Below are 121,896 nucleotides of genomic sequence, written 5' to 3'. Positions count from 1 at the left end.
ACTTAAAAATGTCAGGTGACCTCAGCAGTTAATGTGCCATACATATACTGGGTCAGTTCTGCAGAATAGTCATGAATGCCAAAGTAGTTGAAGCAATAGCATCCTGTCATGTTCAGAAGGTGGTACTGAGAAAGTCTCCTCCAGGAACCTGATGGTCAGGTTCTTTGGAAATTAGGGGCACACAGATTCACAAACAGTATCAAGAGGACACACATCTGAAAGCTGTACCTGAAATTTTAACTTGGACTTAAAAAAAAAAAAAAAAGTTGGTTTTTCTTAATTAAATATGAAATATTTTATTTCTCTCTTAGAAATTAAATATATTACTATCTCACATAACCAAATTCCCTTTTAAAGGGAATACTGTACATGGCTCTGTAGGAAACATTGTTGCTGTTTCTACTTTAAAAAACTTATGTCAGTAATCTATTACTCAGGATATTGGCTTTTGGTATATGCCCTTGGGGATTTTCAGACACTGGAAATAGCCAGGAATAAATTATATCTGAGTTTTAAATAGGATGGCGTGATGCTGCTGCTCATCTGTGATAAATTTGTGTATTTCAATCCGTTTACTTGCGGTCGCATCCACAAGCAGCAGCCGGACTGTGAGGTTAGGAGCTGTTCCCAACCCTCAGCACCTCTGAAACCTTTCATCTCAGGAGGTTCGCTATGAATGGGGCACCCGTGGCTGACGCTGCCCGGGGATGTTGATCCCGCTGGCTGCCCCAGGATGTTCATCCCGCCGGCTGCCCCGGGATGCTGATCCCGCCGGCTGCCCCGGGATGCTGATCCCGCCGGCTGCCCCGGGATCCTGATCCCGCCGGCTGCCCCGGGATCCTGATCCCGCCGGCTGTCCCGGGATCCTGATCCCGCCGGCTGCCCCGGGATGTTCATCCCGCCGGCTGCCGGAGCCGCCCCGCCGCTCCCTTCTTCCCTCGGAGCGCCTGGCCGCGCTTTCGCTTTCACTTTTTCCGGCTCTGGGCAGAGAGCTTCCTCACGGTTTTCGTGTGCTGAGAAGCTAGTGCAGAGGTGGGATGCTTCCAGACTCAAGGGGATAAAGCCCGCAGAGGTAAGTCGGTGAAATTCTTCATAAAAATAAATGTGAATATTGAGGTGCAAAGGTAAAGCGCTGCCCAGGAGTTCGGGTGATTTCCCTGATCCTGGATTTTTCTTCACTTCCAAGTTAGCCAAGTCAGTGCCAGTTTTTAAAGTTCTTCCTCATAATGTTAAAACTGTATTTCTTTCTTTTGCCCATCTGAAACGCTGTCTCTGAAGTTTGATAATGGATGTGTGCTTTCTTCACTGGACCCCCAGGCAAAGCTAAAGTTGGTTTCAGACTTCTTACAATGAAAAATCCAGGAAAAGGCAGCCCATTGGGCCTCGCTGGAAGTCAGCTAAAGAACCTGGCTTGTGATTGCGCAGTACATTTCTTCCGCTTTTTAAACTTAAAGGTGAGCCTGGCAACAATTGCTGCTGCACCCAGCAGCTGGCTGATCACCCTAAAACTAGCCCTGAGAATGATGCAGACCAGGATGCAAGCTTCTGTCACAGATAAAACTTCCCTTTTGTTTTCCTTAGTGTTTCCAGCAGTTGGTGTGCAGAGGAAAGAGGTAGGACATTTTATTTTATTTTCTCAGCCACAGGGTCATGGGTGCTGTGCTTGGCAGCAGCTGCAGCAGGCCAGGCTGACTGCAGCACCAGGAGTTTGTTGTCCCCTCCTCCTCCCCATTAGCCAGTGGCAGATGAGTGGAGACCCAGGCTATAAGAGCTGCAGGATGTGGGTCAGCTTGACATGCAGTACCCAGCAGGGAATTGTTTTTTCATTAAGGTTTATTTTAATCCATCTTTTGTAGTCCCTTGTGTGTGCCTTTGCAATGTTTTATGTCCCTCTATCCGTTGCTTGTACGCCCACTCCCACTGGATTATACAACTGTTTTCCCTTAGATGGCCATGTTGCTCCCAAAAAGGCAGCCATGAGATTCCCTTCTGGCCACTATAATGTGACTTTTTGCCACTGGAGCAGTCCTGATGCATGCCCTCTGAAAAGGCAGGTCAGCTATGGAGTCAAACTCTGCTGGGGTCTGACCTGCTAAGCTCCTGTTTGGCTGCACGTTGCAGTGTCAACTCCTTGGAGTGTTTTATTATGGTAGTGGAAATTTGTCCCTTTAGAAAATATCAGTTATGAAGAATTCTTCCCTTTTTCTATACAAATGTGCAGGTTTAATTTCTCTTCTCATTTCTTGTTTCATTGTTTGCTAAAGCATGATACTCTAATGTGCTCAAAGCTCAATCATATTAATTAAACACAGCTTCCTAGCAAAGAAAAATGGGAGCTGTAGAAGAAAGAAAGCTCACACTTCCCATGAGTTAGTCTTTTGAGAAGCTCTTCTAGCTTCCTGCTAAGTCCAGGCAGGTTTATTCCCATCTATAGCCTGTTCTGTACTGGGGCACTAATAGCCTTCTCTGCCTGGGAGCCCGTCCTGCTGAGACTGAACTGATTGGTAAACTGAGGTTAGCAGGTAGGCTCCAAGTTTGTTGGCAGAAGGCCATACAGATAAGTGTGTATCAAGACTGTGGAGACACTGTCAGACATCAGGGTTGAAAGTATAAGCTTTCTATTTTTTAAAAAAGAAAAATATTGAAGACAGGAGTCTAAGCTTATTGTTCTGTGCTACAGCATGAAAAAAACATTCTGGCAAGCGCTTACAAAGTATGTTCTCCCTCTACTAAAGATTAATTCTGTAATATGGAAGATACAGAGGACTCTTCTTTTGATTAGAAGAAATTCCATTTAATTAGGCAAGCTCTATGACTCAGAAGACTAGTCAAACCCTTGCGAGCTTACACAGCTCTGTTCTGATCAGAATTTTTATGGAATCAATTTTCTTTCTTTGGGCAGTAAAGTTTCATTACAAGATCACCAGGTGAATTTAAATCTAATGGACACTAAATGGAAAATGAACAAAATATGAAAAAGCCTAAGATTCATTAGAAATGTAATGACAAAACAGGTATAGCCATTGAAAATTAGAGTTTCAATGTTGATATCCTAATCTAAATGAACAAAAGATATGGGGAGGAGTATATAAATTCTTAAATGTATAAGTTTTCCTTAAAGTATTTGGATAAATATATTGAATCTAGGGGCAATGTCTCCTCTACACCTTGGCTGTTACCTATTTCTTTCTCTGATTAAGTTGGTACTGATTTATTTTGTGTGTTGTTACTTTCTCATATATTTCTATAGCCTGGTACTCCTTCTTTCTCTATAAGATGGAAAGACAGATAGACTTTTGTGTGATTGACTTGTAAAATAAAAACTGGCAAGAACAGTAAAAGAAAGAAGTGGTATATTATGTATTTTTACTGCATATAACTGTAAATATTTTAGATGTATTACGCTCAGAGATCAGTTACTAACATTGAGAGGCTTATGCACAATTTGTCATATTTATTGTATTTTATGAATCTTAAAGCAATGCCAAATTAATCAGAAAAGAGAAAGTAATTGGAAATTTTCATCAATAATAGATAAAGTTGGTAGCTTTTTGAACATACCTATTTTTGTGCGAGACAATATTATTGCTTTTAATTAAAAGTATTTATTTAGAGCAATTATTAGACATAACTCTTCTGCAGAAGTAAATGCAGAAGAAATTCATGGATTAAAACCACTGACTGCTCCTCACTATGAAATCACATATTTTTTAAGCTTTGCTTACTTAGCCTTCAGCTGAAGACGCAAGTCATGTCAAAATGATTGTAATTTGCAGTGTTCTTTTTGCCTTTGCAGATAGAATGATGCGAAACGCTATTCTTTGGTGGAGCAGCTTGTGTGTCAGACTGATGTTTGTCTTCTGGCCGTGTGCATCAGCTGGAAAGCAATGTCATATCCAAAATGAAATGGCTGACTGCAGTCACCTAAAGCTGACTCAAATTCCCTCTGATCTTCCAGACAATATAACGAGTTTGGACATTTCTCATAATCAGCTAAAACAGCTAGGTCCTGCAAATTTGACCAAGTACAGCCAGCTGGTTTACTTGAATGCAGGCTACAACAGCATCTCTAAACTGCAACCAGAATTGTGCCAAAATGTGCCCCTGTTGCAGATTCTGAAGTTAGAACATAATGAATTGTATAAGCTCCCTGACAGAGTCTTTGCTTCCTGCACCAACCTGACTGAGCTCAATCTAGGATACAACAGACTAAACATAAAAAATCATCCTTTCAAAACCCTGAAGGTAAGAGTTAGAAATGCACCTTTTCATGTAAATAAAGTATAAATGGGTTTTCCAGTGTTATACAGAACCGCTTTGTTATCTCAAAATACCCAACATATAATCTTTCACTGATTTTTGCTGAAGAAGAGGCCTTGTGGCTTCTTCTGTTATAGCATGTTGGAGTCTCAGTCATCTTTGTGAGTGAATGCTCTCCATTCCCCTTTCTGTATTGCATCCCTTTGAAGCACCTCTCCCATGCAGGATGTGTGCTGAGCCAATAGCAGCAACAGATGATGAGAATAGCAAAGTGGATGCTGTGGAATCTGAGCTGCCTGGGTAGCTGGTAGCCTCAATTCTCAAAGTTGAGGTTTAAGTATTTAAACCAGGAAGGCCAGTGCTTAGGCCGAATGTATCTCTCAGGACTTCAAGAACTGAGAAAGAGTAAAAATGTTTTTATTGTACCTTTGCTTTCTCTGCTAGTTTACATGTGGTTAAATATTCTTGTCTGTAGCAGAGACTGGGGGACCACCACAGAAAGCAGGAAAGGACTATTTCACTGTCTTTGTACCAGGCAGGACTCATGCAAAATGAAGAGCCTAAGGACAAAAAAAAGTAAAGTAAGGACAATGTGTAGGTACTAATTGTCACTCAGTCTTCCAATGAGTATGCATGTGGTTTTGAATAGGTCTGAACTTTCCTGCTAAACTCAGTATTCCAGTTCAGTTGCATGAAGTGTACTTGCTTGCACTATAGGACCGCTGGCACAACTAAATACAGTGAGTGCAACCAACTTCCATGTTGGGAATTTCACCTTCCTCATTCCATTTACGGGGCTGGACCACGCTGAAAAAGCATGGAATGCAATGTCTAACACTGCAATAGTTGTAACTACAGCCACCTGCAGGCTTATGCATTTATCACTTTATATGAGTGAGGGCCTTCAGTGAATCAAGGAACGTTAACTAAATCTAATTTGGTTCGCAGTAGATACTTTAGCAGGTTAATACCATTAATACCATGAAAGTTACTGGTGTGAAAAATATAGAATACTTCTTTCAGTAGGAGCTTGAAAGCTGCCATTTCTGTACTGCAAATTTATTTTAAGTGTAGTATTGCAACAAATTTCTAATCAGTTGTACTCTACTGAAATATTTCTAAATGTTTTGTGTATTACATAAAATAAAGATTAAAAAATAATTTTATACTTTTTTTCTTGCATATTCTCTCCAGAACTTGAAAATTTTGGACCTATCTCATAATTCTTTGAAGTCAGCCAATTTAGGATTGGAGCAACAGTTGGAGAAACTTCATGAACTCATGTTGGGGAGCAACCAAATCACTGAGTTGAAAAAAGAAGACTTCAGTTTTCTTAGCAACACCTCATTAAATAGTCTTGATTTGTCATCAAATCCACTAAAAGAGGTAGGAAGTATTTCAACAGAAATTTAATAGGTGTAAGTATAAAATGGAACTATTCTGATTTGCCCTTTATGGTTGTATGGCATTTACATTACAATTTTGATCCAGTGAGGTCCAAAACCCATTTTATACAGCATTCCTCCTGACCTCCAGCAGTGATTTACAGAATTACTGTTTTGCCACTGAAATCGGCACAGGCTGGTTTCATATGGGCTGGTTCCATGTAGATCAGAGGTCTAAAGCAAGACCTAAATTGAGACGCTCTTAGAATCCTTAGCAGGTATTTTCTGTGCAGAACTATTTTTGCACGTGCTGAAGGTGAAGGGCTGACTCACTTTCCAAGTGGGTATAAAGTGTGGTAGTATACAAGTCTGGTTATACAATCTAGGTTTCACTTCTCAGTTAATCAAAGAGAGCGTTCAACTTGAGGCTATGGGAACATCAGAGAAATAATCATTCCAGAAACATATACCTTATTCCTTAAAAAAAAACCCCATATGGGTGCTTTGTCTTCCATCTGTGCACTCTGACCTGCTTCTCAGTGTTTTGATTCTTTGAAGAGTGATGGTTAAGTGTGGCAATTCTAAACTGGTTGACTCTCAGCATATGAATACTGAATATGCATTGAATTTCCTTGGTTCGTTTGGTTTTTGTTTGTTTCTTTTGCTTTGTTTCCCAGTTGATTGATCTCTAAAAAATATGTACACTGAACCTACAAGAATATTTTAAAGTGGTATAAGTTTGTATCCATGCTAAGAGTGAATCCCACCATCCTCTTTCACTTGGCCTCTTCATCCCTCCCTCTTTCTGATTCCAGCTTTTATGAGTCTTTGTGCTGGATCACTGAGGCAACTCTACACATGTTTTGGCTTGGTTAGCTTGTAGTCACACTGGTTCCCTACCTGGTTCACTGTGTGACTGCAAGTGGGGCTATTCTGGCACAAGGGTACAGAGTGTGGATGAGTAAATGGCACTACTCCTTTCTTGGGCACTGCTACTTTGTGCCAGTTTCAGCTGCTCTGGTTTTACAGTACTGCTATCTAAAAAGCAGCCTTATGCATTTGAATAATTCTGAAAAATGGAGTATTTAATCCCTCAGCTGTATGTTAATTGAGATGAGGGGCCAGCACTATGATAAAAGCTTGTGATCCATATTGTGAAAGCAAGTGTGTAGTATTAGGTTTTTCATATTAGCTTCAGTTTGCACATAGAAACTGGGTTTCTTCTTGTCTGTCTGCGGACCTAATAACTAGTAGATTAGTATACCTAGCAGATATCAATAAAATAAATTTGAAAAGAGATATAAAAAATTGAGAGATACTTCTAGAGAAGAAGTTTTGGTTAGTGGATTGAAACTTGCATCCCACTAAGCCACTTTCTGTCTTCTTCTGAAATAATACTACTCAGATTTATGATAATCATGTTATAAGTGATAGAACTATTGTCACAAGAAGTGTATACTCCATAAAGTGTTTGTCTGAACTTGGCTGTGAAGCAATCTGAGTGTAGGAGTTCTATTCTTCTAAGAAATTGCATTTGAAAGCCTTTCCAAGTTTTCGTTTTATTGGTCAACTTTCTTACATCTTTCTTGTTTAGCTCAAGTTTTTTTTTCTTGTCCTTTCAGTTTCATACGGGATGCTTCCATACAATTGGAAATTTGTGTGGCCTCATACTGAACAATATTGAACTTGGAGAAAATCGCACAAAGAAACTTTGTACAGAATTGTCAAACACAGCAATTCGAAACCTCTCACTAAGCCATGTGAAACTTTCCTACATTGGCAAGTCAACTTTCCAGGGACTGCAAGGAACAAATCTTACAATTTTAAACCTTTCCCAAAATTCTCTCTCTGTCATAGAAAACGATTCATTTCAGTGGCTTTCAAGTTTACAATACTTAAACCTGAAGATTAATAATATTCATGTAACTTCGCATTCATTTTATGGATTATCCAACCTTAAATATTTGAATCTCATAAACTCACTTGCTGGGAAAATTGAAGATTTTTCTTTTCATTGGCTATACCACCTGGAGTACCTTATAATGGATAATAACAATTTTCCAGGAATTACTGCTAACATGTTCACAGGTCTGAATAACCTGAAATATCTGAGTCTCTGCAACTGCAACATAAAATTACAAAGAATAACTAATAAAACATTTTCATCACTTGCTAATTCTAGCTTACAGGTTCTCAACCTCACAAAAACCAGAATCTCTACAATAGAAAGCGGGGCATTTTCTTCCCTGGGACACCTGAAAATTCTTGATCTTGGTCTCAATGAAATTAGTCAACAGCTTACAGGTCATGAGTTTAAAGGTCTCAATAATATACAAGATATTTATCTTTCCTATAATAAAAACTTGACTTTGCAAAGCGAATCATTCATTTTTGTCCCAGGCCTTAGAAAACTGATGCTGAGGAAGGTAGGCTGCAGTAATCTGGCCTTTTCTCCTTCCCCTTTTCATCCTCTACGAAACCTGACTGTCCTGGACATCAGCAATAACAACATAGCAAACATACAAGAAGACTTGTTTGATGGACTTGACAAACTTGACATCCTGGATTTGCAGCACAATAATTTAGCCCGGCTTTGGAAACATGCAAATCCGGGTGGCCCTGTTCTTTTTTTAAAGGGTCTTCCCAATTTGCAGATTCTTAATTTAAAATCAAATGGGCTTGATGAAATTCCAGTTCAGGTTTTCAAGGGTCTGTTTCAATTAAAACACTTGGATTTAGGCTCAAATAATTTGAATTTGCTTCCGGCAACTCTGTTTGATGACCAAGCCTCTCTGAATTCATTGAACCTTCAGAAAAATCTGATAACCTCAGTTGAAGAAAAAGTATTTGGTCCACCTTTCAGGAGCTTGAGAAGACTAGAGATGGATTCCAATCCCTTTGATTGTACCTGTGAAAGCATTGCTTGGTTTGCTGATTGGCTTAATGAGACCCAAGCAGATATACCTGGATTGAGGTCCCAGTACATTTGCAACACCCCACCTAAATATCATGGTAGTCTGGTTTTGTATTTTGATAGCTCAGCCTGCAAAGACAGTGCTCCATTTCAACTTCTTTTTGTGATCTCTACCACTGTTGTGACACTATTCATTTTTATTGTCCTTACCATCCATTTTGAAGGGTGGAGAATAGCTTTCTACTGGAATGTTTTAGTCAATCGAATGCTTGGTTTTAAAGAATTTGAGAGACAACAGGAACAGTATGATTACGATGCCTACGTTATTCATGCAAGAGAAGACAAGAATTGGGTGTCTAAAAATTTCATGTCTCTGGAAAAAAATAACCACTTTGAAATTAAGTTTTGTTTAGAAGAACGGGATTTTGAAGCAGGTGTATCTGTATTTGAAGCCACAATTAACAGCATAAAAATGAGCAGGAAGATTATTTTCATTGTGACTGAACACCTTTTACAGGATCCCTGGTGTAAAAAGTGAGTAAGATTTGAAATTTTATCTGTAAGAGGAAAAATTTCTTAAGAGATATTTTACCAAGATAATTATTTAGTTGTAACTTAATAAAAAATACCATTTAATGAAAAACACCAACTCAAAATCTACTTCAATATATTTACCTAATATATTGTAACTTTAAAGTAACTCCTAATTAATAAAGTTAATTGTTTCACACATACGGTATTGTACATTTGAATATCTAAGTCAATGTTTTAGGCATTTTCTTGGGTGTTTTTTGTGGGGTTTGTTGTTTGTTTGATTTAGTTGTTTGGGTTTTTAGATTTGTTTTTGTTGTGGTTTTTTGGTTTTGTTTTGTTTGGTTGGTTTGTTGGGTTTCTTTTTGCTTTTGAGGCTTTTTGGGAGGGGGAGGGGTCTTTTGTTTTGTTTTGTTTGGTTGAGGTTTTTTTCCCAAAAGTCAGGCTGATACCTTTGCAGTTTGCTTTCCTTAAATCACACATTTGAAGAAGAGCAACAATGAGTGAGACCACTAGGATTGAAAGATGGTTTTTGTTTCCCTTTAAGTTAGTCTTTTCACTATTCTTACATAGTGGTCTCATAAAGAAAGGGATTTTGCTAAACAAGGCAATATCAAGACAGTACACTTAAGTTATATTTTTAGAACGTTCTTTTATTTTTTTTAGTTAGAGGCAACTAATTAAAGGAAAGTAATAACCATTGTATATCACAAAATAGATACTAAGATCCCGTTAATCTTTTCTTTCTCTTTCACATAAAAGAAAACACTAATTTTTGTTTATTTTTGCTTCAGTTTCAAGGTATATCATGCTCTCCAGCAAGCTATTGAACAAAGTCGGGACTCCATCATACTGATCTTTCTTGATGATATCCAAGATTACAAGTTGTATCATGCACTTCACCTGAGAAGAGGAATGTTCAGATCTCGCTGCATCTTGAACTGGCCAGCCCAGAAAGAACGAGTCAGTGCATTTCATCAGCAATTAGTGATGGCACTTAAATGTAGAAGTAAAGTGCACTGATTTTTGAACTACAGATTTGAATTATGGGGCAATTTCATTGTGTACTTTCTACCACTGGAAAACTAGCAAGCCTTCATGAAGGTCTGAAGAAGTTTGTCATCCTGTAAATATATGTAAGGGGCACTATCATTTAAATTTATTTGTTTATATTCCTATTTTTGCTGATATTTTAATTCAGCTGCACTGAAGTGATGTTAAAAGAGATCATGGTGGATAGACATTTCAATCAGTGTATTGAAAATGTGGTAGAAATTCTGAAAAGCAGTGAGAATCACTGATGTTCTATGAAATGATGTAGAGTAGAAAAGACAGACTCTCTAAGGGGATATACAAAAGAAAATGCATTAATGATAAAACAGCAAAATCTTTGTAGAAGGTAGAGTGGACACTAGTTCTTGCTTTTGAAACATGGGGGATTCAGTGCCTCCAGCTGGAAAGCTTTTCTTGTGAAACACATTAAGCAACACAGAAAATTACTTCCGTAATTCAAAACAACGATTCGCAGTTCAAAAGTGAGTTTCAAAGTGAGCAGCTACAAAGTGGGTTTTAATACCTTTGTGATTATGCCTTCTGGGGGGCTAATACTGGTTGCTATCAAAAAGTGACTTTCAGGCTGATGAGTCAAATTATTTAATAAATTTGGTATCAGGAAAAAAAATTTTTGCTCTTCTCTGTTGAAATTCAGAGAGCTGGAAGGACATTAACACTGAGAGATGTCACCTTGATTCTTAGAATGCACACAAAACTGTATGCAGGCTGCACACAGAACTTGAAATCAATGTGAAACATGGCCAAGGCACAACTGCTGCACCTATATAAAATTTATAAAGGCACAGATGTTTCTATAATATAGCCAGAAGACAACTTTGTGGAGAAAGTGGTGCTACTGCAATTTCATTACCAAAAATTTTGTTAATGGTAAAGCAACAACAACAAAGAAATCATTTTAAATAGTATCAGAAACATTATTGTGACCACAGGTAGAGGTGGAGTGGGAAAAAAATTTCAGTGCTAGATTGATTTCAATTTTTTTTGTATCCCTTTATACACAGCTTTGCCTTTGATAGCTAAAAACAAAACTGTAAAAAAAATCAGATAGAATCCTGCAGTTTATTTCTTGTATATTAAGCTAGTTTTTTTCCTGAGCATATTTTACAGAAGTGTGGGCTAGATGGCAATTTCCAGGGCATTAAGCTTCAAACATATGGGCTAGTAGCTTGATCTGGAGAGAGAGCTGAGGCTGAGCAAAATGTGCTTTCAAGAGTGTTTATAATGTTTAACACTGGCTAAAATGATGGTGAATCTGAGCACAAGTTATTGTAAATTAGACACAAGTCAGTCATTTGTATAGTTTTGTTAATAATTAATTCCTGCTGCAAGGACCTTTTAAAACTTTGTCAGCTTTTAGCAGGTCTGTGATTCTTCAATAGCTCAGGAATATTTTTAAATTGCTTTTTTCCCCTAGCATTTCCCTCATCAACTTCAATACCACTGTTGCTACAAGAATGTTTACCGCTTTAGAAAACAGTTCTGTACTTCACATTTAAAACTGCTTTTCTCATTATTTGCTATATGTGTAGATGAAAAATTGGGTTTTAACAGGTTTCCTATTGTCCCATGATGATAAAAACCTAAACAAGACAAATAATTAGTGAAATACAATTTTTTTCATGCACTGGAATAGTGAAGGGGGTGCAGATGTCTTCACTTGCCTGGGAAGTCCTGAGTGAAAACAAAACAGGCTTTGTTTACAGCTGAAGTGATAGATGATGATTCCCTAATTACAGTAATAGGATTATCCCCATTGTGATGCTTTCATCTCATCTTTCTCACCTTTTCAGGCGAAGTGACAAATTCTTTCTTCATGCTTAGGCCATGAAAGTTGAGGAGGCAAGTTGGTAATTATGGTGTGCCAGGTATGCACCATATCAACTGTTCTTTCTCTTATTTAAAGACTAACATGTGACAGGGTTCCTATCCTGAATCTGCAATGACACATAGCAGCAGAATTTCTCTTTCCACATTAACATAAATTGTTTAGAAAATGCTAGTAGCTCACATGGATATTATTGGTATTCACATGGATATTAAAAATGACATAAAGATGAAGAGAACACATGGAGAAATGCTGCGGTGAAATGTGATACAAGAGGTCAGACTAGATTATCTAATGGTCTTTTCTGATTCTTAGAGTGTGACAAATGACAGCATGTCTAAATTCTTAAAGATTTTTCTAGTTACTACAAAAGTCTCCAAAATTGGTTTCAGAAGAGTGAAAAAAATCTTATAAATGCTTAGTTTTGTAATACAGCTAGGAATACAAAGTACTGGGTGATGAATGAAAAATCCCTTTAAATTATAAAAATATGATGAATACATTCTAAACAGTTATTTTAGTACGTAGATGCAGTTTAAAATAATCTACCACAATAACAGACATTATAAAGGTTCACAATGTATAAAATAATAAAAAAACTGGTTCATAATGTAGAAAAAAAAAAGGCACAAAAATAATAATCACAGGGCCAGTGGTAATCATCAGTTATACCAGACCTAAAATTTTCCTATAAATTTTCCCTGTTTTTCTGAAAGTTACTTCTAGTCTGCTCCTCTTTGTTTGACAAATTTATTGATATTAAATAAATGGGCTTAACATGGCTAAGAGTTGTAAGTGCTTTCAGTGTTCACAGTCTATGTCTGAGCTGGGCAGTCTCAGTGCAGTGGGCAGCATGAGATTACATTATGTTGATTTGCTGATGAGTTAAACACCAAATAAATGAAAAGTAGTTCCAAACTTGTAATATCAAAGATGTTACATAGGACTAAAGAGGAGCCATTTGTATTGAAAGCAGAATATATAGAGGACTTGAGTGAGGTAGAATGCTCAAGTCTGGAGATTTGGAGTGGAACCTGACGGTTTCTGCAGATCTTGAATGACAGGTGTCATGGTTCAGGAATACTATTCCCCAATTTAGTGTTCTAAACTGTGTGCTACTCGCTCACTCCTCCCTCCCCCTGGCAGGCTGGAGAGCAGAACTGGAGACACAAAAGGTGAACATCATGGGTTGAGATAAGAACAATTTACTTGAAAAGCAATGAAACAAAAATCAAACAGTAACATGAACAACATTAATAACAAGAGTGTACAAGAGAGGTGATCGATTCACATGCGAGTTCTTACCTCATGGAACACAAAGGACCCCTGCCCCTTGTACTTGATGTGAGGAGACACAGAATTACCTCAGGGTCCTAGCCGTGCCCCTCCTTGCTATTGCAAACATTAACCCAGCCCTGGCCAGAACCAGGACACAGGGAGTAATGAACAAGTTACACGTAGTGATGCTCATACATATAGCTGAGATAAATATACTACCCACCAACAATTATGCTACTTTCACTGTGGCTTAGTCAGGGCTTTTTACCATGGTACGAATAAATTCAGGTTGTGTTGCCGTTAGATTTAAGTGCACCTATTCCATAAGGTTTTGTCAGAACATATCCTGGTTTGTAAGAAAAAGGCCTGGAATACTCCAGTTTCAAATCTCAGTCCTCTACTTAGTGGTCTGTGTGCTCTCTGCCAGCTCATTGCGCTCCTTGATGTGCTAGGAAGACAAGGCAGACATAAAATTCCTCACTTTGTACTCCTGGTTGTTGTGGACCAGCAGCTGCCAACTTAACATCGATAGTACAACTAGTTGGTTGATGTACGATCTTGGGGCTCACATGTATAAAGCAACTGGTCTAACTTTCAGCCTGTGCTGTTCTCTTGGGCACTCCAAGGGCCACATAACCTGTCATGTTCTGAGCTGGCACAATATTTGCCTTGTCCATAATACTAAGAATTACAGTGTTCCCAAACTGCTGCTGGTTGTTCATATTGATCTTCAGTCAGGCAGACAACCCAGTGTTGGAAAGCCAGGGCAAAGTTAATCATTCCCCACTGTGTGCCCTCAGCTGACTGGCTTGTGCCACTGTCACCCTCTAGTGCTCTCCAAGCTGCCTAGGATGGCTGGGAGCGCCTTTAAAAGCCCGCGAGCTGTTGCTTCCCCACAGCTCCTTTCTGCATCTGCCTGGCACGGTGACAAAGATGCGCTGGCTTGGGTCGCTGTCGCTCCCCACTTCTGGTTAAGCCCTCCCTACGCACAGATGTGTGAAGAGGGCCCTGCTGCCCTGGTAGGTGGGCTTCGTTTTTGCCCTGTAATATTAGACGGAATTCTAACTGGAGGGGAAATGTGACCTTTGCCGCGGCCCGGCACCCCGCAGGTGCGCAGGCCGGTCGGGGCTGCTCCCGGGCCTTCCGCCGGCGCGGTGCTCCCCGCCCAGGGCGGTGCGTGCCCGGCGGGGTTTGTTTCGCTTAGCAACGCCTGCCGGGCCGCAGGCAGCGGGCAGCTCCCGCCGGAGGCCGCCGGCCCTCGACAGGGCTTGCGGCGCCGGGAAGGGGCTCCCGTCCCAGCCTGCCATGAAGGTGGCGGCCCTGAGGGCGGGCGCCCTTCTCTCCAGGCTGCGCCGCTCCCCGCCGGCCCCCAGCCCGCAACCCCCGTCCCCCGGGGGCCGCGCCGAGGGCAGGGGCGGCCGCGCCCCGCGCCCGGCCCCCAGCGAGGCGGACAAGGAGCCCGGGGGGCGGGCGGCGGCCAAGGCGCTGCTCGTCACCCTGCCCGACATCGGGGAGGAGGCGGTGGCCGAGGGCGACGAGGCGGCCGGCAGCCCACAGCTTCCCGTGTGAGTGAGTGAGCGCCCCGCAAACCTGGGTACGGGGGAGGTGTGCGCCCCTCACTGCTGGGGCTTCCTTCCACCTGGCTTTTTCTGCCTCTGGGCGTCCTGAGAGGTACCGGACATCTCCGGGGGCAGGGTTTTCCCTCCCCCGGCGCTGTGCCAGAGGCAGGGAAGCGCATCTTCACCGCCAGGAGCGGTGGCTCGCACCGCTGTGTGTGTGCGGCGCCGTGAGGAACGAAGAGCTCCAAAACGCTCGCGATCCCGCGTGGAAGGGACCGGAGTCGGAGCCCGGCCCTGCACGGAAAATTGTCCCAGCCCCACCTGGGGATGCGCAGGGGGAGAAGCCGGGGTGCAGAGGGCGCGCAGGGGATGGTGAGCTTGAGTAGGTATCGTAAAGGTCCCGCACGCAGGTGTGCGAGTTGTATCAAGTTCTGTCCCGAGGCTGCTACTGCGCATCAAAGCAGATATTTCAGTCACTGCCTAGTGAGGTTCTAAAGTGACAATAACAGGTGTGAAACTTGGTTTGGATGCTTCTGTGTTTAATTTTCAAGTCCCACCTTGAAACGTTTAAGGTTTGCTGCGTATAAAAGAAGCCTGTTAAATATGTGCTTCCATTTGGTGCTATTTTACTACAGCAAAGGTATACTGAAGTGGTTTCTTAGTGTATTTAAACCACAGGAATTTATAAAAGTGAGCAACAGTTGCATTACTGTATAGGTGGAATTTTTCATACAAAAAAAAGGAAGGTTCTGTATATATTTCATGGACATCTATAAATGCTGCTTCTGTAGTATTGAACTGTGCTAACCTTTACAACTGACAATCAGAAGAACGGTAATGTTTTGTTAGGTGTTGATAGGAATGAATGTGTATTTAAGTTTTTAACTCCAAAGGACTGGAATCTCTTTTAGTACACTTAAATCTTCAGATGGATTTTGGAACTTCTGCTTTAAGTTCGGTTTCCATGTAGGATAATATTTAAAGTAGGAGCACAAATCCTCCCTGACGTGCTTCTTTTATTTCCCCCTACTCCAATCTAGAGCTTTTTATTTTGTTTCAGAACATACTGTAAGCTCTTTCAGGCTTAAAACTTTTACTGTATTTGTAAAATAGTAGCCTTTTATGAATAGAGAGGTTAATCTGGTTTTATGTGTAGTAATAGAGCTCTGTTTCTAAGATGTTTGGTGCTTTACATAAACAATGCCAGAACAAATCAGTGTTATATCCATGTAATTTCCCCCTAGCTACTTATTTTTTTCAGTACCAAAAATAAAGCCGAGTAAAATGTCTATGACTTTTATCATTAGAAAAATTTAAAGAATGGAATCCACTCTTAAAACAAACTGATTGTATTGGGATGAAGAATAAACCCTATTATTTTAAAACTGATTGTGTCCAGCAAAATACTAATTTTGACTTGCTATTGAACCACTTCTAATTGATATCATCTTATTATCCCCTAACTTAAGGTTTTGTATGCATGGTGGCATTTCAAATATTTTATTAATAGCAATCAAGGTTATACTGATAAGGTATTGTCTGTCTTCAAAAAACAAAACCAAACCAGAAAGAGGTAGAAGAAGGAAAAAAATACATCACTGACAAGGAAAGTCTATACCTCCACATTAGCATTTTTTTAATTAGATGGTTTCACTTAAGCTTTTAGAAGAAACATCTTAATTAAATATTGAAAACCTTAGCATTCCTTGCTTAGAGTTGAGAATTTGTGAGTTACAGAATATGATAATGCATTATTGATAGTTATACACTGGAAGCTTTTGCTTACGTAAGTAAAATTCCTTCATTTCAAGTTTTATTGCTGTTTAAAATGATTTAGAAGACCTCAATGGCCAGTGTATTTTCATTGATAGCAATCTATGATGAATAATTGGTTAATGAAGGAAAGGATCCATTTTATATCTTAGTTAAGTACATGTAAGCTGATAGCAATGACAGTACATGGATAGTGCAAAATTGTGAAAATCCAGCACTGATTTCTTTCTGTCTTTCTCAGATGTACTAAATCTTCTGATTTCCACAACTACCAACTATTTGTCCTAGTAGTGTATAGGGCTAAACTATGGCAGTACATTGTGAGATTTAACATTTGCTATTTATTTACATAGCAATTTCCTGTTCTTCAAATTGAAGGAGGATTTATAATGAATAAATCTTTTTCTTCATAATGGAGAAAGAAATTCACAGTTTTTTAGTCGTATTTGAAAGAAAATATATTCTGATAAAAAAGACCATGATATTTCTTGAGATAATATGAAGATGCCTTATGCTACACTTGCAACAATCTGTTAATGTACCAAGATACACAGATTCCTTTTTAAAGAAACATTATTATTGCTATCCTAACATGTTGCAATAGGTGAGATGAGATAACAACCCCTACCTAATTTAAAGATAAACTGGGCAAAGCTTAAGTTATGTTGTTTAGGGTGGGTAATATTTTGTAGAAACTAATTTTGCTGCTCCCTATTTTCAGAATGGTTCTGACATATCGAAAAAAATGTTTGTGAACTAGGTATGAAAAGTGTAGCTTTTTCTGTGATGTACCAATGTCATTATCTTTTGTCAATTTTTATTTCTTGAGGCTCAAGCTTTGGGTTTCAAAATTACTAATTATTAACTTTGAAAATGTGGATATAAGTAACCTGATGAGCTGCAGAAGCGGGTGGGAACTCTGATTCCCTGTCTCCTGTTTTACCCACTAAAAGCACTAGATCTCTTTCACACTGTAATGCATACTAACCTAGATGGGGCATTGTAGTGTTACCAAGCTGTCACTTCCCTTATTGTATTGATCTAAAAGAGTAAATACAGTAATGTGGTGGTTTGCTATGGTCTGTTTTCTCATTGCAATTAAGTGCACAAGAACTCAGAAGTAAATTTTAATTTCACATGGTGCTACACATTCATCTGCACTCTCTAGATGGATGCAACTAAAAATAATTACTAACATTTAGTAATATTGTATATAAACCTCAGTTTTTGGAAAATGTTAATGGACTTCCAACAATGGTTTGGGTTGCAAGGGACCTTAAAGATGATCTAGTTCCAATCCCACTGCCATGGGGCACCTTCTACTAGACTAGATTGCTCAAAGCCCTGTCCAATCTGGTCTTGAACGCTTTCAGGGATGGGCCATCCACAACTTGTCTGGGCAACCTGCTCCAGTGCCTCACCACCCTCAGAGTAAAGAATTTCTTCCCAGCATCTATTCCAAACCTGCCCTCTTTCAGTTTAAAGCCTTTCTCCCTTGTCCTACCACTACCTGTCTTTGTACAAGAAGTCCCTCTCCAGCTGTCCTGCAGGCCCCCTTTAGGTAGTGGAATCCTTCTCCAAGGTCTCCCCTTTTCTTCTCCAGGCTGAACCATCCCTGCACTCTCAGCCTGTCCTCATAGGAAAGGGTTCCTGGATCTCTGATCATCCTCGTGGCCTTCCTCTGGGATTTTGCTCCCAGGGGCTGACATCCTTCTTATGCTGGGGGCCCAAGAGCTAGATGCAGTACAAGCTAATCAACTAGAGAATAAATGTGGAAAAGAAAACAAAAGGCAACCACCAAGCCCTAAAACCCAATGAATCTCATTTTAGCTTTAAGTCTTTTAATTGTTCTTAGATGCAAAGCACTTGTGTTGTTTGTTGGAAACTAAGATGATATGTTTACAACCAGGCATTTTATTTCTGATCCAGTGCTCAATAAACAGGATTATTAAGTCAACCATGAAAAGAAGAGGAAGAACCTTCAGTCTTCATTATTACCTTCAGTCTTCATTGTTACTCTTAACTGTTGTGAACTCCTAAAATTTTGTGAGTTAGGGGACTATTTTTTTTAAATTGTATTAATGTGGAATTCAACATGCATTATTCATGGGAGTCATGCTTTTAGTTAAGGTTTGGGCTCATAATGGGCTTTTTTTTTCATCAATATTTTTGGTAAGGAAGAAGATTCTTGGATAATGCAGTAGTTTGGTGGAAATTTGGTCTTTTCAGTGGGGAGATAATTCCTCTCAGTTTTGTCAAATGCTAAAGGAATTAGAGACTTCTTGTCTCATAAAATACATGACTGACTGAATCAGTCAGTCTTTTCTCACTGTTGCTACAGTTTTGTTGGAAAAGTTTGGATGTGGTGTGAATGTGTACTTGTGCATGTATGAACACTATATGGATAACAGTGTGGGGATTTCTGTGCTGTTTGGACTCCTTCACTTGAAAACATATGTTTGTAATGTTCACAAGTTGGCATGTGATAGTTTTTACATCCTTACTCTGATGACTTCTGTCCCCTGAGTAGATGTTGTGTTTTTAATTCAGTATGAGAATGATGCTGATCACACACTGATGTTTGGTTGTTGCCAAGCAGTGCTCAGCCCAAGTCAGGGACTTTTCAGTGTCCCAGGCTCTGCCAGTGAGGAAGTGCACAAGGAGCTGTGAGGGAGCATGGCCAGGACAGCTGACCTGAACTGGCCAGAGGGATATTCCACACAGGTGGTGAGCAGTGGTACTGTGCAATTGCTTGGTTTTTATTTGCATTTTATTGCTCTGTCTCTGTCTCTCTCTCTCTGTTGTTTAGGAGAGGAGTTGTGGTTGTGGGATGAATAAAGGATCGTTATTTTGTTTTTCAGTAGTGCCTTTCTTCTAGTACACCACCATGGAAGTCACACTATAGCAAGAATAGAGGAAAACTTTCAGGTCCTCAAATCTATTTGGCTACATAATGGTTTAGCAATATGATTGCACATCTTAACATTCTTAACATCTCAAGCCAGGGGTGTTTGTGGTTAGTATGCCTGAGCTATGCAGACTAAGGTGTCCCCACAATTGCATTGTTTCACTCTGTGCTATAGAACTGTCACATTTCAGATTATTTTTGTTTTTTGTTTTTTTAAATTTTGAGAGGATAAAGTTCTGCAACTGTTCTCAGTGAATATGTGCAATTTACTTCAGAGATCAATGAAGAGAAGGGAAAATGTGTTCCAATCTCTATGATGTTATGCTGCCCAAAGAAGTCTGATTTAAAAAAAAAAAAACATTTACTGGATTTCCAAATTTACATAAAAAGAATACACAGGGAAAGTCTTGTGGATCACTTCCAAGTGTTTTGTTAGGGCGCCACTCTGTCCCTGTCTGTGCAGTCACTTGATCCTGCAGCAGTAAATGCCTCCTATCAGATCCAAAGAAATAAAACACCTTCTCTAAGACACTAATTAGCATTCTTTATTATTGCAGTTAATTAAGATGATAGTATTTTTCTCAATGTTGATTCATAATTTATATTAAAAAGTCAGATTTACTTCTACAGTATCTTGCACTCAGAAATTGTTTATATTTCCTATAACCAAGAATTATACTTGCAGTTGCATTTTCACAGTGAATCAGAATTACAGCTAGATTTAAAATTATATATATAATACCTTGCAAGCTCATGCCATCTTGAATGCATTTCAAAATTACAAAGCCTTTAAAATTTGCAGAAGAATAAAATTACTATATACAAATAAGCCTGTCTTAAAAATTGAAGCAGTTTATTCTTACTTTGTTTTATAAAGATAGGAGCAGAACTCAACACAGATCATGGCTGGAAAAGCTTTAAATCTGTTTCAGGATTCAGTATGAAAATGTCTAATAGGAGGCATTGCACTTAAGTGTATGTACTACAAATAGCTGCCTGAGATTCTGTGTTATATGCACACAGATTGAAATTGTATTAAAAATGGTGGCCTGCTTTCAGTGTTGTCAGTGATTCAAGAAAATAATTACATTACTTTTTTATTATTTTTCTTCACTCCAGATGAAATAGCCAGTGAAAACCTTGACCCTAAGGGGAAGCAGGTCTTGGGTAAAAGAGGTGATTTTGAGTGCACCTAGTGAGCACTCTGTGCAGGAGGCAGCCACAGAGGACTGACAAACTGTAGATGGTGATGTAGGCAAGCACAGAGAAACTTCCATGCTTTTTTTCCAATGCTACCTACTTTTTGAACCAAGTGAGGCTTTTATGTTTATTTACAAATAGAATTTTAGCAACATATGAAGAAAGTTCACATTGTGGTAAATTATGGTAATTTTGTCAGATCAAAAAGGTAGACAAAGGAAAAACTCACCAAGAGTGCAACTGTACAAATGCTCCCAAGGTAGTTTGATCATCAACACATCAGTAACCCATACACAACTTCAAAGACAGTAAGTGACATTTTTGTAGGAGGAAAGGGCCAATCAGGTGGTATGATTAAACACTATCAGTGGAAAGACTCTGATAAAGATTTGTATTTTCATGCTTCAGATATAGTCAGTTCAGATATATATTTTCATGCTTCAGATATAAACAGTACTTCATTCATTGACCAGCAACCAGATGACTTGAAAGCATTGAAACACTTCTGGCAGTGCTTATTAATAAAGATGAGAACAAAATGAAAATAATCTCTAAGTGACACTCTCAAATGGAGACGTACTATAATTTTTGGAATGTTCTTTTGCTAGCTGTCAAGCCTCTGGCATGTTCAGTAAGAGTAATGATAAAGATGTGTTGCTAGAAGTTAAGATGATCAGCATTTACTGTATTACCTTTCAAGGCAGGTTTTCTTTTTCATTCTCCTTAATAAGCCATGTCATTTCTAAACAAACAAGCCGAACATAATATAGCTGTCTTATAAAATAATTTACTGCAGAAGGCTAGATGAATGTTCTATTAAATCTCATAATGCTGTTTAATTTACATGCACCTACTGGAGTTACGTCAGCTAAACTATTCCCGGGATGCTTTTTCAAGATATGCCACAATGAGCCTGATTTTGAGAAAGCTGAGGCACAGGGATTGTAAGCAGGGACAGGCATTGTTGTCATCTACCTGGATTTTCTTTGTATTGCTGCAGTAAGTGATTAAATGCTGAGCCAAATGCTGACTGCTTTTATGAGCTGTAGAAGTCACTGGATATGTCTCATAAAAGGTCCAGACCGCTGAAGGAGGAACTTGGTGCTGCTGTATTAACCAAGTGTAAGCCCTGGCACAGTTGTTACAGCAGTCTTCAGATAGTACTACCTCCTCTGGGCTCTGCCAATGACATTCAGTCCTGTCTGTTATACCTGCAAGTTTGTGGTCACTGAAGTTGTTACAAGAGAGTGAAAGTGCTTTTCCTAAAGATCCTCTCAATCTTGAAAAAGATGTGTTTTGTCAAGCAATAGAGGGCGAGCTTACCATGGCTGACTGCAACCAACCAAGTTGGACAGATGACGACCTGACCTAGAAGGAAAAGGATGTGTGTATTTCTTATGAATTTTGTATTTTCTGTGGTATAAATATTCAACTACAATACTGCAATGCATGCCTGGAATGTTGTACATTATCAATGTGGAAAGTAGCTGTGTCATGTCTGTTTCTTGCTTAGTCTGAAGATGGAGCAGCATTAGCTGGTGAATGTGTGGAAGGATCATTTTGTGCAGTGACAGTTTTTCAGTGTTGTTTGCAACAAAGTTTGTACATTCTGCTCAGTGAACATGATACTGACCAGGAGTGTCTATTCACTTCCAAGAAAATGCCCCTGATAGGTGGGTACTGTGTTGAGTGAGCCTTTAAAGAGGAATATTTGAGCAGGCCGGATTTGTGGTGTTACGCTTCTGTTTGCTATATCACTTCAAAGAAGAATAAGAAATAGGCTTCCGTGGTAATTGTCCCAGACCAGTTTAAGAAAGATTGGTGTGATTTCAAAATCTATTTTTCCTGCAGATGTATTTCCACATTTATGCTAGAGAGAGCTTATAGTTTAATTTCTTTTTTTACATACTCCACATCAAAGTTTTATAGAAATCTGGCATACAAATAGTTATGTCTTGGTTTTACAAACCAAGAATGGGATAGACAAGCAAGCAGAAAGTGAGAATATGAGTGAGATTAATAAAGAGACTCATTAAGGTTGGAAAAGACCCCTAAATCATTAAGTCCAAGCATTAACCCAGCACTGATGTGTTCTCTATTAAACTGTGTCCCCAGGTGTCACACACACTTCCAGAGTTGGTGATTCCGCCACTTTCCTGAGCAGCCTACTGACCACCCTGTCAGTGAAGAATATTTTTCTAATATCCAATCTAAACCTCCTCTAGCACAACTTGAGGCTACTTCTGCTTATCCTGCCACTTGCTACTTGGGAGGGGAGAACAACCCCTAGCTGGTTACAAACTCCTTTCAGGTAGTTGTAGAGAGTGATAGAGTTGTAGAGAGTGATAGAGTTGTAGAGGGTTCAGGTTCCCCTGAACCCTCTTTTTCTCAAGGTTTAAGTGCCCCAGCTGTAAATGGTAGATTAAAAGATAAAGATGTCTTGTTATGAGAGCATGATGTGGTTAGTATGTTTACATTTGTTACAAATCATACTTCCAGAATAGTAAAGAATGTGTAAAGATGTGAAATCTAAGAAAATTAATTATTTCAGACAACAAGGCAGCAGCTTAATTAGAAATTAGGATATTATACCTTGTTGGCAAGGGAGCGATGCATAATATTTGCTATTGGGGCTGTGGCTACAAAACAGACTTTGAATCATCTGTGAAAGAGATCTCATAGCATGTGTGACAGATAATAAAGTTAGCATTTTTCTCTATTAATTGACTTTTCTAAGCTCCTTTGGTTGAATGTCTTTTGGCATGTCCTTTATTAGTTCTCTCCAGTTACAAATTAGAGTGATGGAAGTAGTGTTAATACTAATAATATACTCCTACACAATTATTTATCCATATAATTATCATTGTGTTGGTTGGAAAGGAAGAAAGGGCTTTGTTTAGAGAAATGCAAATGATATTGTGGGGTTTTGTCATGGTAAGGTGTGGGGATGACCACTGGCTGAATCTTGTTGCTGCAATGACAAAAAAGCCCTCCCAAACGGTTGCACAAAATTTAACTCTTGCTCTCCACTGTGGAAATATAGGAGAAGGTGGAAGGTTAAAATTGCATTTTCTTAACCAGGACATAATTTTCTATTCTAGATTTCATCTGCTTGGGTAAGATTTTCTTAACAAAGTACTCTTATTTTTGTGTGTGTGCATGTGTCCGAAGCGTTGGACAAACCTGCTCCTATAGAAGAATGATTGCTAAGGACAAGGAAAGTTGTAATTATGTGTGCAGTTTCTTAATGATTTACTGACACGGAAGAATGGGCCTTTGAAGAATATGGACCTTTCCTTACTGAACAGGTTAAAAAAAAAATTATCATCAGAGAAAAAATGCTAGGCATTTTCTGTATGCCTTTCTTAGTGAGCAATATTTTGTTTGGTTATGAAACTTTAAATGTCATTTAAATGCTGCTGTTTGATTTCCTGTAAGGTGAGGCTTCATATGTCTTGCTTTTTCAGTCTTAATTTTCAGCATATTTAATGCTGCCTTTATTTTTATTTTCTCTTTCTTGTATTTTCTTTTTGCTTATAAGCATATCTGTTTCCTCCTTTAAGAGATGCTTTCTGCAAAATATGTAGACGCCAGAGTTTTTATGTCCTGGAGCTAGAGATGAATGAAGCTAGTGGATTACTGGAGCTAGTGTAAATCTGCAGCTGACAGTCTATGCTCTGCTCTGACCCATGCTAAAGAGGATCGGTGACGTGCACAGAGCTAGTTCAGAGAGGAACTCAATTAACAAGGGAAAATCTTTATGTAGCTGGCCAGCATGGCATAACCATTGTTCATCTCCGAAGGCGAGGGAAACCTCCTCTGGTCAGAAAGACCAAGCTCGGCGTTCTTTGGGTGCGTGTTGCGAGGCGAGGGACAGGAAGATGACACCGCTGCCGCCCAGGCTGAGGCTTTAGCTTTTCGTGGGGAGGCCCGGAGGGGTGCGAAGCCTTGCGGCGGGGCGTGGCGTGGCGAGCCGCGGGCGGCGCGGTGGGCGCCGGCAGCGGGCGGTGCGGGCGGTGTGGCGCTGCCGCCGCCGGGGCGGTGCGGGGGGCGCCCGCCGCGCCCCCATGCGCAGGGCGCGGGGCGCCGGCCCGCGGGGCGGCTGCGGCGGGGGGTTGCTCGTCCTGGGGTGAGTGTGGCGGCGGGGCCGGGGGCTGCTCCTCCCGGGGTGAGTGTGCCGCCGGGGCCGGGAGCTGCTCGTCCTGGGGTGAGTGTGGCGGCGGGGCCGGGGGCGGCTTCTCCCGAGGTGAGTGTGGCGGCAAGGCCGGGGGCTGCTCGTCCTGGGGTGAGTGTGCCGGCGGGGCCGGGGGCTGCTCGTCCTGGGGCGAGTGTGCCGGCGGGGCCGGGGGCTGCTCATCCCCGGGTGAGTGTGCCGGCGGGGCCGGGGGCTGCTCGTCCTGGGGCGAGTGTGCCGGCGGGGCCGGGGTCTGCTCATCCCCGGGTGAGTGTGGCGGCAAGGCCGGGGCCGGCTCGTCCTGGGGTGAGTGTGCCGGCGGGGCCGGGGGCTGCTCGTCCTGGTGTGAGTGTGCCGGCGGGGCCGGGGCCGGCTCGTCCCCGGGTGAGTGTGGCGGCGGGGCCGGCTCGTCCTGGGGTGAGTGTGGCGGCGGGGCCGGGGGCTGCTCGTCCCCGTGTGAGTGTGCCGACGGGGCCGGGGGCTGCGGCCCGTGGCGGGGCGGTGTCCGCGGCCCGCCTGTTCTCCTGCCGGGGCGGCGGGAGTGTTGCCGCGGTATTGTTGTCCCCGTGTAATGCCCGTCGCTGCGGAGCTTTCGGTGAGCAGCTGGGAGCTGCTCCAGCTTCTGGTGTTCGCCTGCCAGCGCAGGGGAAGTGATGCTATAGATGTGCTGGGAGGGGTTTTTCCTATAGTTTTATTTTATTGCAATGATCTACCGGCGCGTCTAATGGCGTGTGGTCCAAGGAGTCAGGAGACGTAGTACAATAACATGCAGTGGAAAAATGTGGTAGAAACACTACTTTGCTCCAGCTCACATCAAGAGAAGAGGACACAGCCTGAAATTGTGCCAGGGGAGGTTTAGCTTGGGTATTAGTAAGCAGACGGTAACTGGAAGTGGTTTCCTCCTCCAGTGATATTTCGTGGGAATCTGACCTGGGCAGTTTGAGCAGGTGAAGAGCAGTGAAGTGTTAAACCTTGGTGGTGATATTAAGTTGTGGAAAAATACTAAGAACAAGGGTCAGCTATGAAAAAAATTGAAAGACCTTATAAAGCTCCCTGAGCAATAAATAACATCGCAAATGTTAGCCAGAGGGGGATGTATGGGAACAGAAGGAAACAGCATTCCATGTAGAAGATAGACTGTGAGCTCACTGTTACTTCTTGAGAGATAGATTTTGATGTTGGAGCAAAACAAGACTCAAGTCATGGGACTGGACTTTATGAATATTCATAGAGCCTCCTCGTGCTTACTGGCCAAAAGCAGATGCCTAGGGAAGAGATAGGATATGAAGTGCAAACATATGGAAATGCTTTCCACTGCTGTTTAACCAGCCTCGAAGAATTTTAAATTTAAGGTCTTCCCTGATGCAAGTTCAAGCTGATGGTAGGTTTTGTTGTTTTCTTAACCAAGACATAGCAGTAGGATGTGTGATGTGGTCCATTTGAGTAGAGAGGTAGATTTTGACATATGTGTCTTTGTAATATGTGTAATGGAAAGATAAATCTGCAGTTCTTGTCTAAAAGAAATGAAGAAAATTCTTGGAACTGTGAGCTGTTTTCCTATAGTTACTCATTCACAAATGTACTTCGATGCCGTCATGCTGCTGTGAGGGTTTTATGGCATGAAAATAGGTGAAGCAATCAGTTGTTCTAAGTGCTTCCAAGGAGCACTTTCACACATCTGTGTATGTTCTGAAGAGCTGGGTTTAGCATATTAGTAACCCAACTTCATGCATCGAATGTAATATGTAATTATGAACAGTTGTGTAATTATAACACCCCCCCCCCCCCAACAAAAAGCCCTGCCCTCCCAAACAAAGAAAAAACATTCCTTCATTAAACTGTTCTATGGGCAATTACTGGTTTGTGCCTTTGCTCTGTTGTTGCAGTAGTGAGGTGCTGATTCATTTGTGTGTGCTTCTTGTGAAGTTTGAAGCGCAAAATCCAAGGAGGATGGCAATGGAGTAAAGCAAGTGTCAAAAGTACATTTTTTTAAACACACTTTTGTAAGTAAGGCAAATAAAAGCTATTTGGTTGCTTCAGGCAAATGTTTGTCTTGATGGATAGGACTGAAAAATTGAAAAATTCAACAGAGTAGTATTCTTCCTCCTCTTCTCCTTTCCCCTGCCCTCCTCACCCCTACCTTTCCAGTGGAGATGTGAATTAACTTTATTTAAAATTATGGAATGTTATGTTTCTGTGTTTATAGGAAGGGACTGTCCAGAGGTTCCCCAAATCGGTGTCTCTCTGGAAAAAGTGGAGTTTCTCTTCCATCAGTTTTTGCCAGAAATGTTCAAGAAGCCATTGACAATTATACCTGGTATTCATGTACTTCTGAAATAATGCCTAATTAACTTACTTTTGACTTAGATATTTCCAGATTGGAGTTAATTTTCACTAATCATTCTTCCAATAATTCTCATGGATAATAACTATTGCATGATATAATCCAGGATACAAATTGACCTAACCTGGTGTTTAAAGGGTTTGAACTTTATTCCTGGTTTGTGATATGGATTTAAGTATTTTAAGACCATAGTAGAGGGCACTGATTAGGTCTGGAAGGGAAATCAGACTTCATGATTAAATTGAAATCATGCTTGCCCATGTTGCAAGTTAGTTAACTTTCAAGACATTTTATTCCAGATGACGCTGGTTTGGATTTGCCTGCACATCCTATTACCACTGCTTTCCCTGCGTCCTGGAGTGGGTGGTAGCTGGCAGGGACCAGCTAAAACTTTGGGGGCTTGAGTTGCCGTGGCTCAAATTTTAAAGTGCGCCAGATTTAGTAACATAAAGAGTGCTGCATAGGGACATGTAACTCGGTGCTGTTTGAAACATCTGTAGAGATCTTGTGCTTAGTTTTGCAAAAGTTTTCTTGTGGAAGCTTCTAATGTGAAAGAGTTAAAGAAACCTTATGTTATCTTCCATCTGTTTTTCATGTGATCACTAGCTGACGTGGAGAAACCAAAATAATTGTTTGAGCTGGAAACATAGATACATGCATATAATTATATTCAAAAACATAAACACATTCATATGCATATTTTAGAGTGCCATACAGTTGCAATGGTCTAAATGCATGCAAAAACTTAATAGTATACAAGGAATTGTCTTTGAGGTAGTAAATAGTACTAATGGGAGCATGTATTCACTCTACTTTAAACTATCTGCTTGCACCATTTACTTGATTTGTTGCTTTGAAAATACATGTGTTCTTCATTTTAATTTGTCTTCTTTTCAGTGAGACACTTTCATCCCTTTCACCTAGTGATTGCACAACACCCACGGAGCTGAATAATTCTTGGTCTGGAATCAACAGCTATACTACTAGTTTGTCTACTGAAAGAAGTTCAGTTTACTCCTGGAGGGATGATGTATGTCACAGAAACTTTTATATTACTCTTTCTCTAAATATTGTAGAAATACTAGTTTTTTACTAATGTTGGACATGCAGCACCTCATCCATAATAGCCTAATGAATACGTCTATTAATTGAATATTTAAAAATAGTTTTATTTGCATGATGGTATTGGTGCAGCTGATGTGTAACAAAGGAAAATAGAATAAAATGATAAATGATGAAGTTTGGGGAAAACAAAGCTGTTTTACTGAAGAAGGTAGGCTTAGGTTTTTGAGTGCAAGCAAATGATAAAACATGTCCTTTCAAACACTATATAGTGCAGGCAATGTCTAAATTCAACTTTTCTCAAGGTTTTCAGTTATGAGGTACATTCATGAACATGCATTTAAATTTCCCAGTCTTGGTAAACATTTAGCTCTTACATGAACTCAGTTATTTTTTGTAGATGATGCAAAGAGAGGTCCTACTGTTACAAAGGCTGACCTCTGAGGCATACCTGGTGCAGGCTGGAAGTTGCAGCATTGCAGTTGCTGCCACTTTCATTTCAGAAAACCTTCTGTGGCTGGTAGTGGTAGTTCTGCCTTTCTTTTTGCATAATGCTCTAACCTTTAGCATACTGATCCGATCTGTTGCTGCCAGCCCTTCAGGAGAAAGCCTGGCTCTGGATATTACAGTAACCCGTGTGAGAGTTATTTTCTCATTCCGTGTGATCCCTTCTGTGGCCTAAAGTGCTTGGAGGCATTCAGCTGGAAGGGGACAAGCGTAATTTGGGCCTTGAGTTTTATCAGTTTTTTAGTGTATCAAAGTGTCTAATGTATGTGGCAAATGTCATTACAAACAGTGCCTAGCTGAGGAACCCTCAGCCAAGTGCTTGTCTCCCCATCACTGGATAAAATCAGGCATTTCTCTACTATTTTCATTTGCCTTTGTGTTAACCTACTATCTAGTAGCACTGAGTTGTAGGTTTAGTGAAGAAGTATGGAAGGGCATTTCTCACACTGACAGCTGTTTGCTAAGCCCTAGATTAGGTCACACAGGCATAGTAAGGTGCTCCCTCTTTGCCCTCTTAGCTGTTGTACTGAGAAAGAAAGAAGAAGAACACTTCTTGAAAGAGCAGGGTGCCCTGGGTGCTGGAGATGCAGTGTGCGTGCTTCACATTGGCACAGAGAATAAGCTGGAAGTCTGAACAACTTATAATGGTTGTTTCTTAGGCAGCTGTATGTTATATGTTAATGTCAAAGAAATACAGTCTTGTAGTTCCCTTTTGCTGAATCATCTTGTTCAGGCCAGCTGTGTGGGATTTTTTGGGTGTTTGTTTTTTGGGGAATTTTTCTGCATTGTGGTATGTAAATTGTGTCAAAAATATATAGTCTGAATATGCATTTTGACACGCTTAGCGAAGTTGTTTCGTGTTGTTCTGTTCTTTAAATATTACAGAAATTTTAGTATTCGTGCATATTTGCTAACAGCTATTAACTTTATAATATATAGGAATTTGATAAAGTCAACACACAGAGAGTGCAACAGTTGTTTTGGGAGATTGATGAATTGCTGTTTGAAGGAAAAGTGACCTCAAAAACAGAGAACCTGCAGGCAGAATGTGCAGATTGGGTTGAACAATTTCCTCATATAAGGTAAGGAAATTCTTGCCAGTAGTAGTTTAAATCAGTTATCATCGTAATTTGAGTTTTTGGGATAACCTCTTATAGTTTGGGCATCAGCAACACTTGTGCATTCAGATCTCTGTGCCTGGGACTGAGTAGTGCCATAGCTGTGAGTCAGTCTGGGCAGTGGTGCTTTAGCAACTGATGCCCTTCATTTTGATTAATAAAATGATTGCAGGCCAAGTTGTTCAGAAATTATTTTATTATATAATTTAGTGTAAATTTATTAGAGTTACTTTTAACCTTTTCGCTCTTCCTCTCTACATTATGCATGTTGGAGTTCACACATTTTCTGAACTTTAGCCTTAACTTTCCATGTAAACACTTTTGATTAGCACTTTTACTCACATTAGGTGGATACTGGAGTTGGATAAGTGAAGTCACAGATGTTAATTGTCTTCTGCATCCATTTTAAAATGTATCTTACATAGTTTTTTCATAAGGGAGGAAGTGTGTTTACTTTGTCTGGCTTTAGAACAATCTAACAAGTTTTACTATTTGCTCTTAAAATTTGTAAACTAGAATCTCATATTGTGTAAATCAGCTTAACTTTAATGACTTAAATAATAGTCAATATTAAGGTAACACACAAGGCTCTGGCCCCTCAAAGCAGATGTAAGTGGTGCTTTTGCATTGCCTACTGTTTGCAGGTGCTTATATTCTGGATATTTGCATATGGCTAAGGTTTCCATCTATGACTCTGCTTGTTTTCTCCTTTTTATTCAGGGTTCTAGGAAAGCAGCTCCTAGTGCCAAAGGATGAAGGCTTTCAGCATTTTCAGAGCAGAAATGATGCCCTTGTAGATACTAAGTGTGTGCCTGGCCTCCTTGAATGTACTGGTCATACAAAAGAGTATGTTAATTTTTTAAAGTTTCCCTTTTCAGAAACACGTACAAATATTACTCTTATATTACTGAAACATGTCAATATAACTAAATATGCACTTTCTCCTTTCTTTGAATGTTTACTTCTCATTTTCTTGATATTTTTTTCAGGCTCTGCATCTCAGGCTCTAAACTGATCCCAACAGTATCTCCAATACATACATCACTGCATTCAAGTTCCAGTAGGATTTCTGCTTCAGACTCAGCCATGTATTCCTTCCTGGAAGAAGAAATTTATGATGAGGATGGAAAAATAGAGGAATATCTTGCTTTTGACAACAAGGAACTGTAAATAACAGATATATGTATTTTTGAAGAATGTAATGAAAAAATATCAATGAACTGAGTCAGGGTTACTAAACTGTGTTTCTCTTCTGCCCCTGTGTTCGGTAACGCAGTGGTCAGGAGACTCACTGGGCATGTGGAAGATTAAGATTAAGATTAGTGGTTTAAAGCTCACATCTCCCATTTCAGAGGAATGTCTTAACTAGTTGTTTTGAGGTATTTGATGCATGGAGATTCAGTAAAATGAATATTTAATTTTAAGATTATTTTAATTTTGAGGATGAAGGCATCCCTTCTCCCCAAGTGAGTGCCTTGAGCGTCAGGGTGTTTAGTGTCATGACACTGTTTGTGCTGTCATTGTCTGCCCTAATGAGTCTTAAATTCTTTCTGTGCAGAGTACAGCAGCTTTGTGAGGAGAGCTGCAGGTTACAGCCTGCATTTAGAGCACTCTTGTGAGTGACGAGTCATTCAGTCATCTTCCTCACAGTGCAGCCTAGGTTTCCTGTGAGCCAGTTGAATGTTCCAGGAGTTAGGCTACTGGGTGGATGAAAGATCATCATGTGCTGCTTTCTAAAAGGCCTCTAAAAGGGGAAAGCTTTGGTAGCACTCACTGGGCACAAAGCTTTTTGTGCTTAGGCCTTATGCACACTCAGAACAAAGACATGTTTGTTCTGAAAACCTGAGGAACCTTTCAGAGAGAGAACCATTTCAGTGCTCTTTTTGAAAGAGAAGGCTGGGATTGCTGCCTTTTTAGGAAGCATTTAGGTTTAAGAATGCTCTCAGTAGTTTTCTCTGTTTTAATAAGTAAATAAACTTAATTTGGGAGGGAGACTTGTCTGAGGGTATGTTTCTCTCTTTTGTCTCCTTCATATGCTACTTGTTTCCTTCAGTTGTGAAGTACCTTGTTCTCCATAACTAAAACATTAGGTGTTACAAAGCCTGACAGGAGAATAGCCTGGTCATTTTGTGAGTTGGACCAATCAGCCACATCTCACATACAGTTAAGAATTATGCAGTGTGGCTTGAGGAAGAAGTGAAGAAGTGACAGAGAAGAGAAAGGGAGGTAGCAGAAACCTGTAGGAATTTGGAAGCATCTTTTTGATCTCAAAAAAAAACCTCCCCAAAACCCCTTTCCTTAGGAAGAAATACAATGGCATTAACAAAAAGAAAAAAGTCAAAACATTCTTTCTGAGAGGGTGTACTAGAAGACCAAGTTAGGAGATGTTGCTAAAACATGTTTCCCTAGAAACAGAGGAAACAGAAAAAAAGCCTAAAAAGCGTAACTGTTCTTACTGTAGTGCATAGGAATAAGGTATGTGCAAGCCTATGGGCTCTACTATTCTTGTTATACTGCAGAAATCCTTTAAAGTTGTTTCATCTTTGATCAGTGGTGGAAAATTGCAGATGTGTGCAGGTACACAGGGCATGCTGAGAAAGAAATTTTCATGTGAGAGTCCTCTTGACAAATACAACAAATGTTGTTGCCTATTTTATTGTAAAAAGCATAGGATTTAGTCTCAAATGACTATGCCACGTACAAAACTTTTTCCTAGACCTGTAGATCTTTCTTTTGTAATGCCCTAATGGGATTTTTAAATTTTTCAATGGCAAGCAAATGAAAAAGAAATCAGTATATGTATTTGATAGGTTCTCTTCCCTTAGGTGAATTTGAGTTTGAATTTTTTGGTTATCTCCAGCTGACTGCCTTTTCTTCCATATGTGTGTTTCTCTATTGAAGGAGGGGGTGGTGGGAGGAAGTCAATTGCCATGGGAATTCTTTTGAATTTGTTTCCTTTATTAGTGAGGATGAGATTTGGGAACAAAAGAAAATGCGTCTTTCTGAGAAGAGGTGTAAGCGTGGCATTCCCCCTGTTTCTCCCAATGCCTGTATCAAAGATGCTGTGGCTTCTGAAGTGTTTGATCATATCTGGAGCAATGTCATTGGAATATTGGAGGAACTGATTAAAAAAAATTGGGAAACTAGTATCCCAGGTATTTGATATTTTCATTTGAAAATATGGTATTTGTTGAATCTAATTCAGAAAAGTCATCCTTCCCCATCTGCTTAAATTAAGCAAATATTCCAAGCTTTAGTTAAGATAACCAGTGCTGTAGACCTGTAACATATGCAATGCCTTGCCACAAGAATGTGTGCACACACATGCACCAAAAATAAAACTTTCTTCCTAATTTTCAGGGAGTTTTGTATGAGAGATGTAAAAAGAAAAATACTGAAATGGCTTCATTGCAAGAGAGTGTGTTTTAAAAAATAAAAATATTAATCACTGGCTTGAAGATGCAAATTGATGCTGTTAGTCATCATTAGTCAGGGGATCACTGACAATGTGATCTGGAACCTAGGAATCAGAGTCTCCTAGTCCTCATTGTTTAAGCTTTAGAAATAGAAAGAACCCTTGGGTGGTCAGAATGTTAAAGTGAGATAGGCAGTCTTGCTGATGTGCAGGAATTCATGAATTGACTATAGGAGGAAGAAAAGGTGACACATGGAATTTTATTCTGTGTTTTCATATTCTAACAGACTGTAGTGAGGAAAAGGAAAAGCTAGGAAAAATAGGTAGAAGTGAAAATCTATTTAGTGTGCATGTGTTATCTCTGGAGTCTGAGGGGAATTTCAGTTCTTTCAATGTATTTTAAAAGGACAGAAGTAACAGAAGAATAACTGAGGGTGGATTTTGGAAGTTATCTCTAATGTAAGGTACACCTGACCTCAAATATAAGAATACAACAAAGTAAGAAATGGCAAAGTTTTTCTGAATGCTTGCAGCATCAGAACGTAACATTTCAGGTTTTTCTGTAATTTAAAAGTTCTTTTGACAGCGCAGGTGGATTGTTTAGCTCTCTGTATTATAGTTTAGGGAGGATCATTTAGCAGTGTTATGATACGTTTGCCCTTTTATATTTTTAAAGGTCATATAGCTAGTATTTAAACTAGGAAGGAAAATAATTTGAGTTTATAATAGAAATAAGATGGTAACATATACCCAAAATGAAACAGTGTATAGCTGCTGTCAGACGAGGCTGGTATCAATAGACTTTTTATTTGATACATATTTTTATTTTTTTTTTTTACTACTTAGAAAGGAAAAGCTCTGGGGATTTTTAGACAGCATTTCAAAGGTCTTAGCTGTATTTTCTTAAACAACCACCTCTGAATCTACCTGTATAGGCCAGCTTGTGTGTCAGTGTCAGAGAAAGCAAAGGAAATGCTTTCAAAAACCCATAATATATGTTAGATTTTTAAATAGCATGGAAATATAAAGCTATGTACAACTCTTCATTTACTGTGTCATATTGCTTGAACCCCAAGAAATGATGGCTGGTAAACATAGAAAATACTTCTTGTTCCCTCTACTTTTTTTGCTGTTGTGCAGAGTGTGACCAACAAATAGAAAAACTGAAAACTGTTACAGCAAAACTGCTGCATTTGCCAGCCATTCATATTACAGCAGATGTTGGGACCATTCCATTTTCTAGAGGCTCTGAAGCACAAAGTGTATCTTTTGGGGCTCCTTCAGTTTCATCACAGGTAAAAATAAAGCAAACCTCTGTGTCAAATGTTCTTTTTTTTGTCAAACCTTGGACAGTCTTGATTGAAACTTGAAAAGGCTCTTTTTCTTTATTTCCTCAGTTTTTTTTTTTTTCTTTATACCAATTAGGGGTACTTTAAGTCATCTGATTTAAAATGAGGTTTCATTCAATGTTCATTTTTTGTTTCTTGTCAATTGTTTTTCTTTGGTGGTTCTGAAAGGTACAATTTACCTCTAAGGTATTGCTGCCATTGATTTGCGAAGTCTTGTTACATTCTTTTCTGTCCTTAAAAGTTAATTATGCTTTTATTGTGATCCAGTAATTTCTTCATGCTAGAATTAAGAAGATAAACTGGGATGTGAAGTTGCAACTTGAAGAGCTTTTCTCACAACACCATGAGTTTCAGAGTCTCCCATTCCTTCTCTTTTTCTTTGCCTCTTGTGAAAGGGGATTCTGCAGTACATCCACTAGCATGCTGGCACTAGGCCTTACCTGTCTTTGTAGAAGCTCATACTTATATTGATAAAATGTCCTGCTTGCTGTCTCCTCCCTCTGTCTCCTGATTAGTGTATTGCACATTTGTTTCCTTTTTCAGCCACTGTTTCTCTGTGTTTTTTTTTTTTCTCTCCTGTCTCTCACTGCTGAGTTCAAGTGACTTAATTTTCTTCCATCGGCTCTTTTTCCATGCTTGCTAAAGAGTGAGATAAGGAACACAGGAAAGATAGCACAGCAGTCTTGGTTCTCCCTGTGGGTGTGCTTTGTTCTATAGCAGTCCCAGCAGCCAGGAGAAGTAAAATCCTTTGATAAATCATGCCCCTGTGCTGAGGGAAAAGTGAAAGAACGTGAAAAGTTTGAAGAATCAATCTTTGGCTTCAACTGAAATTTATATTGTAAATCAAGTTGCAATTAAATTACACAAATTTTGTTTATAAAAATATGTTGAAGATAAGCAAAAGAAAAAAGCATTGTTGCCCCATCTACTCCTGAGAATTATACTGATCTATCTTAAAAGGAACTAGAAATAAAAAACAAGTAAAATACCTCTTAACTATGTGCTTTTTGAGATCTTCCTTCTAAAAAAGTAAAGGTTAACACATAGTTGTTGCTTTTAATAGGTTTACCGTTTCTCCAGCAACTTCTGCAGTGATCTGAGTGGTGTGATGACAATTCAAGCAAAACCGCTCCAACAGAGGCATGCTGCCATGGCAGAAAAACACCAGTAGGTGACATTGACGTTTTAAAAATACAACATAATTCACATTATTCACATAAAAATTTTTTTGCAATTAGAAAAAAACTGGTAAAAAAGGCAGTAATCTTGTGTGATCTTGTGATCACTGATATGATAGTAATTTGCACAGGTAAAAATGATGCACTCTTAAACCCTTGTATTTCTTGATCCTAATTCCTTATTTCTTTTTCTTTCCCTAGGAATGAGCAAGAAGACAAACAGCATACCAGTACCTCCAGCACTCCAAATTCAGCATATGCTAGGTTGGGGAGAATTTCTGATAACAGTGTTCTCTCACCATCTCCGGCTCTGCTGGCATCTTCTAGGAAAGTACCAAGGTTACCTTCTCTCACCTCTGACCATCCCTGCTCAGAAGTTCCTAGTATGCACAATGATGAAATCCGTAAAGGAAAAACAAAGTAAGTTTTTCATTTTATTCTTTTCTCAGAATTTTACTGAAATTTCACCACTGAAGGATTTTGAAAAATACTTGAGAACTAACCCATGATGTGTTATTAATTTTAGAATTCAGAGGGAAGAAGAAAGCAAACAGAGCCATGATTGTTTTTGAGGAAAGGCATTTGTTCTACTTCTTTATTGCTGAATTAGGTGCTGTTACTTTCTGTAGCTGAGCTTTATAAAGAAATCTACTACTTAATAATTTCATATTACTTCAATGAAGAAGTCTGTAAGGTGAATGCTCCTAAAACAGGAATCCTTAAAATTCTGTAGGGTTGGCAGTAGTTTATCTTCTGCTCGTGCGCCTGTGACCCGGAACAAGTTACCACCAATAAACTCCGAGGCTGTTGAACAACGTGTTTCAGTACCTCGAATGCAGCAGAGCCCTGTAAGTTGTGTTCATTAAAGTAAAGAACTTCAAGCTATTTAGAAATAAATTATCCTATGTCACTTGTTGAAGTGAGTAATTTTACAGCTTATGTTGGTTTGTATTTAATACATAGTTTTAACGTGCTAATGTGTGTTACATTGGGGTGCAATTAGAATGCAGGAGGAGGCAGTTCAAAACCTTAGATCACAGACAGATCATAGTGGAAAGTGTCTGACAACAGAAAAATCTGGTTAAAAAAAAAAACTAAAAAGAACAAGCCAACAAGATGACAAGATAGTAACCTTGCTCTTCTATGCATCTGGATTTAAATAGCTCTTTTCATTGTTTTATTCACTAATATTAGGTTGTAAGAATTAGAATACTATGCTGACTGAAGTAGAAAAGGCTAGTAACTGAAAAAAGCCAGATCTTATATTGGCTAGTTTTGAAGGCTGAGGCAGTAATAAATCACCAGAATGAAAGTAAATTTACATGTTGATATATCGACATGCCAACATAGAAACAGTCTTGCATCTGTTTAAAAAACAGGCAACACTTAAATTCGTGCTTTTGGTTATTGAAAACATATTTTTCTTACCTTCTTGTAAACTTTCGTATGTCAACAGAAAAAAATATTTTAACTTACTCAATTGCTGCATTCTCTTAATGCTCTTCCTAATTTTCTCAGCATCAAGAACAGTATACTCATAGCAGAGTGTCAAGTGCAATGGCTGGCAGGGCAGAGCAACAGCCACTCAGAGAAAGAACTGTTACTGTTGATCAATTTCCAAGACCCAACACAACTCATACATTCAGGGTATGTTACAGTGTAAGGGGAGACATGGAAAAAGGGAGGAGGTTTTCTTTCATGCGTGCTGTTGGTTTACAGAAGGTCTCGTTTCTGAGCCTCCTGACTTCTGATGTACAGGGATTCCTGCTATCTGTAGAGAGGATGATGCTAAAAGTCTTGGGGAGGGTGTGGTACTGTTGTATGAAGAAATTTTTTTCAAGTTTTGAGGGGGTGTGTGTGCTAGAAGTGTGCAGTTTTAGTGCTGTGTTGAGCTTTGCACTTTGGTAGGGTCCAGTCTGCTGGACTAGATCGTAAAACCATAATCGATCTCTTTCCATAGATAAGTGTATCTCACTAGGTAAGAGTATATCTTTCCTTTGTACAGAAAGACACACCTCAGAAGAAGTCACTGACTCCTGTGGATTTTGCTAACCACAGAAGGACCGGTCAAGGATTTTTGATAACAGGTAGGCAAAGGAGAATGACTTGAAAGGTAAAAGGCCAACAAAACTTATTAACCCATCATACTGTTAAAAAGTCTAGTGCTTAGGGAGAGCCATCTCAGCATAAAAGAACAACAGGTTTTCTTGGCAGGATCTTTTGAGTTTGGTTCTGAAGTTTCTTCTCACTTGTTCTGAGGTAGTCCTAACTCTTATGGGTAGGAATCCTTTGAATCTTCTTTTTCTTGTTATGACATGAAAGGGAAAAGGAAGAGGAAAAAGATTCAGTCTCATAATCTCATCTTTTTTTTTTTTTTTAGCATTTTGACATATTTACAACTATAGCAAGAGTATGTGGTGTACTGGCAAGATATTTTTGCAGCTTCTAGAGTAGTACCACACTTGCATGCTGGTGAACTGCTAATGACAAATTTTATTTTAGGTCTGAAATTAATAAACTTCTTTTGTGTAGGAAAAGTAGATTTGAAAATGTATATTTTAAATAAAAATATAAAGCTCTCATAAAAAACAAATTAGTATTGATTTGCATCTCTGTCTTGAATTTACAACCCCAAAAAAGAGGACAACCCTCATTTTGTTTTATTTTTACAATAAAGCTGACTGTCTAGGTTCCTGGTGTATTTGAGTCCTTATAAGTAATCTTTACTTGTTTGGAAGTTCCTTGAGTTTAAATAATTATATCATTGACAAAATTATATAACAGGTGATATAAGAATAAGGGCAGGTTAGCAAATATTGATCTGAGCACATTGGTGGAAGTAATTAATATATAGTGGAAATAATTAATATATAATCTTGGAGTGTCTTTCAGAAACTACAACAATTAGCAATGTTTTATATTTTCCAGGTTCACAGAATTACTCCAGATCCTTTCAGAAAAATCCTCCAAACTCAAAGAAGAGATTTCAGATTGTTTCTTAGCCTGTTTTAGGAAGAAACAGAAACCCTCTGCACTGATTGAAAGACTGAAGCACTAAATTTGCCACTTAGTATCTTGTGTAACAAAGAAGGTGTGCATATGCTGGTGTCTGCTGAGCCTTGCAGTCCTCAGGATGTCTGCATTGCCTTCTTTTAAAATTATTTGACCAGAGCTTAGATTAAAAATTATAGCAAAAGGAAATAAATGGTTGAGGTGTCTGCTCTGCAGTATCAAGAGACTGTGGCTGCACTTTCTTCTCAGGCATTCCTCCTTTTTATGCCTTTCCTAGTGAATTGTTTTTCTACCTATCAATTAAGATACTTTTAGAATATAATGTGCTGTTCCCACTTTTTTGTTTCCTTAAAGATGTTCTAGTCTATCTAAATATTAGTCATATATAAAATTTATACTTTTAAACAGAAGTTTGCAGTACTTCCTCTTTAACTGTTGTTTTAACATTTCTCCATTTTTCAGTCTGTCTGCTTATTATATTATAATATTTTATCTCTTACAAGTATTATCTGTACCAGCCTTCTTTTCTTCCTTTAATTCTTTCAAAATCTCATTTATTGCTGTTCTGATCATCAGTAACCACGGGAACTACTTGGATAAACTTGTTTACAGCAAGTAATATTTTTCCTGCCAAGCCAAGCATTTATAAATGCTGAGCAATTGAACCACGTGCTGACAAATCTGTAGGACCATTCTCACTTTTTGTGATTTCTTGTACAAATGAAGAGCAGAACAATAAGCTTCTGTGGCTTAAAAAGAGAGATTTGCTAATTACTAGAGCAGCAATGGATTGCTCTCAGGTGGTAAGAGAGAGGAAGAGGGATGTTACTATCTACCAGAAGTATATTAACATTTCTCCCTTTTGGCCAGTCTTTGGGCACCTGACAATCACTGGTCATCTTACATCCTGATATTCGTTGTAGACTCATTCCAGGTTGGAAGGGACCTCAAGGATCATCTGGTCCAGTCTTTGCTGGTGAAAGCACAGTCTGGATGAGTCACCATCACCCTGTCCTGCTGACTCTTAAGTCTCCAATGCTGGGGAATCCACCACTTGCCACATAATGGAGAGATTATTCCAAAGGCTGATTATTCTCCTTGTGGAAAGTTTTGTCTTGTGTCCAGTTGGAATCTTCCCAAGCGTAACTTGCACATATCACTCCTCACTTTTCCATAAGACTCCTTATGAAAAGGGAATCTCCAACTTCTTAGTAGACACCCTTTAAATACAGGAACACAGTAATAAGGTGTGCCTAAGCTTATTTTCTCCCAGCTGGAAAAGTCCAGTTTTCTCAGCCTTTCCTCGTGCGACCGGCTACCCAGTAATTTGGTCATCTTTATTGCCCTTTACTGCACCTTCTCCACCCTGTCCACATCTTTTTTGTATAGCAGGGACCAAAACTGAACTCAATATTCAGATGTGGCCTGACCAGAACTGAGTAGAATGTCATAGTTACTTTATTTCTCCTGGCATTGATGCAGCCAAGTCTTGTATTGGCTTTCTTTGCTACAGCAACAAACTGTTCACTCACACTGAACTGCTTGTCCACCAGGACCCTCAGATGCTTGTCCATAGAGCTTTTCCTTAGCCAGGTAGATCCCCAGCCTGTGCTGCTCTCCTGGATTATGTTTTTCCATGTGCAGGACCTTATATTTGTCCTTACTAGCTTCATAAGGCTCTTGTTAGCCTAATTTTTTAGCCTGTCCAGGTTTTCCTGCAGGCTGGCTCTCCCTTCCAAAGTGTCCACTGCCTCACTCAGTTGGTATCACTGACAAACTTCATCTGAGTATATGAAGTTGATCCCATAATCCCAACCACTGATGAAGATACTAAACAGCCTTGGGCCCACTGTCGTTCCCTGGGGGACTCCACTTGTGGCAGTTGCCAGGGTGAGAGGGAGCAATTTCCCACCACCCTCCAGGTGTGGCTGGGCAGCCAGTTTCCAGCCCACTGCATGGATCACAGATCCACGCCATCACATACACATTTCTGTAGGAGGAGGCCATGGGAAACCATATCAAAAGCCTTGGAGATACTCAGGTAGACAACGTTCATTTGTTGTAAGAGGCAATCAGGTTTGTCAAGCAAAATTTGTCCTTGGTCAGTCTGTGCTGGCTTTTCCTAATCATGGGTTCCATTTGACTTGCAACAGCGCCCAGGAAAATTTTTTCCATAGGTTTCCCAGGGAATGAAGTAATACAGATGGGCCTATAGTTTTCTGAGTCCTCTCTGAAGTCCTTGTAGACAGGAGTGACATTAGCCTTCTTTTAGTCTTCTTGGATGTCCCCCAAATACCACAACTCAAAAATTATGGAGAGTGCCCCCACAGCTATATTGGCCAACTTTCCTTGGTTGGATATTGTCAAGAGCACATTGATGTGTAGAGGTCAAGCTCCTTTAATAGCTCACACACCAACCCTTCCTTCACAGATACTGGGTCTGTGTTTACATCAGCCAGAATTTTTTCACAAGGCCTGGAGCTGACAGAAGGACAAGGATGAAGAAAGGGTTGAGTACCTCTGCCTTTTCAGCCTTGTTGGTGACTAATTAATCTCTCATCTTAAACATCAGGAAAATACTTTCCTTCTGTTTCCTCTTGTTTACATACCTATCCTGGTTTCACCTTGCATAGAATTTATTTTCATCTTCATACCTGGCACAATGCTCTGTTTTAAATTGGTATGAGAATAATGTTGATTACACCCTAATGTTTTAGTTCTTGCTAAGTTGCATCTGCCCAATAGCAAAGACTTTTCAGTGCCCCATGCTCTGCCAGTGAGAGGCTCCACAAGAAGTGGTGGGAGAGCATGGTCAGGACAGCTGACCCCAACTGGTCAAAGGGATATTCCATATCACAGAAGGCCCTGCTCAGTACATGAACTGGGGTGGGGGGTGGTTGGAAGGGACCTGTTGCTGCTTGGGGCTGAACTGAGGTCAGTGGGTGGTAAGGAATTGTTTTGTGTAATTGCTTGTGTTTCTTAGGCTTTGTTCCTCTCTCTTATTTTCCTGTTTTCATTTTACTTTATTATATTTAAATCATTAAACTTTTCTTATCTCCACCCATAGGTTTTATTTTTTCCCTGATACTCTACTCTGTTCCACTGGGATGGGGTGTATGCATGGTACTTTGTCATGGTCTAAGCCATGATAGTACTTGCAGAACTCTTGTAGTTTTTGACATCTCACAAATTTCCATTTGAGCTGAGGTTTTGCTTTTCTAACTTCATCTCTGCACACCCTCGCCATGGCTTTTTGCTTACTTGGATGTAATCCTGAAACCCAGAGAACAGAGAACTGGGACAAGGTGTTTGGTAAGTTTTCCATTCTTCCTTTATCAAGATTGAAGAAATTGAGATAGGAATGCACCGTGTGGCCATTCTAGGGTTTTAGGTAGCCGGAGGTGGCTGGAATGGGTGCTACAGTGTCTGCAGGAGAGAGTACTTAGAAGGTTTTCCAGGTAAAGGGTAGGGTTTTTCTCTTTTTTATTTTATGGTAAAGCAGTTATAGATAGCCACCTATTTGCTGTTTTGATCCTTCTTCCTTTCCCTTTTCTCCTAGGTGAATATTTGTACCATTCAAGTATTGAATGGTACAAATATTCCTGTTATAACTTGTGCCCTACCGAGATTTTCCCTGACCTGGAGGAGTTTAGTCCTGAGTGATTCTTCCCTGAACATTATAAGGAAAAGTACCTGTGTAGTTCCCAAATATTTAATGTTGTTGACAGTTTTCATGCATCCATCACTTTGTTACTGACATTTCCGGTTTCACTAGGGGCTGATGTGAAGGATATTTCACCCCTATTTTTCCTTTCAATCTTGTGATTGTTTTCATGGTAGGCTTTTCAGCTGAGTGGAGATGTCATGGTGTCACTAGCAGGGCTACTACTGGGGTGGCCTCTCTGAGAAAAGGCTAGAGAGGAGAACAGTTCCTGCTGGCTCCACTCTGGATCCACTGCAGGACACAGCTGAGCTAAGCAGCCAAACCAGTGGCACTTCAGTGAAAAAGTATTTACAAGTGTACAAAAAAAAAACCTAAGAAGAGAAGTGTGGGGAGGGAAAAGAGAGGGAAACAGCAATGCAAACACCAAGCTCTGAAGGAGGAGGAAGGAATGGTCCAGGTTCCAGAGCAGAGATTCCTCAGCAGCATGTGGAGAAACTATGCTGGAGCACAAGAAAGGAATGAGGAGGGAGCAGCAGAGAGGAACTTTTGTCTTTGGCTTTAGCTTCCTCATTATCTGTTTTTAACTGCCTGTAAATTAAATTGAATTTCCAAATTTGGCTCTGTTTTGCCCAAGATGGTAACCAATAAGCAATCTTTCAGTCTATTTTGGCTCATAAGCTTTTGTGTCCTGTTGAGGGAGGGGAGTGAATGGGGGGTCTGACTGCTGGCCAAGGCTAACCCACATCAGCTTCTAAGAGGATGTACAGCTATGACTGTGTTATGTGCATGCACATGAAATGTGGACAAAGAACTTCCTAGAGCAAATACTGATACCAAATCTTCCATGCTGCAAGAATGCAGGTAGCAGATTTGCAGTGCTGTGCTTCTGTGCCCCACAAGTTTTTCCTAGCATTAAACTGCCCTGTTTATTCATTCTTCATGACTTCTGGCTCACTTCATGTAGTGTGTTGCATGCTGCTACATGCTTTCTTTAAACTTGCTGGAGTTTAGCAAGGGCGGCCCTGTACAATCTAGCCAAATCACAAAGAAGTGGGCGGAATCTTCACTTGTGACCTTGGAGGAGTTGTGATCATCCAGCTTGGGAGTGTGTCCTTTCCTAGAAACATTGATAAATACAGGTGTGGTGCTTTGGTAGCTACTTAGTGTTGTCTATTAGTTATGCAAACACAACTACCACCTTATCAGAATTGCTGTGAAACAGTAGCCCGTGTTCTGGGGCATGAGTGGTGGTCTCTGTTATTGTAAGTCACATTTTTATCCTGGTAGGGAAGATTATGATTTCTTAGCAGGCAGGCTTTTGTATTCTGTTGCGGACAATTCATCCATGTAAAATGTCTTGTAGTGAAGGAGCCAAACAGTTGCTGCTGTACAGTAAACCCTGGGTTGCAGAAACCAAGCAAGGTATGCTTGATGGAGGCGGCATCAAACCAGTCAGTGTCTCTGAAAAACAGCTGTGGTCTGTGTCACAAATGCTGTTAATATCCTTTAGCTGTGTGAGAAAGTGCCCACAGAAGGATTTGAAGCTGGAGTCTTCCTCAGGATTTGTTCTTGGAAGACTAGACTTCAGGTATGAACCTTTAGTAGCCTTGTTTGAACATGAAATTTAGTATCAGGCCCTAAAATTCCTCTCTGAGGACTGGTGAGATCTCTGAGCTCTCCACCTGTCCAGCTGATGACATATTTTGAAATGGAGACATACTGTGTTACGTTTTCTTTGTCTAGGTGATGGCTATTGATGTCTACAAATATCCTGTTTATTTTAGAGTAGCTTTCTGCATAAGGGTTAATCATGTTGCAATGGTGTGTGTTTGAGAGAAGCTCTTGCTAAGAAAGCCTTTCTTAAGAAAAAACCAGTTTTTCAGAATGGGTTGTGTACTTTTCTGTCCAGCTGGGCTGCTGAGCTATTCAGCTTGTACTTCAGCTTGGCTGCTGAGCTCTGCTATGTTCTGCAGTGGATCCAGAGTAGAGCCAGCAGGAACCCCCCTCTGTTGTATCAGATCTGCTTTAGACTTGCTTTGCTTTGTTTTTGTTTTGTTTTGGTTTTTTTTCTTGTTGCTAATGATGATTTTATTAGTTTTTCTTATTGAAGAATCCAAGCTTCATTCTAGGGACCAGCAGAAGCCTGTGTTGTCATTGTGTTTCATGGCTGACACAGCTGCCTAACAAGTTGCTTGTCTTTTGCCAGCACAGGTAGATAGTCTTCCACTTATGCAAGAGGCTGAAGAAGAACAGGTTTGCACTGTTACAAGGATTTATAAAAGCAAAGATTCACTAATCAGTGGAGTGCTCACAGAAATCCAACACTGAACAATAGTTCCCAGGGTAAAAAGGAAATGCTGATCACAATCTGCAGAGCATCCTCCAAGTTTTGTTATGATTCCAAGTCTTGGTGACATAATTAGGCCTCAAAGATGCTAGACCTCCCATTTCTTGTTTGTTGGGTATATATCTTTTATGTCTCATTCCAGTGTTTCTGCTGGTTTTTATTAACATCATCACCAATGCCAGCTGCTGGGAGGATGCTGCAATGTTTGCTTTGCAGTGTTCCCTACTGCTTTCCCAATGCCTTTCCACCTTCCTGCTGTTTCACGGGGTTTTTCTGGTTTTTGGTGTTTGGGTTTTTTTGTTTTTCCTGTAGAAGGAGTAATCAGCAGTTAGAAGTACAGATTTTTGACTCAGAAGCACAGATAGTCATTTAATCTAATTATTGGTGCAATTAAGGCAACAAACTGCAAGACTTTTTGTAAATATGAGAGTATAATTATTCAGCTGATCTCTGTGTTAGAAATACAAAAGGTGAGTCTCTTTGTCCTGTGTGCTTGCTTCCTTCCTAAGTTGTCACCTGTACAAAAAATGGGACTGATGGTTGTCTAACTTGCCTATGTGTTTGCAAGACTGGGTATATATCTGCTGCTTTCTGTCACAAGCCATTACAAATAACAGCAAGAGTAGCAAAGTTCATTTCCAGCTGTTTACTGTGCAGAAAGATATAGCAGTCAGCGTTTATGATAAAGTCTCTGCTGGGAGATTGCAAGAACAAAGTGCCAAAATTTACCCTCCTCTGATGCCAAGGGTCACAGAAACTTACTTAACTTCTGATGTTCTGAGCTTTCTGTTAGTTTTTATCTTAGTTGTTTTGTTTATGCTATTTGTTGATTTGCTAAAAATGCTTTTGCAGTCAGTGCAGTCATTTTTGGTACAAAGCAAAGAGGATAAATGTGACTATGGCCATACACACATACCATTTGTGCTTTATTTGGAGGGTAAAGTTTTGTGAATTGGCTGTGAACCATGCTGCCTCTACCAAAATTCTGTTTGACCAAAAGGTTTCTGAGCACCCACTTTGAGAAACAGATGCTGAGTAGCCCTGCAGCAGTGAGAACAGACCCTGGATCCTCCTGAGGCAGGAGGGGCAGCAGTGTTTATGGTGGGTTTGGTACTGTGAGTACCCAGGCACTTTGCAAGTTGGGGCACGGGTGCTGGTGCTGCCAGTTGTTTTACTGGTACTCTTTAGCCTGTGCCTGAGCTTCAACAATGAGATCAGTAAAGGCCATTTGAGCTGAGAAGCATCAGTATGCTTTGAGGTGCTGCTGTTCATCAGGGTCTTTATGGGCTTTGGTTTTTGTAACCCTTTGAAGCCATCAAACCAGCTGAAAAAGGGTATTCTCCATCTGGCCCTTTAGTTATGTTGGACAGCACTGGAGCAGTTCTCTATGGCAAAATGGTGTTGAGCACCTGAGAACAGATTGAGAAAGATGATATTGAGAAAACTCATCTATCCCAAATCAGCAAAGAGGTGTTTTTTCTCTTGATGGTACTTTGTTTTTTCCTTGTGAGGTATTGCATGGCCTGCAAAGAAGGTTCTCGCTCATCACTTGGCTCGAACCAAGTGACTGTTGCCTCTGGCTTCCTGCCACCAGGAAATGCTAGAATGCAGCGTCTCCGTAAGAGTGTCTTTCGACTCTGTTTATTTTCTTGGCCAGAAGCTACGCCAGTGGCTTGTGTGGTGGCTCCGCCTCCTGCTCTTCTGGCCAACTTCTCTGCAGTGCCGAGTACAGGCAGCACCAGTTTTGCAGCAGGGATCAAGGCTCAGGGCAGGAGGCTGAGAGTTGATGATGGACGTCGTGGAAGGACTCTCAGGGAGACCCCAGCTGCTGCCATGGGGAGCTGGCATCATTGCTCTGCTTGTGACAACAGTGACTGTGTGCTCCCTGCCCTCCCTGATGGAATACTGGAGGCAATGGCGGATGCTGAAGTCCATCCCGGGTGCCAGCCCCTGCTATCCTGTGCTGGGAAATGCCCTGCTCTTCGAGCGGAAAGGAGAAGGTAATGCCAGCTCACACTGTAGCCCAGCTGTGAGGTCCCTGCACTGCCTGGGCTTTGCTGGAGGAGCCAGTGGTGGTGAGGTGCTTTTGTGGCTGAGCTGTGGAAGCAGAGTGGGGTATCAAAGGATGTGCTGTTGCCTTTAGGTCTCTCTGGGCAACGTGCAGAGGCGAACAGTGTGAGGAGTGGGCAGTGAAGAGGAAAGGAGAGGAGCTGCATAAATGTGACATTATTATTGGTCTCAAAGACTAACTGGAGGTTAAATCTGTCAGCAGCTGCTGCTGGGCTCAGACTGTTAAGTTGTTGGTAGGACGGAGCATGAACGCTGTGGAATGTGTTTGAGTGAGAGGGCGGTGTGCAGTGGGCTCTTGCAGGAAATGCTGCTTCACAAAGTTGAACACTATGTTCTCATGACTTTTTTGGCTGTGATCCAGACAAAGCTTGAAACAATTACCTTCCCCCAAGCAAGCATGTGCTAGGGACTTTAGCATGCCAAATTGTTTTTACCTGGGCTCACTTCCAGAATCATCAGTGACTTAGATTTATGTGTTGAGTGTGAAAGAACTTGCTGAGCATTTATGGTGCATCATGCAAAAGCAAATTCTTTTGTTCTTGAACTGATTAATGGGACCTTCTTTTTGCCAGGTGCATGAGAGAGCACTAATGTGCTGGAAGTTCCTTTTCCATTTGGTACTCATATTCTAACAGGAACATATTTCTTAAGGAGTTTGTGGTATGAAAGTGTTGCTGAGTCTGCTGCCACACTCCTCTGTGTGTGTTTGTGATGCCTGTGTATGCCAGTTCTGCTCTGTGCATGTGTTGCTGGCTGTGCTTCTGTGTATGCTGCCAGAAGAGAGTACTAATGGGTCATGGGAGCATGGTGAAGTCAAGTGAGAGTGCAGCACTGGAACACAAATTGCCAAGTGCTGGCCCATGCTGAGACACGGTGCCTCTGTTCACAAGGAACACTGTCATATCTTTCCTCTGGATCCAGTCCCACATCTAAGGACAAATATGAGACAACTGCGGTGGATGTGAGGGCAGGCAGATTTCCACAAAGTTGACTTTGGGGAAGCAGTAGGAGGATGATAGGATGTTTATATGAGCTGGACTGAGAGATTAATCTTTTCTTTTTTCTTTCTTATCCTCTTTTTAGAAAAATCTTTAAAAATCCAAAGCAAACTGGAAAATTGCTTCTGTCTCCAGAAAGCAATTTGATGTGAACTCTGATGTTCTGTGTAGTCCCTAATCTCATTTGTTAGCAGAAACCACATAGCTCCTGTGTTTTAGTTAAGGAATCACATATCTTCCATGTCCAGCCTTCTTTGTTCTTGTTTATTTATGTAAAAATGGGTAAAGTTTGTAATTTATAATCTTTTTTATTAAAAATATAACAAAAAAAACTTTTAAAAAGGAAAGGGTAGTGTTCTATAACAGAGATGAAAATAGCTTTTCATATGATGAGGATTTTTTTAATTGGAATTGCTAGACAGTTGCTGGAAGATGGGCTATTTTAATCACAGCAATGTTTGGAAAAATATTTTAAAAATAGTAAAATAATCTGACACTGAATCGTGTTGAATGAGGTGTCATTAAAACTTTTTGTAAGTCTAGGGAAAGCTGTATTTGGGCATCTATTAGGAAACTATCTTTTTTTCTTTTTTTTTCTTTGATTTGGGGATCTTTGAATTTTCAACTCTGCAGAGGCTTGTAAAGGTATCAGTTGTTTAAGCTTGTTTCTGAAAGGGCAAAGTGTTTAATCCTTGAACATCCTGAGAGTAGTCCCCACTCTAATATTGTGGAATGAACCTGATTGTCTTCTATGATGAGATAGTGTCAAAGACTTTTTTGAATTAAATCAAACACCATTGACTCTTCTTACCCTGCCAGCAGATTCAGCTGTCTCCCATGCTTTCTCTCTAGCTGAATGGACAAGATATGGACTGGATAATTGCAAAAGAATGTGGGACGAGTATTTGCTGGTTTGGTGAGCTCACTGGTGTGAAGTACAACTGGCAGCTGGACAGCAGTGGTGTCCCTCAGGTTGATCTGTGGCATAAATGGTGCTCTCCTCTGCCTAAAGAGATTAGGATACCTGAATTTTAAAATCCACAAGTGTAAAATAATGCTGCTAGGTCACAGCAGCAGGTTAAAACTACAAGAAAATCACAATTGCAGGGCTTGGGTGCTGGAGTTCATTACAGAAGCCTTGCTTATTTTGTAAATTCCCCTTGTTGAAGCTGTGCTCTGATTTTCTACTCCAGATTTTTTTAAACAGATAGAGTTTTATACTGAAAAGTTCAGAAGTTGGCCACTGTTCAAACTTTGGATAGGACCAGTGCCTGTCATATTTTTGTATCACCCTGACAGTGTGGAGGTGAGTATGCTGGTCTCCTGTGTATTCTACTGGGATGCAGAGCAGTGCTCAACATGTTACTTCTATTACTCAATGTAATTTTTATTAAAAGGGGCTTGGACTGATTTGCTTTGGGATAGTCCTCTGAGTTAGTGGTAAACAAAGGCATAAAGTAAAGGAATATAAAAAGGCATAGTCATAGGGCATTATGGGGAATACTGAAGATAACCTGCAAATGAAAGCATCAAAGAAGCATCTCCTTTAGCTTGGTTTTCACATGTGCGAAAGCTTCTACTCCCAAGATTGGAACAAACAAGCAGATAGCAGGGAATATAGGACCACTGAAATAAGGATAGAACATCATGAAATTCAGGTTGCAGTGCTTGTGTCTCTTTACAGACTTCTGCATTAAAACTTACTGAGTCTGTTTTGATGCCATGAAATGTAGTCATAAGTTTTGCTGCCGACAGTGATTGTCCTTGTTCTAGTAAGACAGTGTTGTTTGTCTGTTGGAGTGTTTATTGAAGAAATAGTGAAGAAATCTCTCTCCATCTAACAAGTAATATTTTTTTCTCACTGTTAATTTTTCTGACAGGCTATTCTGAACAGTTCAAAACATATAGAAAAATCATACCTATACAAATTCCTACATCCATGGCTGGGCACTGGACTTCTGACAAGGTATAATGTAAAATGAAGTGAATGTGCACTGCTACCTTTTTGAAATTTGCAGGGTATAGGATAACAAGAGGTCTTGATGGCAGGAATGCTGTATGTATTTCTGAACAAAGAGATTGTGTGCATTGCTTATCTCAGCTGGTCATATTGCAGACCAGTAGGATAGGCCTGAGGTTGGCGATGCTTTGGGGTAGGATCGGAGAGTATGTGCACCCTTTCCTTTATTTCATTCATGAAGTAGAGGATCATGAGAAATGAGTCTGGGTAGGAGCATAAATCAGGAGTGGAGAAAGGGAGGAGCAGCAGTATAAGCGCTTGGTGTCCTCCAGTCTTGGAATGGGAAAGGAAGGATTGGTCTGGATGATGCAGATATTCAATAGTCAGAGCAAGGTAAGTATAGATTGTCTTTGGTACCTTTGAGCCTCTTTTGGGTTTTTGAAAAAAGGTCCAGGTCCCAGTGTTAGTGGTTAACTTTGTTGCTTGTTTGGAGCCCTCAAAGGTGGATTCCTCGTGCTTTATGATGGGACCATGGGATTGTAAAAGCCAGCTGTGATCATGTGGTGTGGGAAGTACAAGTTCATGGAATAGGACAAGGCATGCATTTTATCCTGAGTTTTGTTCGTGGCCTGTAAGAAGGCAGTAATTAATCAGTAGCAGAGTGCAGAGGCGAAGTCCATGAACATCAGGCATGGTGTATCCTCACTGTTCTTCCTTACTGGTTGTTTTGTCTTCCATAGATGTACAGAGGTATTTTGACTTTCTTGTGCTTGCACAAACATAATGGAGGAGAATGTTCCAGTCTCTGCTGATTAGGGGCAGCAGTGGCAGACAGCAAGCCAATATGCTGGCCTGTGGAGTGCCCTAATAGCAAATTAACAGGTGCAGTGGTGTGATAGTTTTACCCTGTAAGCAGAAGTGCCAGCTGGGGCATGTTATTTAGAAAAAGCGAACAGGGACCCCCAGGAAGCTGGTGACACTCACTGTGGCTCCATGCTTGTCACCAGCATGTGGGAAGTGATTGCCTTTCTCCAAGTAAGTAGACTGTAGCCATGCATTGAGGCAGTCATTTTCATGATATCTCTAGGCCCTAGTTCTCTGCAGGCCTCATTTCATGGTCAGTGAATGGAGGCAAGCACAACCACTGATTGAGAGAGAGGGTGGAGTGGTTGAGGCCTTGATGCTGAATAGCTGGTTTGGCCTCTGGCTGGCTTCTGCTTGGTCCCTCTGGGCCTGTGCACTGACTAACAAGGATGTACTGTCTGGAGGCTTTTTGGCATCTCCACTGGTTGAGATCAGCTGGAGAAATGGTGGATTCTGCTTCCAAGAGACCTAGAGCAAGAAATATTTCCATTTGCTCCTTCTGTGGGGTGCTATGAACAGCTTGAAGAGACATCTACAGTGTGTCCATCTCTTCCAGGCTGCAGTATTCACTGAGTACTTCCTGTATTGGTGAGGATATTATTTTTGGCTTGGAGTTTTTTAGCCTTCCTTCTCCCTATTAATTTTATAGCACTGGAGACAAGTGGCGGTCACGGAGGAAGATGATAACTCCCACATTCCATTTTGCAATCTTGAGTGACTTTCTAGAGGTCATGAATGAACAAGGAAATATTTTGGTGAAGAAACTTGAGAAGCATGTTGACAAGGAGCCATTTAATGTCTTTATGGACATCACTCTGTGTGCCCTTGATATTATTTGTGGTAAGTCTTGTTCAGTTATTGTGGTAGAATTGTGAATGATGCAGATGATCATGAGTTTAGCGGTGCCAGTTTGTGTAAGATAATTGAAGAGCAATGTCCCTGCATATTTTCTAAATACATTTCCATCCTTGTCAACCTTTTCCCCAGGATTTACTACTTGCAACTGAGCAGCTGAGTTTTGGCACTGGCAGGACAGAGGTAGCAGTCTGAAGTGAGGCTTTCTTGAGAAGCAGGATTCCTGGGCATGGAAATACAAAGAAAGCTCATTCCCTGCAAAGGGATATGTGTATTCACTTGTCAAAGGGATGGTGGTGATAGTCAGAAGCTGGGAGTAGTAGTAACTCACTGTGTATACTGCTTCACTTTGTACTTTTGTACTTGTGAAATGTTGATGTTTTCATCCTAGAAACAGCAATGGGCAGGAATGTGGGTGCCCAGAAGAATAAGGATTCTGACTATGTTTCTGCTATCTACAGGTAAATGCACATTTTCCTTAGTTATTTTTCAGTTGAGCTGGAATTAATGCTGCTGGTGTCAGAAAGGAAGGCCAGGGAGTCAGAAGGAGGGATGTAAAACATTGGAAGAGACTAACCCTGAGTCACTAAATACCCTGGAGGTGTTTGATAAGACATGTTCCTGCGGCACATAGGATCATGGTGTAGCAACAGACTGGGTTAACAGTAGGCTAACAGTTGGACTCAATCTACAAGGTCTTTTCCAACATAAATGCATCTGTGATTCTATGATCTCACTCTTAACTTTTGATGGAGCTTGTTGAGACAGGTATGATAAAAAACAGGGCTAGGTCTGAAAGGTTTGATTATCATCACTTCCTTGGCCTTTTCCAAATTGTAGCACAAGTGTGCTTGAAGTCAATAATAATTACTCTGCAGCTAAAGCATGTGCAAGAGCTGAATTTCAATAACAATCAGCCCTTCCAAATGTACTCTACTTGTGTTTGAGCATACTTGAAGTCTCATATTTTTAATTTTAAATACATTTTAAGTCCTTTAATGTGCAGTCTGGTGTCTGGACGTTCAAGTAGGAATGCAATACTCTCAGAAACTGTTTGAGCTCTTGGGGCAGATATTTTGGGAGCCTGGCCTGAGTAGTCTTTACAAGACTGTCAATGCTTTGCTGAAGTGGGGTGTGATGGGATTGGATGACTTAATAGGACTGTTTCAAGAGGATTTGGACTAAATGAGAATATGCTGTCCTTCTCAGATATCAATACTTAAAGAAATAAAACATGGTGAGGCTGGGATAAGTAGACAGAAATTTTGAGATGGTGTAAAATCAAGACACAAATGTGAATGGCCTTCCTTTCAAATAATGGGTTTAAACGTACACAATATGTTAAGTTCTACTTCATTAGGATACATAGAAGTTTTGTTTTGTTTTTTGGGTTTTTTTGTTTTGTTTTGTTTTTTTTGTTTGTTCTTGAAATGTGCTATAATTTGGTGTTTTTGTCAAGTAATGTTACATGATATAATTGTTTTGTCCCTAGGATGGGTGATCTAATCCAACGGCGACAGATGAGCCCTTGGCTTTGGCCTGACTTTTTGTATGTGTTGTTCAAAGTAGGAAGAGAGCACAATAGGAAGCTCAACATCCTTCACAATTTTACAGATATGGTACAGAGTCTTTGAAAGAAAAAATTACTTATAATATTTATAATGATAATTTTCATTGTTGGATTAAAGTTTTTCACACAGATCTTTCAAATGGGGATAAGGTTCAGCCTCCTTGATATGCTGTCTCTCTATTGTGATGCTGAGGAATTCCCTGAAAAGAAGACAAGAGCTGACTTCCCTTTTAGTATCTCTGCTGAATTTAAACAAGAAAGTAGACTACTCCAGGGGAGTGCCAGAACTTGCAGGTCCTTGAAAACTGAAATAAACAACAGAAATTCATTGAACTCTTGTTCTGCCTGAAAAGCTCCACATCTGGATGACGTCCAACAACTCACTTCCAAGTTCGGAGCAGTAAACATAGGGATCTGCATGGTAGTGCCACTGGTTTCAGCCCTCAGAAACTGAAGCCTGTGTTCATTTTCCCCTATTCAGAACAGAACTGCTGAGAGGAGCAAACACATGCTGGTCCTCACATCAGCAGTGAGGCATTCTGATACAGAAATCATTAGGCATGCATTACTCACTTGGCATAAAATAAAGTGTTCTCTCACCTTGTTAGACTGTGGAAGTAACAGCCCTTTCTCTCACCAAATAATTCCTACATTATTCTTACCAAAGTTTGTCCTCCCAAATCTCTTATTAGGACGGTATCAGAGAGGCTGCTTTCCCAATGCATGTACCCTATGATGTCATTGTATCAATGTCTTTGACAAAGGAAATAATCTTTGATCTTTGGCTACATATAATGAGCCACATTGTGGGTTTTTTTCTTGCTGCCTTTTATTGGAAATTGCAGCAGTGAGTCATGAGAGAGGCTCTTAACACTTGTACTCTTCCCATGCTGGGCTGATGCACTGAAGAATATAAACAACCAAATCATAGAACATGACAAAGGACCATAAATAATAATTGCATCTATGTAGGTGCTGAGAGCAAGCACTGAGGTGAAGGATTAGTCAATATGTGACACACATGCATGTTAAATGAGGAAAACAATGTGTGTGCATGGAACTGTACGTTTTTTCTGCCATTCAGTGATTCCTCCAAACAGAAATGCATACTCTACACCCTTTTAAATTATTTTGTTGTTTTTAAGAGCAATGCGAGTTTATTGAAGGGTTCTGTTTTGACTTTGCAACAACAATGGCAACAATAAGAAATGTATGTCTGTTACTGGGTCTGTACTTTGGCCTAAAAAAGGGAAATTCAGCCATTGCTCTCATACTTGGGAAAATTTGGGAAGCTTTAGTGTAGTGGGTTCGGCAATACTGTGTGTAGCCTTGACACATGGTTCTGGGATCCCCTGGCTTCTCTTCAGTTTTCTGAGTTTTTTGGAGGTTGGAAGTGAGATACTTCCTTAGTTCTCAGATGGGATAGAGAAGATCTTATTGGTGATCACACTGTGGTGATTTTTTTCATATGCTGTTACCACTGTTGGCATTCATTATTGGTGTGTTCCAGATACTCTGGCTATGTTTACACTTCTTGATGGCCCCCAAGTTGTTTATGTAGCTTGGCTGTCTATTTTCTTGATTGCACAAAGGCTGTTCAAGGTTTATTCTTTTGCTTGGGGCAAGAAAGGTTGGTCATAATTCACTACTAATAAAAAAGTCAGTTAAATTTCATGACCTAATGTTGACAGCTGAGCTAACTAGCTCATATAGAGTGCTACAGATGGATGTTGTTTTGATAAGTTAGGACAAAACTGTATGAGGCAGACAGTGCGCTTGTGCTGAATTCATCACATCTGATGCAATGGTTCTAATCTCAGGTCATTGCAGAAAAAGCTGAAGAACTTAAAAACACCCAGCAAAAGAAACATGATAATGATGGTAACTCTGAAGAAAGTGGTTCCAAAAAGAGAAAAGCATTCCTGGACATGCTGCTGAATGCAACAGATGATGAAGGGAAAAAATTGAGCTACAGGGACATTCGTGAGGAAGTGGATACTTTCATGTTTGAGGTAATCAAGGAACCCATTGGTTTATTGTTCTTTTGTTGTTGTTGTTATTTTGGAAGGTTTTATTTGCTGGAGTTTTTTGTTTGTTTTTTTTCCTCCAAACCCAAGATTCAGAATTTTCAGGTGGTGACTCTTGTCTCAGTTCAGGATGTTGTTTTTAGCATGATGTTATTTAAGCCCTGGAACCCTTAGAGAACATCTCAATGTTTCTATTCTACAGAGGTAGGATAGAAGCCTTAGTATGCCCTGGAAAAACTTTGGACAATGCACATGTGGTAGACTCTGCCTGTGTGAGCAGGGTCTACTCATGAAAGCAGGAGAGAAATGAAAACTTAAAGGCTGACATGGACCACGGGCTCTTGCCTTTTGTTGCAAGCTTCATTAACACTGAAGAGAGCTCTAAATAGTTTCACTGTTTTGACTTGCATTTTTTCATGTCTCCTCACATTTTTTCCCTTGCTACATTGCCTGCAGGCTTCTGGTTCTGTAGTACACTGTACATCAGTGCTTCATCTTGTAGAAACTTGTCCTAGAATGGCTTGGGTTGGAAGGGACCTTAAAGATGATTTAATTACAACCCTCCTGCCATAGTCAGGGATGTCATCAACTAGAGTGGGTTGCCAGGGCCCCATCCCACCTGTCCCTGAACACCTTGAGAGATAGGACATTCAAAACTTCTCTAGCCAGCATGTTCTTCACTAATCTCTGAGTAAAAAATTTCTTCCTAACATCTAATCTATTTTTTTTTCTCTTTTAGTTTACAATTATTCTCTCTTTTCCTATACGTACCTGCTCATGTAAAATGTCACACTCCCTCTTTTTTTTTTTTTTGTGTAAGTCCTGTAAGTCCTCTCTAAGTACTGAAAGGCCACAGCCAGGTCTTCCCAGAGCCTTGTCTTCTCCAGGCTGAAAAACTCCAACTCTCTCAGCCTGTCTTCATAGGAGATGTGTCCCATCCCTCTGATTATCTTCAAGGCTCTTCTTCTTGTCTGATTCCCTAAGGGAGGATCTGAAGATTTCCACAAGTTTTCTGCACACTTCCATTAGATGGACCTGAATTCTCTCAGAAGAGCTTAATTCATAGAATCTTATTAATACTGTTGTAACCAAGAGAAACTCTCTTCTCATCTTGCCATTTCTGTACTACAGTAGCATCCTGAACTTCACCACAAGTGTGCTTTTTTTAGTATAAAGATTCTTTTTTGGTCAACTTTTCCCTTTTCTGTTCCTCCCTTTTTTATGTTTTTTTTTCGCCCCTTCTTTGGTTCATGTTTTGTGTCTGCTTTCTTTTCCTCTCCTTCCCACAGTGCTGGGAACTAGTAGTTGATTCCATCCCCATAGAAAACCAAGTATTTTCTTCTATGGCTTCTGTATTGTGTCTCACAAAACCATTTTTAGATACTTTTGAAAAGGTTGCAAGTTGTCTCCATTGTATCTCTCCTGTGACAGTCACTGGCCCCCATAGATGTTGACTGGACAGTAACCAAAAAGATGAGTATACATCTGATTCATTGTGTAGATACTGATAGTTCATGCAGCTCCTGAGAATCAGAAGAGAAGGGATTTTGCTTGAGTTGTTTCAAAACTTTCCCCTTTTGTCAGAACAATTGTGGATCACCTTTTATCTTGATAGTGAGTTGAATCATTCACTCTTGATTCCTGTTTTTATCATGGTGATGGGACTGATAAGTCTCACTTTTCATACCAACTGCACACCTAAGTATTTACAAAGCCCACTGGTACATGGGAATGGAGTTGAAATGAATGTCTTTGTAAATCTGGACCTGTAGGGCCATGATACAACAGCAGCTGCTATGAACTGGGTCTTGTACTTGCTTGGACGTAATCCGGAAGTTCAGAAGAAGGTTCACAGGGAATTGGACGAGGTGTTTGGTAAGTGTCCATTTCCCCTTCATTGGGGTTTTGCTGCATTTGTGAGTGGAAATGTGTTCAAAGCCTAGAAGTAGAAGGGGATTTAGGAGCATGCCTTGTGGCCCTTCTGGAGCTTTCAGCAGTTAGAGGTGCTTGGGATGGGTGTGGGAAGGTCTGTTGGGGTGTACAACCAAACTTATGTCTTTGGGGCAAGATATGCATATTTAATATATTTGTAACACCTTCTTGTATGCAGTCTTGGTGCATGATGAGAGTTTCTGGGGAGATCCAGGATGAGTTTGTTTAGCCAAAGATGGGGAGTTTTGGTCTTGGTCATCCCTGTGTTTGTTTTTGGACAGACAATACTGAACGTCCCGTTACAACGGAGGATTTGAAGAATCTTCGATACCTTGAATGTGTTGTGAAAGAAGCTCTTCGTCTCTACCCTTCAGTTCCCATGTTTGCTCGTTCCTTGAGAGAGGATTGCTGCATTAGTAAGTGATGTTCTGTCTTTGCCACTTTTCTCTTCTGTTAGCATTTCTGCAGTGGAGATGTTTCCCAAGAAAAGGACAGCATTGTTTTATTTTTTACTGTTCTGTTGTGTATAGGAAGTCACTTGTTGGTTTTTGTTTTGACTCTTCTTCTCCCCTTCTCTCCTCTCTTTAGGAGGATATCAGATACCAAGAGGTGCAAACGTCCTCGTTTTAACTTATGCCCTGCATAGAGACCCTGAGGTCTTCCCTGATCCGGAGGAGTTCAGGCCTGAGCGATTCTTCCCTGAAAATTCTAAGGGAAGGCACCCATATGCTTATGTGCCCTTCTCAGCTGGTCCCAGGAACTGCATTGGTATGTATCTGGAGAGGAAGCCCTTGTAAGGTTCTGCTTTTGAATGTGGTAACTGAGACAGCAATGAGTACTGTTTGTATAGTGTTCTTCCTCATTCCCCACCTCTGAATCTGGGCACTGCATGTCCTGCAAGCCACACACTTCCATTAGATAGACCTGAATTCTCTCAGAAGAGTTTAGTTCATAGACTCATATTAATGCTGTTGAGCTACCCCATTTGTTTCTTCTGAGGCATTTCCTTTCTTCCTAGGGACAAGTGTCTATCCTACTGATGTTTCTTCCTCACTGCTGTGCAGCCTGGCAGCATGCTTTTGGGCTCCTGTGTTAGGACATGATTGCTTCCTAATTTCTGATTCTCAGTATCAGCAATCAGCAACACAGAATGAGAGAAGACACATGTCCCACACCTGTTTTGCTCTGGAAACAGTTCATTTGTCTCTCTCAGGTTCTGAGCTGGATGTCCAAAGCATGCAATCTGCAACTGATGTATTCTTTCCCTATTTCTGACACTGTAGTTGATTTGGTGTCTTCTCTGTCATCCCAGAACTCGTCAGCACTTTCAGATGCCACTGAGGTGCTTGGCATTTATCTGTGCTTCAAGTAGAGGCAGTGTTGTTTATATTATAGAACATGTGAAAAGACTGTTCCCTGCGCTGATTTTAAGTGCAGATGCAGAATGTCCAAAAGTTGTCATGCTGTTACGATAATGGGAAATATTACTTCTTTTGGTTTTTTTGGTTTTCTTTGTTTGTTTTGGTTTCTGGTTTTGGGAGATACAATTGGTTTGTTTTGATTTGTCTCAGTGGTAGTAAGTGCCCTTTTCCATGAGAGCAGTAAACTAGGTCTTTCCTTGTTCCAAAGAGAAATTTAATTTAATCTAATTTAATATAACATGTCTAGCTAGTTCCTGAGTGTGCAGGAACATGTGCAGGAGAGGTGGTTCATTACTATAATTGCAAAAGTGCATAGTGTGTACATATGTACAGACTTCTGTGTATATAATACAAAGGGGAGAACATAAAAAGCTCTCAGCCCTGTATTTTGTGTCCCATCTCCATTTTTTAGTTTTTGTGAACTGCCTTGTGCCACTTGATTTGGTTTCCCTCACGTTTTTCTGTTCTCATGTTTCTGCCTTCACCTATCTCTGGATTGTAAATTGAACTTTGCCCTCTGTGTTACCAAATCATCAGTGTGTATGAGGCTTAATGATCACTGAAGGAATCAGTGGAAGGTCTGTCTGTCATTCTATTGCAGTTGCATCTCCTTTGCTCCTCTCCACATATATAGAACCATGAGATTTTTCTCTCCCCACAGAGCCTGTGCTGCATCTTCTGCTCTGGTCTGCTATCCATCCCTCCTGTCCAGTCCTTTCAAGAGACGTGACTAGGCTGTGTTTTGTAGTAGTTCCATATGAAGGGTTGACTTCATATGGAAGTACTACATGTTGCTGTTTGAGTTCTGTGTACTATGGGAAGGAGGACGGACTGTGGATTGTCCCAAGAAGGCCAGAGTTTTCATGCAGAGAAAAGTGCTAGTGTAACTTGTATCCATATGACCTTGATTTTGGCCTAAAGCTAGTTCTGTTCTTAAGTCCTGTGAGCATGCAAGTGCAGCAGCTGTTGATGCAACTTGACAATAACTAATTTTTTTCCTGCCCTGTAACTCATAGGTCAGCGCTTTGCACAAATGGAGGAGAAAACTCTTCTAGCTCTCATCCTGCGGCGCTTTTGGGTGGAATCGTGTCAAAAGCCAGAAGAGCTTGGTTTATGTGGAGAATTGATTCTTCGTCCAAATAAAGGCATCTGGATTAAACTGAAGTCTAGGAGACCAAATACTGGATCAGAATGAAAGGAATTTCAAGAGTTTACTTCCAAAAGTTTTCAGTCTATTTAGGCTGAGACATATTTTAAATACAAATATTTTGATGTCAGTCCAGAAATTTGTTAAAACTAGTTGCTATTGTTTTATTACAGAAGATGCAGTAATAGCCCTAGTTGCTCTACTTTTATACTGCTTGTGAACTTCATGTTAATCTTTGAAATGCAAGCCTTTAATCCTTAAATTTTAGTGCCTTATCTGCTCAGATGAAACTATTCTATTGCCACAGTGCCATAAAAACTAAGCTATGGTAATAACAGCAGCAATGCCTGTGATGAAGTGATCAGCTTACATGCCATAGCATTTTCCAAGTAACTGGGAAGTCTCAAGTGTTTGTAAGGTTTTCAGGTTTCTTTTTTTCTGAAAAATACAAGTGATAATCCTTCTTCTTTGCATAATTTTTTTTTTTTTTTTGGTGATGATTGCCTCTGTAAAGACCACACAAAAATCTGTGATCATTTCGCTCCTTCTTGGAAGCATTTAAAGTAGTTTGTAAGAAGGGAGTGGTCTGAATTATTTTTTAGCAAACTGTACCAAAAGCATTAACCATAGCAGGAACTAGACCTTATGCAAATTACATACAGGATTTCATAATGACAAAAGCAATGTATTATTACAAATTTTGAGAATAAACTCATACCATGCCTCAATGTGGACTGAAATGGTACCTGTTGATATTGCATGCCTCTGTGCAGGTCAGCAGCAATCCTCTGGATGTGGGGGTTTGTTTGTTAGTTTTGTGTGGGTTTTTTTTGTTTGACTGTTGATTTGAGGTTTCATTTGGGGGGTTGTTCCTGTAAGACTGGCATGCAGCATGGCATTGCAGGTTTCCTGATAAAATAATGGGACAATAAAATATTGTGTAATAAAAACTGCAAGTGCATGGTAGCTGTTTGTGATCTTTTTCCAGAGTTGTAGGTATCTGCTGTGGTATTAAGGTAGCAGCTGATCTCTAAACCAAAAGATTACACTGTCTGTTAAGATTCCTTTTGTGTGGTGTCAGAAAGGACATGACTTTCTGCTGGGATGACAGAAATGCAATGTGTGAGTGTTTCTGGATCATGGTTTACTGCTGTTCCAAGGAACACTGAAAACAGACAAGGTGTGACCTCCCTCTGTTGGGAAGTTCTGCTTGAGAGCACTTGTAGGTGCCCTGAGGCACTAGAATTTCCCAGCCACCTTTATACAAACTGCTTTTTGGTCTCTGAAAGCTGCATGTTTTGGACACATGCAGGAGGTGGAATAGTGGTGCACACTAGATAACCACCTGCCTTCCTGAATTTAATCCTTAGGCTGTAAAAGACAAAATCCTGATGTATAAATGTTAGTATGCTGCTACAAACAAATAATTTTGCCATGTTTGATCTCATGTGTCATCTTCTTTTCCAGCAGCTAAAAGAGTCAGAGAATCCTACTCCAATTTTCTTCCTAAAGGAGTATTTGTGTCACACCTGGACAAAACTCCCCAGGATAGGAGCCTCTCAGTTTATAGTCAGGTCATATTTCGAAGATGACCTTCAAGATCTGCATGGATTAAAAGATTAAAAACTAAATTAACTCACTTTCTAAACCAAAAAACTGCATACATCTGAGATGCTTCTGAAAACGAGAGTCTCTTGGTTACAGTCTGCTGAGAAAAACTCTATCTTTTGTTCAACAAATGGACTTTTCTATTTGATGCCTGGAGTATAACTTGTGGAGATATTAAGTGTTCATTGAAATTGAAAAATATTTTGATCAAAGAAAGGCAAAAGTTATCAGTTAGCAAAAGACTCAGCATTTGTTGTATGCCCAAATGACCTCATTCCAGGCTAGTAATTGACATACAACATACAACTTGCCCAAGAATTACTGTTTGGCAGTTTACAGGCCTTGATCAAGATACTGGGGCCCTTCAGTGTATGTTGAAACATCCTGTCTTCTCTAATACCTAACAATAACCAGCATCAGGTGCTATAGGTTCAAAAGGGAAGGCCTCGGGCAGTAATGTGATTCTCCATTTATTTAAAAAAATGGAAAATCTGAAAAAAATCACAGAGGACTTCTGAAATAACAAACCCAGTAGCTATTTGTTGTTTGATATTTGCAACTGTCTTCTATTTCATTTAATACGATCCTGAATTTTGTTTGCATTGATTTCTTATTTGACATCTGATTTGCAGTGTTTTCTGGGCTCTATTTCAAGGAAGATTATTGTTGACGTGTAATTTCGGCATATGGAACTAGTAAACTGGTTTTAATCTGATACAATACACAATGCTGCACCATTCACAAATCAGTAAATTATTCTATCCATCTTTTTGCCATTTGAGGTGGTATCAAGTCAAACAGAAAGTTCTGCCCTAGTGAAACAGTAGATTCTTCACTCAGATAGTGGCATCCTGACTCAGATGAAAAGGCTCTAGATTGTTGATTGTAAGAAGAAAAGATTGAGATTTAGATTTAGGGTTTGTTTTAGCAGCATTTGATATTTTATTTCTCTATCTCCTTTGTCATATACATAATGATAGCCATGAAGTTGTTCAGAATATTTTTGGTTGGTTGTTTTTTTACCTGCTGGAGCATTCAAGTTCATGAAATTATTATGGTATCCTCATTCAAATGGAAAGGGTGTGCACAAAGGCAAATCAAAATGAAAATTTGGGTTTTTCCTACCATACTGGTGCCTTCCTTCCCTAATTTCCTCTGAGAAACTTCTCCTCTTGATCCACATCACAACCAGCAGGTGTTGTCTCATCACAGAGAGTAAATCCTCTTCCATGTTGAAGCTGTTTTTTGAATAGGACTGCCATAAGAAATGTGGGATTTGGTTCTGCCAGGCAGAATTAGACCTAAATCAGGTTAGAATCCAGTAATTTATTTCCTGAGGTGAAACATTTCAGTAATTCCTGCCACCTTTGCAGGAGATTTGTGCATGGATCACAGTGGAAATCAGCAGAAAGCAGTATTAAGCAAGTGCACTGCCAGGGACATGTCATCCTGAAGAACTGGCTTAGGCTGCAGCAGGTTTTGGTTTTGTAACTACCAAGTCAAAATGAAGCAGAGTCAAACAGAAGAAAACTCTTAATTGTATTGTAGATTATTCAAATAAATTTTGAACTTTGATCATCAAAAATGTTTCCATTTATAAAAATGCTTTGATGAACTATTCTTTTATTTCTGCTATCTGAATTACTGAACCCTACATGCAAGATCCTGATATAGCTAACATTTAGAATATGGACAGCTAAATTGATACAATGAGGGACTTAAGACCAATAGTAAACTTATGTGTTGAGCCCATATGACCTAAGAAGCATTAGATGATTTTGGCATTCTATGCACTTTAAATTTCTGTCTCTTCTCCTAGTTTAAATCATATAATCTCTGGATTTCAGAGAGGCTCAGGAAACGTATACCAGCGGAGAATTTGTCTCAATTTATTTTATAATTTTTCTATAATAAATATGTCCTATAAGAAGCAATAACTCACTCATCATCATAGAGTCCATAATACATTTTTTCTCTGTACACAAGAACAACTTTGTTCATTTGAGCAACAGCACAGCAGTGCAAATGGGGGTAAATCATGTGAGTAGCAGGTCCAGTGAAAGAAAATGCATTTATTTTCCAAAGTGATCATGCTCATTGTGATTCTCTTTGAACAGCATTTCTGCCTTATTTCTGAACTTCACCATCAAATCCAACTGATGCCCTTACAGATGCAATTAAAATGACTGGTTTTAGAAAGACTGATGCCTAAATTTGAGAACTACTGCTTTAAGGAAATATTTTTTCTTCCTTTTTTTTTTTCATTCCTCAGTAGTTTTCTTCTGAAACACCCATCAGCAGAAGATGCCCCTTCCTCAGACAAAAATCTAAAATATAGACAATGGATTATAAAAATGAAATGTTACAGAAGCTTCTGATGAATGTGGGTATGACTACATGTTGCATGAATGACACACATGTTCTTGGTAAAATTTTTCCAAAAGTGCATGATTAGAGATTCTTTTGTTTGTTGGTTTGGTTTGTTTTTGTTTTTGTTTTCTTGGGGTTTTTTGTTTTCTTGTTTTTTGCTTGTGTTTTTATTAGAGCAGTAACAAACTAGAATAACTGCCCAATATCTGAATAGGAAAGCCCAGATAAGAAGTGAAAATTGAAGAAACTAATTTCTTGGACAAAAGTTCTAACCTGTTTGTGCCACCAATTGAAATGTGCACACACATACACAAGCAAAACAATTATTTTATTTGAATACTAATATATGTTAAGCAACACAAAAAAATGGTCAGTTCAGCATACTTTGTTTGTAAATATTCAAATACAGGTAGATTTTGTGATTGTATCCAGGAACAATGAAAATTCCGTAATTTGATATAGAGGTGAAAATTTATCCGGGAGTTTTGAAATATTATCATAATTTTATAGGGGAGAAAAGAGAGACTATGTTGCATATGTGTGGTTATACAGGATCAATTCCAGTGCAGTGTGGATGACAGATGTGTCCCAAGGTCAGTAGCAGTATTGACAAAAACAGTACCCGTTCAAAGTAAACATTAAAGATGAGTTAGCATTGCAGGAAGTAATATTTAACACAAAGTTTTGACTTTTTTTTTTTGTTTTAGTAGAGTGCAAACCTGATGCATGCATCCAGACTTATTATGTGTTCAGGTATGTAATCATTATTGCAATAATGCACTGGTATTCAGTGAAAGGTTTTCATAGCAACAAGACAGTGCAAGTCGGAGTTTTCATGGATTGTATTTTGTGGTTAACCTATGTCACAGATTAAGTTGTTGCATGTGAAATAAATCTTAGAATTCTTATAGCATATGAAGCAGTGAGTGTTCAAGTTGCTAGCTTGATAACTGTATTTACTAAACTACCTGGAGAGTCAGTATTAGTAATGTCATTTCAGTGGAATATTGTTCCCAGTCTAAGCAGGAATGAATATTCTGCTGTTAAAAGGTATGCCAAAACCGCCTGTCACAGCTGCAATTGTAATTTTCTATGTAATTTTTAATTAATGGTGAAACAGTACAAGTGTAAATCAGTGTTAGGCTTAGCAGTGCTTAATAAAACTAATTACACACCCTTTATTGACCATATCCTAAAGAATGATTTTGTGGTTTTTAGGATGAATTGGATTTATCGGACTTTTTATTTCATTTTCTTACTTGCTTCCGTTTACAGTGGTAAGTTAATATATAATTCCTGAGACTTACAAACAGCATAGAGAAACTCTTGTAGGAGGGGAAAAGATTAGTAACTGCAGTCTGCTCTTGAGAGAGCTGTTTATTCTGCTGGATTGAGTTTAGTTAAGTTTGGGTAACTGGCATAACCCTATTGTCTGGCATGGAACTTTCTAGTGGGGCTTTACTGACACTGTCCTGCCACCCCCTGTGCTGTCACCTCCCCCAGCACTCATGGGACCATGGCATATAACTGTGAAATTGGTGTGATGGTCCCTGTTCTGTGCCCAGTGGCAAGGTCAGTAGCCTGAGCAGCAGCTGGGGAAGGAGGCCCTTTGGGGGTGCAGGAGGCAGAATAATGTGTGTCTTGCATGATGAGTTAATGATTTACTTTATTCCAGTAGCAAAAGTTAAACTACAAAAAACTGCACTGTGCTTTTCTGAAATTCCCTTTCCTGATAAATTATTACTAAGGACTAACACAGGTATAAGTCCAATAACGTATTAGCTGTTTTCTCAGAGAACAATTAGGTAACAGCTTTTTAGCAAAATCAAATAGATAAATGAAATATTATTTAAGAAAATTTTTTACCTGGCTTTAAGTCTCAGAAGAAGAAATCTTGGAAAATTTCAGAGACCTAGAAAACATTTTAATTAAGTTAAAGTTTTCAGAACTGGCACAGTTTTACATGGTGCATAGTTTTACAACATAAGTAATTTTTTTTGTGTTAATTTATGCTAGAAGAAAATAAATAGGATCCAAAATATCTGATACAGTAAATAATTGCAATATTCTTTTCTTTTAGCTTTAGAATTCACTTGGTGTAATCTAAGAATTGAAAATGTTTTTAATGATGAGCTGAGACAATAAAAAAATGCTAATAAGAACAATAAATACAATTTTTTAGAGAAAGAGCTTGAAAGTTTATACATACCAGAGAATTTGGATGTTTATAAAGTTCAATTTTTTACTTATAAAGACTTAACCTTTGAAAGATATTAACACATCTAGCAAATATGTATAATAATGCTTATTTATTAGTTTTTTAAAAAATTATGTATTATACCTGTGTGCAGGAAATGCTGAATTGCATAGTTTATAATCATAATAACAAATAAAATCCACTTGTAGTCTTTTAAAACTGTCAAATCCAATATGATGTTACTTTTTGTTTTCATTTTAAATATCTCTTGATACAGTATGATCACTCTAAAGTAACAGATTAAGCCACTAGGTAAAATGTTTTCAGTTGGGTTTCTACCCTCTCTGTAAAAGTACATTCTTTTCTCTTTATCTTTTCTCTTTTATCTTTTCTCTTTATCTTTTCATTGTAAAAAATACTTGGGGGGATTCTGGGTGGAGTGTGAGAGAGCCGAAGGTATATGAAATTCTGAGAGCCATTGAGGCCGTGCACAGTGGTACCACTGTGACTCTGAATTCAGAGGATCCCTAAAAAATAGGATTGTCTTTACATAAAACTTTCTAACTCCTTTTGTTATCTGCACTTCCTCTTCCTGGTTTTCCTCATGATGATGTTCTGTGTTGGCCTCTCTCAGGAGAGGCTTCTGCTGTTCCTGAGATTTGCCATGGGACGGCCTTTTGGTGCCCAACATGGTGCCCACCACAGTGCCCACCACAGTCCTTTTTGGTGCCCAACATGGTCTTTTCCTACTTCCCCCTCTGCCATGCAGATCTGCCTTGAGGCCCATCCAGCTTCTTGGGTTTCTACCTGGGCTCAAGCTGCCCTGCTCCAGCATTGGGTATGAGGCAGAGAACAGAGGGAGACACCCTAAACAGTATTATTTCTGCTGGAGTGAAAAGATGAGACTCGCAGACGAACTGTGCTACTCACCCCCCCTTATCCACTTTTCCTGACAAAAAAAGGTTTAAAAGCAAGGTTAATGATGAAGAGGAGAAGTGGCACTCCTGTGAATTGAGTGTTCCTGTCTCTAATAATTGACAATTTTGTTATTCCATGTCAGAATGTGTGACTCAGATCTATGAAAATACATTCTTGCAAGGAGGAGACCTCACTACAGTTTTTACACCGAGTGCCAATTACTGCCAAATAGTGTGCACTTACCATCCTACCTGTCTGCTCTTCACCTACTTGCCAGCCACATGGACTACAGATCCTGCAAAAAGGTAGAACGTTCCTGTACTTGCTGGTCTCCTGTGATAATTTCAAAACCTGGTAACATTTTGACATAATACAGGCATGCAGGGAAAGGTGCAGGGTTGCCATAGGAAAAAATGTCAAGTATCTCTAAAACTGGTGATCTAAGAGTAATTGCTTGAATTCAAAAGGTTAAATTTGACAATGCCCAGTTTTTCACACTCACACACTGGCCTTTGAAGGAAAGAGAAGTGACTCTGCACTCCCTCCTTGAGGGCACGTATTTATTGTTGAGGGACAATATGAATAATTTCACATCTCCAAAGATCCCCTGTACTGTTCACCATCCTTTCTATTTAGTATATTTTTCTCACAACTAAGAATTTCAGTAGCCTGAGAGAATGATGTTGTCTTCTCTCTATGCCCAGTGCATTTCTGTCCTCCCAGCCCTGGACTCTGCTTCTCATTTTGTTGAGACCTCTTGGAGCTCCCACAAACACAAAATATTCTCATCTGCTGCAACTGCCAACAAAGTGTGTGAGGCTTGACCCTATTTTTCTTTGAATTACACTTGTCAAAATTTTCATGTTGAGGGATATTGGACAGACTGCATTTCACCTGAGAAACAGTTATGAATGTCTGTGTTATACTGCCAAAACTGTGAATTGCTGCATTTTAAACCACAGGTTCTCCTGCTATTTAAAAGACAGCGATACAGAAATGCTGCCAAAAGTGGATATGGAAGGAGCTATCTCGGGACATTCCTTAAAACAGTGTAACCAAATTAGTGGTAAGATATGGTTGTTCACATGCATATATTTTATGCTCTGCATTGCATAGCAGCTGTTAAAAAATTAGCATTTTGGGTAGAGGAATGGAATCAGGGAGGCAGCCAAGCAGTAATTTCTGTGTTCTTTGCCAGACCACTTTCAAACACAGGTGACAAAATCTCCACTGGTTTTACTCTTCGGGCCCACCTATCCACCACTCGGGGTCCTGAGATGAGGTAACAGGGAAATCATGTTCCTGCAGTCACAGTTTCTTTTGCTAGAGGTCGATGGCAGCCCTTGTTTTAACTACTGGTTCCAGTTCTAAAGATTAATTTACTACTAAAATTCCAGTCCAGAAAGTGGCTCATATGGCCTGTGTGACCCTGTTTTATAACTCTGAGGTGCAGATGCTTAGCAAAGCAAAAGTGCACTGTCACAAAGTGATGCTAATACTTTTGTGATTCTGTGTAATAACTTTTTTAGCAGCTGTATCTTTTACGGTATATGTGCTTTACATGAAGACCTAATGTCAGCATGCCATGCCTGCAAGTTATCATCAGGCATATTAAAAGCCTATTAAATGTGTTATGTTCTGAATGTTTTAAATTTGCACTGTCACAGTGATGTCATTAAAAGGAGATCAACTTTAAGTGTAGCGTGGTACCTTAGAAAAACAGAATAAGGAAGAATATAGTTATTCACTTCCTGACTTGCGGACAAATAGTGTCTTACGGATGTCAGGCTAGTTTTTTAGTTGTATTGGTATAGCAGCTCAAGATGGCAGACTTAGTGGGTTTTCATGCAAGTTCTCCACTGTAGCTGTTATCAATAAGTTGTGCTTTCTTTTGCTTGCCACTTGCCCTTCAGAGCAGTCAGGCCCCTTAAAAGCTCTTTCCTGCCAGTAACCCTTCATGTTTGGATTTCTGAATATCTTGGAATAGAAAGAGAATTCAGTGGGATATTATTTTTTATTCTATTTGGACTAATTACTATCACTGAATTACTCTAGAATCAGACTAAATGAAAATCTATGCATACATGTTTAAAAATGCCTCCAATTATTGGCTGACTCTTCTTCTGTGAAATGACCTTCATTTCAAGCCCCATAGTTGCGGTCCTCTCTCTGTGAAGTGTAATATTCTGACTCAAGTGGGAAATGTCTCTTGCTTTTGAGGCCAGAATATGCCATTTAACCTGTTCTATGAATTTGGAACTGGGAAAATATATTTTAATATTGATTCTGAGCTCTTGCTTTGGTGAGTGTCATCCTGTTCTCAGTGAGCCACAGTGGTTAGAGCCCCTCTCTCATGTAGGCAAAGGCACTGTAAAAGTCTGCCAGTTTTTCCCCTTGCCACAGGGTACTACACTAAACCTACACTTCTGATTTGGTGCTGGATCTGTGTATAAAGTCTGATGTAACTGAAGTGAGCGTGGGATGTGGCATCTGGATTATGAAGGATGTGACATAAAATCTGCTATCTCTTGGGCAATTTGGGGCAAGGGATGGGTAAAAGAATAGAAGTACATTTTCAGAACTTGGTCTCTCTTTCTTCACAGCTTGCAGCCCAGATGTCCATGTAGGACTGGATATGGAAGGGAATATTTTTGATATTTCTATGGCTGACAGCTATCAAGAGTGTCAAAAACGATGCACCAATGACAACCGTTGTCATTTTTTTACATATGCCTCTGAAAATTTTCACAATGCAAGCTTTTGGTAAATACAGGTTGGATTCATTCCCCTGGACAGCCCTGTGCCTAAATAGATTAAATCACAGAGCACTCTAAGGTGCAAGAATTTACTCAAGAATATTTAATTTATTCCTCCTTGAAATGTTTGTGCACACTTACAGGTAGGAAAATATAAATTGTAAATTGGCTTTCATTTATCTGTTGGTGAGAAAGACAAACTAGATTATAACAGTCTTGAAAAAATCCTAAAATTTCTCTGAAGATACTGAAATGCAAATTATGTTGATACCTGTGCTGCATTTTTGCTCTGTTCAGTCTTACTCTGCTTATTGTTCTGAAAATAGCATCATCAGAGTATCCAGAGAAATTATTTCATTTTAACAAGACCTATTTTTGAGCTCTTAGTCTGCTCAATTGTGGAAGTTCAACATTGTTCAGCTAGCTCTGCTCATCAGTTGAACTCAGTTCTGGAGGCTGGAGATTGTTCTGGCCCATGGCCAGACCATGCACAATGGTAGGAATTGTGGGTTCAGGAGGATGGTTTGGTCCAAGGAAGAAGAGCTGTTTTCTTACCACTTTCTTTACTCTTTGTCATTCAGTAAAAAATGCTTCTTGAAACACACCAGTGTCGGAACTCCAACCAACATAAAGGCACTTGATGGGGTTGTGTCTGGATTCTCTCTAAAGCCATGTCAGCTTTCTGAATTAGGTAACTATTTAAAATATCTGATTCTGATTAGTGTTAAGGGTCATGTATCCTGAAATGCAATCTATCACTCACATGTAGAAATGTTTCATTATGTTGAATAATTCTAAAACAATCTTATTCTTAAAATATATTTCATACACTCAGGGACAAAGAGGTTCATATCTTTTAAATTTTTCATGTTATCATTTGTCTTACAGAAACAGTTCCCTTCTTTAGAGATCTAAAGAATTCTTTCATAATATTAGCTTGATGAAATAGTATGTTATCTTTGTATCATGGATACAAAAATTAAAGATAAAAGCACATCAGATTCAAAGATCAGGGGAAATATAGATCTTTCTACATTCTGTTTGTATACTGTGTATGCACTTGAAAATTTTTATTGAAGATCTGCAGTTTTAATACAGCTGGCTAATAGGAAAGGATGTAATATGCATTTTGTGGGTGATTTGTGATGAAAGGAAAAAGTCTGTGCTTGTTCCTGCAATCATTACTCATACAAAATTCTCAAGTGTCTAACATCAAACAGTGTGTATAAAAAATTCTTATTCTCAATTGAAACATCTTTCCATTTTTCTTTTTGTTTCCTTTTTTTTTTTTTTAATTCTATCTCTACTTTATCTTACTCTGTGATATTTTCCCTTTTTAATGATGATGAGGTTAGTCTGCTTTCATTTAGCCTTATTTTGTCTCACAGATAATCTAGTTTTCCTGTATAAATCACATTTCATAGAGATGTGTATCAATATATTGCTTTCTAAAATCAGTGCTTGGGTTTACTGCTGGGCAGTGCTGGCACAGCATCAGCACTCTCCCCCCAACATTCCACCCATCATAGTCTGGGGTGGGCAACATCCTGTGAGTGAATACACCTAGGTCAGCTGACCCAAGTTAGCCACGGGGACATTCCATGTCTTATGATGTCAGCTCAGCTATAAAATCTAAGGAAACGAGGAGGAAGGGCAGGCATTTATAATTTGCAGTGTTTGCCTTCTGGAGCAACAACTTTGTGTGCTGAAGCCCTGCTTCCCAGGAAGATCTTCCCAGAAGTGATCGGATATCACTAGCTGGTGGGAATAGAAAATAAAAGAATTGGGTTTGTCCTCTTTGCTTGTGTGTGTGCAAACTTTTGCTTTTGTTTTGGTAAATTGCCTTATTTCAACCTATGTGTCGTTTTCCATCTTATTTCTGGTCACCTGTCCAGCTGGGAAAGGGGAATGATAGAGTAAGTTGCTGGGCACTCGGCACCCAGACAAGGTCAACACACCACAGTCCTTTTTGATGCCCAACATGGACTTTTCCTACAAAACAGTTTTTACCTGAAACCTCTAGTTATCTGGCTTTTACCCTTCTGATCCTCTCCCTGGTCTTCCTGGTGGGGGAGTGAGTGAGTGACTGCATGGGGCTTGGTTGTTGGCTGGGATGAAACCATAACATCATGTGAAAATCAATCTTCTTCCTCCCTGTCTTCCCCTACCTTCTGTGTCTTGTGAAAGAGGCAAGAGCAGGCAAGAGAGAGAATAAATAAATTGTGTGATCTTAGAAGCCTAGACAACACTACTGCATCAAGAAGTCATCCAAAGAGGTCACCTGTCCTAGTCTCAGACAGATCATCTGTACCTGTCCAGACAGAGATTTGTGGAGTGTAGTCTCAGTAATGTCTTCTGCCTTGTTTTTTTGTCAACATCTGAAATGGGTTAATTTCAATATTTGGTCAAGATTTTCTTCTGAATTTATTTAGTTTATTCCTTTCTAGGTGGCCTTTCATTTTCTGCCTTTGCCTCTCTGACTTTATTCTTGTGCACACACACTACTATGCATGCATAGCAGTTTGTCTTTTTTCTGCCCTTTGCAAAGTATCTTCCTGGGCATCACTGGATGTTGAGCAAATGATCGCTGAACATGGTCCTTGAGATCATGGGTTAGCTTCCCTTAAGTTTCAGATCCACATTTTTGCTTTAAATATAATTTCCTTTGAAACTATCTGTTCTTCTGAAGGCTATTTCCCCTTAACATAGGATCTTAACTACTAAATGTGAGAGTTAATTGACTCTAATTTTCTATATTTCTGATTATATTTTTTACTGTTCTTATTGTGTAATTCCTTCCCAGTATTGTTGTCCTTTCTTGCCTATGCTTTTTGAAAACCTCATCAAATTAACAGGATTTGGAGTGAGCTCTGCCTCTTAGTTTCACTTTCTGAAGTAAGATGTTCCCAATATGTTTCTATAACACACTGGGCAGTCTTGACTTGGTTGCTGCACTTTCTCAACAGCTCAAGTTCTCTGCTGCCACCAAATCCTGTCTTTTGAATCATTTCACTATTTTTACTATCTCTGCAGTTTGATAGGTTCAAGAAACATCCTCTGTGCTGATGCTTCCAGTTTTTATTTTTAAATTCTCGCACTAGAATTGTAACTGGGACTTCAAGTATATCTTTGAAGAAGGATACTCATTAATCTCTTTTAAAACATGCTAGTATTTCCTGTAACTTCTATGTCCATTGTCTGATTGTGTGAACTATCCTGCCAAGCCTCTGTTGTGTTTTGATATTTTGGCTATGTCAGAGGGCAGCAATCCTACTTACTCTGCCTACTTTTCAAATGGTAATAGAAGTGTTGAGAAGATCATTACCTTATTTTTTTTCTAGTCCTCTCATGAATATGATGTGCCCACTGAAAATTAATTTAAATTTTTCCCTATTAGATTAGCAAATCTCTACTGTAATACATAACTAGCAAATTTCTACTGTAATACGTATTTTCTCTTTTCCTCTATAGGAACCTTATCCCTGTAGTGCTCTCCATGACTTGACATATTGAAAAATATTCTTGAGAAATAGTTTTTAGTTAAAATGTTGTCTTACCTTACCAGTTTACCAATCACAGAAGGAAAATAGGGATATAGATAGAAATGAATAATCTGTAAATCTCAATATTCTGATGACATACTACAGTTTGTTGAATTTTGATATTTCGTTCTTGTTTTATACAGATTGTCAAATGGACATTTTTGAAGATCAAGTGTTTTCAGGAATTAATGTTACAAGTTTTTTCACTCCTGATATTTCTGTCTGCCAAACCATGTGTACATATTTTCCAAAGTGCTTGTTCTTTACATTTTTTACCAGGAAATGGCAAATAGAATCTCAAAGGTGAATATGACAGTTAAATGATATTATCCATGTAGATTATTTAAAATTTATTTTTTAAAAATACAAAGTCTTTTTTTAAACACTAATTTCTTATACATATGTAAATTTATGCTAAAAGGCTATTTTCAGTAAAGTGCAGCTTCTGATGGGTTTTGTTCAAAAATTTGTAATTTCATTTGGGCATTTCAACTGTTTTCCAATGTGATAAGAACTTTTGTATTGTGGTTGTGTATCTGGTCTTAATCTGAAAAGAATTATACATGTCAAAAGTACCCTGAGCCTCCAGATTGTTTTAAAGACTTAAAGCTGAATTTTATGGCATTATCAAAAGAGCCATCTGGTTTCCTGGCAGGGTGAACTTATTTTCTTGAAAAGATTTTTCAATTAAGTTAATGGCTTTAAAAATATTTCTATTTGTCTTTCTTCTTTCACACTTAGTAGTGAGAATAGTTAAAAATCAACATTGCACACAAATCAGAAGAATAGGGTCTCAAAGGAATTTCAGGGAGAAGCAAAGCTGAGATGGCATGCATCTTCTAAAGTCAACTCTTCTATATATGTGTAAATACTGTACCACTTTTAGTAGTATACTTGTATGGCATTTCACAGCACAACTGATTGCCTCAATTTAGTGTGAACTAGTGAATCTAGGGAGTGCATTTTTGTATGAAATACTTCTACAGATTGAGATTTGGGAGAAAAGAGTGTATTTAGGAAAGAACTTTCTTTTACCAGCACCTAAACAATTATTTTTGGAATGTGAGAACAGGTTTAGTTATTGTGAAAAATATTTAATTTTAGAAATCTTTGCCTTCTGAAGACATCAACAAGTGGAATTCCAGAGGAGCTCATATCACAAGAAAATGCTGTATCAGGCTTTGGCCTCCTAAATTGCAGAAAATCTTTTCCTGGTAAACAATAAATTACAATAAAACCACTAATTTTGAATTAATCTAAATAATAACTTTCTGATGCTTTGAATGCAATCATTCTTACAGCCTGCACTTCTCGCACTTACATGCAGATGGATTTTTTGGGAGATGAACTTACTGTCACTTATACTAAAGGACACAGAGCCTGTCAGCAGGTTTGCACAGACATGATCCGCTGCCAATTTTTTTCCTATTCTCTCCTCCGAGATTCATGCAATGAAGAAGGGTGAGATATATTTTTTAAAATGTTCAAAGATTGCTGAAATAATCATACCAGATATATGGTGGGTGAGTTAACGTATGTGTTGTTCAGTGAAAAAAGTACAGGCAAATTGTTTGCATCAATTCATTTGCAGAAAGTGTGAGTGTCACCTAAGAATGTCCTCAAATGGATCTCCAGTGAAAATAGTACACGGACCAGGAAGTATCTCTGGATACTCACTAAGATTATGCAAAAAAAAAGCCAGTACTGGTAAGTACAACTTTTTAAAATGAAAAATAGACGGTGCTTCCCTGATTTCAGTGTAGGAGGCCAAACCATATTTTTTCTAAAGTGGTTGCACTGTCCCAGTGGGTGATCTTGTAAAGTTAGAGTGTTCTGGAAAAGTGAAGTCAGTCAGGTCTTCACATAGTTGTCACCACATTTCTCTTCACAGAGAAAAGCAAGGCACAATTCTTCCCAAGAATATTTCTGTGCTTCACATTCCCTCAACCTCAGAGAAAGGAAAAACAATTCTAGACATTTGCTGTGCCTGTGTTTATGCAAAAGTAGAATGCAATATGAAGATTGTTTACCCAAAGTGATGGTGTTTTTTTTCCTTGGCCTATCAGGGCCAAGAGTGTGCATGTGTCAGGACTGTCAGATGACAGTCACGAGATTCTGTGCAGTTGTGTGCAGAGTGGAGTGCTTGGCAGATTCAGTTTAGATTTAATGTAATATAATATTGTATAATATAGTATAATAAAGTAATTATTTAGCCTTATGATATCAATATAGTCCTCCTCATTATTCTCTCCCTTCATTGCGGTTGCCTGCAAATTTAATACCTAGCAAACCCTGGAACAGCACTGTGAATTTTATTTTAATAGACTTTACGACCATAACCCATGAAAAATGCATCATTTATCACCTTCTTCACAATAGGTGGTGCCTATTCAGTCATCAGCAGTAGTCTCATCTTCATTTTTCATTGGTGAATGCAAGTTGTCTTTAAGCTCAGTTTTAAATTACTTCTGCAATTTGATAGTGTGTATGCAGCATTCTGCAAGAACCATCAGGATCGTGGGTGGGACAGACTCCTCCCCTGGTGAGTGGCCGTGGCAGGTCAGCTTGCACGCCAGGCTGTCCCGCCAGAGACACCTGTGCGGGGGCTCCATCATCAGCAGCCAGTGGATCCTCACCGCTGCTCACTGCGTCGCCAGGTGAGACCTGAATGCACATAAGCCTCAAAGGTTAGCCCAGCATGCAAGGGAAATTGAGGCCTACCTTTCAGGATAAAAACAATGAGAACTAGAAATAGATGAATTGCTTTAATGCAGCCAAAAGGTGAAATTTTCAGGTAGACATTGTTTTCTTAATGTAACTGGAAGTCCATATTTCTCCCTTTTTAGCACAGTGTTGTACTGCTGATGCTAAATTATTTTAATGAATCTAGAAGGTGCAATTCTAAAGCAGACAACAAATACTTACAGAACCCTAGACATTCTCATGAGATACGAGTTTTTTCTTACTGTAATACTGCATTAGACTATTTAGTCACAGACTGACTGTTTGCCTTTTCCCCTCAGTCTAGAGAATCCCAACATTTGGCGCATTTATGCTGGCATTTTGAGACAATCAGAAATAAATGAGGATACACCCTTCTTCAAAGTGGAAGAGATTATTGTTCACTCTCAGTATAAATATGCACATATTGGACATGACATTGCTTTAATGAAACTCGCTGAGCCTATGAATTTTACTGGTATGTAGCATATTGCAGAGGAATTGTGAAAATGTGCAGGATGACACAGGGCTGGCATTGCATTGCTATGGCAGTGCGTGACACCTGGGCTGGCTTCCTTTAACATGCAGTTAGTGGGGTTTGAGGAGAATCTGTTCTGTTGGCTTCAAAAAGAAAATGGGTGGCTCTAAGTTACGTGCTGGGAGTCACACATAGTGCAAGGGACAAAGCATCCATGGAAGCTGTCATCAGGGGTCGTGTGGGTGAGCCCACGAAACCTTACTGTTGCAATTGTCTCTGCTGGACAAACTAATATTTTCTCTTGTACTTTAGATCTTCAACTACCTATCTGCCTGCCATCAAAAGAAGACACTAACATATTTTATACTGACTGTTGGGTAATTGGATGGGGTTACAGAAAAGAAAAAGGTACAGAGAAATACTTTTAAACAGTGAATTTTTGTATTTTTAAAGTCAATGTTTTTGACAAAAAACCTCTCCTTCTCTAAAAAAAAGGAAAATTATTCTCTATTCTTAGCGACCACTATTCCTTCTAGACAGTACTTTAACATAATTCTTTATCAAATTTGATTTCTAAGACACCATAAAACATAAATGAAAGATGTATGAAATTATCATTAAATAGCTCCATGCTCTGACACAAGAATTAATTTTATAAATTGGTTCAGTAGTTTGAAGTGCTTGAGATTTCAATCCTCTACATACATCTAACTACATCTTCTACAACACTCAAATACCCTTCCTTAGAGTTTAGTTTAATCTACTGGCAAACCCCAGTACATACTTGGGTTTTGCACACTCTTTTTTATTTTTTCTTAGCTGAAAAAAAAGGCAATAATTTTACCACTGAACTGTTTTGAATTACAGTCTGCACATAACACATGGTGTTTTTTTATGTGATTGTATTCATATGACTTTAGAAGTATGTTGCTTTTCTTATTCTGAAGATTGATTATAGACCATGCCAATGATTGTGTTTTGATAGTAGATGAGATTTGAACTCCTCTGACTTTATATGGAAGTGGGCCAAAAAGCTCTTAATTACTAAGCTGTGGTTTTACATCTCTTTATTATACTTTTAATATGTTTTTATAGATCTATATGCATCTCTTTAAAGAGAGACTTTTCCTTTATACACGTGCCTATCTGAAAGTTATAGTTCAACATGAAATCTAACAAATTTAGGCAGTTACTGTACAGACAAATTTCTTCTGTAAATTACTAGAGAAAAAGCTGGTTTTAAAAACTCTTGTTTAGTCTATGTGCAATTTTCTCCATCTTAAAAACTACTGTGACAGAGAGCAGCACAGATTTGGCAACTGGGAGATTTCAAACTTATTGCAACACTTTACCAGGAAATAATAGTTACTAACACAAAGCAATGTTAAAAGCAATGCTCCACAGGGCAATGTCCTGAGAGCCTTTCCAATATGAGGATTTGTTGCACATCAGAAGGGAGTTTTGAAGCTTTTCCAGCCATGATAAAGAAGACAGCATCATAAAAGCATTTAAATTAGAAGACAATTCACATTGTTCGCTAACACGAAGGAAGGAAAATCAGTGTCATGAACATCTATTGACACTCCAGAAGCAGCGACCTCCCCCATTGTAATATCAGCGTATGGGGATTTCTAGAGTTGAATTTTAACCTTTATTTTTTAGAACCAAACATTTCTCATCTCATACTGCCTTCCATATAGGTCGGGTCCAAGATATTCTTCAAAAGGCTCCTGTTCCCTTCATGTCAAAAGAGGAATGCCAGGCAAGGTACCGGAAGCGCAGAATAGGAGAAAAAGTGATCTGTGCTGGCTATGATGAAGGAGGAAGGGATGCTTGTAAGGTAATGACAAACAGCAGTGTATGGTTATATATTCCAACCATATGTTCAAATATGTAAATGAATAATGCAATTATTTTTAATTGTTATCAGAAAAGTATGATTATCAATAGAGCTCTTGATTAACTTGTCACTTTTGGTTGTCAAAAGCACTGAAAACCAAGGTATATGGAAAATGTTTCTTATATGACATTGAAGTCTTTAGGGATAGATTCCATGGATAGGAAACCCTGAGTGTGGATATATAGATATCCATTTAGGGAATAAAACAGTGTTCCTTCAGGCTATCAGAAATCCAGAGAGCATAAGTATAGTACCTTGAAGCATTTCTCCACTAAGAGCAGATTTCCTATGTAGTTTCTTTTTTTTTTTTTCCATTTCTTGGTAGAAAATAGAGTGCCTAAAATCATTTTTTAAAGCATCCATTGTGCGTAAACAAGAAGGGAGGGTGCTAGTAATGCTATTAAAATGCATGGGGAGTAGAAGGCTGAAAACAAACAGTGGAAACTGCTCTGTTCATAATTAGAGTTGAAAATGTCACAACAGCATGAGATCCATGAGCCAAAGTCTCTGCTCAAGAGTAAACTCATGCACTTTCACCACTTTAAATATTCTCAGTTAATTTCTGCAAGAAAATAGTTTGATTATTAATATTAAATCCTCTTCCAAATATAGTTTTCACTGCAAACATTTAACGCTTAATAATTGTACGCTGAAATGTTACTATTGCTATGGTTAGTTAGGAATAAAAATACTTGGAGCTGGGATGTAATTTTTCCTCTATGCCAATTAAGCTTTTTTTATCTGATACAGCGTAACAGAACATGGAGAGGCTGTTTCAAAAAATAAAACACTTGCTGTTGTCCTAAAAACTCATAGCATCTTCTCTAAGGAATCTTATGTTCAGAAAGGAATAGAAAAAGAAAACACAAAGGCGTTTTATTGTGAGTGGGACAGAGTCACTCAAGCAGGAGAAGGCATGTAGAGAACTGAGATACTAAAAATATGGTCATAAGAGAAAATATTGCCAATACTACATACAGTCTTATATCACTGTATGTAGATAAGGTGATAATGATAATAAAAAGAAAATAATATAAACCAGTAGTTTTGAACCTTTTGTTCAATTGTTTGCAATGACTATTTAGAAATCAACATACTGAACAATCAGAACACCTGCTTCAGTCCTCTGTTAATGAGCTGTAAGTGAGAGTGGCTGAAATCTAGGCTGTTATGCTGGTGGTAACATCGAGTTATGCTGATTTTATTCGCAGGTTTTTTTGTGATAGAAATACTGATGAGGCCTCTTCCTTGCATGCTCTCTCTTTTTCTCCTGTGGCACAGGGAGATTCAGGAGGGCCCCTGTCCTGCAGGCACGAGGAGGTCTGGTATCTGGTGGGCATCACCAGCTGGGGCGAAGGCTGCGCCCGCCCCAGGCAGCCAGGAGTCTACACCAAGGTTGCTGAGTATTCTGACTGGATTCTAGAAAAAACTACACAGTATGAGCATTACTGACTCACTCAAAGTGTTGCTGTGGAATAACAGCCCTCAGGGCAATGGGATAAAGTGTATTAGTGCTTTTTTCAATGGTGTTTTTTGTTAGCCTGGAGTGTAAAGTACTTGTTTTAAAATGCAGAAAAGCAAGAATGTGAATGAATTTTCCTATTACTAAATAAAAAGCAGTACTAACAATAAACTCTGTGATCACTGATTTGACAGAAGAAAATATGGCTGAGCCACAGATTTCTATTCTTGCTAGCATAAAACGGGAGTGGATGACGTTGCAGGACATGTATGGACCTTGAAACTGGGAACTATTTCTGTTTTAGGACGCTGCCACACAGCAAAAAGAAATTCCCCTCTCTTGTCTGAATGTAGTTAAAATGGGTGAACCACTTACAAGCTTATTGGAGAGCTGGGGGGAAGGGAAGCTGAGGCATGGAAATGCTTATGCAATTGCATTCCCCTAGTATCCTTGGGGAATTAACCAAAAATTAGCCAGTCCTAACCAAGTAAACAAACCCAGAGGTCTTGGCAAAAGGACACACATGGGTGGAGACACCACCAAGCCCAGTTCATGCTGGAAAATCCCATCCTGCTGTTCCCAGCAGTCTGCCAAGGGTTAGCACAAGCGTGGTTTACCATTGTGCTGTGATCTCCACTGGGCTGTGATCTTCTTAGGACCAAGGCAGGGAGCTCGAGCCTGACCAATTTACCAAATACCCATGTTATCTATACACAGATGTTCTGGAAGCACACAGAACACAAACAGTGGAAGGCATAAAATACTTTTTTTTCTACGTTGCTGCTCTCCAGACTTTTTGCCTTCCCAGCTGCAAGGTCACTTGAGTGTATTTACAATCCCCACCAGTCTTCCACTTTTAACCCATTGCTACCAATGAGCTGTCACCTATAGTATTTTAATTTCTGTGGATAATTTTGTGATGAAAAGCTTAATGAGGGTCTACTTCTCTTGAAGACTATCCAGAAAATCAGTAAAAGTATCCTCTCCATCAATATATATTTTTATTTTCCAAATACTCAACTCTGTGATTAAAAAACAGCTTTATCCGGTTCCTATATCTCCTTGTTTCCTTTTATAATTTTTTGTTACTTTGTGTCAGGTAGCAAACATATTTCATGGCTGAAATTAATACTAGTGTGAGAAACAGGAATCAAAAATTAATTACTTTCCCAAAGAAAGAAGCAACATTTCACACTGCATCAGCAAGGAGAGTAGAGTACCAACACTGTCTTTGCCAAACTTTATGAGCTTGTTTCCTAATCATCTACATTACCATAATTGCTGAAAATATGTTCCAGAGTGCTACTTATATTTGCTTTACACCACACTGGGAGGTAAGCAGCAGGAGTGGCTCTGCAAGTAAATGAGGTCATGAAACTTAGGAATTAAACATCAAATTGTTGGGAGATAAGAATCAAGCTGCTGAAAATTACTTTTGTCTTTAATTTTTTATGTTTTATTTGTAAATAATACTGAGGGGAAAAAAGTGTAATTCCATGCTACAAGCTTGTGCTTCTATCTGTGTCTGGAGTCAGGGTGTGCAGTGCTAGGCTGACTGCAGTCAACAAACCTGAAACCCCAAAGCTGTATTCAAAGGCTGGGGAGTTGATTTACTTTGTTTGCATGTTTATTTTTAAAGTAGAATTCAGAGAAGGGATGAGAACAGTCCAGACTTAACAGGAGAGGAGAGGTAATGCTGCTGCTGCAGGCACATCTGGGGAAAGAGGCGCTGCCTTCCCTCTGCCCTGTGCGGATCCCTGGTGACAGGGCTGGAGTCACTGGGTGCGCGGTGCCGGAGGTGCCATGCCCTGGGAGTGCTGAGGGCAGGACATCCCTGCTCAGAGAGCCAGCAGGAACAGCCTGCCGTGTGCTGGGGGAATTGGATCGAGGGTGAGAGGGAAGGCACGTGGGATTTTTGCCAGCACTGCAGAAGCAGAACAAGAGATATGGGAGGGGGCTGATTTGGTCTCTTCATGCTCTGTTTAATCCGCAGCTGGTTTAAAATAACAGCAAACCTCAGATATGCTGTCAAAAACCTAGAGACTTCAATAAGGGACTGAGAAGGAAAAAATAGAAAACAGGAAAAAAAAAGAGAAAGATTCTTGGCATTCAAGTGTGATTTTGTCCTCGTGGGGAAGGAATGTAGACAGCTGGAAAAGAGTTGCTGACGGAAAAAAGGAATTGCTTCAGTAGGAAAACAGAGGCTGAAACTCTGTAAATAAAAATCATCAGGAGACTATCTAAAATACTTGTCTCTAATACTCAAACTGTGTAGGCTAAAGAGTATATGCAATGTCAATCTGACAACCTTTAATACCTTCTCATAAAAATCCTGTCATCAGCTTTTTCAAATGCAAAAAAAATGTGTTATTCATTTTTTTAATTTTATTTTTTCCTTCCCTCAATTTTGTTTGTTTGTTTATTTGTTTGTTTGTTTTTTCTGCTGCAACTTTTTGGTTTGTAAGTACTGCAGTAACAAAAAAGAGGAATGGCAGTCAGCTGTGCTCTGTAGACCTCTGGAGCTCCGTGTTTTGTTTCTCAGAAATCTTCCAGGTGACAGCAATATGCCAAAGGAAACTCAGCTGTTCCTGTGGAAAGGACCAGTGATCTCAATGACTGCAGACATCCTTCATGAGTAGCTGTTGACCAGATAAAACACCTTATTGCAATATATTTTTACCTACAGCAGATATCCTTCAATGACAATTTATGTTATTTGCCAGTCCATCTGTAATAAATTCCTGATGGCTAAAAGTGAGTACCAGGAATATCTCCCAGATACGTGGAGAATGCAGGAATTTGTGGTGGCTATATGAAGTCCTCATGACTTTGTTGAAGATGAACTACATAAGGGAATGTCTGATCTTTTTGTGGGTTTATACACCAGCGTGATATGTAATTCATTGAGACCTTTAGACTCATCGATAGAAGTATATTGGTGTTATTAAGTGTTATATTGCTTGGGCTTTCAGGTATCAATAGGTGACTTACACTAAATGAGAGGCAGTTTATGACCTTTGTTTATTCTCCCTTCTAATCTACCTCCCTGGGGAAAAGTGATTTTTAAAAACTGACAACCAAAAAACCCATCTCAATCTCATTAAGGAAAAGCCTGGTCTTATACTTTAAATCTTCCTCTGTTCATGTTGGAACAGAAGATAAACATCAGTGCTTTAGTTGTTATTCTGATTAATGACAAGTGTCTCTGGTTGTCCTGAAAGTCAATAAATCTCATATTGTTACTTAGAGATGTAGGAAATTTGGAAGGGGCGAGGGCCATTGTTGATGTATCTAATGGCAGAATTAGTCTGGCCTGATTTTTTTAGTACAAACAAGATCTCTGATCCCAGAAATTTTCAAACTTGTTCAGGTACAGATGAAACACTTAATATGTGCTGTGACAGTCTGGAGAACAGTTAGTTAAGCATAAAGTAAAGACATATTCTTTTGCTGCTCAAATGGACTCAAATTTTAACTTGTAATAGTTTTCTCTGTAATCATTTAAAAAGGATCGCAAAGTAGAAAACCCAGTTTCCCATTAAACTGGCAATGCAGTGCTTCCCACCACTGCTGGTGATTTGCCCGATGTCTGAGTTTGCCTAATGTCTGACTTCATGAAAGTGACCTGAGCTGTGAACAAGAAGACATAAAGCGTCTCATTTCTTCTTGCTGGGAGAATTCAAAATCCTTGCAGTGAAGATCTAGAGAGATCACCTCAGGAGTCCATTTCCTCTGCATTCCCAGCAGAGGGGAGTGGACCTATTTGGTATAAGCTCCTGGTGTAAGTTTAATTTGTTCTGTAAAAAATTATTATTCTGCTGTAATGAAAAATGAGTCTCTGATGCTGAAAACCAGAAAACTGTATGGAATTAAAATAATTCACAATGGCACTCCTCATAGTAGGAGAATGGTGAATTCTAATTCTCAGTGTAATTTCCTATATGTATGGAGGATTCTTTGAAAAATTATTTTAGGTGCTTTTTTAAAGTGAAATATCTGCATTTAAATTCATTCAAATTGCATTTCTACTTCAAATAGGAGGCAACATTATTTTGCCTCTGAGCAATTATAGCAGATATGCAATACTACATATTTAGAGTGAAAGATTTCCTGAAGTAGTAAATTGATTGTTTTTCCTGTGGTCTTTTTGTTGTAAATCACATTATGGTTATGTAGAGATGTGTCAAAATTACTGGGGATTGTTGAATGCTCCAAGAACTTTTTTTCATGTTCTATACATCGGACTTTGGGGTTTCCTTGGTATTATGATGGGTTTTGGTTTTGTTTTTATTTATTTGGCTGGGGGTTTTTGTGTTTGCTTTTTTTCTTAATTTTAAAAAAAATTCTGTAGTTATTCTTCATGTTTCTAATGCTTTTTTGTAGGGGGATACAGTATGGGACAATGAAGGTGGTATAGAATGTAATCTTATCCCCTAAAGAGTTGCAGCTGAGCCAGTTATTAAGGATTAGGAGCAGGCCTGACGTTAGCAGGCCACAGCTGTGGCCAGTGAGAGGAGTGTTTTAGAAGAGTGGATTGGTGGGAACTGGAGTCAGCTGGCTGCTGTGAGGACAAGGAGGAGTAAGTGCCTGGAGGAGCTGCCTATGAGAAGCATCAAGGAGGTATGAAACTCTAGCAATATGGGACCCTTGCAATGTAATAATAATAGAACTGTTGTAATATAGCAACAACATTTTTCCCCATCACAATGTGATGTTAGCAAATACTGAGTCAGTTCCCATATTTTTGTTACCTGCTTTATTTGTGGAGGAGCAACGATACCAAAGGAAGAGGTGATACCAAAAGAGGACTGCATGCATAGGGCATGCAAAAATTTAAGAGGAGTTGGTAGGAACTAAATCAAAGTTAAAGTGAGTTAGAACAAAAAGCCAAGTATCAATGCAACTTGAAGAAGGACCAGGCTAAAAAATAGATATGCATCTGGGAGTGTGGAACTGAAAATATGATGGAACACCTAGGCGTCCTTTCCAGGTCCACAAAACTGTATCCCAGGACCTGAAAATAGAATTCCTGCATTATATATGATTTATTCTGTGCTAGGAAGTGTGAAATCATCTGAAGTGCAGCATTGCGCTAACATGATTATACTGTGCTCTGACCTGAGCTTATTATCACACAACTCTGCTGTGATTTGCTGCTCTACATTGAGACACCAGATTCAATTGTCAGGCTCATATCTGTACTTTCGCTCCATTTCCACTGACTGTACCATCTGGTAGATTCTGTTTTCCAATAACTTCTATGCTTATTTTTGTCCCTGAAGTCATTGCAGGAATTTGGAAAATGGTACGGTTTTAATTATCACAAGAGATGTAAACAAACATCTGTTGTGGGGTGTTATTGGGTGATGAAGTCTTCCTGAAGTTTACTGTGTTGCCCATCCCTAGCACAGCATCATTTTTTGCATGATTGTTGTTGGTTGAGTGCTGCTAAGAGAATGGTGCTTCTTGAGGAAACACCACCCATAACATACCTGAAACTTTTGTGTTTCAGTGCTGTGATTCCATTTTTCTGTTCATGGTTCCCTATTTAAGAACTTCAGGCATGAGCACTTTGGTTTTGACCTCGTGCCCAATGTGTTGAGCAGGGAACAAGCCATACCATAACTCCACGTGTCACTCAGTGTCACTGGGAAGGGAGGGAGGAGCAGCGCCGTCCTGTGGGGGACAGAGTGAAAGCGTGGAAGGAGAAGGACAAAGGAGCTGCTGCTCCTCTCTTTGGGGCTGTTTTGGCAGATGACTTGATGCTGAACTCTGTTTTTTGGAATAAATAGAATGATCAGTTAATAAAACATTTATACAATTAATACTGAATGAATCCACACAATCCAAAACTTTGGACTTCAAAGATTCTAAAACTTTATGATTGGCAAGATGGACTGGTGTGAGCAATAGAATTACTGTAAACACAGAAAATAAATGGGAAAAGTGGTTTTATAATTATTTCCAGTATAATTATTGTTCTTATTACCAGGAATTTTTTTATGGCTCCTAGTAAACCTCTGATTTTTTTAGCTTTCACTAAAATTTCAGGGGAAAAGAGAATCTTTTTTCAGTATTCTAAAATAACTTTCAGTAGCTTGTCACTAGGTGGTGCTTTAGCTTTAATTTGTCTTGTGTTCAATGGCTCTGATGAGAAAAAGACCAAGAGGATATTTTTATTTCCATAGCTGAGAATAAGTAATAATAAATAATTAAATTTCCATCTTAATTTGTAGAATTCAAAGGCAGCAGATATGTTTAGTGCCACATTTCTTCATGGCACAGGAACATAAAAGACTGTAGGATATGGAGGCCAACCAAATCAAGTTAAACACAAGCCTTTTGCCCACAGTTCCCTGCCTATGGAACCCCACAGTATTTCCATGTTAATAAACAGGCATAAAGCCACTGAATGACACAGGCAGGGCCCTGAGCACATCTGCTCTCTCTGGGGGGCTTGGCTTGTGGCCAGATTGGGCCAGATTGCCTGGCCCTGAATCAGGGAGCTTGGGAGACAGAGTTGGGGGAACTAGCTGGGGGAGCTATGTGTGAGCCTGGCCCTCACTACAGTGCCTGATATGCTTAAAACAAAATTAGCCTGTACTTTAATAATATATGAATGGTTCCTACAGCCAAAACCATACCCATCTGTTAAAAATTCATTTGTGAGGTTTTAATATCTAGAAAAGCCTGTAGTGAGATTGTCTGAAATGGATATATTGCTAGGAATTGGGAAGAGATGATAATCTGAACTATTAGCCTCCAGCATTACCCCTGAACACAACCAAAGGAAATTGTCTGGAACAATGTCCCAGATACTACAGGTCCTTGAGCAGAAGAATAAATAGTATCTTACTCTTCTACTACAGCTCTAACATTTGAAAGTGGCTGTTGATCTTAGTAAATCTTGCACCACTCAGGAGGAAAGAGATGTTCATTCTGTGCATCAGTGAGCAGAATAAAGATTTAGAGTAATTATTATTGTGGATTAAAGAACATGTGGCTACAAGTTGTACCAAGAAGGATGCTGAAAAAACTGTTTGGAGTAAAGAGAAGGAAGTAGTGGGTAGGGGGCAGCTGAGGGTGCTCTGGAAATTCCATCACTGGAGGACTTATTTAGGGCTAGGTGGTAACTGGCCATGGTGTAACAGGCCCTGCCTTGAACTTGTGATGGACTGGACCTTCCAGCTGCTGCCTGTGATCATGAATAGCAATACAAAATAATGGGGTTTGGTTTTTTCTAGAATACATATGCATTTTTGAATATTTTTATATTTATTTTGCATGCCTGTTCTTTAACTGGTTCAGTCCTTTCATTCTCCTGCGACAACCCGGATTTTTTATTATGGGCTTAGTTTTATTTTGCTTCAAGAGAAGTTGTTTTTGTTTAGAAGACTTAAGGCCTATAAAATAGGCCTAAACATTACTAGTATAAAGAAATTACTTAATTGTGCTGTCCTGTTCAATGAGATTTTGCCACTAGCATGAGAAAACACCAGGCTTTGTGCTGACCTGGTTGTGCAGGGACCCAGCACTTGTGTGCGCCTCAGCCTGAGCTGTGGGGACTTGGCTTAACTCTGTGAAGGGGTCAGGGGCTGCTGCCTGACCTGGTTTTGGCTGGAGTGATGGGAAACTGTGTGTGGTAAAGGCCAAGGAGAGCCATGGTGAAACAAACAGGGTGGCTGGGGGAGCACTGTTCAAACTTGACTGGGAAGTAAGGAGAAACTCACCATGGTAAAACACATAAAAAGGTAATTTCAACAGGATCCTTGGGATACCCAGCAACAACATCATACTTCTCTCAGTGAAGGACTGAGGATGTGATAGTTGCTGTATGTACAATACCCCTCCATCTAGCAGAAACCTCACAGTGGCGCCTGAAACCATTGACCTCTGTATGCAAGGGAGCATAGGAAGGGCAAGCACACAGCAGAGAAAAAGCGTATGTAGTTGGAAGGGCTATTTTCTTTCTAAAGCAATTTTTCCTGTATTATTAATGAAGTTTTTCTGTGTTAATTGGACAATATGGATTACTAAGCTATAAAAGCATTAGCTGTAATGGCAATATATTTTGAACCTCCATGTGTGGTGCATTCCCTTTTGCCCAAATAAAGATTTTTTTTTCAGTGGAACATAAAGCAAATGGAGATTTACTTCAGGTTGTGGAGACACTCAAAGGAAGAGTAGAAAACCCTTGAAATTTTGAAAATGCCATCCAGCTCTTTCTTCAAGTCACGTTGGCAAGTTTCCAGGACCACTTGAATGTTTATTTTTCTGTTTGCATCTGTAATCATAAAACCATAGAATAGTTTGGGTTAGAAGGGGCCTTAACGAACACCTCATCCAACCCCTAATGTTCAGGGGCACCTTCCCCTAGCTCACATTCCTCAAAACTTGATCCAACCTGGCCTTGAACACTTCCAGGGATGGGGCATCCACAACTTCTCAGGGCAACCTGTGCTTCAGTACTCTCTTTGTAAAGAATTTCTTCCTAATATCTAGTGTGCATCTCTCCTCTATAAGTTTAAAACTGTTTCTCCTCGTGCTTTCACTATCTGCCCATGTAAAAAGTCACTTTCTCAGCAAGCTCAGGTGTGCATATCAGGCACACTCAGGAGGCTTCTAAGCAGTAACAAGAAATCCCGACTTTTCAACACACAACATGTGTTATTTGAACATGCCAAAAAATTCTGGGGGCCATACCTTGAAAGAGCTAGCCATTGATGGGTTAGGCTGGCTGGTTATCTCACAGCCCATGTGTGAGCAGCTCTCACCCAAGGTGCAGATGGTGACACTATGGGCAGCTGTACAAAAAGGAAAAACCTTCACACCACACTTAGGTGATGCATGTGGAAAGTCAGGTTCCAAGTGCATCCATCACGTCTCAATTTTTTATTTGGTAAGTAGAATTCTTAAGCCATTGTGGTCTCTGGGTTCCCTTCACTATATATTGAATGCAGTTTTAAGAATACAAGCCTGAATAACCACATTAAATAACCTTTCATTTTTACCTGCTCTTATTTATCATACTTCCTCCTGGCACCAGCACCCTCACTTCAAAGACCAATTTTTGAGATTTCAAACATATTCTCTGTATCATAAGGGCTAAGTTGCTTTCCCCCTATGGTGTAAGTGTACAAAGAAAGCAAACATCATAGCAAAAATCTTTGTGTAAGATGATTCATTAAGTATCTGCTGCAATAATTGCTTTTTGAATATAAAATGGGAGGTCAGAAAACTTCTTTGGCATCAGAAAAGGGGTTAGAAGAAACTGGAGTATGAGCTGGTGTTAATCAGTACAGGTACAAAGGCTGCACCTTCCATGGCAATTTTAAACTACAGAAAAAGACTCAAATTTATGACTCAGGGAAAGATTGATGAAAGACCTGATGCAAAAAAAAAAAAAAAACTGATGAGAAAAAACGGGGATGGACTGGGAGAGCTAAACACGGTTTGGCAGTTGATGCATGCAAATATATAATAAGCAAGCAAGAGGAGTAAATGAAGTATCCTTAGCTTTTGGACTTCATTCCATAAACACAAAACCCCAATACTTTAAAAAATAAATCAAATACCAAGGGCCATTCTGTCCATTAGCACTATAATGTAATATATAAAAATAAATAATGAAAGAGTAGCGGTGCAAGTTATAGTTTGCTGATTAACGTTCAAAGTCCAAGGAAGCATGGTAAGGGTTACCACCATTGGTGGTAATTCTGACACTTTTTTGAAAACTGCAGATTCCAACTTAAAGTGTCCCAGCTTTTTTCAGCCAGGGTAACGTTTACATTCTCCTCATCTACCTTTGACTTATTGTTTCTTTGAAGAATTATCCTTTCCTTTCCTGTCTCAAAACCAGCCTTGCTATGTTGCAAAAATGAAATGGATGTCATGGGCTCTTGACCCTGAGGGTCAGGGCACTTCAGATGTAGCTGAGATGTTCCATACACATTAAGCAAAAAATTCCATCTGGAGTGAACTCAGAGGTAAAGTCCTATGATTATAAAAGTAGCTGATGCTCAGGACTCACACCAAGCAAAGGGAAAGGCTGGCCCTGTTCAAGTTGGAGAGTAGCTCACCTCTCTCTTTCGTGAGGCCAGAGCTTCTCTCTGCAGGATATCTTCTTTAGTCTACCTGCAGGGCCATAAAGTGGTGCTAACAAAATGACTTCTGAAAGCTCTGCAGGAGAGGGCTGAGAGCTGTGTTCCTGTAAGTGATCCCTGAGCCTGGATCTGTAAGAGCTGGCATGTCCAGGTGGAGCTGTGGGCTGCCAAGTGTGCTGCACAAGATCCAGTGGGGTCCAGAAGCAATTCAGTATTCTTCCAGAGTAAATTAGCTCTGCTCATAGCAAAGCTAATTAGCCTGGATTCAATACAGTCCTAATGCAAGAATATTCTTGCTCTGTGTTTTTTTGGTTTTTTTTTTTTTTTTTTTGTGCTTGTTTGGCACTGGGGTGCTTATTTATGGTGCTAAATTGCCCTGTTCAGATTCCTGCAAAGCAGAACATTCCCTACTACCTGCATAAGTAAGCAGGAACCTCACTTGGTAAGTGTCTCTCTACATTCCTCAGTGGTGTTATGAGTTGTTTTTGTCAGCACAAGAGCTTTTTATCTTTAGTGGTGACTATTGTCTGAAGGTAGTGACACTTTGGTTGCTTCACTGGGCTGAAGCTCTGTTATTTATAAGGCTTAGTCACTGTGTAAAACAGATGTAACTTTTATTATCCTGGGAACCATTCAGGATCCAAAGACATGCGTGTTTCTCACGAAATGCAGAGGTTATGTCAGGTCTTCAGAACAGAGGGAAAAAAAGACTTGATTTTTATTTTTGGAAAGATAATCATGTATTAGGGTGACAACAGTAAAGCTGTATGAATAGTTGTTTTTATTCCTTGGCAGATGAACCAAACTTACAAGATTATTCAGGTCAAACTTCAAAGCAAGTCTATTTGGTGAATTAATATGTTTCATTTTCATGTTGACCATTTTTCACTAAATAAGGGAGCCAAAAAGATAAGTTGCTGAGAGAAGCTGCTGACCTTTCACAGAACAGAGAGGAGCAGAGATTTGATCTTCTTGGAAGTGTTCCCATATCATTAGACAATTATCAGAGTATGGCTTTCTCTGTCACCTCAAGCATATGCTACATAAAAAAAACATATTGCAGGGAAGAGTTGGAAAACTTGATTAAGGCTCTTGCTTGTGGTCTGACCTTCTATGCATTTCACATTCTTGTCTCTGAGCTTGAATAGATAACACCACTGCACTCAGATATTTTGTTACATCATTATGCCCCCCGGTTTTTATGCAAGTGTTCCATTATAATGAATCAAGCTTAGAGAGGTACTGATAATAAACAGGAGGGGAATTTAGGGTAAGATTTCTTTCATCTTATTGTGTTCTTGCTTAGTTTCAATCTTAGTATTAATAAACTTATAAGCATTCCTACTGGCATTTAGACACATAAATCTCTAGAATTTATAAGTTCTGATGAAACTGAAGGAACCTTGTTCTAACAGTCTCAAATAATTATTTTCAGTGTTTTGCTGAGGTGAAGGAGACATGGTGCTATTTTTTGCAAGCTTTATAAATGCATTCACCTTAAACTGTGTCATCTTCTTCAGATCTCTTTTATGATCAGTTTCAATTCCCTGGGAATCATGCACTCAGTATAACAGCAAGTTTTGTAATCTGTGAAGTCTTCAGTTAATATTTGAACAGAAAGAAAGCATTTCATTTTTTAATAAGAATTTTTGCTTTCTCCATTGGGAAAAAACCCCAACATCTTGTGTTAATTTGGAAAATCCTGATTCTGTTCATAGTCTGCTGAAAAGGCTTCAGATTCATTTCATACCTCACAGGCACAACTGAAGTGTTAAGAACAGAGGAACTACCATCTCACTCATTTGACTCAGCCTGTCTCAAATGCTACACTAGGGATGCAAAGTGGCTGCTACTTGGCCTGCCTTGTGCTGGGACTGAGTAAATAACACATTTTCCCAAGCAAACGTAGCAATGTGGATGAAGAACTGCTCTATTTTTGAGACACACTTATAATACTAGTTTACAGTAAAGCTTTTTTGGAGAGGAAAGGTGGATATTAAAACATTTATTGTGTCTTTTGTTGGATTTTAGATGGAGTAACAGATTCTGTCTCATTGCATATTTAATTTTTCTACTGGCATAGCAAAAGACAGGAAAAAATTAATCTCACAGGTTTTGCTTTAGCAGTCTTGAGACTTTAGGAAAAAGAGTCTGGAAATTTTAGGAAAACTAAATGTTAAGACTCTTAGCCACTCAGCCCAGCAAATCTAAAATTGTCTGGACTGCCCTCACACTTTTCAGTCCAGTTGCTTTGAGGACTGACCACACAGCTCAGTTTCAAAGTGAGTGCAGCTTTGGCCTTTGGGAGCAGCAGAGCTCAAAGCACAAAGGTCTCTGACCTTTTCCTTGTTGCATCAGATGCTTGTTCTCACCTACTCTCCAAGACTTTGGATTCAGAAGACTTCTGCTCTATTTTATTCCTTGCTACTACACTCTCAGCTTTGAAACAGAGAGGAGAGAGCCCCAACCGTTGAGGACACCTTTGTGCTACTGTGCCCTGTTAGAAAAAATTATGTTAAATAATGTAAAATTGCATATTGAGTGCATCTGGTTTGCTGTTCACTGAATAGAAATAATGTTACACAAAAGGTAATAAAGGAAGTATGTTTGTACACAGTTTGAAGTATTGAAGACGTGGAACCACTGTTTGGAGGATTTCTTCTGTGACAAGGGAAAGATAATCATGCTGCAGTTGTAATCCTACCTTCTCCCAGAGCTGGGATTTTGACTCAGGATTTTACCTGGGGAAACAGAGCTCTTTTTGTTGTCTTGTTCAGTGTAACACCAGGTCAAATAGATCTGATTTCCAGCTGAATAGAGAGAGGTGTGGATCAAAGGAAATGGAAGGATTTGCATCAAAATGTACAAGGTCTAGCAGACAAAGCTGATATAAAGCCAGGATCAAGAGAAACCTTAGTTTTGACGTTCTGAAATTCTTGTTTTATCTGACTATTTTTAAGCTTTGCATGGTCTAAAACCAGGTTTAGTTTACCTTCTGGAAAAAGAAGCTTCTTGATTTGATCCCTAGGTGGCCAGAGTGCTTCTCGCTGGATATTAGAGAGGAAACCAAAGGTGATATTTTGCTGTGAAGATAAAAGCATTTTCAGTATATAATCCAATGCTGACAAAAACTGGCAGAATGCATTACTTTCCAGCCAGGACTTTTTCTGTCCCTGCACCAGAGAGAAAAAGGATGGGAAGTGTTATGGTGCTGCCTCATTTTCCTGCATGAGAATTGTCTGAAACCTCCTCCATGAAGAAGCATCATGCTGTTTTTTCAGTTATAGGCACAATGCATGAAGGCACAAAGGATTTAACAATGACACATTTAGCACTTCAGGTCATTTCTGCTGTGGATACTCTGAAATTGATAAAGTGCTGAGGAAGACTTTCCCTTAGTGCTACTTTGAACCATCAATAAATGAATTATGTAAAATGTGTGTAACAACTAAGACTGTGTGTGTTGACTTGAATGGTTAAACCCCCTAAAGCCACTATAATTAAAGTTTATATATATATATATATATAATTATAATTAAAGTGTATTGATTCATAGGTGGCAATATAAAATGGTGAGTTTTTAAATTTTTTAATTTTGCTGTTAGAGTGTGGCAAGTAATGAAGGCTCCCAAAAAGTAAAGTAGGTGGAATCACAGGCAGTGATAGGTGCACTTGGAATTTATCAGAAATAGTAAAGAATTTTTATGCAAGAGTGAGACAGTGAGGAATCAATATAGGTAAAGTGCTCTATTGAATAACTGTGTACTTAAGGTTAAGCAGATGTCTGAATGGTTGCTGCATCCAGTCCAAAGGACATGAGCTATTTGCTGCTGATTTTTGGTGTAAAATCTACTATTGCTGCATGAAGGAAAAAGGGGATGATTTTTGCAACACCTTTCACTTCTCCAGCAGCTGGATTTTATTCAGTGCAAGTCACTTTGCACTGCAGACTGCTCCCAGGAGAATTTTTGGAATTGTGATGCTTATGCTCTCTATCCTGATTAAAAGGTGGCAAGGCCAACCAAATTTTAAATCAAAGCGGAATCTGATCAGTAAAGTTTATGCCAAAAGAGTAGAAGAAAAACAAAAAGAGAAAAGGCTGGGAAGAAGAGGAAGGGGTAAATATAAAAAAGAGAAGAAAGTTGGGGGTGGATTTTGTAGGTTCTTATTGGGGAAATAGAAAATCTTTTGTATTAGAAAAAAAATCAGTAGAAAATATCGCTTCTTTAAACTTGTTTTTCCTTTTCTAAAAATGAATTTTCAGTTTACCATCTGTGTTTCTCTGGATATTATCAATGAGAATTTTTGTTTTAAATAACAGATATTAATGTTACAGATGTTTTTCTTTTCTGGAGAATTAAAAATGAGCACAACTCTAAGAATTTAGATATCAAATATACATAATTGCATGGTTCTGACCACAGAGAGGAAATTTTATTCTGTCTTCAAAGGAATATTTTTTATCCAGTAAGATACAGATGATGAAAAAAAAAAAAAGATTAATAGCCTTTCATTCTGGTGAATGAATAAGTGAAAGTATGTCCTATAAGTCAAAGGATGACAATAGAGTACATCTGCTGTACTTCCTGAGTGAATGGAGACACTGTGGTCCTTGGTAGCACTGTGTAGTTCATTTTCTCTTTGTTCTACTATTAAGTACTAAAAATAAGCTACTGAATACTACATAGCTTTGGAATGGAAAACAGAAAAAATGGGCCAATTTCTTATGAGAGGAAATACATTTAAGTGTATTGCACTGACTGAATGCTCAGTAAAACAGGGCTGGAATCAATGAATCAGATCTCTCTTTGAAAGTGCAATGAAGGTCAGCATCACAGTGATGGGAAATGCAGCTGATTATTCCCTTGTTTTTCACTTCTAGAACGTAGGGCTCTGTATCCTAGAAAGGCTGAAGGAAAAAGGAATTTGTAGAATGACTCATTGAAGAGTCACTTAGATGTTTCAAGTAAATGTCACATTCTGGTCTGTTTAGAGGTTTGCAAAATGAAAAGAAACTTTAAGAAACAGGAGATTGATTGTAAAGCCTCTGATGGTGCAAATGGAGTCAGTCCAATTCTTAAAAGCCTCCCTGCCCCTATTTTGAGTTGTAAATATTCACTACAAAATGAAACTTTTGAACAGCTCAGTTTTCTCAGTGGAATATTATGGAGCACAGGCTATGTGTATGTGTAAGGGCTGTGTGTATGTGAAGCAGTCAGTTTGCTCCCACATGATTAGCACAGATCTTAATTACCACATTTTGTGTAAATCTGGCAGATGAGGTCGTTTAGTCCATTGTGTATGCATCTCAAAAAATGTTAAGTGGTCAATTTTTTCATTTGAGTTCTATTCTCCATGTTATTTTCCATATTTTTTACAATGTTTTACCTTTCAGATGCTGTAGGAAGAGATATTGTACATTGTGGGTGTCACTACAGTTATAACTCAAAATTCTGATGATTCCTTATAGAGGTTGTTTAAAGTTTACCTACTTACTTTACCATTTACTTACTGTGATTTTTTAAATAATTATTGAAAAACCTAATTGACTTTCAATAAGCACATTCTTCCTCCTTTTTAAGTACCTGTATATTCATACAATATATATTTTGAGGTGTGCCTACATCTAGATGTATATAAATAAATACACATGTTAATTTTTTAAAATGTATATGTAATCTTTACGTTCTTTTATCCAGGAGTTCAATAGATAATTCTCTACATGGAATTCTCTACATTTTTCCTCTCAAACAGATCAAAAGAGGACCCATTTATGTCCTGTAGGGCCACTTGTCCCTACAAGGAGATGAAGTGCATTAATTATTCCAGGAAATATCATGGAGAATGGAATTAATGTGGCAGCAAAGCATAATTTTTTGATTGTTTAATTGATGTCACAGGTAAAATTTAACATAGCTTTGATTTTCTAATTTGGATCTGACTTGTTACAAAAGTATGAGTTTTATAAAGGAGATATGTCAGGTGAGCCTAGGCTCATTCTAGTAAAAAATGTAATATTGAGTCAGTAAAGAAGTGACAATTAAATATATATAGATACACATGTAAATTCCACTCCAGATTTCATTGCCTCAATTATGCTAGAAAGAAGTTGATCTAAAGTAAAGATATGAATTTTGACAAACCTCTTACACATTTGCTTAAGAGGCAGGTATTTACATGTGACATCTCCATTTGATACACTCTCTTGAGCAAAGAGTAGGATCTGGATTTTTACCTGAAGAAAACAGAAATCTGAGAGTGAGAATTTATTCCTATTTAAAGTGACTTGGTTGGCTCATGCCCTGAAGAGTGATGTTTTGTATTAGATAACAATAATTGGTTTTAACAGGCCATTTAAAAAAATTTTTTTGTGCCAGACAAAACCATTCACTATATCGTAGATCAAGATCTTAAAACAAAGTGTGACCAAAATAACTTTTATGCTTTGAAAATCTATTCTACAAGATGCAAGGAAATTATTTTCTTCTCTTAGATGTAATTGCTCATATCTCTTGTCATAGAGAAATTGGCCCAACCATTAGGAGTGTAAGTCACAGACAGGTTGGGAGTTTCACTGTGGTATCATTCACCCTGTGCCATTGATTACAGCATTCAGATTTATGTTCAGATGTCTTCAAGAAACAGCTATGTGTTTTGAGAAATTGATGATGTTGGATGTATTTTGAACTTGATTTGCTAACAAAAATGCAGAAGAGTGAGAATGGCAGCTAGGTAACAGGCTGTTATAACTCTGAAATACCTTACAAATTTCTTCAGGCTTCTGATCTATAAAAAGGGCTCCTCTTTAGAGCAGAAGTAATTTCAAATGTATTAGCAACAGAGATTCAAAATGAGCAGTACCGAGATTCTAACCTGTGAATTCAAAGCATAAGTATATTTATTTTCAAGTTCCAGTCCTGGATGAAGCAAATAAAAATAAATACAAAAATAATGACAAGATTTTTTAAACTTACAATACACATTTTCATCAATATGTAAATGTAAAATGTATAAAAACCAGAGTTTTGGAGAGAGATTTTGAACCTAAGAAGCAGAGCTGTTAATTTTCTGTTAAGAATCAAGAAACAAACCCCTTCTAATCCTCACTGCCTTTGCTCTAAGAAGCTCAAGAGTTTGCCAGAACACTGAAATATTATTTTCATTTTTAGTTTTAGTTTTCAACATACATACAAGAAATGTATTCATAATTAACAGCAGTAATATTCAATATGACTTACAGATGTGTGGCATTGTTTTTGACTTGTATTGTTGCTACTGTTTCTCTTGGACTGCAAATGTTATGCTCAGATCAGTATAGAACATCTTTTATGCTTTCATGCTCCAGACATGAAGCTGAAATTGTAGCTGTTTTCTCCCCTTCCCATCCCATTCTCCATTGCTTCTTCTCATTCCTCTGAAAAGAAAAATGAGGCAGAAACCTGGGTTTGTGATATTTCAGTCAGAATGTTTATATGGTACCATCATATATATCTTGCCACCAGAATTAGATGTCAAACCTGCAATGAACTACAGAATTTAACTCTTTTAACTTAGCTGTTGTTTGGAATAGGCTCTGTGGTTGGTGTTTGTCTATCTCTGTTCATGTCCTCACTGCCACTAGTCCTCACCCTCACTGTTTCCTGGCGTAGGCATGCATTTGTACCCCAGTTAATTTTCCACAGTCTTAAAAGCTATGGGAAAAGCAAGGGTCATTTACCATGTTACCATTACTACGTTCTAGTAATCCTTACCCAGGTGCTTTAAAGTTCTTAAGGGCATTTTTCTGTAACAGAAATTAAAACATACCATGTGGGGCTGTGTCATGGATTAGGCCTGGCACAAAGCCAGTGCCCCCATGAGAATACCCTCTCCCTGGTGTCTGCTGTGAGATGTGACCACCAGGAATAAGAAGCAGGCTCCTGCTTAGAAATAAAGAAAACTTTATTAACTAAACTACAAGAAAAGAAGAAAAAACTACAAGGGAAAAGAAAAAAAAAATTAAAACCTTACAAAAGCACCTTCCTCCTTCTCCCCACCAAAATTTCCCAATGTAATACGTTCCCCCAAAATCACCAACTCTCAGTCTGGCACCACTCTTTAGAATACTCAATCCTCAGTTCATGAAGAGGAGAGGAGTCCTTCTTGCACCATAGGCTTCCCCTGGAAACACGTTGAACCCTTGTGTGCTTCCATGTCACTCAGCACTGCCTGGAAAATCCTTTGCAATCGTGACACCTTCCTTCCATGCCCAGTGCTCTCACCACTGTGCATGAACCAGAGCTGCTTTCAGGGTTGTCTTTTAAGGATGCCTTGTCTCATTCCAAAAAAAAGGCACAGTCTCTCCTTTTGGACATATGTCCCCCCCCAGTTTTTCACCCCCTGGGGCCAAGGGGTACCCACACTGAACCCTCCTGGTTCTGAGGCACTGCCTCCCCCTAAATGTGGTCTCTGTCACAGGAAAGAAATGGTTCAGTCTATGGCCACACAAGAAAAGTCCAGCCAGAAGGCCACTCTGTCATCTCTCCCTCCACTCAGCCAGTCTTCTCCACTTCCCTCGGGCCTAGTCTTTGTTATCTCATTTCTTATCTCTCTTCTTATTCAGTTCCAGGAGGATCAGCATTTTGCAAGGTCTCAGTCTTGTAAGAAAAGGGTTAAAAATTTCAGTCTCTGCCTGTCCCAGAGCTCCAGAACTCCCATGCTGCCCTGGCTGGGCACCTTCTCGCAGCACTCCCCCCTTCTCCTCCTCGGCCGGCTGCTATCACATTCTGTTGCTGGCTCTCCCTCTCTCTCTCCTGGGGAGGGGGAATTGGCTGCCCGACGTCTCCTGGGGCTCTTCCACCCTTCCATCCTCAAGGGCCTCCTCACCCCCCATCTTTGTCCAGCCCCAGGCTGACCACATGGCTGCCCCTCCCCCGCCCAGCAGCAGCAGCTGAACAGGGGAGGGAGATCCGACCTCTTCGCCTCGAAGTCCCAAGAGAAACTCCTAGGGCTGAAGCTCTGGTTTTTAACCCCTGTGTGTTCTCAGGGTTGTGTCCAAACCCCACTGGTGACATCAGGTGCCAATATCAAAATCTGAGCACCCATTGGTTTGACCACAGCATCCCAGAATTCCACTTCCTGGTCAAACCAGCGCAGGCTGTGAAGAATGTTGGCAAGATCCCTTCAGCAGTTTGGCGTTTGAAGACATTATTTTCTTTTAGTCATATGCAGGCTATGAATTTTCACAGCACTTACAATTAGAAAATTGTAGTTGGCCATAATAATTTCAACAATGATTAATGTATAGTTTTAGAATTATATTACAAAATACATTTGAAGGCTTACTTAGACCACAAAAAATAGCTTTTTTAATGGAAAACACATTGAAAGTAGTTTTAATGGAGAACTGTAGAAATAAAACAGTGGATTGATGATGTATTTGATACGTAAGAATGGTGCAAAGTTGGATTGCAAGTAAATCTAAGGCAAGAGTTAGTCTAAAAGTCAGTTATGATCTTCTGCTGAAAAGTAGTTTGATATTTTCTGGGGGAACCTGAAACAAATTCTCTGGAGCTTTTCAGAAAGAAAAAGCAAAATTATTTCTGAGATGCTCTTGGGCTTTTATTAAGTTTAAGATACTTGCACACTACGCAACTCCTGAAGTATTTTTTTTTTCCCAAAGAACAAGCGCAACATGCTAGATGAAATATCAATTAGTTTTGTTTCCCTCCTGCATATTTTTAGCAATGCAAGTCACTCTTGAGGAAAAAAACCTTAGCTATAATGGCACATCATCCACAGACTCTGAATGAGCAGAGTATAATGAATGATTAATTGTGAGGGCTCACTACTGTAGAGGGAAGTTCTGCAAACCAAAATATCAGAATTTATCCTCTCATATTTGCAGATTTCTAATTAATAAATAAAACCCATAACTGAAATATTTCTTCAGCACAAAAAGTCCTCTGCAGTTCTTGATAGACAGGAGAAAAATAGAAGCCATGATTTCAAATTTATTTTGAAGCCTGTGCACCTGTGGGCAGTGGGATAACGTTTGTAGCTCCATCTGTCTTGCAGCTGATCTAAGTATCTGCAGAAAACCTGGGGTATGTGAAAGGCTCTGCCACTGAGGGTCTTTGAAACCCAGACAGACTTGGTGTGAGCATGGCCCTGGCATGGCAAGGAAACACACACAGAAGGAACACTTGAGTCCACCTGCAGATTCCAAAGAGAACACGGCTTACAGCACTGCTTAAGAAAACCATCGGGTGAGATCATTGCAAAGCTAAGAAAATTTTGTGGGGAGATTTGACCAAACAGTTCTTGTACCTTGTAGCTTGAGGATACCTAGAACAGAGATCCAAGAGTCACAACCCTTCCCCTTCAATCTAAATTGCCAGCAATTATTCTACTTTATTTTGAATCAATTTCTCTTTCTAAAATTTAATATATGATGACTTTCAATGTTAAGTGATTTTTCTGCATTAATTCAACTGCAGAAAGAAATGCATGAAAAAATTTCCATTGTCATCCAAGTATATCCTCTTTAATATTGTACCAAGGAAGGGCAAGGAACAAGTGCTCTATTTCTTTTTGTTTCATCTGAATTGCTGTTATTATGACTGGATATCTTCTACCCAGAGCCAGATATTTCTGTGTTTACACTGTGATATTTTTGATTGTTTCTGAAGAGCATGTTTGGCATTTTTTACATTGTGACATCTAGTTTGACTCTTCAGACCTCATTTATAAACAGCAAGATTGTCTCTACAGTCCCAGGAATATTTTATACTTGAAAGTACTCAGATATTTTTTCTTTTGGCCATCTGTCTACATCTGCTTACTCAAGTCAGTGTAGCCAAGGTCATCTTACATTTCTTGTCTAAGGCTGTCAAACTTATTTTCAGCCTTGTCAAGTTCAGCCTTTGCTTTTTATCTTTGTGCTAAGGGGACATTTAGTGTAAGTGTGGTTCTCTTGGCATTTCTTTTTCAGTCCCCTTTTTGACATATTGCTTTTTGTGCCATTTATTGCTCTGTGACCATTCCTGGTTTATCTTAAAACACAAACTATTTTCTTTCTCTTCTTCGTTGTGTTTCTTACAACCTCCAATGCAACCTTAAGCCCCTTTCAGTAAAGAAAATAGTTACAGTATTTGGTTTGCTGTTATTGTTTCATATGAATGGAACTAAGAAATCTGATCAGAGTACATCGAAAAGCACATTACATAGCTCAGGCTCAGAAGGTGGGAGCAGTTCTCAAATATCCCTGAATGCTTGTTTTGTCTCTGATTATTCTTGTATTTTTGAACAATGATAAAAAGTCACTAAGAAAAAAATTCTGTACTCTTAAGCATCATAGGGTATTTAAAAATGCTCTAAAAAAATGAAAGTTTGTGCATCATGATGTAAACACACATAATTTGTCTGGTTCGCCACTGTCGTGCTTGTATTGTGCTATTTGTGCTGATTGCCTACAGACAAACTAATCAAAGCTTATCTATAGCAGTGTGGAAGTGACTTACTGCAACTTTTTTCTCTGGATCTCTAGATTCAAAATGAAGTTTAGCCCAGGTGCCACGTAGAACTACAATGACTAGCACACAGACTTGTGCAGTGCTTGCCTGCTTCTTGGGCAATGCTTAAGGAAACATGCTGGTTGCAGTAGTTCAGGCTGTGCAACAAGTAACTAAGCAGAAAGTTTTTTTTTTCTCCTTGCTTTGGGGAATTTTTCAGGAATATCTTCCAGGATGCTATTTCACCCTGAAACTTTCAAATGGTGCATTCAACTAAAAAATACTTAGCATTTTGTACAGCTTATTAACCCTCTTGTTATAGATTTCAATAAAGAGTTTTGCTCTTGTTGACACAGAGTGAATTGTGCATATTGCTACATCTTTCTTTTTCACTTTGTTTTCACAATATAATATTCTGGAACTTTGTCACTGACCTTGAAAATGTGGTTTTTCTTTCTCCTCTAGGGAGCTTTTGTCACTACCTCAAGAGACAATTCAAGAGGTGAAAATATGGAGTTGTTTCAGCTGCTATCTCTGTCATTTGCACTGCCTCCGGAAGGTCAGATACTACTTACTGCTGATGCTGTCCCTAAGCAAGACCATGAAATGGAGGAGGGACACCCAGGCAGCAGAGTTTTAGGGATTTGAAGGCACAGATTGTGTCCTCACTGCACCAAAGGGCTTTGTCCCTGTTTCACCACCCTAGGTAGTCCAACCCAAAGTATCTGTGCTCCAGGGTACCTGCCATCCCATCCTACCCCACTCCCTCATGGGAACATTTTGATTTCCTACAGCATTGGGAGACAGAGTGAGGGATGAAGAACAGATGTACTGAGAGGGTTGCAAGGCAAGACAGTTTCACTGTTCCCAAAGGCAAACAAAAGCCGTGCAGTGGATTGATCATGTGAACAGCTTGCAAATCCCTGAAGAGCAGAAGAGTGAAGGAAGGCATGGAAGGGATGAGTTTGAAACGAGTCTGGATTTTGCTCGTGGAGCCACTTGGGAGCCATCTCCTGGAGCTGGGCAGCCCCATGAGGCAGATACACAGCTGCAGCACTTTGCTCAGCTGTGCCTCTCTTCCCTCTCTTAGGCTGTCAGGGCAGAGATGGAAAGGCTGTGTGTGCGGCCTGTAGTACTCTTGTGAGGGATGGCTTTGTGCTCTTAGAAACTGGCACCAAGGTGGGCTGGTGTGTTGGTGCTCTTGGAGACAATAGCCTCATGTCTAATTCCTTCTTTGCTTGACAGGAGTGATGTCTTGTGTCTCCCTTCCCTGAAATGGTGTTTTGAATGTTTGTGATCAAAGAACCAGGAGGAAGAAAATAGCCCGTGTGCCTGAGACCTTCAGATTGAAGAAGTCAGGGGAAGTCCTGGTGGGAAGTGTGACAGAAAATTGCCTGGGACAGGGACTGCTTCTGTGTTTGGCATCAGTGAAGAGCTTGAAGGTAACTGATCAGCTGTCCAGGCAGCAGAGCCTCAAGTTTGGAATTGCTTTCTCTCAGTCAAATGCCCTGAAAACTGGAATTCTGGGTCAGATTCACATTTCTTTTCCAAATGGTTTTTGGTATTCTTTTTGGTGTAAAGGAAAACCTCCTTTAGTTGAATAATCTGTAGGGATTTGCTTATTTTTCTAAGAGGAGGTTTGAGGGGGATCAGAGATCCTGCCCAAGGCCAGGTGTCCCTTTGTACTCATTGGTCTTTTTTTACCTCCCAGGGCTGCAGAATCTCCTGGCTGCTTTCTCAGGACACAAAGAGCACCCTAAGTTGACTTTGCAGTCATTAGGTGATAGGGATTTGGTTTTCTGTTTTTTAGGGGTTTTTTTTGTGAATTGGTGGCTGCTATAGGATGAGAGATTTGCATCTTTTGCTTCCCTTATTATGTCCTGAGACAGAGTCTCAGTCCCCTGGGACTTGTGCTGTAGGGAAGACTGGATTTTTATATTAAGGCATGTAAGTTTTGTAACTCATTTTGTGGAGAGACTGTTCCTTAGGCCTGCAGGTAATTAGCACTATGTTTTCTTTCTGCTTCAAAGCAGGATAGCCAAGTCCAAATTGGATGTTGGTAAGAACCACCGGATCTGCTTTTCCTTGAACTGTGCCCAAGCATTTTCATGGGCCAAAATTATTCCAAAGAGTATGTTAATAATTAAAGAATGTGGGCAATTGTGGCCAAATGTCTTGATGCTGTTTAATATATTAGTGCAAAATACTGCTATCAGTGTGACTTTGTGTTTGAGTTACTTAAAATTGATATTTATTGCTCCTGCTTATGTCCTCTGTATTGTGAAGAACATCATGGCTTTTTGAAAGAAATCCAACAGGACAGCTTCTAGGTAAATTGAAATAAAAATATTTTCAAATTTTATGTCTTGGTATAGAGAATAGGCAAATATTACCTTAGAAGAGCTAGAAGCACATCTATTGTTTCAAGAGGAGTTTCTGAAACTGCAAGAGGAGTTTAAAGGCAGGGGGAGTAAGACAAATGGAATTTAAAACTTGATGCACTTTTGTTAATGCAAAAATGGGCTTCTTGGTTATGTGTCTTTAAATTCAGTTACTTTAAAATTAATTAAACTGTGGAAGATTTAGGATATTTCCACCTAGTTAATAGCATAATTTAGTTGAATTTTTAACTTAATTACTTAAGTTGTATCGGTGTACACTCACTGATCAAAAGCTAAAGATCTCTTTCATAAGGTAGAGCATTTTGGGGCTCACTACCTGTGGTTAAACACCTCTATCATTTTAGCAGAGAAAGTCTGTAAAAGTCAGAAGGCCATGGAATAGCACATCAACAAAACTAAGTGGAAATTGTAGTGATTTGCTCCAGAAATTCAGTGGTGACTGTCAACCTGCATAAAGCTGTTAAAACTCTGTCCTTTTGGTAATTTCCTTTTTTAACTAAAGAATGCGTGCAGGCACTGCTAATTCATTCTGAAATTGTTCTTTGCTTGCTGAACTGAAATGGGATCCAAAGCTGGGGAATTGTATCTAAAACACATCCTTGTTTTTTGTTGTGAATTCTATGGTGTCTGCAGCACAGCTTGAAGATTGACACCTGGTTAATTTAAAGCATTGCTGGATTTATTTAAATTATAAACAAACTAAGATATTCTTCTTGTTAATGTCACATCCACTGGATATGTTGATTATAATAATCATTTTACTTCACAATTTTAAAGAACTTACTTTCCTTCTATTTATATATAACATCCAAAAATTGATCTAGAGGGTAAAATTGCGTAGTCTAATGCTTCCTTGTTTCTGTGGAGACTTAACTGGTTTTTCACGTATGCTTTGGAAAGCACTGAGCGCACCTGTGGCATTTAAATTACTTGATGAATGTAGTGTTAATGAGTGAAACATTATTCACTTACACTTCTGCCAGACAGAGTCTCAAATCTTCAAAATTTTGAGTAATTTCTGTCAGAGCTGATAACAGCCTTTTCTGTTGATCTGCTCTTTTGCCATCCTTTAGACATCTGTATATTTCTCAGGTATGTGAAAAGCAGCCTCAAAAATAAGAGGGCATAGATCATCTATAAGCAGAATTTGCAGCTGTCTTGAAACCATGTTCCTGGAGCAGATGGATCAAGAACCAAATTCTTAGATGGTGATTTATTTAATGCCTTTGTCAAAGGGAATACTTTGGAGCCTGGGCAAATTTTTTTGAAGGCAATCCTGAAATTTATAGATACAAGTGAGAGATGAGTTTTCAGACATCTTTCAGTATAACTAAGAATTGAACACATAGTTCATCATTCAGAGATATCCTGAGTATTTTTCATTCTCCCTGAAATTTCTGTTTTTCCCAACAGCCATTTCCACCGCAATTGCATCCTGGTAATGTATTCTTTATTTTCAGCATGTAATGAAATGTGTAAATAACCCAAATCTGCAGTGACAAATAAAAGTCACTTCCTGGAGATGCTTATGATTAAGTCAGATACCTTTCCTCTTTTCAAGTATATTACTAAGGAGACTTGTAAAAAATAGGCTTTCATTAGAGGAGTGGGAAATGTGCCCCTTCTGCAAATGAATGAACATCTGGTTTAGAACATTTATTGGTTTGATTTTTCCATATTGTCGTCAAATTCTTTTTCCATTCTCATTTCATTCTGCAGTTCTGAAAAGATCTGCCAATAATTCCCCAGTCATTACCTTAAAACTTCTTGTAGTGAGAGCCTGCCAAACTGGTGAGCCTTCAGAAGCCTCTCCTCATGTGTTTACCTTGAGAAGGAAGGTGTTTTCACACTGTTCTCTCATTCCTGATTGTCCCATATTTGCTGAATCTCCCTGGAGACTCAGGCAGTCATTTTGTAGTTGTACCAAGTTGACAGTTGACCTTTCTTTCTTAACTGCGGAAAAGAAATTCATTATTCCACAGGAGATAAGGATGCTTGTACAGATCCACATGTTCATGGTGTTATGTCACTCCCATATTTCTACTTGTTCAAGGCTCAGAACTTTGCTATTATTTTGAGCAGTTTATTTCCAGGAGTGCAAGCCAAAATTGTACAAGACCTGGTTGTTGCAGCACATGACATGTTTTTGTATGCCTGGAAAAATGTGTTTAGGGAGGTTGCACTAGATGATCAAGATGACAAGATTATGTCGAAAGGGAGCTGCAGTAATTTCCCTAACCCCTGTGCCACTGACAGAGAGGGGTAGAATGTTTGGCCTGGGAAGAAGGAAGAAGTAGGGGGAAGAGTAGTTAGGATTTGGGTTTGTTTATCATTATTCTACTCTGATTTGATTGGTAATGAAGTCTGTTTTTCCCATGCCCATAATCAATGTGTAATCCCTCCCTGCCCTTACACCAACCCATGAACCTTTTGTTATGTTTTCTCTTCTCTGCCCAGATGAGGAGGGGACTGACCAAACAACTTAGGTGGGTACCTCCATGTCTCTGAAATTTCTTTTAGCAGAGGTTTATTCAGAGCTCTGTAATGGCTCAAAGAGATAATAGTGAAACTAATAATTTGCTTTCTTCTCTCCAAAATGTGGAATACAGCAATTAAGAATCCTTCAAGGGATGCCATAAATAATTAACACACAAACTGCTCCTCACTCAGCCCTTGCATGAATACTTTGCACTGTGAAACGATATCTTAGTTTTCTAGTACTGAGAACAGAACTTACTGAAACATATCTAGTTATAGCCCAAAAATGGCACAGACAACTTGCAATGGCAAAGTTGTAGAATTAAATATTTCATTATCAAGGGATTACCAAAACATCTGAACATAAAGTATTTGACACTGGAAAAACTGAATAATAGTCTAAAACTAGAATTTTTCCAGGTAAGTTGATAGATTATATATTAACACGATGCTCAGAGTGTTGACATTATTGACATGTTACACATGCACACAGGGCTATTACCTGTTGCCTTGGTAACTGTAGGTATTACACTGGTAGCATAGCAACATAAGTGAACATGCATGGCTTTGAAGAATCTAAAGCAAACATTTAAGTAAGTGGAGGGAGTCAAGTCTGAAGGAAATGCATTTTTTTTGTGCATCAGCGAGAACTGAATATTGTACCTTCAGGAACCATTTCAAAAAGAATAGATTTTTTTTTCTCTATGTTAATTCCCTCTATATTGGTCTCATAGTTGGAACTGCAAATTTGAAATGCAGTTATTTTTGACATTCATTGTTGTCCTCTCTTCCTTCTAAGTATATCATCAAAAGGTAAAATTTCCTGAATGCTTTCTAAAATAACAGTATGGAAAAATAATTGAAACATAATAACCAAGTCATGTTTTGGGCAGTTTTGTCTATGGTTTCTTGTTTCTAGTAGTCAAACTGCAGTAACAGCACTTTGAAAGAGAACTATATGAGAAGGGGGTAGTCCATAGAAGTCAGTCAGTCAGTTTTAGGTACTGGTGATAAAATAGTAAGAAGAAAATGAATTGCTCCCTCTGGAATAGGAACCTGTATTTCTACAATGGTGTGCACTTGAGCTTTGTGGTTTGAGCAGTGTGTGACTTAGGTATGGACAGACTTTTGTGAGCTGTTTCTTACTTTAGAGACTTGGGACTAGAGCTGGGAAATCATCTCTGTTTAGGCCCACATAAATTCAGTTTGGCAAATTCAGTATTACTCAAGCATGTGCTTAAAGCTCAGTGCATTCTTAAACGCTGACCAGAATGAATCAGGTCTGAACTTTAGGATAAAGGGATGTCACCTCATGAACCAAGGACAAAGACAACCAAGTCCTCTTTTCTGCAGTGCACTTGTTCTCATTTGTGTATGTCCTGTCCATGTGAGGCTGTTTAAATGAGAAAGATCAGGAGATTGTGAATAGCATGCAAAAGAGTAAGGAATGGTAAAATATCTGTACTACCCCTCTGCTTATGCAAATTTTTATTGCTCAGTATTTTAGTGATTTAGTTTCTGTACACGTAAATCCCACTGTGTTTCTTTTGTTCCTCATGAGATCACTGCTATGGAGATGTTCTTTATAAAACTTCAGCAAATTTCCATCTGTGTAAAATTACACATTCAAGTAGGTGTGAATTCCAAAGGAAATCACTTACTATTACTGCAGTCCCCTTTTGACACAATGTTCTCATTTAATTCTCTTCACTCTATTTTCATTTCTTGATGCTGAGTGGGGTTATATGTGTGGTAGAGACAGTATGTGAAACTTGTTAACTGGGTAGGTGTGTAAAGTATTTATGTAGCTACATCCAATTTTTACTTTACTAGGAGAAGACTGTATGTGACTTAAAAGCCCTCACTACATCTAGATTCACTATGTGATGATGTGTACCCATCTGAAAAAACTTTTCATACAAATTTTAATTCAGTGTTAGTACTCTCAATTATTAGCATTGTTTGTTGAATCTTTGTTTCATAGATATAAATATTTTGTCTCTGAGACATCATAGAAAGTTGTCAGTTTCTCCCCCTATATTAGGTTTGAGGTTGCTGTGATTTCTTGTGCCTGGCTAAAATAGCCAGAGAAATAAAAGACAAGCAGTTTGTGATACACAGATGCTTTCTCACTGTATGCCCTATATTTATACATTAATGCCAACAATCAAACTTCAGTCTTTGCTCATTCTCCTCCCCTGACCTCAGTTCACGTGCCATGTGTTCTTGATGTGTACAATTCTCTACAGCTTCGTTGGCTGGGGGAATTTTCACCTTAGTGGAGGCAGAATCAGGAGTCAGGAACATGCCAGTGCTACAGTAAGTTCAAGTACATCCACTCCTGAGAAGAGGGGGAAATTAGTTTCTGACCTTTGCAGAACACTTCAAAAGCTCACATTGCTCAGTGACTTTTGCTTAAAAGTTCTCTTGTTTCAGTAATTGCCATTGACAGAAATGTGTGCAAAGCGTGTTTTGATAAGGAATCTCAGCCCAAATTGTTTGGGAGATCTTATAGCCCATCCTTAAAGCTAATGATGACTTGTCCTGTGGAAGAAGACCCATTACCTGTGCAGACTTCACAAGATGATGTGAAATCAGCTATCTTTTAGAGATGTGTTGAAGTTTAAACTACTCAGAAACCTTTCTCTCACACCAAAGAGCATCACTCAGGATGCTGGACTGAATATCTCATTTTTAGAAAAGCAAGTGATATGATGTAGCTGCATAGCACCAGGGGCAGCACCCATTACAAGATTATTCTCATATCTTCCTGCATTGTAAAGTGATTGACAAGGAACAGAGGTAACAAGCTAGAGCAATGCAAATTTTGAGAGGTTTCCTGTCCTCAATATCCTTCAAGCTGTGTCTGTCACCTTTGGAAATGATCATGATTCCTCCATATACATCAGAGATTTCCAATATAACCCTTAAGTAAAACGAAGTTTATTTTAGTTATATGATGAGACAACAGTCCCTATTAAATCACATAGGTCCAACCTGTCAAATGGCTTGGGTTGGAAGGGACCTTAAAGCTCATCTCATTCCAACTCTTCTTCCATGGTCAGGTACACCTTCCACTAGACCAGACTGCTGAGAGCCCCATCCAACCTGGCCTTGAATACTTCTGGGCATGGGGCATCCACAACCTTCCTGGGCAACCTCTTTCAGTGCCCCACCACCCTCACAGTAAACAATTTCTTCCTGGTATGTAAGATAAACTTACTCTCAGTTTGAAGCCATTCTCCCTTGTCCTGTTACTAAATGTTAAGTTGAGTTTTACTGCCAGAGTTGTATTCAACTAGAGGAAGGAAACAGAGTGGGAAATTTTCAAAAGGTAATAACGAGCAGCAACTGTAGCATCAGTGAAAGATGAAGAGTGGTGTCACAACTGTTAAGTTCATTAAAATGATATATGGTTTTATAAGATTTAAAAGAGGTGGGTTCAGTTCATCCTTTCTGTGTCACCTTGGACAAGCTGTTTATGCTGTTGCCTAGTAGAGAAAGTGAGACTTATCTGCATACCTCTTTCAATGCAATTACAGGGAGCTGTTTTCCAAAAATGTTAGTTAATAAGGGCAGGTAGAACCTTATGTGGAGTGAATACTTTCTTTCGGCCAGTCTGGCTGTTTTTAGGCTTATCTCTTGATGTGCATATCCTGCAGTGCTGCATCCTGTAATCCCAATGCTCTGAATGGCTCACCTTCATTTTGTCTGATATTTTTGGAGAAAAAACAGTTGGATCAGAACCATACTTAGATTTTCTTTCAGTAAAACAAGGGCATTCCAGAGCCTTCCCTAGGCCTATGAAGGCCATCAGCATGAAGCTTCTTTCCCCTGGCTATATGCTCCACGTGGGGGTTTTTTAAATATTTTCTTAACACAGTTTGCTTCTTTCTTGTGGTTTCCCAGCTGATGTTTGAAAGTTGCCCCCAGCCTCTCCCAGCTGTGTTGCCCCAGATGCCTGTTCCTTGCACACTGGTTCCCTGGGACTCTCAGGTCTTGAAAACACATGGTTTCCCACCACTCAGACTGGAACAGGGTGGGCAGTGGCCACTGGCCCTTGTACAGCTGCTGCAAGAAGCCTCAGCCAGCTCAGACTGAGTCACAGTGTGCTGGGTGCTTTCTCCTGCTGATGTCAAAGATCAAGTTTGCAGTCTACGTGGTTCTGATGCTGACCTGGGACTGCTCCTGAGTTTCAGCTCTCATCACAGACTTGAAAATGTTCTCAGCTGTTGTAGGTTGCCCGTAGCCTCTCTACTAACCTTTCCTCTGCTTCATAGCTCTGCTGCAGTGGTAACATCAGGCACTTATGAAAACTAAGTGGATATGTCTTGACTTACTTGCAGTCAGTTAAAAGGCAAATGTTCTAAGACTCACATTTTTTAAATTGCATTTAGCTGATTGTTGCTAAAAATTCATAAGAGTCTATCTACCAAAGTCAACTGTAACTGGCCATAATTTATCTGCTAGATACACTGGATAACTTCTGATATACTGAATATTAAACATCAGATGCTGGACTTTTCTTGCCAAATAATGTTCTATCAAGGAACTTAGGACAATTTAAGATGTTTTGGGTCCAATGGATATCACTATAATAATGTGTGTCAACATCCATACCTAAATAGATGACCCTGAATTAGTAAAATTGCTAGGGATTGCATTCTGGTTTTGTATTATGTAGTGTATGATTTCTATAAATATTTTTTTTGCTTTTGTAAGAGGTATTGCAGATGCCAGAGTCTTTAAAATAGCAAAATTTATCTAAAAATTGATTGCAAGATGACTTGCTCTCTTTTTTTAGTCTGATACTCAGTTAACATAAGGGAACAGTTCTCATCATTATTAAATTGACTCTTTTTTCAAGTTATATTACATCTCAAATTTTTCATTTATTTCTGAAGAGCAGCCAAGAGAAATCTGTTTAATATTGCAGTGCTGTACAGTAGAACTCCTAGCCTGTGCCCAGACAATCCACTGACTCATGCTCATGATGGCTGAAGCAGGTCAGATCCGAGGCTGCAATATATTAGAATCAGAATACTGTGATCTGAGTATCTCATTGAATTGCTGGGATCATAACCTGTGCATTTGCTGCTCTTAACCTTAGACACTCCAAATGTCTAGACACCATTTGAACTAATTTCCACAGATTAATTTAATTTTCACTTGGGTCTCAGGATATGTGTGGCTCTCAGTCACATCCCAAAGCCCTGCACCTGACACACAGATGTGCTTCTACCAGAAGTGAAAATGTGTGATTTCATACTTGGAAGGTACAAAGGTTGTAATCAGCTTCAAGATAAAGAAAAGCTTCCAGATATGTTTTATATTAATATTATAAACAGGAAATAAAATTGAATCTAAAATAAGCAGCCCTTCAGATACCTCATGGTAATCTACCGTTGAAATGCAGTGTTAATGACATTTCATTATGAGAATAGTATTGGGCTTGACATTCTACTAACAGTGTTAGAAGGAGCTCCCTGGAAGGTGCCTAAAGGAAACAGGATCATGTCAATCTCTTTTAACTCCATTTAATAAAACAAAATTATCTGGTGTTTCAGGTGCCAGAGATGCATCAATACAGATGCCACTACAGAATGAGCTGTCACTGATTATCACTGCTTTTAATCTATTTTGTTAATGAAATCATTAGTTATTTTCATGTCAGCTAAGACAGAACTATGGCAACCTTTATTATTTGACATTGATCAAGTGAGTGTTCATGCTCCAGAAATCAATGAGTGATGAGGTGTCTCTTAAAAATCCTGGGTAGCACTAAAAGAAACAAGATATATCAAATTCTTAATAGGCACTTGTAATGCCTGGGCAAAAAAAAGAAAAGGAACTAAAATGTACAGAGAAGTTTGGAATAAGTTGTTATTCCCCACTGTACTTTATATTCTTTGCTATAAATATTCATGTATTCAAATATTAAACTAGGAATTCTTAAGCCCAAATGTACCATGACTTGTGAATCCCTCAGTCTGAACAACTATTCACTCCCTATTGGAGCAAATCAATAAAAGAGCTCATGCCTGAAGAGCTGGAGCAGCAAACTGGTTACTTGTCTTTACTACCAGCTGTTCTTCTGCAAAATAGCATAAATTATCTCCAAAGTAATATCACTTACAAAGATTATTGCTTCTTAGCACATGTCAACTGTGTATGATGACCTCTACAGATGTACTGTTCTCTCAGTAGGTAGATTTTTTATGTACTGTTGGCATTTAATCCATTTCATAGTATGCTCTGAATTTCCATTTTCTAGGAAAAAGAAAAGCCTTTTCTTTGCTCTGCTTAACCTGATTTGACCAAAAAAATCAGCCAACCAGGCAAACAAAAACCCTCTGGTATCTTCACCACAAGAGTCAAACTAGTGTCCCAATCTCAGAATTACATGATTAGTTTTGTGGCCTGAGGTAAAAACTGACCCACACAAGTATTCAAGTGTATTCATATTATTTATAGGTAACTCTTTCAAATACCAAGTGAGAAGGCTTTAGTTTTCAAAATATTTCAAATTACTTGTGTAATTTTATTTTTATTCTAACCAAGCATTGTAACATTAACAAATTAATAGGCTTTTTCATTTATTTTCAGATCAAACTGAATTTCTTTCATTTTCTCAATTCATCGACTGGTACCTCTGGACAGTAAAATGGCACAAAATTATGATTATCTGTTTATGGGATAATATTAACAAAACTGTTCACTTTCATGGATCTCTAATTATTAGCTCAATTAAGGCAAAGCAGAAAAATATCACTTTGTTTGACAGTTTACTCTCTCTTGTCTGTGAATTCATTCATAGGACCATAGAGACATAATATTATTAAGGATGGATTTGAGGCAAGTCCACCAGTAAATCAAGGACTTAAGGTTCCACATCTACATGTACTGGAAAACGTCGAAGTCCAGCGTATGAATTTTGGAAGAGCATATATAACTTATATTCTAAATGGGAGTTATGCCTCTTTATTTAATTAAGGTTCCTAACAGACGATTAGGGATCTCTTGCTGCAGAGTTAAATGCACCTTCAGATTTTTCTTAGGTCATATACCCAAGGCTTCTGCAGTCTGGAACACAGATAAGATGATTCATGTACTGAGGAACCAGAGAAAGCTGGAGATGTTTCCAGTGTTTTGATTTCCCACTTTGTCATTAACTACTCAAATTTGTATTTCTGCATGTTAGGGGCCCAAAGAGACCTTTGGCATTACGTAAGCTAAGCGACAAGAGATGGCACTGAGTTCCTCCCAGCAGTTCTTCACGTGCCGAGTGGGGTATCCGACTCATCCCTCGGTTCTCCCTTGCTCAGGCCTTTCTCTGATGCCACCAGCAGCAACCAGGGAGTGAATGTGTTGACCCAGCTGTGCCCTCCCCAGGCCATAAGCAGTGAAGAAAAGTGCACAGGTCCTGCCTGTGCCCTGCCTTGCTCCTCACTCAAGCTGGAAATGTTGCATAGGAATCAAGAGCTCTCTCGGGCCTGTTACTCCCCTGCAAGTAAAGTGCCTGGTTTTGCCTGGAAGCAGGTAGAGTAAAACACTTTAAATGCATGTCACAGACAAGGCTTAGAAAAAGGCTAGAAAAGTCAATGCTGCTGTAATTATTTTAGTAACAGTCTCAGCGGTGGAGGCAGACACAGACGTTGAAAGTGCAATTATGGCAGCTACTGTGGTGATAACAAAAGCACTGCAGCAGCAGGCACCCACTTGTCTTTTTCCTTCCTTTAAACTGGGGCATCAAAAGAAAGAAATGGCAATATTTCTGAGGTGAATAAAAGTATTTTCATTTTAATCACACATCCCCTTGCCTTTCCCCTTTCTTAATATGCAGCACTAGGCACAAAATGGTCAGAAAACTAGAGAGGCTCTGTTTTCATAGGTAATGCTGCCATATAGAAAATTCCAGAGAAATCAGTAGTGTGAAGAAATACAGAAAACTTTATTTGGCTAACTCATTTGTACCTTTTGCTTTTAAGGCATTACCATGCTCAGTCATTTCAGTGTCTAGATGAGGGTGAGACAGACACATGGAATGAGGCAGTCTTCATCTACTAATACATTGGGTTTCTATTTGTAGCAAACTAGTTTTGGGATTTTCCTTCTAAGTCCTTTCTCTAGTTTTCTCCTTACTGCTTTGGATCTGTGGAATGCAGAATCAGTTATTCCTTTGAGGGCAAACAAGCCTTAGGAAGAGGAATGCCTAAAGTCCAAAAGCTCAAAGGAGGAATAGGAAAATAAATAAATTTCTTGTGTTCATCTTGTGGAATTACTCAGAACGAGAAGCGATATCAAAACATGCCAAAATCAGCCTCAGCAGTACACCACAGGCCTAATCCTGCTTTAAATTCAAGAGCAAGAACAAATTTCAATGTGTACTGTATTTTTGTAGAAACTCTTGACTCTTACTAAGGGGTTGGTGCTTTGAGGCAGCTACTTTTACGCTTTGGAAGGAGGTCAAATTATAATTAGAATTTGATTTTTCCAGGAAATGTGTTTTAAGAGCTGGCAGATTGTTTCCCCCCCTTTTTTTTGCCCTTTTAGCTGAATAACTGCTTTCTATGTACATGAAAGAGGTAACAGTCTGATTGTCTGATCGATTTTCATTAACTGTCGAAGAACTTGCAGCTTCCTTAAGGAGAAAAGAGAGAAGTTGTAGCTATAAATAGCAGCTGACATGCAAGGCCCTGGCAAGCTGTGGAGAAGGAAAGGAGATGTAGCAACCTGTCTGGGGCAGGACATAGCCATTGTAAATGCAGCTTGTAGAGAAGTAAGATTGATTATTTATAAGTATTTGACATGCAAATTTAATGAGTGATGTTTGTGACTGCTTGATTAAATGCCTTAGCACCTTGATGGAAAGAGTTCAACATGGCTTGTTGGTTTGGAGGATTAAGATTGTAGCTGTGTTAATGATGGGCTCCAGATATTGATCTCCATGGGTTTTGCAAAGTCTGACCTTTTTGGCAGAGTTCTAACATAATTTTTTGTTATGTGGGTAAAATATAGGGTCTTAAGAATCCTGAAACCCTGCATTTGTCCTTTTAGGGATGTCTGCAAGTCTTCATGAGTATGACCAACATTTAGAAGTGGATGGTTCTAGCAGAAATTTGGTTACAAATGTAGTCTGAATTGCTTTGAGGATTTTCTTTTTCCACCAAAGGAAACTTACAGGTACATAGCAATTCAGAATACTAAAGAAGGTGTTTTTCAGAAGTTAAGACCATTATGCATGTGAATATTTTTTTCCATTTTGGAACAGAAATCTCTATTAACTTTAAAGATATCCATGCAGGTGGATTAATTTCTATGATCCCATTGTTTAACACTGAATTCAAGAAGAATATTTTTATTGTGGATTTTAAGAGGAATCTCAGAAATAATGTGCAGTATAGGTAAGAGCAGAATAAGCTGCTTTTAATTCCTGATACTTTTTAAACTAGTAAAATAGTTGAAATCTTGCATTTTTATCCCAGAAATTGTTGTCCCTGTTGCCTGTGGTAAGATTTTTGTTTGTTTTTGTTTGTTTGTTTTTATTATTATTATGACAGGGAAATCTAATTTAAAAAATCACTTGGTTAGAAGAAGAGGAGGAAAATATATAATTCTCATTGTTTTTATAATAGCACAACAGATAAACTGGTAGAAATAGGAGGAAAATGAATTACACACAACAAATTTTAAAGAAAACTAATGCAAATAAGGTGAAAAAATTTGAATCTATTGTTAATGGCTCGCTCCATGAGAATTATATGTGATTGAAACAAAAACCTATTCCAGTAACAGAGGCTAATCAAGTAAGGATTGTACTTACTGGCATCATTCAGTGACTGGGTAGATCAGTATATCTGTGATTAATTTACTAAAGACACTGTAAGTAGTAAATCTTTAAGTGCTACAATTCCTCAGCATTAATCACATGTTAATTTGAAATTGATTGCAAAAGCCGCAGCTTCAACAAATTGTCTTTTTTTTAATCAAATAGTAACATCTAACCCAAGATTGCAGTACTTCAACTAGTGTCATACTATTTAAATGTATAAACAAGTGCTCATGAAATTTTGTTTTAAAATCAGTGTTTTTATTCATAGCACTCATTCTACTGAAGGCACTCTGCTGCACCTTTTCTTGTGAACATTGCCACTAGCCCTGGCCTACAATAGATCTAAAGCAGCACAGAAGGCACTTCAAAGCTGAACTTTAGACACCCAAGATACCTGGTATTTGGCCTGTTCAGTCTCACCTCTACCAGTTCCTGTTTTTTTAGAACCTTGATATGCAGTGCCAATGTGCAACTTCATTCTTATCTTCGCTTATCCTGACATGAAATCTGTAGTATGAAATTCCAGGGATGAACATCTAGATGAAATGTATGAAGGTACATTTTTTGGGTAGTATGAAATCCCACGCTTCCCAAACAAAAGGTGCCAGAATTCCAGAAACTCCTGAGTTCAGTGGGCTAAGGTGCCATAAGCTCAGTTGCTACTCCAAAATAACCTGTGAAAAGGGCCATGAGGTATGGGATAAAAGGACCAGCAGTGTATGATGCCCAAGATGGGGCTTGGCTGTGATGATTTTGGGACCAAGCAATTATCCCATCACCCCAGAGGAGGTAAGCAGTGGCCTGGGCTTTGGAAGAACTACCTGGGGAAGTCTGTGTGGGCAGAAAAAAGTCTCACAGGAATAATCCAGCCAATCATGCAGAAGGATCAGCTTAATGTGGAATTAACTGGTCGAGTTTTTTTGTTGCATAAATGAGCAGTAAGTAACTGAGAATTTCGTTGAGAATTTTGATTAAAATGAACTTTTATATGACAAAAAAAAGCACATACCTTGAGACAAATATGTTTTTGTTCTAAAGAAAAATGCAAAGCTGTTGCTGTAGCTAACAGAGGTTAGATGCTTGTTGATGTCCTTTTTTTTGTGTTGTGGGCAGGTTTGATCCATCAGCAGACCTTCTGAATGGATGCTGTTAAAGAGTGTCCATCTTGGTGCTAAGAAATGCGGTTCTGGTACTCGTTGTCTGTCTGTTTGCCTATTCAGTCATGTTTTGGGGGTTTAAGAAAAAAACCATTTTTTATATTCATTCTCTTTCCTTGAGGTGGTATTACATTGCTTAAGTGAGGGTGGTAAGGGATTTGCACTCTCTCTGGAGCAGGCCAGGAATTCATCTTGGTACTAAAATTTGCATGACCATCTGATTGCCATAGCTTTCTATAAATTATTTTGTGTTACATGCAAGAGTGGCAGTCACATGTTTGTCACACCTTTTGCTTTCTTAAATGAATGAAATTTGTGGAGAGAGGCATTTATCTGAGTTCCTGTAGGGAAAGTAGAGGATAAGGTGTCTTCTTAAATTCCTTGTCAGTTAAAATAACCTTAATCTGGTAACAAACCATATCTTCTTGTTAGCGGATCAGTCAAGACATTCAGGCACAGATTTTACCTAAGGGCCAGGTCTGAGAGTAGATTTATGTGACTGTACATGGGCACCATAGGCAACAATTTCCAAACAAACTTTTTAGCTGGATTTAATTGCTCACTTCTCCTTATTGCAGAGATGCTGCTTTGCAAGCAGATTGTGAATGACATAGCAAATGAAGGAGAAGGATAGAAGACTGTAGATTTTGCTCTGTTCATGGGAGTCTGCCTTGTGTAGCCAGGGCTACTGTACACCAAATAAACAGCATGTTTCTAGAAGTGGGAGATAACAGGGAGCTTTATCAGTCAGCTATATCTGAGTCACAGGGCTTTACATGACTTTCTTAGGGTGACAGAGCAAAGCATAAGGCCACAGGGATAAATATAGAACAGAGTTATTAGCCTTGGGCCTTTTCCTGCATGGTGTGTGCTGTGCAAGCTTTGGGGCAGATCTGTAGGGGGATGTCTTTTTGCTTTGATAACTAGCACAGGGAGCTGCTCTAACCCCTCAGAGGCTGTTGCAGCAGTGCAATGAGTCTGTGGCCAATCCATGCTGTGCAAATGAAACAAATTTTCTCTCTCAGAGACTGCCTGCATGCCCACCCAGGCAGAATGTTTAAAGGGTGATTTTGGCTTGTGGACACAAAGAAAGTAAGAGCTGATTATATATTTCTTTCTTCACATCCTTTGCCTTTCTTTTTCTTTTTCTGCTCTTCCTCATAACATTTTCCTTTTCCTTTTCCTTTTCCTTTTCCTTTTCCTTTTCCTTTTTTTCCCCAAGGAAGTACTTTTCTCAAACATTTCTCTGTGCCCTAATGGTCTTTCTGGAGCTCTGCTAAAGAGATGAGTGGATGCTGAAGAAATTTATCAATATTTCTAAATGGCAGAAGGGAGTAAAAAGCAAAGATATGAGTAAATTATAACTTATGCAGAAATCTCTAAATACCATCTACAGGGAATTAAATTAAAAATTCCATTGAAATAAAACTTCACTGTACAAGAGTTAGATATATTTCTGAGCATATAATGTTTGAGCTGTGGATCAACAATCTTCTAGTGCTATTGGTTATACACAAAAAAAAGCCACACTTTTGGAGAAATATGCATAAAATCCCACTATGTTAAAGGCTTTGTGTCTTGTATAGTACTTGTGCTGTTGTTTTGCTGTGGGTAAACGTTGTATTGTAGATGCTGCTCTGAATATTGAATATTCATGGTCCATGCCCCCAGCAAGAAAGGGGTGTTCTTTTTCAGGAAGGCTTAGTGCTGACCTCTAATGACGTTTGGGACAATCATCTGCAGTCTGTCTAAATGTTATGGTTTAGGCCTGGCAAAGCCAAGGCCCCCATAAATATACCTTTTACCTGATATCTGCTGTGAGATGTGGCCAGGAAATAAGCAAAGCAGGCTCCAACTTAAACATAAAGAGAAGTTTATTAACTAAACTACACACACAATTACTAAACTACACACACAATTACTAACCTACACACACACAGGGAAAAAAACAAGGAGAATGGAAACTACACAGAAACACTTCCTTATCCTCCTCCCACCAAATTCCCAAACACATTTACATTTCCCAAAAATTATCCACACTCGGTCTGGCACCACCCTTTGGAAAAAAAAAAAAATCAAATCTTCAGCTCATAAGGGATAGACGGAGTCCTTCCTTGTGCCACGGACTTCTTGTCACAATCAGCAATCCGCCCGGTATCTTGCTATCTCGTGACATCTCCTTTCCATGCCGAGGTGCTCTCACCACCTGGCATGGGATGGGGCAGGGGCCTGCCTTCAGGGCCTTTTAAGAATGCCTCGTCTCGTTCCAAGCAGAGTACAGTCACAATCCTGGGACCTCTGTCCCCCCCATGTCTTCTATACCCCCTGGGGCCGAGGGGTCTCAAAACCAAACTCTCTTGACGCCGAGCCTCCGCTTCCCCCTGCAATACAGCCTCTGCATCACCAGGAAACAGTCCATGGAAATACAACAAAAAAGAGTCCAGCAAAAACTGCCACTCCATCTTCCTCCATTCCTTCAACATCTCTCTTCTCCCTTTGCCAGACCCTCCTTACTGGCCTAATTTTCTTCCTTCATCTTCCACTCCTGTCCCTTTCCCAGGAAAGGCAATGTTCTGCGAAGCCTTCATTCCCCGAAGGGTTAAAGCTCTGCCAGGCGGCCGGACTGCCCGCTGCCCCCCCCTTTCTCCTCCCAGCCGTGCTGCCTGCCGGCACATGATATCAAGTTTCAAGATATACAGTTCGAGCAGGGGCTGCATTCTCTGGGGGGGGGGGGAATAAACTGGTCGCTCAAGGGTCTGCCACCCTTCCTCCGAACCCGGGCCTACCGTAGATGGCCCACGTGGCTTTCCCCTCCCCCAGCCCAGCCAGCAACTGGGCCGGGGGAGAGACTTCTTCACGCCGGAAATCCCAAGAGCTCCGAAGGCCAAGAGCCCTGCTTTTAACCCCTTGAGTTCGTAGTCTCAAGAGGCGGATCCAAATGTCCCACTGGTCAAACTAAGTGCCCATCTTAAATTCCAATTACCCATTGGTAATCACAGCAAAACAAAATATCCCAGATGTCCCATTTCCGGTCAAACCACGACACTAAACCAAGAAATTCCCTGTAGCATTTTAGGTTCTGAAATGATTGCCTGTTTTTAGAATACTATACTTGGCTCCAAAGGAGCAGCTCGTTTTTTTTTTGCTTTTAAATAGAACTCATGTTATTAATTCAATTCATATACTCCTTTTTTTTTTTTTTTTTTCTCACTCTCCTATGTCTCCTTTTTGCTGACTGCAGAACTGCAGAATACAGAATTCTTTCAGTGCCTTCTTGGCACAGTGTCACTGCTTTCCAAAGAAAGGAATCTGGTCCAAGCATTACTGAACAAGGGAGCCTAGATGATATTATGTAGCATTCTGTCCAGTCATGTCTTGAAAACCTCCAGTGATGGGGACTCCAATATGTCCCTGGGGAGGTTTTTCCAGTGATAAGTTTTTCTAATTAGGAAAATTTTTTTTCTCATATCAAGATAAATCTGTTTCTAAATGCAGCTTGCAGTCTTTGCCCCTTGACCTCTTTGTGTGGCTCTGTTCTTTTTGGAGCCACACATTTAGTAATAGAATATTGTGATGAGACCCTCAAGTTTTCTCTTCTCTAGAAAGACAAGATCTTACTCCTTCAGTCTTTTCTCACCAGGCAAGTTCTCCAGACTTTTGGTTATTTTTATGGCCCTCCTCTAGACCCCCTCTCTGTCGTTTTTAGGGATCTGAACAGGAAACAGAGCTCCAGGTGCAGCCGGACAAGCTCTGAGGAGAGTGGAATGATCACGCCCCTAGCACTGCTGGTGATGCCCCTGTGCTGCACCCTGGGACCTGCTCTGCCATCGCTGCTGCAGCGCTGCTCACTTGGCTCCTGTCCCACCAGGATCCCTGTGAGCCTCAGCCCACAGATCTCAGCCTGGACTGGGCTCTTTGATTATTTGGGCCAGGTGCAGGACCTTGCCCTTTTTTGTTGTTAAACTTCATGCTGTTCCTGACACCCCACCCTTCCAGCCTGTCCAGGACTCTGTACGCGATGCACATCCTGCTTGCACAAATGTGCTAACATATCTTTCAGCATGCTGGAGGTCTGTTCTGGGTTTTCTTAGAATCCAGAAACTTCCTTCACCACTTGAAAATTAACAGTAACAGAGTTTTAGGATTTGTAAGTTTTATTCACCAGTGGCAAATGATTAATCATTGTTGTAGAGTTAATTTATGTACCTCTTCTGATCACTAGATGGAGGTAGGCAACCACAATGAGGGCAGCTTTCCCTAAGTTTTGTATTATGAAAGGAAAGTGATATATTCTGTGCTGATTTGGACAGCAGGGAGTGTATTTTATCATTAGAAATACTATTCTTGTACAAGGTTGCTTGAGGATAGGATGACATTTGCACTTGCCAATCTGTAGATTTCCATCAAAGCAAACTTTTTCACTGGGATCTATTTTAAATGAAAACTAGTCTGGGTATAATTTAATCTGATACATTTTATTATCAGCAATCCACTTCTGAATTTAGATAAGCATGGACATTGTTTAGATCATGCATAGATGTGTTTCTGTGCGGAAATTACTGCATGACCTAAAAAAAGAAGAGAAACACAATAACATAAATTTAATGTCTACTATACCCTGGAACTAAATAGATAATATATTATGTACATCCTTGTATTTGCAGTTATCAAATGCAAAGCTGTAGTTTTACATTGTGTTTGTGTATTCCCAGCACACAAGGAATAAAAATATAAACAGCAGTTTCAGTAACAGCTTTCA

At 39.3% G+C, this 121,896-nt stretch overlaps 4 protein-coding genes across 4 annotated transcripts; all 4 read left to right on the top strand.

Moving 5' to 3' along the window:
- The first annotated feature begins 985 nt into the window (after nt 1-985).
- On the top strand, nt 986-10,132 carry TLR3 (toll like receptor 3). The gene is made up of 5 exons (XM_054295091.1): nt 986-1,072; nt 3,797-4,245; nt 5,455-5,646; nt 7,268-9,093; nt 9,885-10,132. The coding sequence occupies exons 2-5, from the start codon at nt 3,802-3,804 to the stop codon at nt 10,111-10,113; spliced, it is 2,691 nt and encodes an 896-aa protein (XP_054151066.1). The 5' UTR covers nt 986-1,072; nt 3,797-3,801; the 3' UTR covers nt 10,114-10,132.
- Nucleotides 10,133-21,768: 11,636 nt separating this feature from the next.
- On the top strand, nt 21,769-39,088 carry FAM149A (family with sequence similarity 149 member A). Its single transcript, XM_054295328.1, has 16 exons — nt 21,769-21,829; nt 24,511-24,918; nt 24,971-24,992; nt 27,088-27,198; nt 28,123-28,255; nt 29,734-29,876; nt 30,633-30,758; nt 30,902-31,078; nt 32,877-33,067; nt 34,468-34,622; nt 35,740-35,843; nt 36,056-36,274; nt 36,588-36,702; nt 37,373-37,501; nt 37,860-37,941; nt 38,783-39,088. The coding sequence occupies exons 1-16, from the start codon at nt 21,769-21,771 to the stop codon at nt 38,854-38,856; spliced, it is 2,250 nt and encodes a 749-aa protein (XP_054151303.1). The 3' UTR covers nt 38,857-39,088.
- Nucleotides 39,089-44,904: 5,816 nt separating this feature from the next.
- Nucleotides 44,905-60,449, top strand: LOC128948454 (cytochrome P450 4V2). Its single transcript, XM_054293179.1, has 12 exons — nt 44,905-46,347; nt 46,535-46,877; nt 49,139-49,251; nt 49,826-49,911; nt 51,419-51,609; nt 52,016-52,085; nt 53,117-53,243; nt 55,015-55,206; nt 56,994-57,096; nt 57,435-57,569; nt 57,742-57,921; nt 59,591-60,449. Exons 2-12 carry the CDS (start codon nt 46,664-46,666, stop codon nt 59,767-59,769), a joined length of 1,590 nt encoding a protein of 529 aa, XP_054149154.1. The 5' UTR covers nt 44,905-46,347; nt 46,535-46,663; the 3' UTR covers nt 59,770-60,449.
- Nucleotides 60,450-63,670: 3,221 nt separating this feature from the next.
- On the top strand, nt 63,671-79,812 carry LOC128948446 (coagulation factor XI-like). The gene is made up of 18 exons (XM_054293166.1): nt 63,671-63,712; nt 64,210-64,292; nt 64,353-64,363; nt 64,407-64,452; nt 64,918-64,976; nt 66,957-67,119; nt 67,777-67,880; nt 69,418-69,577; nt 70,152-70,261; nt 73,256-73,415; nt 74,217-74,326; nt 74,414-74,573; nt 74,704-74,819; nt 75,595-75,769; nt 76,136-76,311; nt 76,624-76,719; nt 78,012-78,151; nt 79,493-79,812. Exons 1-18 carry the CDS (start codon nt 63,671-63,673, stop codon nt 79,661-79,663), a joined length of 2,082 nt encoding a protein of 693 aa, XP_054149141.1. The 3' UTR covers nt 79,664-79,812.
- The last annotated feature ends 42,084 nt before the right edge of the window (nt 79,813-121,896 follow it).

The sequence above is a fragment of the Melozone crissalis genome, unplaced genomic scaffold (assembly GCF_028551555.1).
Source record: "Melozone crissalis strain CALT ecotype California unplaced genomic scaffold, PUWL_Pcris_2 ptg000006l_1, whole genome shotgun sequence".
NCBI lineage: Eukaryota > Metazoa > Chordata > Aves > Passeriformes > Passerellidae > Melozone > Melozone crissalis.
The sequence above is the reverse complement of the archived record's forward strand: the minus strand, read 5'-3'. Positions and strand labels throughout refer to the sequence as shown.

Coding starts and splice junctions, on each gene's coding strand:
- LOC128948454 (XM_054293179.1), top strand. CDS start 46,664: ATGATGGACGTCGTGGAAGGACTCTCAGGGAGACCCCAGCTGCTGCCA. Junction 49,912..51,418: donor GGCACTGGACTTCTGACAAG/GTATAATGTAAA, acceptor TTAATTTTATAG/CACTGGAGACAAGTGGCGGT. Junction 51,610..52,015: donor TGCCCTTGATATTATTTGTG/GTAAGTCTTGTT, acceptor TTTTCATCCTAG/AAACAGCAATGGGCAGGAAT.
- FAM149A (XM_054295328.1), top strand. CDS start 21,769: ATGTCTCATAAAAGGTCCAGACCGCTGAAGGAGGAACTTGGTGCTGCT. Junction 29,877..30,632: donor GAACAATTTCCTCATATAAG/GTAAGGAAATTC, acceptor CTTTTTATTCAG/GGTTCTAGGAAAGCAGCTCC. Junction 36,703..37,372: donor CTCGAATGCAGCAGAGCCCT/GTAAGTTGTGTT, acceptor TAATTTTCTCAG/CATCAAGAACAGTATACTCA.
- TLR3 (XM_054295091.1), top strand. CDS start 3,802: ATGATGCGAAACGCTATTCTTTGGTGGAGCAGCTTGTGTGTCAGACTG. Junction 5,647..7,267: donor CATCAAATCCACTAAAAGAG/GTAGGAAGTATT, acceptor TTGTCCTTTCAG/TTTCATACGGGATGCTTCCA. Junction 9,094..9,884: donor CAGGATCCCTGGTGTAAAAA/GTGAGTAAGATT, acceptor TTTTTGCTTCAG/TTTCAAGGTATATCATGCTC.
- LOC128948446 (XM_054293166.1), top strand. CDS start 63,671: ATGGATTATAAAAATGAAATGTTACAGAAGCTTCTGATGAAT. Junction 64,977..66,956: donor ACTTGCTTCCGTTTACAGTG/GTAAGTTAATAT, acceptor ATTCCATGTCAG/AATGTGTGACTCAGATCTAT. Junction 74,327..74,413: donor TTGCAGAAAATCTTTTCCTG/GTAAACAATAAA, acceptor TCATTCTTACAG/CCTGCACTTCTCGCACTTAC.